The following is a 105,272-nucleotide window of genomic DNA, read 5'->3' on the forward strand; positions in this document are numbered from 1 at the left end:
GGAACAGAGGTGCTCATAATCTGGCCTTTGGGAGCTTTCTGTGATGCAAGTGCAAGGGTGGCCTAATTTCCTCATTTTGAAACTTTTGGTTACGAGTCATGGGACAGATGTTCTCACATCTGTGTGTATCTGGAATTTCATTACCATTGAAGCTTCTGTTTATATCTTTGTTTCCTTCCCCTGAATCTGAGTGCTCACAGCTGGGGATGTTCTCACAGCTGGGAATATCTTGCCCATATTCCTCAAAGCAATATGGTCTTCCCTCAGAGAAAGGGAAGAGGAAACACCACAAATGGAACCTTGTGGAGTGGTTTTGAGGAAATGTCACAGGCTGTTTTGGGGAATTAGTCACTGGAACTGTCCGTCTAGGTATGTACCTTGTGGTAGAGAAAGAAACTTTCCTCTACCCTTCAAGGTTCTTTCAGTTGGTCTATATGAGTCAGATTATCAAGAGAAAAATAACCAACTTTAATTACATACATAAATACGGGAACCCCGCATACATGAGCGGTTCAAACAGGAAGGGAAAATGAGGTATAAATGGAATCCTTAGCAAAGAATAAGGCAAGGCCTTGGGGCTTCAGAGGGGGAGAAAGGCCATTCACAAGATGATAAGAACTGATGTTCAGTAATTAGAAGTTCCTCCTGCCCTATAGGTAGCTCATAAAATGTTATCCTATATAATAAAAGCCTAATATGCTAAGTGTCCAGTCGACTGATCAGCCATTCAGCCAATCAAAGCGTAATATGCTAATGATATGCTAAGGTTGCTCAACCGCTTGCTATGATGTGCACTGACCACCAGGGGGCAGACAGTCAACCGGTTGACCAGTCGCTATGAAGTACACTGACCACCAGAGGGCAGACTCTCCGACTGGTAGGTTAGCTTGATGCTGGGGTCCGGCCAATTGGGACTGAGCAAAATGGGCCAGACATGCCCTGGAGCCCTCCTGCAGCCCCTCCTCAGCTAGCCAACCTTCCGTGTCTCTCCCTGCCTCAATCTCTCCCTGCTTCAATCAGTCGTGCACCGGTGGGGTCCCTAGGCCTAGCCTGTGCCCTCTCGCAATCCGGGACCCCTCGGGGTATGTCAGAGAGCTGATTTTGCCCCAATCCCGCAGGCCCACTGGTGCAAGAATTCGTGCACCGGGCCTCTAGTTTCTGATAACTCTTATTATATGGGCAAGGTCCCCAATTTAAAATCTTGAAGGGAAAGGTAAAAAGGTCTGTTACCTTCAGCTCAAAATAATTACCGTGCTAAAGTGGCACACCGTGAGGCGACTGATTCCGAACCCCTTTCCTGTACCCCAGGGTGATAAGAAAACTAGAACAAAGGAGGGATAGAAGTGCAATGCCTTGTTTGGTTGACAGAAGGAAGTTTAGAGACAGGGTGTTTTGTAAATGCCTGATTATTGGTTGATTGGATCTTTTCAGGGAGAACTCTCAGATTCAGATGTGTGGATGCGTGTTCCCTCTGCTAACTCCCTGGTCACATAGGCAGGTGGTGAGGAAAAGTGGGCCAATTGATTACCTGCCAGAGCAAACAAAGGTGAGGGAGCCGTCCTGAGTGTGGACTCCAGCCAGATCCCTGGTTCTCTCACCACCTACCTGTGTGACCTTGACTCTTTTTATAACCTCTCTGCGCCCGAGTTTCTCTTGTATGAAATGGAAGTACTAATAAATAATACCTCATAGGGCTGGGAGGATTAAATGGCACATCAGCACGTGGTTTAGCTGTTGCTGTTGTTAGAGTCCTGCCTCCTTCACGTTAGCCTTTATTTGGGGGGATTCTTCCCTCCCCCCCCCCCCATAATTTTAGGAGGGAAGCTACAGGGTGCAAATGCTTCCTGGCTCTGAGGGTGAGCCTCGGGCCGCCCTGCCTCCTGGCCTTAGGGAACTGTTCTCCATGACAGATGCTCCCAGGGAGTTAGTTGGGAGCCTCAGCCACTTTGGTTGGTGAGAGAACTGGGCTGGAGCCCTGGCTTTGAACCCAGGGCTTTGGCTCTGTTGTTTGGGGATTAAAATTCACACTGACTCTGGAAGAGATGGAAACCCCTGGCATTCTGTGTGGGTGCAGACTCCACCCTGCTGCGGAAGAGCAGGCTGGTGACAGCGTGAAATGCGGGCAGACACAGGAGCCCCAGCCCCACGCTGCCACCCCTTGCCGAGGGCTCTGCCGACTGAGTCCACCACGCGCCCTCGGTCTCCTCTGTCAGCTGTGGATAAGCACACCCCATGGAAACGTGAAGGGCTAAACCAGCGGTTCTCAACCTGTGGGTCGCGACCCCTTTGGCGGTCAAACGACCCTTTCACAGGGGTCGCCTAAGACCATCCTGCATATCAGATATTTACATGATGACTCATAACAGTAGCAACATGACAGTTATGCAATAGCAACGAAAATAATTTTATGGTTGGGTCACAACATGAGGAACTGTATTTAAAGGGCCAGAAGGTTGAGAACCACTGGGTTAAACATTTTACGAAATCCAGACAGAGGCCCAGGGAAGTAGTGGTGAAATCATACAACAGGTACACTGGCAGGTTTAAAGATGCTGATAACCGCTATTTACATAGCATTTTTTTATAGTTTGAAAAGAGCTATATAATTTGACCTTCAACCAGGGTGCAGCTTTATTTGTTTGCATTTGTTTCTCCTGCTTTTTCTGCTTCTAAGGGGAAGTACAAAAGTGAACTGATGTTCAGGCCAGGCTCTTCAGGAGGCATAGGGAACGGTGACCTCCGGGGAGGGAGAGGGAGATGTTGATAGCTGAGGTGTTCCCAGGAAGCCGGACGCCTCGGTTGTGTCCAGGGAAGCAGAATGGAGGGGCAGCCAAGGCGGAGGTCACCCTGTGAACAGCTTCTTCCCAGACCCATTTAGATGCCAGGTGTGCCAGCTGGGGCCGGAAGGAGGAGGGGCCGTGGGCTGCTGGACTTCCTCCTCCTGCCCAGGTCCAGACCTTCACTAAACCCATTGCCTTTCTCCTCTTCCACTCGCAACCAGGTAAGTATTCTGTGAGATATCAAACAGCCCCGCGCCCCACCCCGTCCCCCAGCTAATAGGCCCCGTGCCTGCTCCCTTCTAGCCCTTGAATAGATTTCTCTCCGCTGCCCCCGCCATTTTCCATCGGTGTCCTGGCCGCCATCGCTCCCACTGCTTCAGTTCCTTCCTCCCTCCTTCCATTTATTTTGTTCTGGGAAGTTGAAGGGAAAAAAAGAACTATGACCCCACCATCCAAAGATCCAAAGACATGAACATTTTGGCATATTTCCTTTCACTTTTGCTTTGATTTGCTTTTGTTTTATATAATAAATTTTTGCATTTTATAAAAATGTAATTCCTTGTATGTTCGCATTTTAACAAAGTTGTCATATTGTGATTAAAATTTATCATAGTATTTTTCCAGTCTTTTACAAAAATCATTTGTAATTGTGTGCTATTTCAGCCTTTTTTATCTCTCTCTCTTTTTCTCTCTCTCTCTCTCTCTCTCTCTCTCTCTCTCTCTCTCTCTCTCTCAATCCTTACCCAAGGATATTTTCCCATTGATATTTAGGGAGAGTGGGAGAGAGCAGGAAAGACAGAGAGAAACATCTATGTGAGAGAAACACTTTAATTGGTTGCTTCCTGCATGAGTCACCAGGCCCTGGGCTGGGGTGGAGCCTGCAACCAAGGTACGTGCCCTTGACTAGAATTGAACCCGGGGCCCTTTGGTCTGCACTCTATCCACTGAGCCAAACCAACTAGAGCTAGCCCTTCTCTTAATACTAGGGTACTGAGAGGTTGCTCTTTTTTGATATTGTAAATCGTTCTAAATTGAATGTACATAAACCCTTGATTCTGTGATATATTTGGTCTTTATCTCTAGTTCCTGGTACAGAAAGTCCCTTCCAGCTTTACCTGAGTTTATGCTAATGAGGTATTTCTTGGTGGATGGGGCATGGTTGTCCGGGGAACCAGCCCTGTGATTAGTCGGTTGGAACTTTCAGTCTCACACCCTGACCACCAAGGAGAGAGAGGAGAGGAACTGGAGATTGAATTCAGTCACCAGCAGCCAGTGATGTAATCATTCATGCCTGCATAATGAAGCCTCTATAAAAACCCAAACACTGGAGTTGGTGAGCACATCAAGGTGCGGGGAGGGCAGTGTGCCCCAGAGGGTGTGGCGGCTCTGCACCTTCCCCCATACCTTGCCCTATACATCTCTTCCATTTGGCTCTTCCCAAGTTGTATCCTTTATAATCCTTTATAATAAATCAGTAATAGTGTCAAACAAAAATTCCCCCCAAAAATATGAGGAAATGGAAAGACTTGATTCATGTGAACAGATTTCAAACCAGGGAGGCGCCAGCCTGTGGCAGACACTGAAAGTGTCCTCTGAGGAGACAGAGGGAAGGCCGCCTTTCATAGAGGAAGCTACCACCCAGGTCCCCAAGCAGGTCTGTTGGATGTAAATGAGGTGTTCAAATTCATAAGGTCCTGACTGCTGTGAATCTGGTGTAAAGGAGAGAGAATGCAGTCCTGATTGGTCATTATGGAGCAGTTCTGATTGATTGGTTTAAATGCACCTGAGGCTATAATTGTGCAGTTCTGATTGGATGGGTCAGGTCTCAAATGAAACCAGGAACTCCTTGTAATAGCTGACCTCGCGCGTAAAGGAGCAGGGCACACACAGTGCAGGAAGCCAAGAGTTCAGTCTGAGGTTTTCCCTGGTCTACAGAGTACGTGAGAAGCCCCTGGCGGCTGATGGCCACTAGACTTTCATTACTTATAAAATGTGGACCCTCAGTCCACCATGGGGAGTCCATGTGAGTTGATAAATTTTTTCTCTGGGTTCACATCCAATGAGTCTTCTCGGGGTCCACATAAGTAAAGTGTTTCCCTGAGTTCTGTGAGCCATTAAAGCAGATTATCAAACCTGAGGAGGGCGTCATGGGAATCCCTGACTTACAGCTGCTTGACGGCCTGGGACGTGAGACTGGCATCTGAAGTGGGCAGCACTTCATTTGATATTGCAAATCATTCTAAATGGAATGGACATAAACCTTCTCACTGAATGTATATACAGTCTCGTGAGACTGAGCCCCCATGGGGTCTGCCCGGACTCTGCATGGTGTTAGAATTGCTTGGTGTAGAAGAACCAGCACATTTGGTGTCAGAAGTGATTTGAGTAGAGACAGTGTTTTACCTTTTGATTCCATTTCACATTACTTGGGCCGGATTCCTACAAATAATTACTGAATCAAAGGATTTGGAAGAGTAGAGTTTTCTTTCTGATTATATAAGCAGTACATTTTCATTGTGGAAAATCTGGTAAACATAGGTGTGTGTGCAAAGAAAGGCCACACCCTTACTCTCACCAATCAGTCAGTCACTGTGAACACAGCGTGACTCTCTCAGGGGTGTGTGCCGCCTGCAGCCTGGCCTTTCCCTGTGGCCCATGGGCCCGCAGCATGGGTGTCACCTGGGAGCTTGTTAGAAATGCAGAATCTGAGGCTCATCCCAGACCTAGCCAGTCAGGATCCACCCTTTAACAAGATCTGCGTTCAAGTTGGGGAACTGTTGGTCTATAAGGCCATGACCTTACCAGTCAGTCACCTTACCTACCAGGTGGCCTGGCATTAATTACCTCTGATATGTGTATATACATACTTTTTCCCCCCTCTTTACCTACTATTAGGATGATACTCTGTGGGGGATGGGGAAATCTCCCTCTTTTCCCTTAATGTTCTTCTGACTAGTCAAATAATTCAAATGACATACAGCAGATTAACAGGAGAAAATCAAGTTTTAATACGTTGGCTCAGGGAATTCACTTAGCATGGAAATTACAAAGACTAAGGCAAAATGAGGTATGTGTGTCATTTGGAACTAAGAGGGGAGGTGGAAGGAAACTCACGGGGAGATGAGTTATTGTTTAGTAAACAAGCATAGATTGGATCATCTTGACACAGTGGCACAGAGAGAGGACTTGGATCAAATGCTCAGTTCCTCCCTGTTAGCCACACCTAGTTCATATTAAAATAGTCATTTTATGATGGTAGCCTCAGGTCGTTTGTCTGAATTCTTTGAGGCAGTAAGAGATAAGATCAAAAGTTCTTCCAAGCCTTCTAGGCCTCTGTTGTTTCAACTGAAATAATCTGTGTCCAGAGTGGTACTTTTGGGGCAGCTCATTCTGTACCATGGTGTTCAACCTCCCATGCCTCATTGGGTCAGACTGTCCGAGGACAAGCACGTCCCCTCAGTATCACTGGTTCCGGGATCAGCAGCATCTCTAGGAGATGGGACTTCCATTACATCTCCCTGCGAAGCCCTAATATATACAGCTTTTTTCTCGCTTGTATCAGTTAACATTATATGTCAGCATTTTCCAGTTCTTTGATTTTTCTGAGAAGCTTGTTTTTCGTGGCTGCAGACCAGTTGTCCATCTCATGACTATCGGAATTCATTGGACTACTTCCCTATCATTAGACATTTAAGTTGCTTTAATTCTTTTGGGGCGAGCGTGTTCTGTAGGCTATTATAAGTATGCTGAAGTGAGCTGCTCATGCAGTCATTAATTTCTTTTTTTTTTAATTAAATCTTTATTGTTCAGATTATTACATTTGTTCCTCTTTTTTCCCCCCCCATAACTCCCCTCCTCCCAGTTCCCGCCCCACCCTCCCCCCTCACTCCCCACCCACTGTCCTCATCCATAGGTTCACGATTTTTGTCCAGTCTCTTCCCGAATCTCCCACACCCCTTTCCCCCCCAAGAATAGTCAGTCCATTCCCTTTCTATGTCCCTGATTCTATTATAATCACCAGTTCATTTTGTTCATCAGATTATTTATTCACTTGATTCTTAGATTCACTTGTTGATAGATGCATATTTGTTGTTCATAATTTGTATCTTTACCTTTTTCTTCCTCTTCCTCTTCTTAAAGGATACCTTTCAGCATTTCATATAATCCTGGTTTGGTGGTGATGAACTCCTTTAGCTTTTCCTTATCTGTGAAGCTCTTTATCTGACCTTCAATTCTGAATGATAGCTTTGCTGGATAAAGTAATCTTGGTTGTAGGTTCTTGGAATTCATCACTTTGAATATTTCTTGCCATTCCCTTCTGGCCTGCAAAGTTTCTGTTGAGAAATCAGCTGACAGTCGTATGGGTATTCCCTTGTAGGTAACTGAGTCTCTTTCTCTTGCTGTTTTTAAGATTCTCTCTTTGTCTTTTGCTCTTGGCATTTTAATGATGATGTGTCTTGGTGTGGTCCTCTTTGGATTCCTTTTGTTTGGGGTTCTCCGCGCTTCTTGGACCTGTAAGTCCATTTCTTTCACCAGGTGGGGGAAGTTTTCTGTCATTATTTCTTCAAATAGGTTTTCAATATCTTGCTCTCTCTCATCATCTGGCACCCCTATAATTCTGATGTTGTTACGCTTGAAGCTGTCCCAGAGGCTCCTTACACTATCCTCGCATTTTTGGATTCTTTTTTCATTTTGCTTTTCCGGTTGGATGTTTTTTGCTTCCTCGCATTTCAAATCATTGACTTGATTCTTGCGCTCCTCTGGTCTGCTGTCGGGAGTCTGTATAATATTCGTTATTTCAGTCCGTGTATTCTTAATTTCTAGTTGGTTCCCCAATATAACATCGAGGGTCTCATTAGTTTTCTTGTAGATCTCATTAAGTTTATCGGCGGCTTCTAAACAGTTCTTGAGAGACCTTAAAAGTGTGGTTCTGAACTCTATATCTTCCTTTGACAATTTTGTCCTGTTTCTTTGTCTCCGCATTTTGTTATGCTTCCTTGGTGCACCCCCTAGTGGTCTTTGTTCGCAGTCTTATAGTTAAACCTTGATTGTTGTAGCTAATCCCAGGGAGGGTTTGACCTCCAGGCCAAGTGGCTATGAGAATCAGCTGTGTCTGCAGTGAGAGAACTTCTGTCCTCTAGGGAGGTGCTAATCTAGCCTTTGCCTGAGGCTATCCAGCAAATGCCTCTGTGCAGGGCTTGGGCAGGGCGGGTCGCACAGGATCAACAGGGTGGGCGGGAGAGAGCAGTTATGGCGGCTCTCAGTCCTGTCCCCAGGGGCTCTGCCTCTCTGAGTCCCAGCACCCGCTGCAAAGCTTGGAGAGAAAGCTGCACTCGCTCTGACCGAAGCCAGACAGTCCCGCTTTTCCCGTTTGAGTCTGGGTCCCTAAAGACTCTCCTGTATCTGGTGCTCAGAGTCTGCGACTCCCTCCCGATTGAAAACGCCAACCGCGCCCTCCGCCGCCAGCCCGCTCCGCGCACTCCGCACCTCAGAATTTGACTTCAGCACTGCGCCTCCTCTGAGTGTCCGTATGCGTTTCTCTTTCCTCCTAGTTGTAGGACTTCCACTCAGCCAGCGTTCCTGTGGTTCTGGGTGATGTCCCTTCCATCTTTTAGTTTTACTTTTGAAGTAGTTGTTCAAAGCAGCAAACTCCGGCGTTAACCTATGCCGCTATCTTGGTTCCTCAATTTCTTTAACCTTGATTATTTCCTTACGACAAATTACTGGAGTCAAGGCGTCAACATTTTAAACAGTCTTTAAAATGCAGGAGGAGTGCAGGAAGTGCCCTCACTCTGTACTTTCCCTGGTACTGGGTAGTGTGGGCTATAGAGACGGTGTCTGAGCAGCAGTGGTTTTATCTGTTAGTCATCACACCTCCAAACCTGGCTTAGAGCAGACTCTAAGGTGCTACCCTAAGGGAGACTGGGGGCGAGGAAGGGAAGTTACCAGAAGGTTGGTTAGCTGCCTGTGGTCAAGGTGTTTCCTTCCTCCAGGCCTGGGTACTGAGCTGTAATAGATGCCACTGGCCAGGCAGAAGCTTCCTTGAACCTCCAGTGGCTGCAGGGTCAGGAGTGGAGCCGATGGGCCTGCATTTAGTCAGTGGAGGCCTGAAAGGAGGAATCTGCTGGACCTGATTGGCACCAAACTTGTTTTTATTTCATAAGTCTGGGTCTGTTTGGTTATCCAACACCTTTCCTCCCACGCACAGACCAGGACACTCCTTTTAGATAAACTTTATTCTGTAAGGTGCACTCAGATTCTGCCCTAGAGAAAAGGTGAAATAGCAGCATTATATTGTGATTGAGTCACTGTAAACTTGGATGGCTTCCATAAATATTTTTGGAGTAAATTAATATACAAAGAAAAGTGAATGAGTTTTTTAATAATATGCATATATTAAATGTATGTGTGTATCATATGATATAATTAAAAGTTTTAAAATGAATATTTTTGCCGAAACCGGTTTGGCTCAGTGGATAGAGCGTCGGCCTGCGGACTGAAGGGTTCCAGGTTCGATTCCGGTCAAGGGCATGTGCCTGGGTTGCGGGCACATCCCCAGTGGGGAGTGTGCAGGAGGCAGCTGATCGATGTTTCTCTCTCATCGATGTTTCTAGCTCTCTGTCTCTCTCCCTTCCTCTCTGTAAAAAATCAATAAAATATATTTTAAAAAGTAAATAAAATGAGTATTTTATTAACTACTAGAGGCCCGGTGCACAAAAATTTGTGCACTGGGAAGGGGGGGGAGGTGTCTCTCAGCCCAGCCTGCACCCTCTCACAATCTGGGACCCCTTGAGTAGGGTCCAGTCCCATCACAGCATGGCTCCAGTTCACCGGGCCTGCAGGCTGGTGAGGAGGGACCAAGAGGCCAGTCCAGTGGCAGCATGGCTTCGTTCCCACCGCTCCCTCCCGCCGCCACGCCTCAGGTGGCCAGAACCCAGATTGAATCCCGCCGCGCCGGCCGGGACCCTAGCCTGCTGTTCCGTCAGGTCGTGACGGCCCTTGGCTTTTTATATATTAGGATTTGACATGTTATAATTTCCAAAAGATACACACACAAATTATACCTTCTGGAAATAAGTATGATTGATTTGTAGTTTGTCTAATAGTAAGTCTTTTGAGTGGGCATTTTTAACAACTTAAAAATTTATTGAGTTACATATAGTAAAATGCACAGATCTTAATTGTTTCATTTTGATAAATATATGCACCATGTAAACAATATCCCTGTCAAGATACAGAACATTGTCATGCTCCAGAAAGCTCTCCTGTGCCCCTTGGTAGTCAATTTCCCTACCCAGAGGCTATTGCTGTTCTGATTTCTAGCACAAGTGAGCTTTGCCTGTACTTAACTTCCTATAAATGGAAATACAATAATACAAAACAGTAGGCTTTTATAAATGGAATACAGTATACGACAGAACAGAAGTGGCTTCTTTTGTCAACATAATGTTTTTGAGATGCTTGTTGTCTGTTTCAGTAGTTTGTTCCTTATTAGTAGCTAATATTCCATTCTTTGATCAGACCACAATTTATTCATCCATTCTCCTTGTGTTAATGGCGAACAGCACCAGATGTTGGACCTTCTCAAAAGAAGGGCTCCTGGAGCTTAGGAGAAAGAAGGGCAGAGAAAATGTGCTTGGGGGAAGGAGATGGAGAATAAACTGAATAATCACAGTTTATTTAGTTACTTCCTGAAGGATATTTGGTTGGTTCCAGCTTTTGCAATTATGAATAATGCTGCTCTAAACATTTGTGTACAGATATTTGTGTGGACATGGTTTTCATTGCTACCAAGGAAGTGTGATCACTGGATTGTATGATAATATGTTTAATTTTATAAGAAACTGCCATACTGTCTCCCAAAGTGGCTATACTATTTTATATTCCTACTAGCAGTGAGAGTTTCTGTTGCTCCACATCCTTGCCAGCATTTTGGTATTGTCATACAAGTTTTCTTGCAGACATGTATTTTAATTTCTCCTGGGTAAAATGCCTAGGAGTGGAATTACTGGATCATAGGATAGGTGTATGTTTGTGTCAAACTGTTTTCCAAAGGTTGTACTATTTTACATTCTTATATCTTTTCTAAATCTTGGTATTGGTCTTTTGATTAGCTTTTTCCTGATGATTGATGATATTAAGCTTTTTGTGTGCTAGTGACCATTTGTATGATTTCTTTTACAAGTGTCTTTTCAAATATTTTGCCCATTTTTGTTTTGAATTGTCCTTTTAGTATTGATTTGTAGGCACTATTTATATATATGTGTGGTCTAGTAGTATGAGCATAAATCCTTTGTTCAGTATATGTGCTGTAAATATTTTCTCCCAGTGTGTTTCTTGCCTTTCATTTTCTTATGAGCAGAAGAGTTTAAGAAGGCCACTCTATCTTTTTTTCTTTTATGGTTAGTGCTTTTGTGTTTTAAGAATTCTTTACCTACCCCAGGTTTACAAAGATGTTCTTTGTTTTCCTTCTAGAAGCTTTACAAACAACTAAACTTGAGCAGCGTCATCATCCCTGGTTGTTGAGTCATTCCAGGAGTGGTGTTTAGTCTTAACTTTTATATTTAGGCCTGTGATCCACCCTGAATGAATTTGTGTGTATGGTGTGAGGTGGGATTGAGATTCTTTTTCATATAGCTATCCAGTTTGCCCAGCACCATCTATTAAAAGGCTTTCCTCCCCTGAATTGCACTGGTCCTTTCTTATGGATCAAGTGGACTATTAGAATGATCTACTTGGTTCTGTTTGTTTGTTCTTAAGCCAGTACCACACTGTCTTGGGTTCTGTAAAATAGTATCAAAATAGGGTAATATAGGTCCTCCAACTTCGTTCTCTTTCAGAATTTTTTTACTGTCCTTGCTCTTTGCATTTCCATAAACATTTTAGAATTGGTTTGTTAATTTTTACAAATAAGCCAGTTTGGATTTTGATCAGGGCTACACTGAATCTATCAGTCCGGGGAGTATTGACATCTTAACAGTATTAATCGTCTTTAGTTTTTCTCAGCAGTGTTTTGTAGCTTTTGGCATGAAAGTTTTATACATATTTTAAAAGACTTATTCCTATGTATTTTATATTTTTGAGTCTATTGTAAATGGTACGTTTTACATTTCCAAGTTTTGTTTATGTATGTATATAGGCATTTTAAAAATTGACCTACAACATTATTAAATTATTAATTCCAGTAAATTTTTCGTAGGTGCCTTAGAAATTTCTGTATGTATAAACACCATCTATAAATAGTTTTACTTTATCCTTCCTAGTCTCTGTGCCCTTTTCTCTTACCTTTCTGAGCTGGCTGTGACATCCTACAATGTTGAATAGAAGTGATTAGAGCAGATATCCTTGTCTTGTTCCCAGTTTTCGTGTGAAAGTTGTCAGTGTTTCATAATTAAGTACGATACTAGCTGGAGATTTTTCAGAGGTTCTTTATCAGGTTGAGGTAATATCCCTCAATTTCTACTTTGCTGGGGAGTTTGTATCATGATTGGGTGTTGAATTTTGTCAAAAGCTTTTTCTGCAGCTCTCAAAATGACCTATGGTTTGTTTTCCTTTATTTTGTTCATATGACTATGTCTCTTTTTCACCTACTAGCACTTTCTCCTCACCTCCAATTTGGGAAAAGGCCTTTATTCCTCAGTGCTAATACTTAACCATGAAACATTTTATAAATGAAAAAGCACCGCATGTATTTAAGTAGAATTGTTTGGCTTATTAAGTGGCCTGCCTACCTGTCCCCCAAAACATAATCTTTGAAACTTCTATCATACGCTTTAAGGAAATAGATCCAAGGAGACATATATATTTTCCAATATATAACTTTCTCAAAATGACAAACAGAGCTTTGTAGTTTTGGAAACTACAAACAAATGAACTTGAGCAGTGTTATCACCTCCGGTTGCTGAGTCATTCCAGGAGTGGTGTTCAGTGGGTTGGGACTGCAAGTGAGGTCCCAGGAACTAGTGAGCCAATTTCTGATTGATACTTTCTAAGTCACTGTATGCTATACCCCTTCCTTTACTTAAGTGCAAGACTAAAGTTAATGATAATCATTGAGAACTAGGAAGCATCTCTAGTTCAAATGTCCTTTGAAGGTTAAACCTCTTTTATGAGCATGTTTGTTAAGCATATGTCTTTGGACTTTTCTGGTACTGGTGCAAACACTAGCTCCCAAACTACTACACATTCTACTTTTGAACAACTACAATTCTTATAACTCTTTTTCTTATGAACCCTTTTCCCATACTTATTGACTTATTTAGGTATATTCCTATTATTGATGTCTTAAAATTTGGTAGCAAAATCTGAATGATTAGTACAAGGTATGGGATGCTTTTCTTCTTCATTCTGAACATTATACTTATATTAATGATCTGTTCCCACCAAAATTATGAAGTGAATACACACACACACACACACACACACACACATATACAATTTGCAGTAGTAAGAAGGTATCATTACATTGTGAGGGAGGGCTGTATGAAAATATACATCACCGGTATATTAATTTGCAAGCAGACATAGGGCATGCATGGGTAAAAATTAATGGTAGTGAATGGAAAACAGATTCATATCAGTGTAACCTAATTTCTTCAAGAAGTTTGTAAGGATCTGGAGGAAGCAGGGCACATATGTCTTGACGCTCTCATGTCATTGATATAATTAAAGATATATAATCGCCTGTGCCCCAGGGAAACACAGTTTAGCTCAGATGACACCATAGTTAGATGGTAGAACAGTCACACAAAGGCACTGTAAAGGATACATATGTATTTTTAGTGTCGGTGTGGGACAGCTTTAACCTTGCAGAGGTTAGCCTGGGGCCCAGTTCTATTTCATCAATTTTAAGCCATGACCAGTGATGTATTGTGTGTGTTTGTTTGTATGCCAGAGATACTAGGAATAAAAATCAAAATAGCCTGGATAAATTGGGTACTTATAAATTGGACAAAGTCAAATGAAGGCTAATTAATTTTGTAAGTAGGAAGTTTAAAATGGAGATGACTGGCTTTGTGCCTGTTCCTGGCAGGAAAGGCCCCTGGGCCATGGTAAATCACGAGCCATCGGTAACTGTAATACTCTATATGCAGAATACCACATGCCATAAGTCTGATTAAGAATACTGATATGATACTGAGAGTAGGCAAAAGACACAGTGAAGGCTCATGGTGGCTAGAAATGTTTCAATAGAAACAGACATGTGCAGCAAGAGGGGAGGGCTTTGAAAAAGAACAATTAGAAGTATTTTGTATTAAGGATGGTGAGCTAAAATGCTGTAAAAACAAACCAAAAATGTAACGGTTCAAATCCAAGTACAAGTTTATTTCTCTCATGTAACAGTCCGGGATGGATATATCAGATCCCTGTTGGCTCCGCAAACGTGTTTAAAGACTGGGAAATGCCAAGAGAACCCAGGAACCAGCTTGAAAGAACTCTACGGGATGAGTTTGGAAATAGGCATTCAAAAGAATAAGGGTGGCAATGATTAAAAATAAGCCCATGAATCCATAATATATTTCCAGGGGAAAAATTGCTAGCGTGTAAAAGCAGAAGGAATCATAGAATTAGCAAATCACTGTTTTGTAATTCCCAGGATAATAATTGATTCAGGCAAGGGTGATAAATGGATGCCAAAGCTATTAGGTGAAACTTTGCTGTGGAAGAGCATAGTCTGTCTCAAGGTATTATCCTGGAGATTACTTATTGATTACAAAAGGTACCATACAGGGATATATGGCAGACAACTCCTTAATTAGGTGATCTAACTTCATGCATCCAGTAATGAGACAAACTGACATAACGGGATGCATAATTCAGATAGTATTCTTGTGGAAAACACTTATCTAATATGAGGCAACAATTACATGGACAAATCCAGACGGTGCAGTGTTCTACAAGACGACTGGACTAGAATGTTTGACAGTGTCAGTGTGTCGCTCTCGCTAGGTGTCCTCGTGAGAGTGGCATCGTCTTTAAACCCTGCATGGCAATCCCTGACGCACTGCCACGCTGCCCAGGGAAGACTGGGTGACCTGGAAGTCCAACAACTCCCTTAGGATCATCCAGCTCCTGGTTGATTATCCAACACGCCTCATTGTGGGAGCAGACACTGTGGGCTCCGAGAGGACGCAGCAGACCGCATGCCCCTCCTGGGAAGGCTGTGGGCCAGATGGACAGGAACACCACGGAGCAAGGCCGTTCAGGGGCGTCTGGAAACCCGCCCAGCTCTGGAGAAACTGTGGTCTCACACCGGGGGAAGGTGGGCTTTGCCTTCACCAGGAAGGACCTCCCTCACTGAGATCAGCCACATGCTGCTGGCCAGTAAGGTGTCAGCTGTTGCCTGTGCTCGTGCCATGGCCTCATGTAAAGTCACTGTGCCTGCCCAGAACACTGGTCTGGGCCCAAGAAGACCCCCTCCTTGAGGTTTTAGTCATCACCACTGCAGTCTCCAGGGCACTGCTGAACTCCCGAGTGACATGCAGCTGATGGAGACTGGAGACAAAGTGGAGCCGTGACACCACACTGCTGAACATGCTAAATGGAATCTCCCCTTCTCCTTGGGGCTGATCACCCAGCAGGTGGTCAGCAGTGGCAGCATCCACCCCCTGTCTCTTGAAAGGCAAACAGTACAGTTTAAATTTCTGGGTTTTTAAAATTTTTTATGAGTGATGCTGACCTTTTCATATGTATAATAGCCCATTTGTCCTTTTTTGTGTGTGGATTGTCTCTTTATATCCTCTTTTGTTCTCTTTAAGTTTGGTAGTTCTTTCTTAAATGTTTGGTAGAATTCATCAATGAAGATATCTGGACCTAGAGTTTTCTTTGTGGGAAGGTGTTTAAGTTCAAAATCAGTTTCTTTATAATAGGGACTTTTAGGGGTCTTTTTGAATGAGTTTTAGTGCCTTTTCAGAATTTGTTTCATCACAGTTGTCTCATTTATTGGAATAAAGTTATTCATTATAGTCCCTTATTATCTTTTTTTTTTTTTAATTATCTTTATAGTGTTTATGAGATCTGTAGTAAGGTCCTATCTTTCTTAATTTTAGTTAAGTTCTTTCTTAGTTCGACTGGAGGTTTATCAATGTTATTGTTTTTTTTTTTGTTTTAAAGAACCAGCTTTTGGCTCATTGATTTTTCTGTTGTTTTAAAAATTTCATTGTTTTCTGCTCTATATTATATCCTTCTGTTACTTTGGGTTTAATTCACCCTTCTTTCCCTTAAGGTGTAAACTTAGTTCACTGAATCAAAACCTTCTGTTCCATTATAGGCAAATAAGAAGATCAGAACAAACAAAACAGTGCAAAAGATGTACTGGAAATTAAAATTGAATTTTGATTTTACCAATTTCCTAATACTTGCATTGTTGCTTTTCAGAGTTTATTTTTCTACTATAGCTTTTTAAAAATAGAACAATTTTTTTTTGTTATTGATTTAAGAAGGAAACATTGATTTATTGTTCCACTTAAGTATGCATTAACTGGTTGATTCTTGTATGTGCCTTGACTGGCAGTCGAACCCAAAACCTTGGGAATGATGCTCTGACCAACTGAGCTACCCAGCCAGTGCTCTACTATAGCTTTTTAAGATTCTGATAAGTACTATATGCTAGCTATTAAAAATTTTCAAAGGGTACAGATAATTATAAGGAATTGTATTAGTCAGGATAGGACATAAAAAATAATCACAAAATTCTTGCAGCTTAATACAACAAACTTGTATTTCTTTTTTTCTTTTAATATATTTTATTGATTTTTTTACAGAGAGGAAGGGAGAGAGACAGAGAGTTAGAAACATCGACCAGCTGCCTCCTGCACATCTCCCACTGGGGATGTGCCCGCAACCCAGGTACATGCCCTTGACCGGAATCGAACCTGGGACCTTTCAGTCCGCAGGCCGACGCTCTATCCACTGAGCCAAACCGGTTTCGGCAAACTCGTATTTCTTACACTACACATCTGGGGCTTTGCTCCACAGCCACTCAAGGACCCAGTTTGACAGAGGCCCTGCCATCTTGAGCTGTACTATCTGGAACACATGACCTCTTTATTCCCTGGGCTGGGAAGAGAACACTGAGGGGACTCTCTTCTGAAAGTAAATGCTTTGGCCTCATAGCCCATTGGCCAGAAATAGCCACATGGCCCCACCTAATTATAAGGGTTAAGGAAGTAAAATCTTCCTGTGGGCTTAGAAGCTGAGAAGCAGCAGGTATGGGTGAGCACTGTAATGCTATACCCTGGGGGGAGTGGGGGGTAGGGGTGGGGGAACACCTATCTTCTAACTCTGAGATAATCCCTAGTTCCCATCTTTCTGCCTGGTCCCAGTGACCTTCCTGATGGCCAGCCTTGTTTGGATGGGTGTTAATTACTCCTATGGTCTGACAGATCACTGGTTCACATTTGGTTGCGTTCTACCTTATCTCATGCTATCAATATGTATATGAGACCTAGGAAAGGGCAAATCAAGAATCCCTCGCTAGTTGCTTTAACTGGTAACGGTGATTTTCTTTTTAAAAGCTTCCTTTAGAATCTCAGTGGTTTTACCTAGGGAGGGAGATAGTGGTGAGTGGGGCTGAGGGGTATTGAAGAGTGGGTAGAATGAGTTATTTTCACTGTATATACTTTCTGTAACTTGAGTTTTAGACTATGTAAATTAATATTACCTTTTTTTAAAAAAACTCAAAACTTTTCTTAATTTTCTATATTGAATCTATACTATGTAAATGAATGAAAAACATCTATTTCTTTAAAAGTTGTCAGGCAATTGAACACCATTTTATTTTTTTTCACTGAATTTTGACATATCAAGCAAAGACCACATTTTTTTAAAAAGTTATATTTACCTTTTGGGGGAATACAATTACATTATCCAAATAGGTCAGTTAGCTGTGGCCTTGGAGTACCAGGAACCAACATAGTCACTCTCAGTTGGATATTACCGTTTTGGGAAAGCTCTTTCACATCCGTGCCGTGGGTCCCTTTCTACATTTCGCCCTGAGTGGAGCCATAATTGAGGCTTACTGAAGATCACGAATTTTGAAATCAGACCTGAGACTGCACTTCAGCTCCAGCACTTATCAGTCATGCAACCTCAGGAAATGTGCTAGTTAACACCAAGCCCTTTTCCTCCTGGGGAAAAATAACACGTACCTTTCATGATGGCTGTAAGGATTAAGATGAAAGGTATATAAAACCCCTGGACAAAACTTAATATATTATTTCTCCCACAGGCTTTCTCCATTCAGGATCAGCAAATCCAGCTACTGTTCTAGCTTTATTTTCTGTACAGTCATTGACCAGAATGTTAACTGTTCATCTGCCCATCCTACTATTTCATGCACATGGTTTTTTTGTTAAACTTTTCGGAGGTTGCACAGCACAACTATCTGATTATAATATTATGAAGTTACTGTATTAAGTTTAATTTGTTACCTATTTTTAAAAAGTTATTTTTTTTCTCTCAAACTCAAATGTACAGAGGACTTTCCAAAAGCTACAGGAAATGTGATACTGCACCTGATTTAATATAGGTGAGGATTCAGCTGTCTGCTATTGAGCCAGACACAAGCAATTTGTGAGATGTGAAACAATGCCACTTTTACTCAGTTTTTTGGTTTGGGAAAACAGCAAATTTTCATTTTAAGAAATGTTATTTATGTTACCAATCAACAAGTGTCAGAAGGTCCTGTAATCACACTATGAGAGCTGTGAGGTCAGACTCGGAAGCCTGTAGTGAAAACCACAGTGTGAGCAGGATCTCTGTAAATAGATGCCATGTTACATGCCCCACACCTCCGGCCTTTGGTGGACTTCCAACCCCAGTACTCCCTTTCTTCCTTTTGCTGGAAAAAAGATAAGCAATTAGTTACTGGTTCCAATCCCACAGAAAGTTATCATTTTCTTTTCTTTTTTAAAATATATTTTTATTGATGTCAGAGAGGAAGGAGATAGAAACATCAATGAGAATCATTGACCAGCTGCCTGCACGCCCCCTGCTGGGGATTGAGGCCCACAACCTGGGCATGTGCCCTTGACCAGAATCGAACCCAGGGGGACACTATTCACTGAGCCAGACCGGCTAGGGTGCAAGTTATAGTTTTTCTAAGCAGAGATCTGGAGCCAGTTATATTGAACTCCAGTTACTAAGGTAGCTATTAATGATGTGTTTGGCTTTTTTTGGTCTTCCACACAGAGCTTATTCATGTGGCATTTTGGTATGCCAGAAACCAAAAGTGAGTTAATTGAAGGCACTAAACTGAAATAAAATAGGAAGATCATCAGCTGAGAACGACCTGCTGGAGAAAGCAGAGTAAGTCTGGTGTGTTGTTAAGATTTGGGTTGGTAATAACTAGAAAAGCAGAAAAGAAATCATGGTTTGTTTCCTTCAGGCCTAATACTTCTGAATCGGTCAGATCACAATGCAAACCCAAAGATGTCTTGAAAAGGACTTCCACGTTAACTTTTTAAGTTGTATATGAAGTAATCTGAGTTGATTCATAAGTAGTTAAAACATTTTTTTCCCCCAAGAAAACCGTATCTTATAAATCACTGACTCTGTGGAGGTAATGTGAACATTTTTCAAGGGAAAATTCGGGACAGGTAGCCTAACAAAGGATTTTTGTCTTGTCCTGGGGGGTGGTTGTTTAAAGAACAAAATGTTGGAATACTGAATAATTTTAGTGGTTTATCGAGGACAGGGAGTATAAGTTGGTATCACCTCAAAAAGTTTTAGTTCCCATAATTATATTTGGGAACCATTATAAAACAGCTCAAACTTCTCTTGATTGCTTTATATTGCCTCAAGTTGCATATCTTCCCTCAACTCTAAAGTTCCTTCCAGCTGTACAGTTCTCTTACATATTCCATCTCAGATTTGTTTTGTCTTCTTTCTTCCAGTCCTCTTCTAAGGAGCTTCTGGGAACCTCCTTGGTGACTGGAACTGATCCGCCTCCACTTCCTGCCCTTTGCTGACCTTCCACAGCCCCCCAGATGCTCCTCCAGGGAGTAGCCTGCTTTTCTGGCTTCCCCTGGGCCCCAAGGTGAGAGTCAGTAATGCAATGGAGCCAGATGTCAAGAGAGAAAAACATGGATTCCTTAGCTTTGCTTATTTAATTTGCGTTGCAGTTATTAAGGATAAAATAATTTTATACAGATAATCCTTTTTAAATTTTATAGTAGATACTTTTTAAAAAAAGGGGGGGATCTTCATAAATATGAACCCACACTGTTTTCCTTCCTCACCTCCATTCCAAACCAACATTTGCTATTTAAAACAGCTTGTTTTTCTTCTTGACACTGGAGGGCTTCAAGTGGTCTTATCATTCCAACTATGCTTCCTTGTCCAAGCACCACCACTTACAAAGCCAGTGTCATTTGTCAAGGTGGTTAACCATGATTCCGTGCCATTATTTACCATATGTCAAATCTGGAATGGAGCTTTTCCTGGAGAGGGTCAAGTTAAATTACACGATATATTTGAGTATAGAAAAAAATTTCAATGTACAAGAGGACTTGTTTCATTATTTTAAACCTATAGTTATTAATATGGGTATTGAATGATTTTTTAAACTGTTTTTATATATAGTGTGTGTATAGATAGATATGTGAGTTTACGACACTGGTGTATTTATGGCCATGAGCATGTTAAAGAAAAAATTGTTCATGACCTTTGTTGAAGAATGGTAAGGCAGACCTTATTCAGAACTACTGCAATAGGTATAGGGGCCACTATGGTGAGGTTCTGCAATGACAGGAAGAGACTGGGCTTCACTCCAATACTAGTGGGAATTCATAGCCAAGAAGCAAGGAAACATCAGGGGCTAGGGCAGGGGTGGGCAAACTTTTTGACTCGAGGGCCACAATGGGTTCTTAAACTGGACTCAGAAGAAGGAGCTGTGGCCGTGTTTCCCGACGTTGCCATGTTAACACTGCTGCTGGTGAAGGAGCGGAGGGGAGAGCAAGAGAACCCTCCGCTCTTTTGGCTCCGCGGGCCGGATAGAACAGCCGAATGGGCCGGATCCGGCCCACGGGCCGTAGTTTGCCCACGGCTGGGCCAGGGGATTCTGGCTAAACCCTAACAGGATTCTTGCCGAAGGTAGTAAAGCTGGGGCATGGTGAGAGATGAGGAACCTGATCAGATAGCGAGGGAGATCAGATATTGAGGATGAGACATGCTGACTAACCTGACTTAGCAGGATTCTTGCTAAAATTGGACTGTGGTAAGATGAACACAGAAGTCAAATGTCAGGGCCTCTCTTCCCAATTAGGACTCTGTCAAGTTAATAGAACTAATAGCTTTCTCCCACTGAATTTTTTCTCCTCAGACAATATCCTCGTTACTCCTTTGAAATTATTTAATATCTGCTTTTCAGCAAATTCAGTTTTTCACTTTTTAGTCTTGACACTCCCTAACTTTCTATGCATGTATAATGTCTTAACAAGTAATTGCATACTTTTGTAACCTGCAGTTCATTTAAACATATTATGGAAATTTATATTATTTTTAAACATGTAACATATTCATAAGGCTAAACATTGAACAAGTATAGAAAGGTGGAGTGAAAACAGTCTTCCTGCTGACATTGTCAATGGCTGCAGGATAGTACATTGTAGGGAAGGACTGTATCATTTTAACCCTCTCCAGTTGTTGACATTTGTGATGGACCTGTTACTATTTGGGTTTGGTTTTATTTTGCTACTCAGAAATACTTTAACAGTCTTGCAGAAACATCTTTGGGTCATATTTTCAGGATAAATTTCCCTAATTTCCTTCCTTCTCTTCCATCCTTTCCCGATTTCTTCCTTTCTGACCTTTCTCTTTCACCATGTTATCTTTTTTGGTTCCTCCAAGTGCATTTATCACTCAAGCTTCAACTCCTGTTCCTTTGCCTTTACCTAGCACTTCCTAATGTCCTCAGCTATCATACTCGGTCCCTATTCCTTCCCTGTATTCTCTCATCCCTCCAGGTGCCACACCTGAAAGATCACGCCCAGAAGATAAATCTTTCTTTCTGTTGCCAATGTTCCTAATATTTTCAGCTGAATAGTCTGTTCCGTATCTTTGAACTTCAGATACTTAATGTGAATGCTGATCCTGCAGTTAAAACAGTTTGAAAACTGCTGGACTAGAGGGCCCCTTAAACATTACCTCTACTTCACTGACGAAGAGACAAAAGGGGGGACAGGTGAGGTAACATCCTGAGTCAGAGTGAGACTCGGTTAACAACTATCAGTGATTGTCTGAATGCTACCTGCAGGCTGCTATTTTAAGCCTGTGTTTTCACTCCAGTAGGACAAAGTATTTTATCTTTTTTTTTTTTTTAAATACATTTTATTGACTTTTTACAGAGAGGAAGGGAGAGAGATAGAGAGTTAGAAACATCGATGAGAGAGAAACATCGATCAGCTGCCTCCCGCACATCCCCCACTGGGGATGCGCCCGCAACCACGGTACATGCCCTTGACCGGAATTGAACCTGGGACCCTTCAGTCCACAGGCCGATGCTCTATCCACCAAGCCAAACCGGTTTCGGCAAAGTATTTTATCTTTTTACACATTATTAAAACTTGTACTTAATGGAAGTTTTAGTAATTTATATGTAACATTTTGGTTATAGATCTGAGAGTTCTGAACGACCTGGGTCTCAAAAAATGACCAAAGTATGCATATTAATCCTTCATCTATAAGTTTTATGAGAAACATAAATTCCTATCCTATCTAATAAAAGAGAAAAATGGTAATTGGCGTACGACGATACCCTTTTCATTGGCTAATCAGGGCTATATGCAAATTAACTGCCAACTAAGATTGGCAGTTAACTGCCAACAAGATGGCGGTTAATTTGCATATGTAGGCACAATGCAGGGAGGCGAAAGGGAAAGCAGGAAGAAGCCCCCTGCCACTGACAGTGATCGGAAACCCAGGGGGGAGCTAAGAGCTGGGGGGCAGGGCAAAGGCGGCCCTGGGGCCACCTTTGCCCTGCCCCCCAGCCATGATCCTAGAATCAGGCGCCTTTGCCGCCCTGGCCAGTGATAGCAGGAAGTAGGGGTGGAGCCAGCGATGGGAGCTGGGCACGGTCGAAGCTGGCAGTCCCAGGAGCTAGGGGTCCCTTGCCTGGGCCTAAAGCGTAGCCCACAATCGCGGGGCCGCTGCAGCTGCGGGTCCCCGCTGCCCGGGCCGGATGCCTCAGCCAGAGGTGTTAGGCCTGGGCAGGGGCGGAGCCTGCAACCACGGGGAGCTGGGGGTCCCCTGCCCAGGCCTGACACCTCTGCCAGAGGCCTCAGGCCTGGTCAAGGGGCCGATCCGGTGATTGGTGATCGGAGGGTGATGAGGGTCAACTCCTCTGGCCGAGGCATCAGGCCTGGGTGGGGGGCAGAGCTGGGGATTGGGGGGATATGATGCTCCCCTTGCCCAGGCCTGAAGCCTGGGTCAGAGGTGTTAGGCTTGGGTGGGGGGTGGAGCAAGCGATCAGAGGGAGATGGGGGTCCCCTGCCCAGGCATGATTCCTGGGCCAGAGGCCTCAGGCCTGGGCAGGGGCCAGAGCCAGTGATCAGGGGGAGATGGAGGTCCCCTGTCCAAGCCTGACACCTCTGGCGGAGGCGTCAGGCCTGGGCAAGGGGCCGATCAGGCGATCAGAGGGTGTTGGGCGTCTACGCCTCTGTCAGAGGCATCAGGCCTGGGCAAGGGGCCGATCCTGCGATTGGAGGGTGATGGGGGTCAACGCCTGAGGGCTCCCAGTATCTGAGAGGGGGCAGGCTGGGCTGAGGGACACTCCCCCCCACACCCACACACCCAGTGCACGAATTTCATGCACCGGGCCCCTAGTTTATACATATAATTATTTGTGGAAATGACTGGATTAAATTATATTTGGGGAATCCTAGTGCTTGTTTTGTAAAGTCTTAAAATAGAGATAGAATCAAGATAACATCAAGACTTTTTCACCTTTCTTTGCAGGGATGGAAAATAAAGCAAAGCAGTATCTTATCGTCTATCTTTCAGCAGGCCTTCTGAAGTTTAACTAAAAATATGATTGTGCTTGCTTCAGAGAACTGCTCTTCTCAGTACCAGTTACATCAAACAAGTCAGCCCCTGGATGGTAACTGTCTGCTAATCTTGATTATACTTGGGAAAATATTATTAAATATCCTCACACTGGGAATGAGAAGAAAAAACACCTGTCAAAATTTTATGGAATATTTTTGCATTTCACTAGCACTCATGGACCTTTTACTTTTGGTAAACATTTCCATTATATCCTATTTCAGGGATTTTGTACTTTTAGACATTAGGTTTACTAAATACCACATCTGCTTGTTTACTCAAATTATATCTTTTACTTATGGCTTTTTGCATTATCCAGTTTTCCTGATAGCATGGATAGATTATTATCTGAATTTTTCTAAAACCACCCTTCCATTTACATGTCAGAAATTATTTTATTTCTTTACAGTAATTTTGATTTGGATTTCAGTATTTGCTTATGTTTTGGGAGATCCAGATATCTACCAAAACCTGAAGGCACAGAATGTTTATCCTTATCAATGTCCTTTCTACGTCAGCATTCAAAGTTACTGGCTCTCATTTTTCATGGTGATGATTTTATTTATGGCTTTCATCACTTCTTGGTCAGAAGTTATTACCTTGGTACAGGCTATTAGGATAACTTCCTACATGAATGAGACTGTCCTATATTTCCCCTTTTCATCCCATTCTAGTTGTACTGTGAACTCTAAAAAAACACTCTTGCCCAAGTTCATTGTCTGTTTTCTTGGTACCTGGTTACCATTTGTACTACTTCAAATAATTACCCTTTTATTTAAAGTACAGATTCCAGCATATATTGAGATGAACATTCCATGGTTGTACTTTGTCAATAGTTTTCTCATTGCTACGGTTTACTGGTGTAAATGTCACAAGTGTAATTTAAGAGACATTGCATTACCTGTGGATCCATTTGTCAACTGGAAAAGCTGCTTCATTGCACTTGCAATTCATGATCCTGAGCAAATTGAAAAGCCTACATCAATTATAGTTTGTTAACATGTTGCCATGTTAAAACTTACAACTGTGGTATTTTCAAAGGAAAAATAACTCAGGGCATACAAAGACTGAACTGAACTGAAGCCTCCCTCAACCGCCTCAATGTGTATTTTGGGGCTATGATATTATTTGTCTTTTTGTTCATTTTTAAACAAAATAATTCCAAGAAAAGATTTTATACCTGTTCAGGAAAATTGCATGTTACAAATATTAACATAGAAGTGAAATGAGTTAACACTTGGCCATACTGATGTTTCTGTTATCCAAAAAAACTACTGGATGCAAACTGTTATGTAAATCTGAGATGCGCTGCCAACTTTTATATAAACTTAAATAAACATTTTTATTTAATTCAAAGCAATAAAATCAAGATGGTTTTCTTGAAATGATTCGGTATAAATATTCTTTAACATAGGGGAAGAGTAGCTAATTTTAAATATATATTTGTTCTTAATCTAAATATTTCTGCAAACTTAAGTTTCGGTTGCTTACCTTATAGAACTGGTAGTGACTAGGCTCTCTCCATGCCAGATTCCTTTTCAGTTATAACTTAAATGTCACTTGCAGTATCAAATCATAACTACATTGTAAAAGTAAAGCAGGGTTTCCTATCCTCGGCACTATTGATATTTTGGGTTAGGTAATTGTGGAGAACGCCTGTGCATTGAAATATTTAGTAGCATCCCTACCCACTACCCACTAGGTACCAATAGCACCCTCTTCCCCAGTCTTGACAATCAAAATGTCTCCAGACATTGCCAAGCCTCCCATGGGGGGCAAAATCGCCCCAGCTGAGAACTACAGGAATAAAGGAATCTGAATGACAAATAATCTGAAGTCACTTTGTGAATTCAGTTGAACTACATAGAAGTGTCCAACCTGCCCATGTCTAAACCTGGCCCTCTCACTTCTCTGTTACGTTTCCTCTGAATGTATTGCTTTCTAATTGGCCATAACATGGCACTACGATATTTAAAATAAGTTGTACTTAATAAAACCCTGCAGATTTTAAATCAGGAAAGTTTCTATTTCAAGTCCCTTAGTAAGCTTTTTGTTGTTGTTCACTTAGAAAGCCCCCATGCCTCATAAGCTTAAAGAAAAAAAGAAATTATGCAATAGACCAGCCAAATGGAAGAGGCTTTTATTAGTAAAGAAATGAACTTAACAGCTGGTCTACAATATATTATTGAATTATAAACAATATAAATAAATGATTCTGTAGGCCCACTTAACCTTCATCCAGACCCACATGAAGCAATGTTACAACAATGTTCTACGTGAAATGTGCAGGTAACAAAGGTGCAATTACAAGTCAGGTTAAGCAGCAGAATATAAGGTGCTTTAATTTAACAGTTAATGTTGCCATCAACAAGCATCTGAATGCTTAATTTCACTTCACTGAATACAGACACAACAGATATGAAAATCTAAAATTAATACACATGCTACTTGTTAATATGAAAGTGCCTTCTCTTTTTAAAAAAAATATACCAAATGGACAGACTTTTTACATAGATCGTGGTGTGCTCTTACAATGCAAAATTAACTTCATTTTCAGGTTATACATTTGAAAACTAGCTACTGACACCAATCTAGGAACACCAATGCTAAGAGTGCTAAAACTAATTTCCTGTAAAGAGGACTCTAATACAATATCCAATGTAAAGAATACATCTATATATAATCTTAACATTTGTTTTCTATAAAGATAAAAAAATGCTTTTTCCCCTTGGTGATGCTTTGTTCATCCTGGGTGGATCAGCTTTTGAGGTTTTAATCATTTGAAAGTCCCATTTTAGAACATTGTGAGGAATCAAACGTAGAAATAGAAAAAGTCAACATGTACTCGAAGAATCAAAAATTAGTATTTTTTTAAAAACTAATATATCACAAAAATTTGCCTTTGTTTAAATCAACAAAAGGTTAACCAGCAAGACAAAAGCATTAATTCAGTAGAGGCCTGAAATGCCTGCCATCTGTCGGCATCCACCCTGCACACTGCTGCCTCCAACTCAGCACAAGCTTACTCCTGACTCTAAGCATAGTTTCTAGAACCTACTTTGACTTTTTTTTTTTCCTACAGAAAAAAACAAAAAGTTTTTGAATAAGGTGACTTGGGAATCTTGGGTAAATGTCTCGGAAGTTAAACATCCTTGTACACTTCGTTGACTTTATTTTTTTAAATCCTCACCTGGGGATGTTTTTCCCATTGCTTTTCAGAGAGCATGGAAGGGAGGAAGGGAGAGAGAGAGAAATATCAATGCAAGAGAGAAACACTGACTGGTTGCCTACTGTATGCACCCGACTGAGGCAGAGAGGGAACCCACAACCCAGGTGAATGCCCTTGACTGGGAACTGAACGTGCAACCCTTCGGTTCAGGAGCTGATGCTTTAACCACTTAGCAACACCAGTCAGGGCTCCACTGACTTTTTAAGTTTTAAGAATACATATGCAATATATATACTTATGCAATATATATACTAACATCATAAAATATGGGTAAATATTTTTAAAATTCGGCATATCAAAACATGTTAAATTTTAAACAATGCCTTGGGGGAAAATTTTGTTTTACGTGGAATGTCAGTGTTCCTTTTTAAATCAATTTGTTAAAGATTCCAATCCAACATGTATTAGGACATTTTCCTGCTTTAAGAAGTTGTGACTACCCAGCTGGTGTGGCTAAGTGGTTGAGCACCAACCTGTAATATAACCAGGAGGTCACAGTTCCATTCTCAGTCAGGGCACATGTCCGGGTTGGGGCTCAATCCCCAGTGTGGGGCATGAAGGAGGCAGCCGATCAATGATTCTCTCTCATCATTGATATTTCTACCTCTCCCTCTCCCTTCCTCTCTGAAATCAATAAAAATGAGATACTTTCATTTTTTTATCTTTATAGAGAATGTTAGTATCAAGCAATGTTAATATGTAAAGCTCTGTCAATAGGAATTACAGTGTAAGTCACAGAATCCTCAAGTGGTAAGGAATCTCTACCTAGTTAATAACGATCCCATTCAATACGTACTCCCCATATACTTGTTAATTTAAACATAGAACTCTTTTATGTTTATTAGTTCAGTATTTTAAAGTAAAACCCTTTTACTTTGTAATGTGTTCTTTCTAAAAAGTAGATATTTGTAATAAAATTTATTTTATGTAGTCTTCCTTGCTTTAAAAACAAAACAAAAGTACAAAACAAACCTGTCCAGCGAATTCCTTTGAGATTTCCCAGTTTTAGATATGCTTCACTGTCAATACTGGGTGTAAAGCTTTTGTGGTTAAAAATGTATAGTAAGTCAGCACCAGCTTCTTTGTATTGTTCTGTCACACTCCCTGCATAGCAACACCTCTGGAATAGATTCAAGTGTCAAAACAATTCTTAGAAATATGGGCTGTCACAAAATATAAATCCTTACTGTTAGGACACTTAATTTCATAACCTAATCAGGTTTATGACTGATTGATGTTTAGTAGGTAAAATGTTATAGGATTTGATGTGATTTACTCAGACCCCTTATCTGTCATCTAGCCTAATCCTTACCCCAATGCATAAAAAAATTCCCTCAGTCCCAACTTTATATTCAGTACATTAAAGTAATAACAATTATGTCCATGTTTAAACTGCAATCAAAAGTTTGTTTGGGAAGATATTGTTTACTTATGACTAGTTCCTTACATCATGTATACCACATGCTGCACAAAGTAAGTGTTCAAACAGTTTGCTAAATGAATGGATAAATGCCTGAATGATAATGTCCATTATCATTTTCCATCATCACATATAATAAAAGGCTATTATGCAAATTGACCGAACGGCAGAACGACTGGTTGCTATGATGCACACTGACCACCAGAAGGCAGATGCTCAACACAGGAGCTGCCCCCTGATGGTAAGTGCGCTCCCACAGGGGGAGCCCACTCAGCCAGAAGCTGGGCTCACAGCTGGCGAGCACAGTGGTGGTGGTGGGAGCCTCTCTTGTTTCTGTGGCAGTCGGACATCCCCCGAGGGCTCCTAGACTGTGAGAGGGCACAGGCCAGGCTGAGGGACCCCCCAGAGTGCATGAATGTCATGCACTGGGCCTCTAGTGTGTTCATATATTCCATGGTTAGCTAGCAAGAAGCATTTAGAAAAAAGTCCTCATTTGCTTGTCTGTTTAAATTTTCTGCCTTGTTCCTTAGGACAACCAAGACTAGGTAACCCAGGGAATAATGCTTAATAAATAATTATCTTTTAGCAATTGCTCTGAAGTATGAAAGGAACTGCTGAAAAGGGAAAGAGAATTTAGTAGAAGCAACTTAAAAACACCCCATTATGTGGCCCAGAATCATAGTTTTAGAGCTGGGAGGAACCTAAGAGATGATTTAAATCAAAATCAACATGTTTAGTATAGGCTCCACACGGTATACATAGAAGAGGAAACAGGTTTAAAGGTAAGTAACTGCTGAGGGGGTCACTGCACACAGCTGTTTCAACTGGATGTGAAACCCCAGTCATTCATCATAGTAATTTAATGATTATGTAGATCTATTAACTATTAAGAGTACTTAGTACTACCTAAAACAAAAAGAATTATGACTTTTCAACCATTCTAAACAAAGACTGTAAGCAATGGATACTTCTGGTTTGCTTGAGGCACGACTGAAAAGTTCCTTCTTTCTAAAGTAGGTTGATATTTACTTCACCACCAGCTCCACCACCCTCACAAGCACGAACTTTTTCACCTCTATCAATGAAAGCTCCAAAAAACATGGATTTAACACTGTATAATTTTTAAGCCAATAATGATGGCTACTATCAATCCTTAAGAAGATTACTGGAGTTAAATTTAAAACCATGCCATGTTAACATAACAGTGTTTTAAATTCATATTTATTTTTTCCAAATTAAGAATCATTCTATACTTCCTTTTAGACAATACATTTAAAAACCTTTGCACAGGTTTTCTATGGATTCATATTTATGCCACCAGTATCACTGAGAGCAGTTGTACTTTTCAAAGACAGTAGAAAAAAATACTTTTCTAGTGTACCTCCTAATATCTGAGATTAAAACAGTCATCTTTAAATAAAATGTTCATAAGCTATAAAAAGGGAAAACATGAAACATTCATGGGAAACATTTCCCAAAAGTTTCCGTAAACATCACATTTAAAAGGTTCATGTGTTAAGAGTAGAATGGGACAATTTTCATTAGAGAAGGTGGGCTTCAGATCTGAAAAGGAGGGAGGCCACTTCCTTTTAATATGTGTGTACTAAAGTGACAGTTCAGAAAAAGCCAAATGTTTTGCTCTGTAATATGATGGCAATAATTACCATCATATTAGTACTTTAAAACTTTCAAAAAAAAAGCTTTCTCATAGTATTATTTTAAGCTAGATTAAATAAGCTCTAAAAAATTATATGTAAAACTTTAGAATTCTTAAAAATTTAGGAAACTTTTTCCAAAGATAATATAATTTTTAACTCTTTACTGATGTAATGGCTTGTATTGCTGCTATAAAGGAAATCATATAGAGATACATTTTCTAACTTATAACAAAAGAGGAATATCTTTCCAAAGAATTCTTTTAAAGATATGCAGCTCTTAATAGGTTGAAATTAAATTTTGCTAAAACTGCATATTTACTTTCCCTAATACTGTATTTGTGCTTATCTAAATTGAATCATAATCTTTAAAATGAAATCAAATGTTCTAAATAGATTCATAAAATACCGATAGTGAATAATGTGAAACTATTTACTTCATGATCCACACTAGTGTGCATCAAAAAATAGAGGTAGGCTTGTGTTAATTAAAATCACACTGATAAAGAGAAACCCCTCTTAGTCATCCAATTCTTACACTGAGACAACCTAGCAAATAAGATACGACCTTAAAAATGCTTTTCTTTGATTCAGCTGTGGCATCTGAAAGTGAATACTCAATTCTGATAATTAAAACAACTAATCTTTGAGTTTTTGACAACCTAAGACTATATATACAATCTAAATATTGCCTCCTTACGACACTTGTGCCATAGTGTACCAACACCCTGCAAATACAAATAATAGGGCTTAAAACATTTGATTAGACACGTCAGTGATATGGGGCACTATGACAGATTTCAATCTAATACTGGTATCTGAATAAATGACTAATTTCACACTGGCTAGATGAAGATTAACTAAAAAATTATTCAAAGGCATGGGCATAACAATACATATTACATACAGTTCTAAGAGGGCTACTTAAAATTATTTCTGTCTAAAACTAGGTAAAACATAAATATTAGCTTCAAAAGTGCAGAAATTTGTTCAGTGTTGAAGTGAGATAAAATAAGTGGCAGGCCTCTTGCCTCTCTCGCATTCTCAATTTTCTTCACTAACATTTTTCCCCTCCCATTCCACCTTCTCTACTTCTGGGTCAGCCCTTAAAAGTGTCTGTTTAGATGATGCCACAGCAAATTAAAAGTACCATCTTGGGAATAGTTAAATGCCACTTAAAAAGTGACAGTCTGTCTCATATTATACTGATTTCATCAAAGTGCATAGCTGTGTCAGACACATCCCTGCACAAGACTTGATGAAAATCCACATCATGTAAAAAATAATTTTTACAAGCCAGCTCTCTCAGCTTGTTTAATTTCTTAGGAACACATGGCTTAAAGCAAATAAAACTTCAAACTTGTAGGTTTTCCCCCCCCCTCAATGGAAAAAGAGTTTGTAAGTTTAAACAAGTCAGAAAATACAAACTTAAGTAGCAAAAATAGTAAGAACTTCTCTTTCTGCTTGTCATTCCCTCAATCAAAATCCTAAAACAATTATATAAATAAAAATAATAGCCCTCTTCCCACCTATATCATACTAAAACTGTGCTTAAAGCTCAGGAGAGAGGTGCACACCCAGTGTCGTCATCTATATCCATTATATGTAACTGATATTAACATGACTTAATCATCTTGAAAGAAATAACTGCTTCAAAGGTGAGAGTGACTGCTTGAAAGCAAATGAGCCATTTCTAAATAAAACTCACTTGGAAAAAAAAAAACAAGTATATTTTCTGGTATGTTTTGATACTATTCTTAAGATTATTATAAGACTTAAGATTATAAGGTACTCTCAAATGGATATCCTTCTTGTAAGCTTTCTTAATATAGTGCCAGGCACAGGGGCTTTTAGAAGTACTACATAATGACTGCTATTAGAAGAGGGTGTAAATGGTGAACCTATTAACACAGTTCAAAGCTTACCCCTTAAAGGTTATATGTAGTTATGGGAAGCAATCATTATTGCAAGGGGAATTTATCCTCACATAATTTTATGTTAATTGTGTGTGGATTCTCTATGCTAAAGTTTTAATTCCAGGGGAGATTTTTCTTTGTGCCCCCACCCCCCATACAGTGAAACACCTTCCACCAGTGCTTAGCCTGTATTTGAGTTCTGAAATTGCAACACGAGGGGAAAAGTCAAGCATATGACAACTCTGTCACAATGATTAAATGCTAATAAATGAAAGTTGACTAGAGAGTACCTACCTTTCCTTGAAACTTTAATCCAATAATTAAAAATGTGATATAAAGAAATATGTAACATGGACTACAAGCTATTGTAGGTCTGGAACATGAGCCTTACACTATATTACACATTCTAATCCTACACGCAACTATCAGTAAACATCATTTTTTAAAACATTACTACACTAAAGAATCCCACAAAGCATACATTCAAACAAGAGGCATCTACAGATTAAAAAAATTACCGGCTGTATTTTTGTATAAAAATAATCAACATTTTCTAATGTACACAAAGCCAAAAGATAAATATCTGTGATGTCTTTAATGACATCTTTAGTCTTCTACTAGGTCAACACAATCTTTTTGAAAAGAGCAGTGATAATGACTGAAACCCATAGACTCTTTCCACTTTTGCCAAATATCTATGTATGTTCCTTCAATTATTAAAACATTTTCATTGTATGATAGAGAAAAGATTAAAAAAAAATAAACACATTTTTGATGTCCAGGACTATAAAGCTCTCAAGGCTCCCAAAACAATTTTGTTTTGGTGTCACAATTCTAGTAGATCACTAACTGTTTGGTGAAAGGTTTTACTTAAAAATTTCCCCCCTAAAACATGTACATACAAAATTAGACCTCACCATTCAAGAGATATCACTTGGTAAGTGCTTTGCAGAAAGCATGCAATGGTTTAGTCAGGAAAAAGGAATATGCTTTCTAGCTAGATCCAGCATGTTCAACATTAGAAAAATGCCAAAGACCAAATACGTATATGTGCTACACACTATTGCCTTGTTGGTAAAGGTTATATGTACATTGGTTCATAAGGTGTAATCAGATTATGCCTTTTATCACAGAGGAGCAGAGATAAAAGATAATTAATATGAATCAATATCTTTTGAGAGTCAAATTATTTATATGCTAGTCCTTATTTTATCGGCCAATTTAATGGATTGCTCTCCTTTTTCTCAGTGTGCATACACGGGGGAAAATACTTCAGCAGAACACTGATGCTACCTGAAATATTTCCATTGTGTAATGTATCCCTCTGGGTGAAAAAGAGAATCATTTATCACTCCTACATTAGAGTTTCTCAACCGTGGTACTACTGACATTTTGGACCGCATAGCTGTTGTGGAGGGCTGTCCTGTGCATTGTAGGAAATATACAATCCCTGTCCTCCATGTGTTAGGTACCGATAGCATCCCTCCCTCAGCCCCCTCAGCTATAACACCCAAAATGTCCCCAGGGCAGCAAAACTCATCTCCAGGAGAACCATTGGTCTACATGTACAAAAACTAAGAGGACAATGTTCTCAGCTACACCAAATTCTTGGTCAAGTTTAGAATAGAAACCAACTTGTCTGACTCCCAGATCAGTGTTATTCTTGCTAGAATGCAATCCTTTTTTATAGACAAAACAACTTTCTAACAGACATGTTTTTTTAAATGCACAATGATATCTCACTGCATACAATTCCAGTCACTGGACTCCTAAATTATTCTTAAATTATCTCTAATGACAACTTATGGGAAACTTATAGGGTAGAAAAATGTATAACAAAACTGGATCAAAAGAGAAATGTAAATCATTCAATTAGTTTTAAAAGGATTCTTTATATTAACGATAAACATTACTTTTTTTAAAAGTACTATAATACGTTTCTTTGAAAAATATCATGGCCCTCTATAACAAGTCTTTCAATGTTGTATGTAACCTGTAAAATTAATTTCACCAATGTTGGCTAATTATGAAAATGTATGATGAATTATTATATCTGTAAAAGAAATGTCAGCTTTTCCTGTGGAGATCCCAATGTTCTTGGCTATCCACCACAATACGTGATAATATTCTAAGCCAACCTGAGCCTTTACCTTACAAGTTTGTTTAAGAAGAATAAAACTGATGTTATCGCAAAGCCTCATGATCTTGTTAAGATTCCTTCAGAGAGTTGATGCGTGCACAGATCTTCAGGGCGGGGCCAAGCTTGATATTCATTGCACTCATAAGATGGTCTTCTTTTAGCAAGAGAAGGGCCTGTCCATCAATCTCCTGTGCTCTAAACTCATCTGCGATATCCTGGCAGCCTGGTATTTGATCAGAGAAAGGAAATTAAAATTAATACACAACAATTAGACATTACTCCTAATAGTCACAGTTATGCTCTCACTGGGTCTGAGTATGTGAGATACAGGCTGAGAAACAAATGAAATTTATTTATGGTAGTCTTAGGTTCACTCCCGAAGAAGAGAGAGTATTTCTTGACATTCTGAAAATAAAAATTAATCAAAATCAGGTAAAGCAACTTACTTGGAATTCTTGTTCTAAAAATAATATAGAAATAATTAGTAAGAGTCAGGTAAAATGTAAGGATTGATCAGTCCAGAATCTAGACTCTAGATATAGCTTATCTTCACAAAAAGGATGATGGTGTCATCTCAAAGCATGCCACATATATAACAAGTTTAGATTAACTAATTATTATACCTCATGAACTTATCTTTCTATAACATATTCTTCACATATACATACAAAGGAATGAAACATAATGTTCTGCCATTTAAATAACAATTTAGAAATATTTTCTTATGTACCAGAATACCACTTTCATTATCTCTTATAACTTTTAATTTACAACCTTCAATTGGCAAGCACATCGAAAACATTTTTATTGTTCACTAAGGACAGAACCAATCCATCGAGATTATAGTATTACTCTATTGCAATACTGCTAAAATGTATTATACTGCTCTACTTGTAATTTCAACTTCAAATCTTAGTATCATTGGACCCATCTCCACTTTTGAAACATAAATTCTCATTGAAATTAGGGGCTTGCTAACTAACATCTTGCCAAAAAACAATATTTTAGCCTCAAACTAAATCAGGTGCTTTATCAGGTAACAAACACAATGCTAGCATCTACTTGAACCCCAAATGTTCTTATTATCTACCAAATTTTGCAGTCAGGTTACTCAATAAACTTCTCCACTAAGGATAAGGAAACTAGCAAGAAGGTAATGAATTAAGGAACCAAGAGAGAAGAGAATGCAAAATGTAGAAGCTTCCTTAGACAGTAAAATTAGAAAAATAAATTTAAGAATAAATACTAATGCCTTAGCCAGTGTTGTTCAGTGTTAGAGCACTGGCCTGCACACCAAAGGGTCTCAGGTTTGATTCCCGGTCGAAGGAATGTACCTGCGTTGCAGGTTCGATCCCTGCTCCAGTTGGGGTGTGTGCAGGAGGCAATAGGTGTGTCTCACATTGATATTTCTCTCTCTCTTCTCCTCCCTCCACCCCTTCCACTCTCTCTAAAAATTAATATAAAAACAAAACAAACAAAAAAGAATAAATACTAACAGCTTAAAGTCTATTTTATTCAAATCAGTATTCTCAGGGAAAACACACAAAAATGGAAATGGTTACATTACATCTTTAGATACCACAACTTTGCAGAAATGATTCTCTTCCTATTGCAAACGTATCATTGTCTTGTTTATATAGATAATGATGTCATCCCTATAACCCCAGAACTAAACACAAAGCACTGTAGGTGCTAAATATACATATATATTTTTTTTGGGGGGGGGGGTGGTGTGAAGGACTGAGTGAATAAACAAATAATGAACAAAAACCAGAATCTGCTAGAGAGGAACCATCTGTAAGAGTAATACAAACACTTTTTCTGTATTTTGCTGTGTGGCCATCTTTTCTCTTGGATATTTTTTTGCCTTCTTTGTTGGTTGTATCTTTCTTGTCTCCTATATAACAGCCAGCTTATCAATTTCTCTAGTCTTAATAATTTCTCAGACTTCTAAAAATTGACATTTCAAAAGTACCCTAGGAGGAATTTTTATGATTTTGCCCATTTACCATATAAAAGAGATTATATAGTTAAAAGGAATTACTCACCATAGAAAAGCCCCTTTCCTTTTCCCAGAGGTAGCTCTCAAAACTGGGCAGACAAAACTGACTAATCTTGCGTCTAGTTGTGACTTCATCCTTCTTTATATGAAAGAACTAATGTTCTTCTCTCTTCAGTCTTACTTACAAGAGCACAGGGAAGAAAAGAAGAGAGAGAAAGATAGGGTAGGACTTACTTAGATTCAGAAAACAGGAGCCATGAGAAGTAATGAGGACTATAAGAGCTACATGTGGGAATAGAAACAAGGAGCTCTCCATGAGGAAAATATATAGCATGTTTTCGTTCCTCTGCATTATGAGATCCCTCTTCAAATGTCTTCTTGCAGGTGGACAATAAAGGTATTAGCAAAATAATAGTGAACAAAAAGTTTGGGAAACAGCATGATCAAATATGAATGCATTATCTTCAGTATTTTAGATCACAACTTTCTAAAGCCAACCCAAAAAAGGGGGGGGATTATAGTATACATTAGTACATAAGTTAAAAAATAAAGTGACTTAAAAAAGAAAAAACAGAAGCAAATATGCTTCCAGAAAATTGAGAAAAATGAATTTAAAAAAAATTCTACATGCTCAGGATGTACTGAGCTAGTTCTATGAATTTCTGACATTAAAATCTCCTTCTGTAAAGCAGCTGCACCCTAGGAATATGTACAAAATATATCCCAACTGTAGTAACCAGTCAGAGTAGCTGGCTTTACATCACCAGAAGCAGCTATCAGGGTGTGCACAGGCCTGAACACATGGACACGGGTCCCAAGCATCCAGTCACTTTTCCAGAGAAACCCAAAATAAACTCACCCTGCACAAAAAATGGCCTCAATAAGGAAGGTGAAAAGCTATGACCTGCCATTCAATAGTACAGAAAAATCAAGTCCCAATGTTAGTATTATGAAAACCAGTAAATTGTCATATCTACACTAATAAAAGACAAAGATGCTAATTGACTGTACCTTTGCTACACCCATCAGCCAATCAGAAGAGCATGCAAATTAACCCAACAAAGATGGCCATTAAATTTGCATACTGCAGGCAGATCCCACTGTGCTGCCTGCCCCAGGCGGGCAAGATCCCAAGCTGACGCCCGCCCCAGGGCGGGATCCGGGCCTGCCGTGTGCGGGGTCAGGTGGCAGCACGATCCCGAGCCACCGCCTGACCCAGCGGGGATCCATGCGACCGGGGCAGATGGGGCAGGCACCGCGGAATCGGGCGTGCCATCTGCCACCAGGGGAGTGGGCCTAAGCCAGCAGGTGGTTATCTCCTGAGGGGTCCCAGACTGTGAGAGGGCACTGGTTGGGCTGAGGGACCCCCCCCCGGCACAAATTTTTGTGCATTGGGCTTCTAGTTGTATATAATTCCTATACTTTATATGCCTACAAAGAAACCTAATTTACTGCAGATTCAAAGATCAATAAATCCAGAATAAATTGATCTTTGCAATTTAACTGTTTCAAGGAAGAGTTGAAGAAGATAACTGCAATTAACTGAAAACAGAAAGAGTAGTTTCTGCATTGAACTTTTTAATGCACAAAAATTTATATGAAAATAATTTTTCTTTCTGCTAACAGCTCTGAGATTTGGATGTACTGCATACCAGCTCTACATGATCCCACTAGAATGGTGCACAAGATGACATTATACAAAGAGAAGAGAAAACTCTAGGGGGTAAATGTAGGTACCCTGATAAAAGAGGGAAAGAAAGTACAAAGGATTACAAAATTTACAAGCTTGTTCATTCTAGGAAAAAAACTTGGGAGTAGACTACTCAGGAAAACAAACAAATAAACAAACAAAAAGCCCTGAATGAGCTCAAAGAGGCTCAAAAGGAAGTTTACAGAGACCAGAGGAACATAGGGAAATGAAGATAAATGCTTATTCTGGTATGAAAGTTACCTTAAACTACAGGCATTTCAGAGAGCAAAACTTTGAAAAAGAAGATATAAGGATCACACAAATAAGCTTGTTATTTAACATATAAAAGTTTGGAAATACTCCCATTTAATCAGTAAAAGAAAAGCAGAGTTATATTAAGCAGACCCAAGCAATTCTTAATTATAAAGCAGTCTCCTTTTAATGACATGTAATGTTCTCTAAACACTGGCAATAAAATTAAGTGTCTTGATGAACTCAGTAAGACAAGCATCTAAAGTTATAAGCAATAACCTTTTCTTTTTTTTTTTAATTCAAATGAAGCAAGAATGAGACGAAGGAGTTAGCCTTTGTTCCAATAAAAGCAGCCAAGAGTAGCCTCATGGCAAATGGATGCTGGGGAAAATTAGTCCTAAAAAAAGTATATAAAGTGACAGAGGACTCAGTACTATCAATTATTTATTTGCTTGCCAACCTACTTTCTTCAGGATATGAACCACCCTTCATCCCCAAAGGAAAAGAAATACTTTCCACCAAATGAGAACCACAGCTAACAAACAGCTCACACGCCCCATTTGGAAAACTGAGACTACTTCTGAAGATGATAGAATCAAAGTCTAGCCCAGGAGATCAGTATAGACTTTAGGGTTAAATCTCACGGTATCTAAACTAATCTAAAATCTAAAATTTATTTCATTAAGTATTAAAACCACAAACAATACTCATCATCCTCTAATACATCAGTTTTAATGCAGATTCTAAACCTATATGGTCAGCACAACTCACACCTAAGTTTTCTTAGGTGTGTGCTTAAAAATCTTCCCATGGAAAATCTATCCCTTTAAACAATTTCTTCTTTCTTTAAAAATGACTATATCTTGTTTTTCTTTAAAAAAAAGAAAAGGAATGGGGGGGATGAGGACACATTTGTAATACCTTAACTAATAATAAAAAAAAAAAGAAAGGAAACCACAAAACTTATTTAGCATTTCTAAAACAAGGTACTGAAAAAATAATTTAGCCCAGCTGGTGTGGCTCAGTGGTTGATCATCAACCTATGAACCAGGTGGTCACAGTTTGATTCCCAGTGTGGGGCATGCAGGAGGCAGCCAATCAATGATTCTCTCACGTCACTGGTGCTTCTATCTCTCTCTCCCTCTTCCTTCCTCTCTGTAATCAATAAAAATATATTTCAAAAGAAAAAAGAATTCAATAAAATCTCATAGAGTTCTGAAAACAGAAATGGTAAAATGGCTGATAAATTTTTTTTTAAAGCAAAAATACTGCTAAATATACTTTCTTCACTCTCACAGCACATTAGCTGTAAATTTACTTCTGAGACAGTGGCCTTCATAGAAAGATTAATTAGCAAAACTAGCTGGATTAATTTTAATAAGCTTGCAGACAACTGCAAAAGGGATGTATTTTTCTAGAAAGCTTATATCAAGATAAATGGTATGATTCAGAATAAAACCAAAATGGAACACACATTTAACAATTTCCTTGTGTTCCATATTCATAAGGCCAAAGTGAATGATAAGATTTGTTGATTTAAAAAAATACATATATTGTCTTAACATAGACAGTGTGTGGGTTTCATCATGAGCAAAGGTGCAAATGTCTTTAGTAGCCAGTCCCTTGGAGAAAGTGGACTTTATGTTTATTGTCATATTAAAGAAGAAAAGATAAAGAACATAAAGATTAAGCTGATAGAAAGAATTCAAAAATGAGAGAGCAGAAAAACAAAAAAAGTTATCCTATTCTATTGGGATAGAATATCATAACTGAATGTTAGCTGTCCACTTAATCAAATTTTGGAACTGTTCTTGATACCTACTTTTTGCAAGAATCAAAGAATGCAGCTTCCTTTAAAAGAAACCAAAATTTAATCATAGTCTAAAAGGTCTTGATTAGCTTTCAAAAATGTAAAAAAAAATTAGTCTCTCTTATTTAAAAAAAAAAAAGGTTAAATATTAAATTAGGAAATGAGGAAACCGAATAGAAAAGTAGAAGAGCAGAGGGAAGAAGTGTCTGACTCAATCTCTCTACTGACCCCTCGAGAAAAATCAGACTGAAGAGAAGAGAGCACCTTTAATACCTTCACCGGCTGAGGTGTCACAGCTGAAGCAGGACTAGTCAGTTTTTATCGACTTGAGGGTATGAGAAAATACCCAGTTGTGCTGAGGGAATAAGCAAGAGGAAACAGATCATATTTCAATAGCAAATGCTATTTAACTAGTATATATACATAAGTACTTCTCGAATCCTTTCGTACAATAGGTGCAGATGGACCTAACATCATTCCTGTGTGTGAATGCACACAAAAAAACCATTAAGGCCAAAATGCTGAATTTACGTACCAGGCAAAGAATGAATGAAGGCCCAGACATCATCAACCGTCCATATGGAGGGCTCTGTTTGTGCAACTGGTAGCAAGTCACTGTTCTCAGGCATTTTCCTAATTCTCACTTCTCGCAGCTCACGCTCTCTTTCCCGCTCGCTCTGCCTGCGCAGACGTGTTGTCATAGCAGATGGCACAGGATCTTCATGAGAAGCCAAGTCTTCTTCTGCAGATGGATAAGTAATTGGAAGCTGGAAAATGTAGTACAAGTAAAATACAGCATTGCACTTTCCTTGCATTACTGAAAAGGGTATTGTACATTGAAGCAAGGTTTCTACAGACCTGCCTAAGGATATGTTCTCTTGCTGCCCCATCAGGGCCACTTGGACGACGGCCACGATGCCCAAGACTTTGATTATCAGGCTTACGATTCCAACGACTAAGTGCAAATTTTTTAGAACAGCTAACATTGTACCTAAGAAATTTAAGTAAGAAAAAATATTAAATGATATATAGGACACTCTATTTAGTAGTTAATGACTTTAAAGTGAATTTGTGAATCAGTAAGTGGCATATACTTCATTAAAAACTATAATACCTCAGAAAGTAAACCATAGTGTTCAATGGATTTACTTATGCTAACAGTCAAAAATTGACCTCTGTATATAGCTGTATAATACATAGCTCTCAATCTAATACTGGACAGGTATTGATATTTCCTCCTAATAACAGCATGATAGTGGGAAACTTTCTGTAAAATAGAGAGGGCAACTGATTTTCACAGCAGCAAAATAATTCAAGGTTCCAGGAGAAAAAGAAGTTAACTATTTAAATGTTCATCCAAACTGGTATTTTTCCAAGTAATAATATCTGAAAAGTGATTAATAAAAATTGCTTAATACAGTAGAGAAAGATAAAATCTCAAATGACTAGTAAAAGATTTTTCAAATATATTACTGAATCAAAGAGTAAAAATGTAAAGGTGGGATTTCAAAATTATACAAGGAATTCATAGCTCTCACTCTTCAGGAAATTTTAAAATGCAGAATTCTTTGAAATTGATAGACTATCTATTATTTTTGAATAGACCTTTATATGGCATAATAGCAGCTTAAAATAGTTTTATGCCATTTATTGGGTTCCAAGGCCCTAGAACAGGGGACTGGGTACTTTTTCTATAAAGGGCCAGATAGTAAATGTCTTAGGCTTTGTGGGCCATTCAAGTCTCTGTTACAACTAGTCAGCTTTGCAATTATGACATACACAATAATAAATGAACATGGCTGTGTTCCAATAAACCTTTATTGAGAAACACTAAAATTTGAATTTCCCATAATTTTCATGTGTCACAAATATGATTCTTTTGATTTTTTTTTCAACTACCCCAATATTTAAAAACCATCCTTAGCTCATGGATCATATAAATATAGGCTACAGGAATGACTCTGTCTGGGCACAGTTTGCCTACCCTATTCCTAGAAAGAAGAGTGAAAAGAAATAATCTAAGAAATAATTTCAGAAAAACTCAGAAAGGCTAAGAAAATTACATGCAGTTCCTCTTATTTTACACATATACAACTGTCATTATAATTTCATGTTTTAAAACTCTTTTGCTCTAAGATTTTGCAGAAAAATGACAAGAATAAATCCCAATTAACTATGCTATTGATAACTGTTCTAGGATCAATATACAGATGCCAAAATAAATTTTTCTCACGTATGTTTTCTCAAAATATCAGGAAGTGAAAGTAAGGAGCACTATGAGAATGGACAGGCTTTTTTCCCCCTAAAAATATAAAAAACAAAAAGGTGTCCTAATGGCCACCTCATTTTACCCTAAACAATTTGACAAGCTCCTGCTATGTTCATTATGCGCTTCCATGGGCTCAGCTCTGTCGGTTTCTGATTTCCATTCTTATCAATTGACAAAACTTCTTTCCCCACTGACTAAAGATCAGAAAAGACAGACTAACTTTACACTTGCTATTTAGTCCCTAAATATTTAGATCTCCAAGACAGTCGTAAACAGCAGCAATTCCTCCCTGACCTAATTTATCCTCTCCCCTTTGCTCTCTCATCTGCATTTATTTCCCTATGCTAGGACCCCTAATCTTCTAAGGGGTTCACCTAAAGGTATAATAATGTGACAACTCAGCAATAATCTCTTGGAGAAGAATAATGGTAGCATTAAAAGACTTAAAATGTTTCTTAAAAGTCAAGAAATTTAAAGTAGTCTGAAAAACAGTAGTCCTTCCCCTCAGAGTTTTCAATCATTTAGAACCAGAGAGCCACTATTCTGTCCTGTGGTATACACAAACTGGAAAACTCCCATGTTAAACAGGAGTTACATAATTTTCTTAGGATTATCAATAACATAAAAGGATATCTGAATAACAGACTGACAACTAAGAAACCAATGAAGCCATTTTGGGAGGAAAATACTTCAATTACTTATTCAATAGTACAAAACTTATCCTAAGTTTTACTGAGTATATTTTAGTGGCACCACACTAAATAATATGTTCAAGCAAGAAATTCCTTAGATGTATAAAATTAAGATCCTAAACTCTCTTTCAAATAGAGAACAAATTTCAAATTAATCAACCTGTACATACATTTCACCTTTCATGGTAAATGCCAACATAAAGATTTATTTCGTTGACTGTAAACAAAAAGTCAGCCAGATATTTCTCCAGCAGAGTGGGTTTATTCAAGAACAAGGAATTGCAACCCAGTATGAGTATATGCAACCGTGGTAAAATACGAAGAGTCAGACACTTTCCTTCTGCTCTTCTATTTTTCTATTCTATTTCTTCTATTTCCTCAATGAAGGAGAGGAAATTCTAATATATAGGGGAAAAGTAAGTTAGAAAGAGTATTACAAAGTTTCTCTGTTGTGCCTTGTGATTATCATTGGTCATGAGAGCTCCCCCTTCTGGCCTCTCCACTTTAAATGAGATTCCTGTTAATGAATTTTTAGCACTATCAGAATCAGAGGTGGGGTGTTTTTTTTTTAATGTAAACTAAACTTGAGATTAAGATCAATGAAGATACTAAACATTTATTTTGTTATCAATACTATTTACCTGTAATATTACTAATGCAAATACATATTTAAAAAAGAGATATTTTACTGACAATATAACAATGTACAGAACATGGATAGCTGTCCTATTTAGAAACCTAAAATTAATAGGATATATTAAAACAAAAGAAAACATTTTGAAACAAAGTAAATCCAGGATTTTAATATTGATAAACAAAAATCAGGTGATAAAACAAAAACTGTTTTGATACCTTGAAGACTAGTAAGTCTATTCACAAGAGGGATTCTCCTAAGCATATATTCTTACCACCAGGAGATTGCTACTTAAATATTAGATTATGCTGAAAAACTAACTGTAAGTATTATGACTATATAACTTTCAAAGAGCAAAATTTAATAACTAACTACCAAAGTAGCTCCACATAATATCTATTTCATAGTATTCCTCTATATTGTAATATCTAGTTTTGACTACTGGTAAACTCTACAAGTTTTTTGGTTTTGTTACAGTGGTTGTTTTGTGCTTTAGGAAATTCAAAATAGAAATACCTTTTGGCACATGACATAGTGCAGAATCGTTTTGACCGCAGAAATTCATTAGCATATCCCATCTTACCACAGAATTCACACTTGAGCAACTCGCTGTCTATTTCTTCTAATGTCTCTAAAAAAGAAGGAAACAAAGAAAAAACCTCAATTTAATTGTGGCAAATTTTCATTTAGCCTCTATTTTGGTGGGATGCTGCTAGTTCAGACCTTCCAGGAAACTTAAAGGAATGAGTTTCGAATTTTTCTTTTCTTTCTTTTTTTTGATTTTTGAATTTTTCAATCCACAGCCACTTTGGCAGGGTAAAGCCTCCAAAACCAACCACCTCCATAAATTCCCTCCTTATCCTGCATAAAAATTTTGTGGCGTTTTCTCTATACATAGGCAATACATTTTAAAGGTTCATTTTGCTAAGTATGCGACACGTCTAAAACGTGCAAATAACTTTATTAAGCACTGTAAGAGAAATGAAGATGAATAAGACAAAGCCACTATTCTGCAGGAGGAACACTTTCAAAAAGTACCTTGTGGGATATGAATTTTAGTACATTGTGCCATGGAGATATATAGCATATCCTCAGGTAAAGATTATAAAAATTTTCAAAAAGGAATGAATTAATTTCAGATGAATATGCTAATTTATTGAGGATAATTACTTAGACATCAAACATCAAAATAAGGAAAGCCTAAAGCCAAACAACTCAGAAGTTCTAAATATTTAAGCAAACTCAATAAAATAGTCATTTATTTAAGTTAACTCAGGAAAAAAAAACAGAAAGTTGGTTGTTTTGATGCTAAAATTTTAAATTACTTTCATATATAATGGAATTTTTCCCACCCACATTCTTCCAAAAGTCAAATTAACTGATAGTATGTAAATTAACCAGTCTTATTATTTTTATTAATTGGCCATTAAGAGTCTGGTTACCTTTCCCATTATTCTAATCAAATAATGCATTACTTGAGAATAAAAGTAAATACTTCCAAGTAAAAATCCATGTGTGGAATAAAAATCCATGTTCTGTTTCAAGCAATAAAAGTCAAAGTGAATTAAGGGTATCTTAAGTAAAATCCACAAACCTTCAGCAATCATGTCTTCCAACTCTGTGTCAGATGAATTATCTGCATGCTTTGTATTATTCTGTAGCTCTGGCTGAACACACACGGAATTTATCACCTGATTATCCAAGAGAGGTCTTTTTTTCACAGGCTGTTCTATTAGCAAAGATGAACGACTCACCTTTAAAACAGAGAGAGAATAAAATGAAATAATCTTTTTAAAGACTTTCAGAAATAAGTTGGTTAAAAAAACTCTTGAAGCCCAGCTCATGTGGCTCAGTGGTTGAGTGTAGACCAATGAACAGGAGGTCAGGTTCAATTCCTTCCTGGTCAGGGCATATGCCTGGGTTGTGGGCTCAATCCCCAGTGGGGTTGTGCAGGAGGCAGCCGATCAATGATTCTTTCTCATCATTGATGTTTCTATCTCTCTCCCTCTCTGAAATCAATTTAAAAAAACTCTTGAAAAAATGGTATCAGTGATCATTTGCTTATCCAATTGATCTGACATAGTCATTCAGTGCTTTTTCCTTGAGAAAAGTGTAGGCTATATGGACATAAACATTATAGTTCAGGTCATCAGCAATATGGATGCTTCAAAGTCTCTGTCAAATGGAACTTAGCATCCTAGTTTAGGCAAATAGTTAAGAAAAAGTATTTTCTTTAAAAAATCAGTAATGCATTTTTATTTGCCAGTTTAATTCTTTTTCTGTAACAACTTTTAAGATTTTTCATGTATAAAGCTTTTTATTTGTAGGGTTATCTCCTCAGGATAGATCATTTTTATGTGTATTATACAGATACAGTAATGGTAAAAAATGGGCAGAGCACATGAAGACATTTCTCTAAAGATGACATACAGATGGCTAAGAGACATATGAAAATATGGTCAATATCATTAATCATCAGGGAAATTCAAATTAAAACCACAATGAGACTTAGTGTGATGAACACACTGTAAGGTATATAAAAGTCAAATCACTATATTATATACCTGAAACTAATATAATATTGCTAATATAATATTGTAAACCAATTACACTTAAAATAGAGATAAGGGAACTACTGTTCAGTGTTTAGGTGATTTCTTTACAAAAGAAAGAACAACTAGAAATCAAGTCTCCTGATTCTTAATTCAGCAACCAAATCTATAATCATGAAAACAAATGGAAAAATCCACAAACATTAAAATTAACAAAAAATTCACGTATGATCAGTATACTTAGGTCATGAATAATACTTATTTTAGGACTGTTTTCAGCAAAAACAGTCCAGATCAAAAATAATTACTGATTTGCTAGTGAACCCTGAGCTAATCTGAAAAACAGAACCTCTTATTCTATTTAAGAATGCGGGTTAATTCTCCAATGTCTGCCACACTTGGTCAAAAATAACTTATTAAAAGTTTCTATATTTAACTTTAGAAAATAGTCATCTATATACTTTTAAACTGTGTTCATTTCAGTAAGTATATTTAATATGCCTCAAGTAAAATTTATAAAAATTATTGCTGTAAAAAACTATAATATTCAGTGCTGCTAAGGTTATACACTTATGGTGTGTTAATAAATTTAAATATTTCCAGAAAATAATTTAGTAATATATATAGAATCTTACAAATATATATGTAAATATAAATACTTGCCAGTACTTCTAAGGAATTTATGCTAAAGAAATTATTTAAAATGTGGATAATTTATATACAAAGATATTCCTTTCAGACTATTTGAATAGTGAAAACATGGAAACTTAAATGTCCAACAATAATGGAAGGATTACATAAATTTTGGTTGCATATAAAGCAGAATATAATGTAACCTTTCAAAATGTTTCCAAAGTACTATTAATATTATGAGAAAACTAGAGGCCCAATGCACGAAATTCGTGCAAGGGCCTTGGCCCCCGCCGCCATGGCAGCCACCTCTGCTTCAGCCCCCGCCCACCACAGCTTTGTCCAGAAGGAAGGACATCCAGAAGGACGTCCGGTCTAATTAGCGTATTACTTTTATTATTATAGATAAGAGCTCAAGATATACTAAGTGAAAGAAGCAAAACTATCTACACTAATAAGAGACAGATGTAAACTGACCGTACCTTGGCGACACCCACCAGCCAATCAGGAGTGAGTATGCAAATTAACCCAACAAAGATGGTGGGTTAATTTGCATGTGCAGGTGCCAAGCGGCCCCAGCCACTCCGGGCCTCTGGGCAGCATGGGAAGGTGGAAAGGCAGCTCCGGGCTGGAACAAAGGTAGAAAGGTGGCTCCAGCTGGAGCAAAGGCAGTGCCGGCAGCCAGGGGAAAGAAGGCCTATTCTTGCATGAATCTTTGTGCATTGGGCTTCTAGTATATATAATAATCATCTTGATCATATGAAAAATGTACACAATGTGGTATTAGTGAGGATTTTTCTGTACTTTTCCCAAATTTCCCTTTTTTTGTAGTGTAAAGTTGTAACTGTCACTAGTAATACTGATAAATAGCTATGTCTATTAAGTGCCAGTACTACACAGAATAATTTATGTATATTTAATCCTTACAACAACTCTAAGAGCAAAGTATCATCTCCATTTGCTGGATGAACAATATGAAGATCAAAAAAGACTGTGTAACTTTGCACAGTCAGTATGCTGCAGAGCCAGGATCCAAACACTGAGGAATAGAGAGAAATGACTGTTCCTCTACTCACTAAATCAGGATTCTTATCGAAGATCCATGTTTAATACACCCTTAGTAAACTGAAAACAAAGCAACTAATGAGGCAACCAACTATTGTAATGCTACCCATGAATCTTAAAAATTAGATGATTCAAAGACATTCAAAGTAAACTTTTGTTTTATTTTGGCTACTCACTTTTTTATTTATTTTCTAAGGACAAATGTTCATCTCTAGAGAGTAGCATATAAGGGATATATAACTAATCTCAAATTACAAGACTTTTAGTGATACTTTGAGGTGAGCATTTTAAAGCATTTAAAAAATGTGATTGAAGGCTGAGATTTAAGAATAATGAGAATATATATTTGCTAATTATAAACCATCCACTGGGTAATTTCAGAAGGATTAGATCATTGGGAAGTTATTATTTTCTGTTCACCAAGTATCACATTATATAAGAAACACAATTTTTTTAAAAATACACTTCAGGTATCATTTCAGTCCCCTTAAGAAGAAAAAATAGGAAAATTTATTTTATTGGAATAAACTTCCAACTATCTTTCTCTAAAAATTATAAAATTGACATATTTATGTCCTTAGTTTATACATCTACATAGCTAGCATAAAATTCTAGAAGTATATTTACAGTATATACATGATATATATAGAAAGATAAATTCTAGATAAAAGAGTGTCTTTTTTGAAATAAAATTACAAGCTTTTAATTAGAGAAAAATAGACTAAATTATTACAAGAATTATTTTAAAAATACAAACTTGCTTGTTACTTACAGGAAATGGCTCCAATCCCTCTTGAATTACAAAGCCTTCAATAACATGGGTCAAGATCTGTGGTTTAACAATGGCCTGTGGAGGTTTGTTTTCTATATTGGGAATGCTATTGGGCATAGATGTAATATTACTCCTCGTGGTAGCAGCTGGAAGTAAGAGTGGAGGAGGAACAGAAACATGCGAAGGATCTGAAGGAGATTTAATTACTGAAGCGCTGACTGATGCCACAGCAGGTAATTCCACTTCCTCTGGAAAAAAAAAAAAAAATATATATATATAGATAGATATAGATATAGGTATATATTAATGTTTAGCATTCTGCCCAGGCAAATATGAAAGATAATTTAAAAATAATCACGAATAATAATAATAGCTAATATCTAGTGCTTAAAAAAACCATTCTAACAAATTTATTTATTTATTTATTAAATATATTTTTATCGATTTCAGAGAGGAAGGGAAAGGGAGAGAGAGAAACATCAGTGATGACAGAGAATCATTTATCAGCTGCTTCCTGCATGCCCCCTACTGGGGACTGAGCCTGCAACCTGGGCATGTACCCTGACCAAGAACAAAACTGAACTGTGCCCTCCTGGTTCATGGGTCGATGCTTAACCACTGAGCAACACTGGCTGGGCTAAAAACTTTATGTTTATTACCTCACTTAATCTGCACAATAACCTTATGAGATAGAAACTACTATGATCCCCATTTTACAGAAGAAGCAGGTCCCATGCTCAGTTATCATTCCAACCATGGTTGGGGGAAAAAAAAACTGTCCCAAATTAAGAATAATTACTGAAATTGTTGCTTTTTCAAAAAAATTTTAAGCTGCATAGATATTAAACTTTCTATGTTACTATTTATATATTCCAAATGATATAAGGGAATAAAAGCACTTTGAAAGTATGCTTAAATAAAAATGGATCATGAAATCCATAGAATAAGTAAAGATTTTAGTGAACTACACAGGTTACATCACCTTTATTTCAAACAGTAAGGCTAACTCAAATCCATGCACAAATGTTCTCTATTTTATTGTGTTTTAAATTCGGCGGGGGCAACATCTATGTCAATTTGAGGAATATTGTACTACCAGGCAATTGAAAAATGTTGGCCTGGATCACTGTGATTCCTCCCTTTCAAACACTTGAAGACCACAATAAGATAGTCCCCACCAGCCTGTTATGGAGACTCTACCTATCCATCCATTCGATAGCACTGAAAATTACTGCTTGTGTGAAAGTGGAAAGATAGAACTAGCTGATAGTAGGGAATATCAGTGAATACAGATATCTGAGAATAATTAAAAAGAGCCGAGATTTATGAAAAATGAATTCTAGATGGAAACAAGTCCCTCTATTTTTCAGGTTAGTTTATTCCATGATTTGATGAGAGTTATTATAAATATCAGCCTTGCTTGCTTTTCTCCCTCATATACTACAAAAGAATAAGTATGAAGTAAATTATAGGAAGATTCAAAAGTCTATAATGTATTTAGACAATATAGCTAGAGGGATAGGCATAACAGGATCTCAGACTATATCCCTTGCCTAATATGTGAAGATATACTTGTATTCCGATATTTAAAAAATTTTACAATTTCCTTTGAGTACCATTAGTGATACTTTTCAGGTAATCCAATTACAGTAAAAAAGCAAGGTAATTATCCAATTACTATAAATTTCTTTCTGCCTTTAAACCAAAATTCCAGAAAATCTGCAGTAACATAAATTCATTTTCAGTGTACAGAAAATACAAAACAGTTAGATTTTCTTTTCTTCTTCTTTTTTTTTAAAATATATTTTATTGATTTTTTTACAGAGAGGAAGGGAGAAGGATAGAGAGTTAGGAACATCAATGAGAGAGAAACATGGATCAGTTGCCTCTTGCACACCCCCTACTGGGGATGTGTCTGCAACCAAGGTACATGCCCTTGACTGGAATCGAACCTGGGACCCTTCGGTCCACAGGCTGACGCTCTATCCACTGAGCCAAACCGGTTAGGGCCAGTTAGATTTTCTTAAATCTATCTTTTGAAGTATTGTTTTGAATATACAAAGGCAATCATATTAAACTGTCTTAAATATTTATATAATTTTACTGACTAAATGTTTTCTATTTTTAAGAAGAGAGAAAAATTGGAACAAAACTGATTTTCCCTTTTCTAAACTTTCCAGAGATTCACTTCTGTAGTAAGAGAATAAAAGCTGGAGAGAACAAAAGGGTTAGAAATGTGGCATGTTGAAGAAAAGAGAGGGCAAATGTTACTGCAGGAGCAAAGTCAGTGCCCAATTACAATTCATTTCAGGTTCTTCTTACCTGAAATGATCATGAGGACCAAGAGATAATCAAGAGAACAGAATACCTACAATGAAGCCTGAACCAACATTCGTATTACCTGAGTCAGAGGTCAATAAACTTTCCATAAAGGACAATATGGGTTTTGCAACTACTCATCTTTGCTGCAGTAACACAATAGTAGCTATAGGTAATATTTGAACAAATGAATGTGGCTGTATTGCAGAGAACTGTATTAAAGAACAATGAAATTTATATTTCACATAACATGAAATATTATTCTTCTTTTGATTTTTTTCAACCATTTTTAAAAAACGCCCTAACACAGAATGTATCTTTTTTAGGCCCTAGCAGGGGTCCTCAAAAACTATGGCCTGTGGGCCACATGCAAATACAAATATTGTATTTGTTCCCGTTTTGTTTTTTTACTTCAAAATAAGATATGTGCAGTGTGCATAGGAATTTGTTCATAGTTTTTTTTAAAACTATAGTCCGGCCCTCCCACGGTCTGAGGGACAGTGAACTGGCCCCCTGTTTAAAGAGTTTGAGGACCCCTGCTAGACATTGGGCAACAGATCATACTAATGTTTTAGTAAATTATCTAGGATTCACAGTCACTTTGATATTGTGAAGAGGAGCATACATAAGATTTACTTTAACTTAAAAGTAGTAGTGACATAGTGAATAAGAATTTGAAAAGAAAAAAAAAGAATTTGAATGCTTAAGCTCAATAATTTTTTAATCCATCGCTACTAAGAATTAATGAGGCTTAATTTAAGTACCGTATGGGAAAGAACACTTTTAAAAGACTTATTCAGTTTAGATCACAAGCAATTATGAGGAATGCCAGATACGATTTAGAATGCTTTGTGATTTAGGGAAAGTATAATTTAAATCTTTTGATAGAACTTTGATTTATTCCAATTTTTAAGATAGAAATAGCTTCACATATGAATCTGAATGATCATATGAAACACATCTGTACAAACCAGTAAAAATTAAGAAGCTACGATGTGTTTTTCATTTGAGTGGTTCTTTATCAGTTGTTTTAATTGTTCCTCTTTAAAAAAAAGCCCACTTAATTATGTTTTACTGTAATTACATAAATTAGTTTAATACCATCTGTAGTGAAAAAAACAACTACTTTCCCATTACTAACAAACTAATAGAAAATCCCCCCAATTGAGATATTTCCTTACCTAACAAAGGATGGTCAGAAGTCAAATCTTCCCCTCTCCCCACAGTTATAGCTGCTGGAGACAACGTGGGTGGTGGTGGGGTTCTGTCCATGCGAACACATTCATCTGACTCTTCTGGCATTTCCTCTTCACACATATCTTCCACTTGATAAACCTGCAACAACAAACCACACTGCCTTAAAAGGTTGCTAAAAATACTTTTAATAAGGTGTTCCTAATTTAATTTTAACAAAATAAATTCCAAGTATTTTGAATTTTAAAACAACTAAAATGACTATTAGCTTGAAAAGAAAACTTTAGAAATAAAGTTTTGGAAATGCTTGGCTAAATATTTTATAAATATATCACTAAAAGCAAGTTGTGAATCAGTATCTATGTTACAAATGAATAAGGTTTCCAAAAAGGTAATAGGCAAGTCAGGACATATTTTTAATTTTGAGAATTAAAAGAAATGTTTTGATTTTCTATAGTCTACTTTGGTAATTACTATTGTTTCTGTTAATTTCTAATTGTGATAAATCAAAATAAATACTATTTTTCACAAGCACACTAAGTAAGTCTCCAAATGACACATAACAGGAAGTGTATTGCCAAAGGACTACATCTCAGGCTCTTTACTATATTTATGTCAAAGGTTAAATTATGAAAATATCGGAGAACCCACAAAAAGGTATGCATGCAATTACATCTATCTTTAATCTTCTGATCTACTCAAGAGTCTAATGATTTTTTTATAAACAAACTAGAGGCCCGGTGCACAAATTCGTGCACCAGTTGGGGGGGGGGTGTCCCCTTGGCCTGGCCTGCGGGATCGGGCCAAAACCGGCTCCCGACATCCCTTCAGGGGTCCCAGATTGCAAGAGGGTGCAGGCCAGGCCAAGGGATGCCACTGGTGCACAATGGGGGCCGGTGAGGGATGTGGGAGATTGGCCAGCTGGGGAGGGACCCCTCGTCTCAGTCACAATTGGCTGGACCCCATTAGCAAGCTCACCTACCAGTTGGAGCTTCTGCCCCCTAGTGGTCATAGCATGTCATAGCGACTGATCAACCAGTAGACTGTCTGCCCCCTGGTCATCAGTACATGTCATAGTGAGCAACTGAGTGACCTCAGAATATCATTAGCATATTATGCTTTGATTGGTTGAATTGCTGACTAGACATTTAGCATATTAGGCTTTTATTATATAGGATATCAGGTAAACAGAAAAATATCTGTCCTGAAATAACACACACACATATACCATACTAACCCATTTGGGACATTAATTTTGGTTATTTAATATTATTCTATAATTACAGAGGAAAAGTTATTTATTATTATTATTTTTTTATTGATTTCAGAGAGGAAAAGAGAGGGAGAGACAGAAACATCAATGAGGAGAGAGAACCACTGATCGGCTGCTTCCTGCACACCCCCTGGTGGGGATCGAGTCCGCAACCCAGGTATGTGCCCTTGACTGGAATCGAACCTGTGACCCTTCAGTCCGCAGGTTGATGCTCTCTCCACTAAGCCAAACCAGCTAGAGCCAGAGGAAAGTTTTTAGGATGTTAACTTCCTTGTTATTCAATGATAAAGATTATACTTAAACACAGATTCAAAAGCACTCAGAGAAGGAACCATATAACAAAATATATCTTATTAATTTCAATAACTTTAATACTGAATTTTCAAAGTTCACTTCTAGAGATTGACACAGGTGCTTTAATTTGTCAGCATTATTTATTCAACCATTGTAAAAGACTGTAGGTTTTTTTTAAAAAAGCCACAAAGCAGTTCATCTCCCTTTTTTATGTATAAAGCTTATTACTTACGTTTACAAAGGTTGTGAGTTTTTAAGATTATTTACCCAAGCTGATTAAAATTTCTAATAAATGTTAAAACAAAACCTTTCAACATTAACAAAAAAAATTTAAATGATATCTAATATTGTACTATTTTTAATCAAACTATCGATAAAGTTTGATTTTAAGTACATAAAATTAAATGTAAAAATGATCAAAATTTCTGAAACCAGAATAAGCCAGTTATCATAAAAAGGACTATAAAGTTTCATCCACAAAGGCATATTTAACAACAGATATAGTTTTCTGTGTTTTTTTTAAACTAACTTTCCAAGACTCTACTAAGAAATCTTTTGCCTTAAATTTTTAAAAGTCCTATTGTTACTAATAAATTTATATCAAATATCATATCCAGGACTGTGATCTGAATCAGCTCTAAGTAGGCAACATTTTTCAAGTATTTGCTCACAACTCTGCAAACAGAAACCTGTTTCACCAACAGATACCTTGCCTCATCTCTGGATCCTCAGAAGTGAAAGAAGTTGTTCAGTACAGTACAGTGTACAATAATGATAGCTGCTAATATCTGTACATGATACATTTTTTTAATGATAGTAATATCCAATACAGGGAAAGTCATCAAAAAAAAAGTTCTGGGATGAAAAGGAAGAAAACAACAAAACCATCTAGTGAGGGGTATCTGTTGCAGTAGTGATTACCTTAATTTGGTGGAGTGGGGATGTTGATTCAGAAGTAATTAGACAAGTATCAATTTATCTACCAGTTCAATTTTATCTGTGCAGCATTCCTTTCTTAGCTATTACTTTTCCTCCAAAGGTCATTATCTTTTTTTTCTTTTTTCTTTTTTTTTTTTTTAAATATATTTTATTGATTTTTTACAGAGAGGAAGGGAGAGAGATAGAGAGTTAGAAACATCGATGAGAGAGAAACATCGATCAGCTGCCTCCTGCACATCTCCTACTGAAGATGTGCCCGCAACCCAGGTACATGCCCTTGACCGGAATCGAACCCGGGACCCTTCAGTCCGCAGGCCGACGCTCTATCCACTGAGCCAAACCGGTTTCGGCACATTATCTTTTTTTAAAATGCTAAACTCTCTTTAATATTAATGCTATCACAAGTTTTTCAAACACCTACTACAATACCTTTTAAGGAATCAAAGTTTGATCATGCATAGAACTCTGATTTTTAAAAAGTGAGAGTTGTAAAGGATGAAAAGAGGCATACCACAAATAGCATTTTCTGAAATAATCCATCAAAGAATACTATAAAATACTCTTTAATTCCTTATAGGTCAGCCTAAATATGTATTCTTCCAAATTGCCCATGTAAAGGCAAAACTAAGTTAATGAATAAGAGAAGTAGATAAAAACACATCTGTCAGACATCTGGCACCATCAGCATAAAAAATACATAAAGGCAACAACTAAAATATTGAATAAAGCAAAGAAGTAGAGGTTTTGCTGATAAGATCATTAGGAAACTAGACATTATAATTTCTGTTTAGCTCATAACTATTCTAAAACTAGCAATGCCTGCCAAACTTACCTCAATAACGTGCATTAGTGCCATCTGTCTCCCTTTCCTAACGAAACTACGGACTATTGATTAGCTCTAAATTGTCTATTCTCACCACATGAAAAAACTTTACAAATATATCTCTTTTAAAAAAATACTGACTTGACTGGCCAGCGTAGCTCAGTGATTGAGCGTCGATCTGTGAACCAGGAGGTCAGGGTTTGATTCCCGGTCAGGGCAAATGCCTGGGTTGCGGGCTCAATTCCATGTGTGGGGCATGCAGGAGGCAGCCAGCCGGTCAATAATTCTCTCTCATCACTGATGTTTCTATCTCTCCCTCTCCCTTCCTCTCTGAAATCAATAAAAATATATTTTTAAAAAATTACTGACTTTACTTTGATAATTCACACTTTCAAATTTGAAATATTTTAAGAAGTAAATATATCTCTGTACCTTTAAGTATTTGAAACAATCAGGAAATTATGAAGACAGGTGTAATTCGTGAAGAAATATTTGAGGAAAAAAATATTTGATCAAAGATAATAAAAGAAACATATAGCAATTTAACAAATAGGCTATGGTACTCACAGAAAAGTGTATGAAAGATAATATGGAAATATCGATAGTATGAACATACCAGAGACAGCAGAGAAAGTTATCATTTTCACACACACAGACACACACACACACACACACACCCTTCCAAAAATGAGATAACATAAATTTAAAACAAAGTTTTTAAAAAGAAATCAGGAAATAACAAATTAAGAACGTAAATATTTTTAGCTTTAAGTGTTATGTTTTTCATATTTCTATCCCAAATATATTCCTCCAAAGTTTACCCTAACAAAAACAATTAGAAAAGTGTAAAGCATATAAGGAAATTTTATTTTTTACTTGTTAAAAACAAATTCACTGAACTATAAAGTAAAAATATAAATTTGATTTCTTTGAAGATACTACACACTTCGAAACCTGTGTTTCTGTTACAATATCCATTGTAAACTCTCCAAAACTCCATTAAAAGAAAATATAGACATGATAATTGAAAGGCAAACTTATTTCTAGATGCCCATTGTTGTTTTTGTCAAGTTCTATCTATATATATGAAAGCCTAAGCAACCGAACAACCAAATGACTGGTCGACCAGTTACTATGACGTGCACTAACCACGAGGGGGAAGATGCTCAATGCAGAAGCTGCCCCCTGGTGGTCAGTGTGCTCCCACAGCAAAAGTACCGCTCAGCTGACTGACGGGTGCCAGACACTGGGCTCATGGCTGGTAAGTGCAGCTGCAGCGGCACAAGCCTCTCCCACCTCCGTGGCAGCATGCTACCAAGTGGTAGTGGTGGCAGGCGCAGCAGGGGTGGGATGAGCAGGAGCGGTGCAGTGCCCGGCCCCACTACTACATCCTTTGGGGGTGTCAGACTGCTGGTTTCGGTCCGATCCCCGCCTGCAGGGGTGGGACCAAAACCAGCAGTCCAACATTCCCTGAGGGGTCCCAGATTGCAAGAGGGAGCAGGCCAGGCTAAGGGACCCCACCAGTGCATGAAATCGTGCACCAGGCCTCTAGTTTTTAATAAAAGTGAACAGGAAATGGAATTCAATCTCTTTATGCCTAGTACGTCAGTCTTAATGACAATAAAGAATCTATAAATTAGCATCCTGAGGACCAAAATGTTTCCCATTAAGGAACAGATTTTGAAACTCCCTTCTTTTCTGAGCAAATGGTTATAGGTCTTTAAGTGATAAAGTCCCTTCAGTGGGGTCTTTATGTAAAGATATAAACCTCCTTTTGGGAATACTGTATTTTTCACTTACAAATTAATTATGAATTTAATCATTCTGCCTAAAAATTTTAAGACCTTATTCAATTTCTACTGTAAATTATTTTATAAATATAAAAAATCCTTTAGAAAATTTTTAAAGAAAAACACTTTTCAAGACAATTTTCCTTTCTAGACAACATGTACCATTTTTAGAGGTTTAGTCTGATAAATTTCACCAAATCTCAATTACCTAAAATTTTTACTCCTCCCAATGGATTTTTTTCATCCTCAGTATTCAATTCATCCATTGAGATTTTTTTAGGGTTTTAAATGAGGAATATTTTAATTATATATTTTCCCTTAATAGAAATTTAAAAATCAGAAGTTTAATAATTCTGGTAGCCTACAGTTAATTTTTTTGTAAAGTTAAATTCTTTCCTAGAATAAATGTTTTTACAATTTTAATTACAATATATAATTTTACAAAAAAATTGTATCATACAAGCATACTCCACCTTGAAACAAAAGCTCCTAAAGGCCCACAACTTCAGAATACATACAACCAAAAAGGTTAGCTAGATAAGCCATACGTATAAGCACATACAAGCCAACAGAAGGGATCTATGAAGGATAATCACCTTAAGAGAAAAAACTTTGTGCAGATGACACTGGTTCAAATGTATTCCCTTGGGGAAAAAAAATCAACTCTGTAAAGATAGCAGATGGATTTGTTTAAATAGTAATAAAATTAACAAGGGACTTTAATAACCATCACAAATTATCAAGCATGCAACCATACTTCAATAAATTGCCTTTTTTTTTGCCCATACAGCATGTTTGTCAGAAACTGACATGTAAATTTCAAGCTTTTAAAACTCACAGGCATGTAGCTCTAGCAATAAGTATAATGTAGGAGAAAATAGTTTTTACTTTCAGTTCAGCAAGAAAGTCAAATAGCTTCCAAGGGCTTACCACTGGTGGATCAACAGGTGCTGGTGGTTGTACTTGCAGGTTTACCGCAACAGTCTGTGGAGGAGGAAGAGTCTGAAATGGCAACTGGACCAAAGCTTCTGCAGCTGGAAGCTCCTCTTCTGACACCAAAGCATTCTGTACCAAAACCTGGCCCTGGGATAGAATTTCAGGCTGCACTTGCAAAGATTGCATAGTCTGTAAGGGTAGTGGTGGAATCTGAGCTGGAGGAGATGTTGACATCTGCGGAGGGGTTGCAATTGGGATTGGAGAGGACTGCAGGGTTGAATATTGCTGGTGTGATGCTGGAGACACAATCTGCTGACCTGGGGACACCAAGGCAGACTGCTGAACAGGGCCAATGTGTACAACAGGGGAAGCTGAAAGTGGAAGATGGGATGGAAGATTCAGCTGTGCTGTTGGCTGCACCTGATTAGCAGTGGACTGTTGCAAGTTTGGCCCTGGCTGGAGAGCTGATGACATAAGAGGGTGTGGCTGAATAAGTGCTTGTGGATGAATAATTATGGTAGGAGACTGACTTGGTGAATGAGGTGGCGGAGGAGACACCACTACTGACTGCTGTGCTGACTGTGACTGGCTAGGAGACATTGTTAAAGGAGGGGGATGACTCTGAATTGGTGAACAATGCTGTGACTGGGCATTACTGGGAGCTGGAGGAAGGCCATGGTTTTGGAGTGGTATACAGTGCTGGGATGGGGGTGGATCTGGAGTTGGATTTTGGAGTGTAATTGGCTGCATTTGCTGCTGCTGCTGCTGTAGTATCAGCTGATGATGGGAAACCTTGGGAGGTGGTGAATGAAGAGGAATCTGTTGATGCTTTATTAGAGGATGAGGCTGAATTGGAGGATATGAAGCTGTGAGAGAGAAAAAAATGACAATTAGTATTTATTTTAAAAATATCATTGACATTTTAAATAAATTTAAAGGAGGAAAATTTTTACATCAGAAAGTTGTTAAAAGTCTTCTAGACGAGTGACTTCAAAATGTAATGACAAACAACTTTTCCTTGGAAAACTATAGATTTCATAAAATAAACTGCACTGTGGTAAAACTGCCTAAAACAATTAATTTATAAATCTGAATCTATACATGATTTATTCTTATTAAATTGTATACGTCCCCAGAAAATGTGTTAACTTTAACAACATTATCCACTTAAATTCCTTCTTTGGGGAGAAGTGGAGTATCACTGAATAAGTTTAATATATATAAAGATAACCTCAAAATCATAAAAATGCAATATTAAAATCCATAAAATAAAAGTCTCATTCTTTCTAATCAGTGTCTAAACATTCTTCCAACTAATCACCAATGTAATCACTTATAAAGCTTCCCAAATAAGTTACCAGATGGAGCCAAGATGAAAGAGTTGGTATTATTTGACCAAGGAAGAGAAAATGTTTTGCAGGAAAAGATAATTCAATTAAGCAAAACAGATGTGTAACTCCTAGAGCACAAATAATCACTGTAACAAAGAAATGAAATTCCAGGGGCCCTTCCAAATCTAGGAGAGCACTAGTTTTGCTTGTAGAGAAAATGAGGCAATAAAAAAAATCATACTGTCTAAATAAAGGATCTTGTTTTACTTCTCTGCCCCCCCCCCCCAAAAAAAACCCCAAGCAAACAAACAACAAAAAAACTCTACAGTAATCTACAGTACTAGTTTTCTCCACAGAGGAGCCACTCACAACACCGATAATATAAAGAATTAACAAAATTAAATATCCCCATCATTATGCCTCTTTTGCATACTAGTATTTATGTTTACACAGAGAGAATGCTGGTGAAATCCTCTCTATCTAAGTAAGAATGGAAACTGGGTTCACTATATATAAATATATGATCATTATGTTTCACAGCTGAAACTAATATAATTCTGTATGCTAACTGTAACTGAAAATAAGTGTAAAAAAAGAAACTGGGTTCACCAGAAGATAAACTGAAAAGGTGGCTTAATATTAATATCATGTAAACATTAAAACAGATCTAAAAAAAGGGCAAAATTTTTGTCTTAATTTCAGAATGTGAAGATAAAGATCTTGCATCTATTTTTATACTCAGCCACATTTGTGACAAAGGCCTTATAAAAATTTCTAACAACTTTTCTTTTTAAACATTTCTGCATTTGGTAGGTTTTTTTAAATTTTTCATGATCCTTTAAGGAAATTAACATTTGGTTAACATCTCTTTTTTTAAAAAAAATATATTTTATTGATTTTTTACAGAGAGGAAGGGAGAGAGATAGAGAGTTAGAAACGTCGATGAGAGAGAAACATCGATCAGCTGCCTCCTGCACATCTCCCACTGGGGATATGCCCGCAACCCAGGTACATGCCTTTGACCAGAATCGAACCTGGAACCCTTCAGTCCGTAAGCCGACACTCTATCCACTGAGCCAAACCAGTTTTGGCCATGAATTTTTTAAATGGAAATTAAATTTCACCTAACAAAATAATTTTCATCTAACTAGACTGGCATTTCAAACTAAGACTGAAAACTGTCAGCACTTTATAAATGTGTTGATAAAGACTCTATGAGTATTCAATAAGATGTTGGATATCTATAGAGTGCCTTTCTTCCAAGGGGCTCGAGGTACTTACACATAGCTCATTGTACTAAAAATAAGTGCCTATGAAGTAGATAGGTATTATTCCCCTTTTACAGATAATAAAATTAAGTGTTTGCAAGTATAACAGCAAAGGCCCATTTTAATTCAATTTTAAGGTATAATTAAAATTTAGCATATTCTTTAAGTATAATGGTTATTATGTTCACAAGAATAAAAATTCCTTCTGTGCTATAGAAATATTTTTTTTTATATTCTAAAGTTGATAATCCAACAGATTAATAGTCTATGCTTTCACCTAGGTTAAATTTTTCTTTGATCAGAAATCAAAGTGAATCTATTATACTGTCCATAAGTCCAACTGACAAGCACATCTATTACAGAATAATTATGAGGATATCTGAAATAATACTTCTGTGCAAGAAAAGCACTAGTGCTCTGGAAAATCATATAATGCTTGTTTTTTTTCTGGTTTTAATAAACACTTTATTGTCAGGGTGGCATTATACTTGGAGAGTTTGTGATTGGTATCATCTCTCACTTACATAGTAGAACTCTAATTACTATAAATAATATATTACTGTAAATTACTAAATACATTATTTTATTCAATAGTTACAACCACACCGCCCCCCCCCCCCCCAAATAGTTACAACAACCCCATGAGGCAGGCAGGGTACTACACTAATCCAATATGTTACAGATGAAGAAACTCTAAGCATTAAGTAACTTGCCTGAAATCACCAAGAACCCGTATTTCTAACTAAGTCTGGGTTCCTATTATGGACTGAATGTTTGTGTCCCACAAATTCATGTGTTGAAGCCCTAAATCCTAACGTGACAATTTGGTGATGGGGCCACTAAGGAATTAATTAAGGTTAAATGAGGTCAGAAAAGTGGGACCCTGACCTAAGACAATTAGTGCCCTTGTAAAAAGAGATCCCAGAGGGCTCACTATCCTCTCTACTAGCGCTGAGATAAAAGGCCATGTGAGAACGCAGCTAGAAGGCAGTCATCTGCAAACCAGGAAGAGCTCTCACCAAAAACTAAACACTGCCAGATGTTGATCTTGGGCTTTCAAGCCTCCAGAACTGTTGTTTAAAACACCCAGCCTATGGTATGTTTTTTTATGGCAGCCTGAACAGACTAACACAGGCTTTTCATTACACACTGAATTAATGTCTGCAAAAAAAGGGTATATGGGGGGAGGGGGTGACAGGGGGATGAGTGGGGGGGAGGTCAATGGGGGTAAAAGGAGACATGTAATACTATAGGTAATATCTTAAACAAATAAACAAAGGGTATATGTTTTTCCAACTAGACTAATTTCATAAAAGCTTTAAAAACTGCTATAAAAAACTTGAGCTCTAATATAGTTAAGGTTAATTTCCAGACATTTGCCTTATTTTATATAATAAAAATAGAATTATTAACTATCAAGCAAGTATGAAGAAAACCAAATTTTAGCACCCTAAAAATACATACAAGGAAGCAATAACCTTGTCCATTATAATAATTATTAAACTATACTACTACACTGGAACACAGATTCTTTTAGTATTTGAAAGTTACCTGTAGGAACAAGAATTTTACTAATTGAGGAAAAGGACAAATTACCAATCCAAGAATCTCCCAAAATAAAGCTTAGCTTCAGACTAACTTCCCACCAGCAAGAGCAGAAAAACTAAAAGGCTGGAAAATAGTTTTCGTCAGAAGGTATAAATTGCTTTGAATAATCACAGTGTAAGGATTGAATACATTTTAACAAATTTATAATTTGGTAGTTGCAAAAGTTTATATGAGTGAGGATGTTCCATTTGGTTTTGTTTCTAATCGACAAGGTTAATACACATAGCATCTGAATTTGGAATTGCAATTCTCCCGAGACCTTGATGGTTTTAGCTTACTGGTCTCCTCCACACCTACATAAAATATTGGCCATCAGACGAAGACAACTACAGGGATATTATTGCACTACAGTGAAAGGGAGAAGAATAAGTGTCAACTTAGAAATAGGTACTGGGAGTTCAGGGAGACTGAAAATCTAAAAGTAGAGCTCCCTGCTGGAACTAACCCTGAAAAAGTTTCTAGCTTTCTCTGAAGGTAACAGTCTCGTTGGGAGAGAATTTACCTACCTTTCAGTATAATCTATCAAAACTATGGGAATCACTAGAAATTGTCCCAAACAGTCATTCCAAGTATAGTGGGTCAATGCTGCGCCTCACTGACTTATCAACACTGGCCAGAGAGGCTGGTTTGAGGCTGAGAATCTCTGGACAATCCTATATAATAAAAGGCTAATATGCAAATCGACTGAACGATGGAACAACTGGTTGCTATGACGCGCACTAACCACCAGGGGGCAGCTGCTTAATGCAGAAGCTGCCCCCTGGTGGTCAGTGCGCTCCCACAGGGGGAGGGCCGCTCAGCCAGAAGCCGGGTTCACGGCTGGTGAGCACAACGGTGGCAGGAGCCTCTCCCGCTTCCGTGGCAGTGCTAAGGACCCCTCGGGGGATGTCAGCCTACTGGCTTAGGGAGCAGGCCGGGCTGAGGGACCCCCCGCCCCCAACTCAGTGCACTAATGTCATGCACCAGTCCTCTAGTATATATAAAAATTCTGTTATCAATCCATAAAGAGAGCAGAACCTGTCACACAGATGTTTATAAAAAAGAATTCACATCTATCATCTGAATTCTATGAATAAACTTATTAATTTATACGTTATAACAAAGCCTGTACTAATCTAAAGATTTAGATTTAAGAATTCTAAGCAGTGATACCTAACTAATACAAATGGAAAAAACTGTGCTATAACGTCCACGATTAAAATGGGAAAAATATCAACTATTAATCCAACAAATATTTATTGTCCACCTATTGCAGATATATATATATATATATATAAGATAAAAGGATGAAAAGGTGAATCTGCAAAAAGGATTAAAAGAATCAATAAATGTAAAGTGCCTGACACACAAGTGCTCGATATTATCCTACCCTCAAAGAGCTTACCACCTAATAGCAAAGCTAAGATCAATACTTATATAAATAACTATAAAAGAAAAAGTGCCATTAAAAAGCATAAAAATGCTATACAAATTCAAAGTAATGAGAGATTTCTAACAAAAGAAATCAAATAATTCCAACAGTTTGAGATTAGGTGATTTAGAGAACATGGCACAGAGGAAACTTAAAAAAAGAAATAGATCTAGGAGGAGTAAATGCAGACTTCAGTAGTGCAAAATAAATCTTTAGAAAGTAATGCAGTTATAAAAGGAAAGAAAGAAGTTGCTTCCCTGATGAGGTTGGATGAAAGGAAAATTTTTAAAAAAATAAAACATGTGAACATGTGTGACCCAGTACATCTCTCTCTCTCTCTCTCTCTCTCTCTCTCTCTCTCTCTCTCACACACACACACACACACTTTTTCAATAAACAATAATTATAATTACACGGCTATAAAAACATATGCATATATATTAAGGTTAGAGAGACCTAAGTATGCTGGAGAAGCAAAGGAAAAATATCCAGCATGAGGGAGACAAAAGATGCAATAATAACTATGACAGGAGCCAGTAAAAATGATGCAATCAATGACACAAGCAAATAGTGCTAACTTTAAAGGGAAAGCAGATAATTCCTTATCTTATCAGAAGTGAAGAAAGTTCAACATTGACAAATTCTGAGATGAATAGAAGAGATGGCAAGGAAACTCACTCGAGATAGCCCCAACATTTTCAGCCTGAGAACCGTAAAGCAAGATTATCTGTAGATAACAGGAATGCACATGGGATTCAAAGTTTGATGAGAATGAAAATAACAGTTGACTCCCTGACACCTTCCTCTTAAAGATGAAATCCAAGATGGAAAAAAGCAACGTGGTAAAGAAAATAATTGTGCATAATCTTATTTTTGGAAAGTGATAAATTCCTCCCACTAATGACAATTTTAAACAAAAAATATTTTTTAAAGGCTTTTAATTTTGTTCCACTAAAGCATATTAAATGAACTACACACAAATCTTGTTTTTAAAGCTAAAAGGTTTTATTGCTATAGTAGGAAACTAGCACATAATGAAGATGTTAATCAAATGTCAACTGATCCCCAAAAATCCATTTTATTATTATAATTTGTTTTAGCTATTAGGCTCTTTTGATTTCTCTTTCTTCAAGCTACAATATTGAAATGTTTTTTTTTACTCATGAAATTCACATTTTAAAATGCTTTAAAATTATCATTCTTTTTCAAGTAATAGATATCTTTTGTTTTTCTCTGCCTGCTAAGAAAATGAATAATGCAACTATTTTCAACAAAGGTGTTATCCCACCTGGTGCTATTAACTGGTGAATACTTGATGTCCGGGTGACAGCTGTGCTTCGTGATTCCAGACTTGGACTTTCTCCTTTTCTAACACTTTCCGGAGAAGGATCTCGTTGGCTGATTTTAGAACTGGTCACTGTTGTTTTGTTATGACAAATTGTCAATGACTGAGTTTGACTAGTGCTTTTTGGTGGACCATTCTGTGAGCTAGATAACACACCCAACTTCTGGCTGCGTAATGTTAAATTCTGAACCTAAAGAACCACATAACAAAAAATAGGGATGAAATAGATGGTATTAATTCATGTGGTAATCATTACATTATAATAATAATGACAATACATTTATATTATGCTTTTCAGAAAGCTCCAAGCACTTGAAAAAACAAACTGATTAATCCTGTAAGAAAGGGGAGTTATTATTCTAAGTAATCAAATCTTAAGTACTAAGTGAATTTTTAAAAAAGACACTAAGGGAAAGAATCATTAAGAACTCAATAAAAATGGGGAAAATATATATATATATATATATATATATATATATATATATATATATATGTATATATATATATATATATATATATATATATATATGAACTTTGAACTATGAATAAATTACTCGGCAACATACTGCATTTTAAAATTATTACCAGCTTTGAGACAGACAAAGAGAAGGAGAGAGAGGAAGGTCATTCCAAGTAAAGGGGAATACTTGAGCAAAGATGCAGCAGTGGGGGAGCCCAAGGTGTGTAGGGAAGAATGAGCAATTCCTTCAACCTCAAACTGGCTGTACCATGCCAGGACTGTGAAACATTTTAAGGTTACAAGTACCTCATAAACTTACATAATTAGAGAGTATGGATACAATACTGCTGTCTTACTAAGTATAAGAAAGAAAACAAAAAAGTTATCAGCTCTACAGAGATTATAAGGGAGCACTAATCTTGTACTAGTAAGAAAACGAATTCATCAAATCATCTACCCAATTATGATAATTATAAAAATCATTTCCTTTAACTCCTTTTTAAAGATGTTTGTTATATGCTGTTGCCGTTGTATGGAACACTCACTTGCCTTTGAGAACCAGATCTCATGAACTGAAAAGATTGTGTATGGCCTTGAAAAGGTTTCTGTGACAGCTCCTATCTATACCCAGTGCTATTCTAAACATACTGCCAGTCTGGATGGTGGCAAGGATCATCCAATTACAGTCACGTGAAGTTTATAACATTTCTAAATAGCCAGGCAGAATATGCCTCTCCAATAGCTGCCCAAGTTTTTGCCTATCTGGAATGAATGCACCAAATACATTTATGCTAGCACTAGCCCTGGGAGGGAAACTAAAGTAAGAGAGATTCTAAAGTGACAAAGTAAATGATATATTGCGCTTCATAAATGTTCTTCAGTTTCATGTGTGTTCTGTCTCTACAACTATATTATTAACTGATGCTCAAAGGCTATACATTATCTTAGATCCAGGTGACAAATGCAGCAATCAGCCAATAGCAGGTGCTAAACAAATGTTTCAGGGCAGCTGAGGTTTTCATCAGTTCTATTCTAAGCTATTAAAAGAATCTTCTAAGTGAGACCATATGGAGCATCTTCTCTGATTTTTGTCAAATATTTCATAGCAATCTAAGTGGATTAAAAAGTACTCTATTATTGAAATTTAATGCAAAAAATAAAATGTGCTAAAATCCAGGTTTCTCAAAGTCAAGGCCCAAATACTTCATGCCCCATTTTCCACTATTCCAGTCCATCATACTCATACTCTAGCCATACTGTTCTACTTGCCCTTTTCCAACACACTTCCTTCATTTACAGTCCTTGCTCAAGCTCCTGTTGCCTCAAATGCCATTCTTCCTTAGCGCTCCTTCAAGGCCCAGTAAAAATCCCAAAAAATCCTCCCTAAAGCCCCTGGTTAGAAATAATTTCTCCTCTCCTATCTAATGCTTTTCTCATGGAATTTGGGTCATATTGGCCTACAGCACTGCCTAATGTCTAGCTTATATTTGAATTACTCATGTCTGTGTCTGTGAAATATGGAGGCTCTGATTGGCATGCTCCCATCTCTGACATTCATGTTTGTAGTCCCACAGTTCTGTATTGCAGACATGACAGAAGCTCCACAAGTTGGAGGTATTCTTCTGTATCTGATTCTGAAATATATATTATACATATATTTCATATATATTACATTTTTTCTTAGGCTAACATTAAAATCTGTTCATATTTTACTAAAAATATCTCAACAAATATCTAGTGATATTTATTTTAAAATCTTGAAAATTTGAAAAATTTCCTTCAAATGGAAAGTATATATATTAACAATGTAAATGAAGATCTGACACAATGAACCCTAAAACCTGCAACAGTCCATTTCTATAAAATAATACACTCTTTTCTTCTAATTTTTCTTTTGTTTTCTGGAATACTGAAATTTAATGCAAAAAAATAAAATGTGCATTTTATCTTACCTAATAATAGACAAACATGTAAATTAACTGTTCCTCTGCTACGCTCACCAGCCAATCAGGAGAGTATGCAAATTAACCCAACAAAGATGGCAGTTAATTTGCATACATAGGGGCGAAGCTGCGAAGACTGAAGGCTCCGTCTGGAGCGAAGGCCTGGGTCCCAGGTGCCGGAGGAAAACCGGTGCCGGCAGCCAGGGGAAGGGAATGCCTATTGCACGAATCTCTTCGTGCAACGGGCCTCTAGTATATTATATATTATACTATGTATTATTTATATGAATAAATTTTACACTATGGCTATAATACCTATCTGTGGTCATTTTGGCTTAAATATTATATTTCAAACTTTTAAACTATACTTAAGTATATTACAAAGTTAATTTAGCTATTAACAGGAAGATCACATAGTCAGATTTCCTTGAGAGCCTCACTTTTGAAGAAAACACACCCTTTCTAAATAAAGAATATCAGTGTACTCTGAAGTCCAACTTTTATTTTATCTAAACAAAAACTATGATCAAATTATAGAAATTTTTCTGACTTTTGAAAAATCCTAAATTTCACGTGAAGTATTTTTGCTAATTTCACACCTTACATTTTTATAGTGGATTACCCAAATACTCTCACACTGATTGTTCTATTTGAATCTAAGAAATACTTTGTGAATTACAGCAACATCCCTTCTTTGCAGATGAGGAAACTAAGAATTAATATCACATTGGCGGCAAAAGAGCCAAGTTTTTAGATTTTAAATCCAAAGGGCTGTTTTCTTCTCAATTCTCACAGCATTCCCTAGATAGCCATGGCAAGTAAGATTTCTTACTCTTCTACAAACATATTTTTAGTTCTATGATATCTTTCTGGAAAAAGGGTGGGGAGAAGGGATAGAACATTTAAAATAGTAAATAAGAGTAAAATACTCTGAATTTCTTATTTTTTTCATAGTATGCTATAAATAAATTTTACTACTAAGGAACAATGAACTATTATGCTGGCTTCTATCACTTAAAAAGAGTACTAAAATAAAACTTGAAATTTGGTAGTTCTCAATTACACACTATTTTAAAAACTGAAAATATAAGCTTTAAAATTAACAAAGTGAAGCACAAATTTTTCAAAACTAAGAGCCCTGAACTTGAAGAAAGTTACCACTGGAATATTCAAAATATTAGCATCATTTACCACTTCCAGTCTCCCTCACTGCCATTTCAAAATCACAGAAGAGAAAAACATTTGTAGATAAATTTCTAAAGGCTCCTAAAGTCTACCTTTCAATTAAGTCATATTATCACAAAGCCTCATACCTGTGTCACATCAAACTGAAGCCACTTTTGTAAATTACTATGTTCATTATACTATTAAAGACACTGTAATATGTTTTCTCCATGAGACCACACAAGACAGATTGTGCTCTAGAGAGCATGTTAGTTATATTTTCCTAACTCATTTATTTTACCTTGGAAACTGTCAATCTTTTAGATGGCTGTGTTTCTTCACTATTAGCTACTTCAAAGCTAAGTACCAAATTTGTTACTCGTCTTTAGACAATATATAACAAAAATAGTAATTAGTGGCATGTGATATCTAATATGCCAGGCAGAATACTAAGTACTTTATAATTATTGTCTCATGTATTCCTTATAACAACTTTGAGCTATCATTTCTAGTTTACAGTGAAGAAACTGAGGCCTTGAAAAGCTAGTAATAAAAGCTAATGTTTATTGAGTGCTAACTATGTATGAAACATTGTTCTGTTTTTCATTTATTAACATATTTAATCCTCACTACAAACCTATAAAATTAGCATTATAATTATTTTATAAATATTTATTTTATTTTGTATTGTTGAAACTGAAGCAAGAGATTAAGGATATCCAATAAGAAAGTGGTAGAGCATGAATTTGAACCCAGAGAATCTGGCTTCAGAGTCCAAACTTATACACTATGCTATACTATGACCTTGTCCAAAATCAATCAACTAGCAAGTGACAAAGCTGGCAACAGTTGCTGAAGTCAGAATTTGAACTCAGGTCTTCCTGTTCCCCCACTTGCAAAAAAAGATACTAACGAGTGCCTATAATGTTCTAGACACATACATATTACTCATTATTCACCCACCCTGGAAGTATGTACGAATATTACAGATGTTTAGTAACTTGTCTAAAGCCACACAACTATTAAGTAACTGAAGTGGGAGTTGAAATTAAGTCCATGAATATAATCTGAAGAGCCTCCTCACTCCTACCTCCATGCCACTTTCCTTTATTTGTGACTTTTCCTGGCAGGCTTTACATTTATTTTATTTTATCTTGTTTTATTGTATACATCTTGTAAATCAATTAAAATTTCAGTTGGAAGAAAATATAAATAAAAAATAAAATAGAAAATATTCTGGAAGTTGATAATGGTCTAGCTTATTAGGTTTTAAAAAAAAAAAAACCGCCCAGCTGGTGTGGTTCAGTGGTTGAACACTGACCTACGAACCAGGAGGTCACAGTTTGATTCCTGGTCAGGACACATGCCCCAAGTTGCGGGCTCAATCCCCAGTAGGGGGGAGTGTAGGAGGCAGCTGATTAATGATTCTTTCTCATCATTGATATTTCTATCTCTCTCCTTTTTTCCTCTCTGAAATCAATAAAAATATACTTAAAAAACAAACAGCAAAATCATTACTTCAACAAATCCATTTCACAAAGAGACATTTGCAAAAAAAAGTTGAGAGCCCTAACCGGTTTGGCTCAGTGGATAGAGCATCAGCCTGCGGACTCAAGGGTCCCGGATTCGATTCCGGTCAAGGGCATGTACCTTGGTTGCAGGCAAATCCCCAGTGGGGAGTGTGCAGGAGGCAGCTGATCGATGTTTCTCTCTCATTGCTGTTTCTAACTCTCTATCCCTCTCCCTTTCTCTCTGTAAAAAAATCAATAAAATATATTTTAAAAAAAAGTTTAGAGCTGAAAAAAATCTTAAAGTCAGTAAAAACAAAGGTCTCATTTTGTAAACATGGAAAAACTAAAGTCCAACAAAGTTCAGGAATTGTGGAGGATCACAGAGCCATTAGGAAAAACTTGAATTTAATTGTTCAACATCTTTATATATTAATATATTAAAGTTGGCCTTTATTATTAAACTAGAGGCCTGTTGCATGAAAAGATTCGTGCAATAGGCCTTCCCTTCCCCTGGCTGCAGGCACCGGTTTTCCTCCAGCACCCAGGACCCAGGCCTTCACTCCGGCTGGAGGCGCCTTCAAGCCTCTCGCCTTCAAGCTCTGGCGGCCAGAGGCGCCTTCAGTCTTAGCTCCACCGCTACGCCTATGTATGCAAATTAACCGTCATCTTTGTTGGTGGTTAATTTGCATATCTCGCTGATTAGCCGATGGGAGGCGTAGTGAAGGTATGGTCAATTTCAATCTTTGTCTATTATTAGATAGGATAAAATATAACATAAAGAGATCTATGAAAACTAACAAAGGATACTATTACTATGTCATTTTTTGCTTTTTACCAGAAGACTGAGACTATTAAATTAAAACTAAGAAGCTGCCCGGCCAGCATGGCTCAGTGGTTGAGTGTCGACCTATGAACCAGGAAGTCACAGTTCGATTCCCAGTCAGGGCACATGCCCGGGTTGCGGGCTCGATCCCCAGTGTGGGGTGTGTGCAGGAGGCAGCCGATCAGTGATTCTCTCTCATCATTGATGTTTCTCTCTCTAGCCCCCTCCCTTCCTCTCTGAAATCAATAAGAATATATTTAAAAATAATAATAATAAGCCAAGGATGATCCTAAGATATACTAATTTCTATGGAAAAAGTAATATTCTACTCAATTGTTTTAATTTAAAATTTACTCATTCATTTTTCCAAATTTACTGAGGTGTACCTTACATTCAATAAAATGAATGAACCAATTCAGTGAATTTTGACGTATCTATACAACATATTACCACCACTCCAATCAAGATATAGAATATTTTCATCACCCAGAAAGTTCACTCATGCCCCTTCCACATCAATCTCCCCTACCTTCTGACCCTGGTACCACCAATCCAATCTCTTTCCCTATAGATTAGTTTTGCCTGTTCTGGAATTTCATGTAAATAAATCACAGAGTATGGACACTCTGGTGTCTGGCCTCTTTTTTGAATTATACTATTTCTTTTTCAATTCTTTTTATTGGTTTCAGAGAAAGGAAAGGAGAGGGATATATATATATAGAGAGAGAGACATCAATGATGAGAGAGAATCATGGATCAGCTGCTTTCTGCACACCGCCCACTGGGAATTGAGCCCACAACCTGGGTATGTGCCCTGACCGAGAATTGAACTGTGACCTCCTGGTTTACGGGTAGACACTTAACCACTGAACCATGCTGGCTGGGCAAATTATAATGTTTCTGAGATGCATTCGTTTTTTTTAATATTTTTAAATTTCCGAGTAATATCCTACAATTTGTACATTCACGAGTTAAATAACATTGGTTGTTTCCAGTTTGGGGCTGAATAGAGCTGCTATGAACATTTGTTTACATATCTTTATGTGGATATATGTTTTCAAATCTCTCACAGTAAACATCTAGAAGTACAATTGCTGGGTCACATGTTAAGCATATGTTTAACTTTATAATGAATTGACAAACTGTTTTCCAAAGTGGTTGTACCACTTTACATCCTCACCAGCAATGTTTTGAGAATATGGCTGCTCCACATTCTCCAGAATCAGTCTCCTTCATTTCAGCCATTCTAGTGAATGTGTGGTGATACTCATTGTGGTTTTGATTTACATTTCTATAATGATTAATGGTGCTGAGCATTTTTTCATGTGCTTGTCGACCTTTTGTATATCTTCTTTTGTGAAGTGTTCAAATCTTTCCCCCAATTTTAATTGAATTGCTCATATTAGTACTGAGTTGTAAGCATACTTTGCATTTTCTGAATACAAGTCCTTTGTCAGATATATGTATTGTGAACATTTTCTGTGACTTGCTTCTTCATTTTTGTAACAATGTCTTTTGAGAACAATTTTTAATTTTGATAAACTCTTATTTTCTTTTATGGGTAGTGCTTTTTGTGACCTAAGAAAGCTTTCTCCACCCTAGAGTTGTGAAGATATTTCCTGTTTCTTCTTCTACAGGTTTTGTACTTTCAGCTGTTACCTTTAGGTCTATATTCTACTTCTATTTATTTTTGTAACTTACATGAGGAGAAAGTTAAGGCTCACTTTTTCCATAGTACTAAGCAAAGTAATATTCTATTTTTTTAATTTAAAACTTACCCAATTTAATTCATTTTTAATATTAAAATCCATCTTGACTTAGTTATTACATAGCTGCTTGCAAAGAAATCTACACAAAGAATGCATCTCACATAACAAAAAATAAATCTGCTATACAATAGAACTAAACACAATGTAATATTGAAAACTCATTTTCATTTATGTCAAATAACCTAAATATCCATGTTTAATGGCATTATAATTTCCATAGAAGAAAAAACAATTTTCTTGAAATTCTTATAGTGTCTTATTAAATTTCAATCTGAAATGTAGGACAAAGAGCACTAAAATGATCAGTTACTTAAACTCCAATGTATGTTTATCTTTAACCTGAAGATCCAGACCTCAAGCACCACGTTATGAAGCTAGACAAGCTCACCTGAGTAGCTGCAGACTGACAGGAAGATGACGATGACGACGAGACAACAGGAATGTCAGACTGTACAGCAGCCACAGTGGTAGCGGGTGTGAAAATCAGCTGTACAGACAGAAAAACCAAAAAAAAAAAAAATACTCTAAGACAAAAGAACATGTCTCACACACAATGTATAGCAGGCAAGGGAGACTGAAATTCATGACAGAAAGACAATGCAATTTAGGATTCCCTCTTAAGCAAAAAAAGGTTTTACATGACAAAGAGAAGTTTCTGATATAGAGAACTAAAAAAAATCATAAACATTTTTGAAACAGTTCATGATTCTGGTGAATAGAAAAATAAATCAGTGTTCAAAAAGGAATATGTATTTTGGTAATATGAAATCCTCATACCAAATTTTGCCCCAAATAAACTATTATACTTAAACTAGGCTGGCGGGGGGGGGGGGGGGGGGGGGGAGGCATTGTCCCTCAGCCTGGCCTGTGCCTTCTCACAGTCCAGGACCCCCCCAGGGATCAGGCCTAAGCTGGCACTCAGACATCCCTTTCACAGTCAGGGGCTCTGGCAGTCCAGGAACTCTCACTCCTTATGCCTGCCATGGAGGCAGGAGAGGCTCACACCAGCCCTGAGCCTGTGAGCCTGGCTTCTGACTGAGCACGGGGGGGGGGGGGGATGGTGGGGGGGGGGGGTGTTTCTCACTCAACCAGAAGCCAGGCTCACTGCTCCTTAGCACTGACCCCGCCCCCACTCCCACTGATGGGGGGTGGGGGTGATCTGGGGCCAGGCTGGCCGGGGGGTGGGTCCATGGGAAGTTGAGGAGCTGCAGTCGCGCCCTTTCCCACCTCTGCAGAGGCTCTGGGACTGTGCCGTCCCTTGTCCCCTCCACCCCTGCCTCTGCAGAAGGTATGGCACTGGGACTGCCATGGCTGGCCTGGCGGGGTAGGCTTGCTGGCTCCACCCCCTGCCCACTGGTGGTTCGGGAAGGTCATCCAAAAGGACATCCGAAAAGTTGTTCGACTGTCTGGCCTAATTAGCATATTATGCTTTTATTATTATAGATTTCTCCCAACTCAAAACTACCGTGGTAGGATTCCTAAAATTTAGGTTACGATAGACATCCATAAATCACAGTCACTGCTCTTGAATGCAAATTAAAGAAACACATAAAGAAACTCCCAAAAGTCTTTTCAGTCCTCTTTACCATAAAAGCTAACTAGAGCATATACTACACTACAATATTTCACTCAGCTACATAGGATCTATAGTACAAATCTAGGTTGCTCTTGATTTAAAAAACATCTGTAAAGAAAAATTCATTCTAAATGTAAATACCAGCTTACAAAATTCAATGTCAAAATTCAATAACAGCTTACAAAAAACAGCTTTACATAAAAAATAATAATAAAGGAAGGAAAGACATACTTGATTTATTTACTAATAATCACCATCTTTTTTCAACTGTTGTTTTTTTTCAATACTGAAACAGAATGCCATTAATTTAAAAAGGTAATACAATCTATTCAGAGATTATTCAATCCAATTTAGTAAATTATGACAGTTATTTCCAAGAATGTGTAAATACTCTATTTCAAAATTGCATTGAGTTATTCAATTCCTCAAAAACCATTCCTGTTTAAAATGATCAATTAAGAAATCTTTTATATTTCAGTTCTTTATAGTATATTACTGGTAAATTTAAGTGAATTAAACAAAACAAAAATATAACATTCACAAGAAGTTAATTTCCAGTACAAACAACTGAAAGCACTAAACCTAAAGAAATGTTCTATTTAATTTGAACCATATGAAACTGCCAAGGGGTCAAAAATAGTCAAATTACAACCATTTCAAATGGTTCATTCAGCTTAATTCTGAAACATATTATTAAATAAGAGCTCATGACGGAAAAATGGCAATGTCTACTGAACAATCTGTAGATAGGTCATATCACTGTTTCCTATTAGAAATATGATGGGGAACTTTCTTTGCAATTTTAGTGCAGATCTGGGGATCCTGATATATATTCAGTTCACTGGACAAAAAAAAGAAAAGTAAGTAAATATATGCCAGCGCCAAAGTTTTTGTCTAACTACATGTAAAGACATCAAATAAAAGAAATGTCAGCCAATTTCTGCATTTCTTAAAGAAGCTCAGCAGTTAAATCAGGAAATCAGAATAGCCAAATTAACCTTCCTATATTAATAAAAGATCAGAGTGAGCTTAAGAACACAAATCACCTTACAAAATTTGAGATGGGAATAACCAAAGCTCAGAACCATCTGGTAAATTACCAGAAACTTCAATCCTGATTTCAGAAGATGCCACAATATAAATTCTAACTTATAGTTAACAACCAAGTTTTTAACATTTCTAACAATTTCATCAAATCTTCTTCAAATCTAAGATGTCAATGATATACAAAGGTTTTATGTATCACTATAGGTACAATTATAACTGTACGATGCCATCAATTATAAAATGCATCTCAGTTTCAGATGTTAAAATGAAAAAAGGTTTGAAATCAACGAAATCTGATATTAAAAGATAATCATTCCTCTGTTACAGATTTGTCAGCTTCACATGTTACTATTTGAAACACCAAGAAGGCCTACCAATTAAAAGAATTTTTCATGACATAAATATACAAGAGCTGAGCACACGCACATAAAAATTTGTTAAACGTAACTTAAATATTTAAAATGTCTCTTATTACATCAAATCAAGAAATATTTTGATCTCTCTCAAGTCCTTAAACACTAAAAAAGTTTGGTAGCTCACATCTTACCATTTGAGCTCGGAGATACATTTGAGCTTGGCTTGCAGTTAGGGTAGGGGAGGTACTCCCTAGTAACATAGTCTGTTGGGTAATACTGCCGCTGGTAGAACTGGAAGCCTGGGAACGGCTTATTAACTGTGCAGGTGTAGGAGAAGTGGAGAGGTTGATCTAAGGAAGAAAACATATTAGATCATAGGCTTCCATGACACAAGCTGAAGTCAGGCAATCAATAGTATATACAGTGGCTAAGGAACCTAAAAAGGAGGACTTCAACTTTGACAGAACCCCTCACTTCTTTGGGCAATTATTTGCACATATATGCAACAATAGCATTTACTGGTTAGTAATTAGAACAATTTTGAAAGATATCCTCAATATGTTTCAATAAGATTCCAGTAGCTTAAAATATCATTTTCACTACTTCCTAAAAAGGGTAATGTTCCATTATTTTAATATTCCACATAACCTAAAATATTCAAACCAACAGTGTACACTATTTTGTCAGATTCTGTCACATTCTGAGGGATTTTTGAAGTGAACAAAAATTAAAACACAAATAATCCATTCATATACATAAAAACATACATGTAACATATAATTAGTGTTAACATTCTCTCTCAAAAACTCCCAGGAAAGAAAAAATTACAATTGCTACTTGTCAAGCAAATAAAAAAATCCTGGCCCTAACCGGTTTGGCTCAGTGGATAGAGCGTTGGCCTGTGGACTGAAGGGTCCCAGGTTCAATTCCGGTCAAGGGCATGTACCTTGGTTGCGGGCACATCCCCAGTGGGGGGTGTGCAGGAGGCAGCTGCTCGATGTTTCTCTCTCATCGATGTTTCTAACTCTCTATCCCTCTCCCTTCCTCTCTGTAAAAAAACAATAAAATATATTTTTTAAAAAATCCTGAACACTGGTTACAAAATTAAATTATACACACTCCTTTAAAGTGCCCCGCCAGTGTTGCTCAGTGGTTGAGCATTGACCCATGCACAAAGAGATTGCTGGTTCAATTCTGGTCAGGACACATACCCAGGTTGCGGGCAGGAGGCAGCCGATCAATGTTTCTCATCAATGTTTCTATCTTCCTCTCCCTTCCTCTCCCTCCATAAATAATTAAAAATATATTTTAAAACAACACAACAAAAACTAGTGCACAGTCTATTTCTAGGATATGTAAGAGACTAGTATCTCGTTGTACCTGTGAAGGCAAACTGGGTGAAGTAGGGAACAGGGCAAAGGGAGACCTTTATACCCTTTTTTATCTTTCCAATTTCATACAACATTCATGTATCATCCATTTAAAAAATAAATAATATATACATATATTTTAATCCTCACCCAAGGATATGTTTTTATTATTATTATTGATTCTGAAGAGAGAGGAAGGAGGAGAGAGAGAGAGAAAGAGAGAGAGACAGAGAAACATCTATCAGTTGCCTCCTGTACATACCCCGCCTGGGGATCAAACCTGCAACCTTTGGTATACAGGACGATGCTCCAACCAACTGAACCATCCAGCAAGGGCTAAATAATATTTTTAATGAGAGTAATGTAATCTGACCTCAAATCCTTTTTGTGGACAATGCAGAGAATAAAATGAAGAAATAAGAAATTAAGAAAGCATTTATTAGACTTTTGATTCAAGCAGTAAGGCAGACTGGACTCTCATATACATGTGCCCAAATACACTCACTAAAATGGTAAATCAACATGAAAAATTAGTATAGCTGAATTTAAAAAGGGGGAGCCCTGGTCAGGGGCTTGATTGGAGTGTTGTCCTATACACCAAAAGGTTGCACATTCATCCCTGGTTGAGGCACATACAGGAAGCAACCAATCCACGTTTCTGTTTCTCTGTCTCTCTCTTTCTCCCACCCTCCCTCCTTTCCTCTGTAAAATCAATAAACATGTTCTCCAGTGAGGATAAAAAAAGAGGGGGAGGGGAGGATTTCTAGGTGCCAGAAAAGAAGAAACTCAAAGATCTAAAGTCCCAGTTGACACCAACGTAGTCTCAGGGGGCACTGGCCTACAGAGATACTAGTAGAAGACCTACTTTTGAGCTTATTTTCAGGGAAAGCTGGAAGTAAAACACCTATTTTGAGCCAAGATCCTCAAAAGGTCTGTTTAATATGTGACAAGGAAGCTGGAGAAGCTCCACCCATATGCCCTGAGAAACAGCAAGGCAGCTTGCCACCTGCCCTGCTCCCAGTGTGGGCAGAGAGGCTCCTATGAAAATCAAAACTCCAGATTTGCACCATGCAGAGGAACAGAATACAAATCGACACTACCTGTATAGTTCCACAATCCATCCCAAACACTTGCATCTTTCAGGACATTTGTTAAAATGAGCAGGTGGGCCAAAACCGGTTTGGCTCAGTGGATAGAGCGTCGGCCTGCGGACTGAAGGGTCCCAGGTTCGATTCCGGTCAAGGGCATGTACCTGGGTTGCGGGCACATCCCCAGTGGGAGATGTGCAGGAGGCAGCTGATCGATGTTTCTCTCTCATCGATGTTTCTAGCTCTCTATCTCTCTCCCTTCCTCTCTGTACAAAAATCAATAAAATATATTTAAAAAAAAAAAAATGAGCAGGTGGTCCTAGCCAATCTTACTCAGTGGTTACAGTGTCGGCCCTCCAAATGAAGGGTCTCGGGTTCAATTCTGGTCAAGGGCATGTACCCAGCTGCCGGGAGCCGGTCCATCCTTGCTGTTTCAAGGGACCTGGCATATATGGCATACTGTTCTTAATATGTTTGCTCCCCTTAGCGCTGTGTGTTTTAACCAAGGTCACCTCTCCGAGTAAGGTTGTTTCCCCAGGTAGGGATTTTTCCCTGAAGTCAGGGAGGGGATAAAACCCCTCAACTAAGTGCCAGGCGGGTAATTAATCCCTTTAACTACGAATAATCATGCTTAAACTACATAATCTTTTCTCCCTGGAATGGAGATAAGAAACGCCCTAACCTTTGTAATAGAGATTGACAGGATTGAATCAACTGGTATAAATACAGTTGTAACAAGACAGAAACACTCAGAACTTAGAACAGAATCAAGAAGACAGAACCTACACGGAGCCTAGAGACAGAAGAACTTCGCTGGAGAGAGCATGCTGGAGGATCCTGGAGAGGGACTGGCCTCGGAGCCTAGAGACAGAGCCTATCGGGAGAACATGGCAAGGGATCCTGGACTGAACCTGACTACAGAGATTGACAGGAGAACCTGACTGGAACCTGGACACTGAACCTGACTGGAGAGCCTGGACAGAACCTGGCTGGAGAACCTAGCAAGAGAACATGGACACAAAACCTGGCTGGAGATCCTGAGCAGAACCTCTCTGGAGATCCAGACCAGAACTTGGCTGGAGATCCTGAACAGAACTTGGCTAGAGGTCCTGGCTAGGCTGCTGATCAACTGAACGCTGTCTCTGTGTCCTTCCTTCTTCGCCGACTCCGTCCACGCCTTTGGGGACCCCTGGACCTGCTGGGGTTGGACCCTGGCACCCAGCCGGGACATGGAGGCAACTAATCGATGTGTCTCTCTCACATCAATGTTTCTCTCTCTGTCTCTCCCTCACCCTTCGTTCTCTCTAAAAATCAATGGAAAAAATATCTCTGGGTGAGAATTAACAAAACAAATTTAAAAAAGAACACGTGAATGGAGGAAGCTGAGTAAAGGTTATAGAGGAGGATGTCTCTGTACTATTTTTGTAACTTCCTATGAGTCTACAATTATTTTAAAACTAGAGGCCCGGTGCACAAAAATTTGTGCACGGGGGGCGGGGGGGAGGGGATCCCTCAGCCCGGCCTGTGCCCTCTCACAGTCTGGGACCCCTCGGGGGATGACCACCTGCTGGCTTAGGCCTGCTCCCCGGGGGATTGGGCCTAAGCTGGCAATCAGACATCCCTCTGGCAGCCCGGCAACCCTTGGGGGATGTCCACTTGCCAGCAGGGAGCAGACCTAAGCTGCAGTCGGACATCCTTAGCACTGCTGAGGAGGTGGGAGAGGCTCCCACCACCACCGCTGTACTGGCAGCCATCAGCCTGGCTTGTGGCTGAGCAGAGCTCCCCCATGTGGGAGTGCACTGACCAACAGAGGACAGCTCCTGCATTGAGCGTCTGCCTCCTGGTGGTCAGTGTGTGTCATAGTGACCAGTCATTCCCAGTCTTTCTGCTGTTAGGGTCAGTTTGCATATTACCCTTTTACTATATAGGATAGAGGCCTGGTGCATGGGTGGGGGCCGGCTGGTTTGCCCTGAAGGGTGTCCCGGATCAGGGTGGGGGTCCCATTGGGGTACTAGGGTGCCTGGCCAGCCTGGGTGAGGGGCTGATGGCTGTTTGCAGCTGGTCACACCCCTTTCAGGGTGGGGGTCCTCACTGGGGTGCCTGGCCAGCCTGGATGAAGGGCTGATGGCTGTTTTCAGGCTGGCCACACCCCCTTTAGGGTGGGGGTCCCCACTGGGATGCCTGGCCCAGTCTGGGTGAGGGGCTGAGGGCCATTTTCATGCTGGCCGGCAACTGAAGCTCCCAGCCTCTCCTTTTTTTCTTTTTTTTTTTATTCTGGGATTTATTTACCTTCTATAATTGAAACTTTGTTGCCGTCACTGGAGCTGAGAGCTGGCTTTTGCTCGCTCCAGCTCTGAGGCCAAGGCCTGCTGAAAGCAGGTATCTGGGGTTTGTTTAGCTTCTATAATTGAAACTTTGTTGCTTTTGGAGCTCAGAGCCAGGCTGCAGCAGGCGGGGAACCTTGGCTTCCTCCATCCCTGGAGCAAACAAGTCTCCTGCTTGCTTCAACTGCGTGGCTGCTGGCCACCATCTTTGTTGGTGGTTAATTTGCGTATCTCCCTGATTAGCCCATGGAAAGCGTAGCGAAGGTACGGTCAATTACCCTTTTTGTCTTTTATTAGATAGGATAAAGTTTTTTAAAAACTTTACAGAGGGTACACAAAAGTTGGTTAATTAATTCTCTAAATTTAGCTGTATCTTTTAAATATTTCTTAATTTTTTTCCTTTTTTTTGTTTTTACTTTTGTTTATTTATTTTTTTATTGCTTAAAGTATTACAAAGGGTATTACATATGTGTCCATTTTTTCCCCCCGCCCTAGACAGTCCCCTAGCCTCCCCTATCCCCCGGTGTCTTATGTCCATTGGTTATGCTTATATGCATGCACACAAGTCCTTTGGTTGATCTCTTACCCCCCTACCTCCTGCACCCCCACCCTCCCCGGCCTTCCCGCTGCAGTTTGACAATCTGTTTGAGGCAGCTCTGCCTCTGTATCTATTATTGTTCAAAAGTTTATAATGGTCTCTATTATCCATGAATGAGTGAGATCATGTGGTATTTTTCCTTCATTGACTGGCTTATTTCACTTAGCATAATGCTTTCCAGTTCCATCCATGCCGTTGCAAATGGTAAGAGTTCCTTCCTTTTTAGAGCAGCATAGTATTCCATCGTGTAGATGTACCACAGTTTTCTAATCCATTCATCTACTGATGGGCACTTAGGCTGTTTCCAGATATTAGCTATGGTGAACTGTGCTGCTATGAACATAGGGGTGCATATATCCTTTCTGATTGGTGTTTCTGGTTTCAATATTTCTTAATTTTAATGAAATACTTAAACTTGTAATTCAGTAAACATAATATACAGAATTAGTCTGCAATCTGGCTTTTACTCCTAGCATACTACTAAAACTCCTGTTAACAATAATCAGTGTATCCAACAAATTCAGTGAATTTCTTTCAGACCATTCCTTCTCAACCTTCTGACCCATCTCCAAAATGTTCATGTTTTATCTTTAATACTTCTCTTCTTAAATTCCTGAAGTATCACATCTATTCCCATAGTGTCAAAAAATTCAATCATGATTACTCTTAATCCTTGAAGACAAACTCTTATTCTGAGCTCCAGATCCAATTACTTACCAAAGACATCTTACTGGATGTCTCAAACATCGAACTTATTATTATTCCTTCTTAAGACAGCTTCTTCTCAAATGGCCACCAGCATCTTTTAAAATCCCCCAAAACAGATTATCTGGAAGTCATACTGATTCTTCCCTCTCCATTACCATACATGTATCTTATTGATTCTCTACCTTTATTCTCCTCATTCTCATTTTGATTTTTAATCACTTAGTTTGAGAGTCTAGGCCGGTGGCACTTCCATCTAGATTTCTTTAGCAGGTGCAAATTGATCCCCCATCTGGAATCTTGCCTCCCCCTCCTTGCCAGATAATCTTTCCCTGATTTTATTAATATTAATTAACCATTTAAAAACTTTCTGCATAACATTCAACCTCTCCTGACTCACTAGCACCATGTCCTCCCACTCTTCTATACAATACCCTTCACATTAGCCATATGAAGCTATTTGCAATATCATGATTTCTCCAGCCTCTACGGCCCTGCTAATAATGCTCTGGACTGGACTGAATGCCCCCAAGCCCTGCCACCTCTCCACCTATACGGTGAACAACTCCCTCTCAAAAATCTTCAGCTCTAATAAGCTTTTCCAGGCATCCCCACATCCCATAGTAAAACTATTGTACCTTCTTTTTGTCTGTTATCTTCCAGATACTCTGGCATATACTTCTACCCTTCTAAACAATAATTTATTTCCTTTAAGGGTGGGGACCATGTGTTATTCATCTTCATATATCCAATATCCGTAAAAGTGCTTCATTCAATAAGTTTATTAAGTTAATAAATACCATGTTATTTTAAGGCATATTTCAGAGTTTTAATGTAATATATAAGTCCATCACAAAGAACATGAGTGTGTGTGTGTGTGAGAGACAGATTTAGAGAGAAACAATAATTTAGGTATAGCCTTTAACAAAGCAGAGTAAAAATGTAGAGATGTGCTAGATAATAAATTTTTGATGTGCTATATAATAAATTATTAAGAAACCCCCCAAAATGTAATCTTTTTCTATATCACTCTACAAATAGACATTTTGAATAAAGCCTTGTTCCAAAGATTAAATCACTTAGCAGTGCAAAACTGAACCCAGGTTTTCCAACTCATGTATTTTGGCATTCAGGGGCTTTCCTATACCTTGAAAGCTCGATCAATAATCTGGGTCGGTCTGCAGTAATAATGCCTTGGCACTTTTTTCAGTCAGTGATGGGGTGGGGGAGGAAGAGGCACAAACCACACACTCTTTAAACAAAAACATAAGAAAAGTCTTTTTAAAAAATGATTGGCTGATAGCTAAAATGCCTGAATACTCTTTAAGGAAACAGAACACAAAGTACAGACAGAATACTTTTCTTGGTCTTTAAAAAGAAAAAAAGGAAGTGAGAAAACTGAATAGTTACTTCCTAACCACCTGAATTGCATTTCACTTTGTCTACGTAGTGAGATCAAAGAACAAATATCATGTTTATTTTTAAGTTCCATATAGCAAATAACACGTCAGGCAATGTCTACTAATCAATGCTCAACCCGTGAGAGTGCGTAGATTAGTCCTCACCTCTGCAAGAAGTCATCTCCACTGCTGGCCTAACAGAAACTTTCATTCCTTTCCACAACTGGTAAGGTTCTCCTCTATTTCCTGCTTTGTTCCACTGACCTGAACCAGATGCCCTTTACAGTTTCTCTGTCAATTACATCCCAACACTCCTAAGTCCCTTTCACTTTAAAGCCTTGGCCAATCCTGGCCCCACACTTCATAAAGGAACTTACTGCTTGAGTCCTATTACTGGAGTCTCTTCCCACTGGTACTGATTCCAAGAGTCACCAGATAAAACCAAGTCTGCTAAGAATAGCCATTTAACTCCCAACCACCTCTTGGGTCCCCAACAGAAGGTTACACAGGGTCTCTGGCCCAGAGTACTCTCTAGAGCAGTGATGGCGAACCTATGACACACGTGTCAGAGATGACACGTGAACTCATTTTTTTGGTTGATTTTTCTTTGTTAAATGGCATTTAAATATATAAAATAAATATCAAAAATATAAGTCTTTGTTTTACTATGGTTGCAAATATCAAAAAATTTCTATATGTGACATGGCACCAGAGTTAAGTTAGGGTTTTTCAAAATGCTGACACGCCGAGCTCAAAAGGTTCGCTATTACTGCTCTAGAGTCAAAGCCCATTTGAGAGCCACTGCTGACAACTGACTGATCAGAATCAACTGAGTATTATCTACAGGGAGAAACAGTACACAGACATAAAAAAAATAATGTATATCTATATTATATGGAATGAAAATATCTTAATGACCTAACGTTAAGAGAAAACTACTACAGAATTACATGTAGTATAATCTTACTTATATAATTACATACAAATGTCTCTGTGTGTGTAAATCACATATGAGAAGAACATGTTGAGAGACAAATGACTACACTGTATATACAAACAATAATGCATAGTGGTCCCCCCTTATCCGTGGTTTTGCTTTTCACAAAGTAGTCCAAAAATATTAAGTGAAAAATTCCAGAAATAAACAATCCATAAGTTTTATTTTATTTTATTTTATTTTATTTTTTAAATACAGGTTTTTGGTTTTTTTTTAATATATTTTATTGATTTTTTACAGAGAGGAAGGGAGAGAGATAGTTAGAAACATCGATGAGAGAGAAACATCGATCAGCTGCCTCCTGCACATCTCCTACTGGGGACGTGCCCGCAACCCAGGTACATGCCCTTGACCGGAATCGAACCTGGGACCCCTCAGTCCGCAAGCCGACGCTCTATCCACCGAGCCAAACCGGTTTCGGCAACAATCCATAAGTTTTAAATTGCATGTCATTCTGAGTAGCATGATGAAATCTTACACCATCCCGCTCCATCCCACATGGGACATGAATCATCCCTTTGTCCAGCATATACACACTGTACACACTACCTGCCCATTAGTCACTTAGTAGCAGTCAAAGCTACCAGATCAACTGTCACAGTATTGAAGCACTCTATACACTTGTATTGTCTGTCGTTTGGACAATGAGAGTGTATTCACATTTTACTTAGGCAATATAAAAAACAATAAAATAAAGTTCTTCAATCAGAAATAACCACTGGTTAACAGTTTGTTGTGTATTAAGATTTTCTTCCTGCATAATCAGTTATATAGATATAACTTTTAAAAAATAAGTTAAGCCCAGCCAGTGTGGCTCAGTGGTTGAGCGTCGACCTATGAACCAGGAGAACGTGGTTCCATTCCTGGTCAGGGCACATGTCCAGGTTCCACATTCAATCCCCAGTTGGGGTCATGCAGGAGGCAGCTGATCAATGATTCTCGCTCATCATTGATGTTTCTCTCTCTCTCTCCCTCTCCCCTCCTCTCTCTGAAATCAGTTTAAAAAAAAATAGCAAGTTAAATGAAGGAATTCTGTTTCAGAAATATGGAATAGACATACTTTTCCCTCTTCCTCTTCCTAATTATTACTAAAAACCCTAGATAAACATAAGATAATCCCAAAGGTGGGAATAGCAGACTGGCTAGAGACCTCAGGACCCAGTAAACAATGTGAGTGTGAGCTCCCTGGGATTTCTTTTTTTCTCATATAACCCAAACTTTGGGCTAAAGAAGACTGTACCACTAAAACATCAATGGGCACAGACAAGAAGGAGCCCCAACAGAAGGCTGCTATTTCTAGCCAAAAGACCAGGAAAGAGAAAGCCTAGCAAGTTTTGTTTTGTTTTAATTGCTCTACTTCACAGAAAACATTGTGGCCCCACCCACACCCACACCAGCAAAGACCTACTAATAGGCACTCCAATCCCCCTATTCCCTCCAAAGGGTTAGTGTCAGAGAAGGCCAGGTAGAGAGCCAAGACTTTAATCCCAGCCAGGCAGTAACAGACCACCACCACAAAACCACCTGTTCCCTGCAGAATCAGTGGAGACCATATGGGAAGCAGTCCTATCCCTGCCAGCCAGAAAAGCATCAGTGGGGGCCCAGTGAGGAGCCAGAACTCTCACCCCCACTCAGCAATTACGAGGAGCACCCCCTTGGGTATCAATGGAGACCAAATGGGGAACCTGTCTCATAACATAATACTGAAAATGTCCAAGTTTTAATCAAAAATCACTCACTGTATTAAAGAACTAGAAAGAGCTCTCAAGCTGAATGAAAGACAATCGATAAATAAATGCCAACACCAAGACAAGATAAAATTATCTGAGAAAGATTTTAAAGCAATCATCTCTGAATAAGCAGTTATGAGCCTGACTGAATCAAGTGAAAAATACACTCTCAGCAAAGAAACAGAAGATATAAAGAACCAAATGGAAAGTTTAGAACTGAAAGAAGAATAGAATAACCTAAATAAAGTAAATGAGATCATACTATACATTCTTGCTATTTTTCAGCTTAATACCTAATGAAAATCTAAGTCTCTCTGTAAAATTAATCCTCAATTAAAGGACATGTATATTGTTTATAATTTCTCACTATTATAAACCATGCATATTTGCATAATTATCTACATAATTTCTGCATAATTATCTGTCCTTGTTAGTAAATGACATCACTAAAAATGAGAGTGCCATATGAAAGGGCATGCACAGTTTAAATTTTTTTTAAAATATATTTTATTGATTTTTGTACAGAGAGGAAGGGAGAGAGATAGAGAGCTAGAAACATCGATGAGAGAGAAACATCGATCAGCTGCCTCCTGCACATCCCCTACTGGGGATGTGCCCGCAACCCAGGTACATGCCCTTGACCGGAATCGAACCTGGGACCCTTCAGTCCGCAGGCCGATGCTCTATCCACTGCGCCAAACCGGTTTTGGCTCACAGTTTAAATTTTTATACACATTGCCAAGTAACTGTCTAGAAAAACTATACCGATTACATTCCCATTAACAATGAGTCTGCCTACTTTCTCACGTCCTTGCCAACAATGGGTATTGTCTCAATGTTTTTCCTTGTTTTCTAATTTGAGAAGTGAAAATAGTCTGTCATTGTTGTTTTACATACGTTTCTTTATTACTAATATGATAAATATATTTTCATGTGTTTAAAAGCTAAAAATAGTCTTTCTTTTGAAAATTACTAATGCAGGTACTTTGTGAATTCTCACTGTTTATCTTACTGATATAAAAGAGCCATTGGTGCCGAAACCGGTTTGGCTCAGTGGATAGAGCGTCGGCTTGCGGACTGAGGGGTCCCGGGTTCGATTCCGGTCAAGGGCATGTACCTGGGTTGCGGGCGCATCCCCAGTGGGGAGTGTGCAGGAGGCAGCTGATCGATGTTTCTCTCTCATCGATGTTTCTAACTCTCTATCTCTCTCCCTTCCTCTCTGTGAAAAATCAATAAAATATATTAAAAAAAAAAAAAAGAGCCATTGGTATTTCACAAACATAAGCTGGTTAATAAATATGGTTTAAATATATTTTCAACCATGTTGTTATTTTTTAACTTTGCTGATCCTTTTTTTTTTTGCAGAAGAGTTTTTTTGTTTGTTTGTTTTTTAAATATATTTTATTGATTTTTTACAGAGAGGAAGGGAGTGGGATAGAGAGTTAGAAACATCGATGAGAGAAACATCGATCAGCTGCCTCCTGCACATCTCCCACTGGGTTTGTGCCCACCACCCAGGTACATGCCCTTGACCGGAATCGAACCTGGGACCTTTCAGTCCGGCAGGCCGACGCTCTATCCACTGAGCCAAACCGGTTTCGGCTGCAGAAGAGTTTTTAATTGGTTTAGAATTCATTTTAGAAAATCAAGTTTAACTAAATCTTAGTCTCATTTAGTTGAAGTACAAAGACATCTAAAGGCTCAGTTCCAACTAGTTTTAGAGCTAATCAATCATAAAATCAACACTCACTACTGATAAGTATCTAGAATTAGTCTTTCTGTTCTAATGAGGGGAAAGAAGAGGATACTGGCACCCACTAATTACCTATATATTATATTAAGAATAGATTTCTCGCCGAAACCGGTTTGGCTCAGTGGATAGAGCGTCGGCCTGCGGACTGAAGGGTCCCGGGTTCGATTCCGGTCAAGGGCATGTGCCTGGGTTGCGGGCATATCCCCAGTGGGAGATGTGCAGGAGGCAGCTGATTGATGTTTCTCTCTCATCGATGTTTCTAACTCTCTATCTCTCTCCCTTCCTCTCTGTAAAAAAATCAATAAAATATATTATAAAAAAAAAAAAAAAAGAATAGATTTCTCCACATATATAGTTTCCCAAGTGGTATCATTGGATTTTGACTCCATTTTTTAAAAATATAATATTCGCCGAAACCGGTTTGGCTTAGTGGATAGAGCGTCGGCCTGCGGACTGAAGGGTCCCGGGTTCGATTCCGGTCAAGGGCATGTACCTGGGTTGCGGGCACATCCCCAGTGGGAGATGTGCAGGAGGCAGCTGATCGATGTTTCTCTCTCATCGATGTTTCTAACTTTCTATCTCTCTCCCTTCCTCTCTGTGAAAAATCAATAAAATATATTTAAAAATATATATATATATATATATATAATATTCCATTTCCCCATTGGGATCCCACTCCTACTCTAAACCCCAACCTATTTGGCTGTTAATTTGACTAACTTGTATCCCTTTTTTCTACTGGAGGTTGGACTAATTCCCATGACTTTCACTGTTATCTGAAAACCTACCTCAAAATAACCAAACTACTAGTCTGCCACCTGACAGATCATTATGGTCACTACCTAAAGAGTTCTGCTACCATGCTCTGCCCCTCTTTCAGAGCTTGACCTAAATTTATTAAGCAATCTTGGGTACCATAATTTGAAATGCTGGTCAACTTACTTGAGCTATTGCTCAATTGGGATAGAAAATAAACAAATGGCCCTAGCCAGTTGGCTCAGTGGATAGAGCATCAGCCTGTGGACTGAAGGGTCCCAGGTTCGATTCCAGTCAAGGGCACATGCTTGGATTGTGGGCTTGATCCCCAGTAGGGGGCATGCAGGTGGCAGCCGATCAATGATTCTCTCCCCTCATTGATGTTTCTATCCCTCTGCCTTCCTCTATACCAGCGGTTCTCAACCTGTGGGTCGAGACCCCTTTAGGGGTCGAACGACCCTTTCACAGGGGTCGCACATATATAATTACATACTGTTTTTGTGATTAATCATATTAATCACTTTAATTATGTTCAATTTGTAACAATGAAAATACATCCTGCATATCAGATATTTGCATTACAATTCATAACAGTAGCAAAATTACAGTTATGAAGTAGCAACAAAAATAATTTTATGGTTGGGGGTCACCACAACATGAGGAACTGTATTAAAGGGTCACGGCATTAGGAAGGTTGAGAACCACTGCTCTATATCAATATAAATATATCTTTTTTAAAAAAGAATACAAATACAATATATTATTTCTTTTTTTTTCTGGATATCCATTCTCCCTACTTCTTTTCCCCAGCAGCCACTCACAGGCTCTGGCATATTTCATTACACAAGCTGCCTAATTTATGACAAGTAGCACTAACAATGTCATAAAAATTAAGCACAATCACTGGAATTATAATTTCTGTGAAAGTCACATTCATAAAATCGTAATGAAAGAAAAATAGTTTAAAAGGATACCTTTTAATAATGTGAAGAGAAAAATTTTAAAAACACTTATCTCTATGTTGTCAAAAGTTATTCCAGTATTTCATGGAATAAAGAATTGGTCTATAAGGTTTTTAACCAGTCCACAAAATGTTTAGTATCAATACGTAAGGCCATATTACTTAGATTTTTCATTTCCTTCAGTTTAACATTTTCAAAGCATAAGTAATTTCTTTTTTAACTAATTCTATTTATATTCCAGGATACTTCCCTTAGCTAAAGAAGGACAGCACAAGTTCACCTTCAATTTCTTAGCAATCTACAAACAATATTCTGTTGGAGTTAATATTACAAAGCATTAACATATTACCACATCGGACCAAGAAAAAGTAGCTAGGAAGGACATTATAGGGTTAACTCAATGGTTCTCAAGGGGCAATTTTGTCCATAGAAAACATTAGGCAAAAAGTGCCTAGAGACATTTTTGGAGGTCACAATGGAGGAAGGGGGAGGGCCACAGTGCACTGATATCTAAGTGGCTAGAAGGTAAGGGTGTTGCTAAACATTCTATAATGCTCAAGACAGCCCCCAAAACAAAGAATTATCTGGTCCATCTTTGGCTGGTTTGCTCAGTTGGTTAGAGCATTGTCCCGATATGCCAAGGTTGTGGGTTCATACAAGAATCAACCAATGAGTGCATAAATAAGTAGAACAACGAACCAATGTTTCTCCCTCTGTCTCCCTCCTTTCTCTCTAAAATCAATAAATAAAAATTAAAAAAAGAAAAAAAGAATTATCTGGTCCAAAACATCTATAGTGATGAGATTGATAAACCTAGGACAACTGATGAAATTTTAATATACACTACATTGCAGCAATGTTAAGTTTACGGAATTTGATCATTTTCGTGTGGCTTCGTAAAGGAATGACTTTGTTTCTAATAAATATATATCAAAATATTTAAGACTAAAGAAACATGTCTCAACTTACCCACAAAAGATTCAGAAAAAAACAATATGTAGAGAGAGAAAAATGATAAAGCAATGAACCAAAATGCTAACAACTGCTAAATCTGAGTAAATCTTTTTATTATTCTGGCAATTTGAAATTATATAAAAAGTTAAACAAGTATTACCATGCCTATAAATTTCTTTTAACCAGGAAAGTTTGCACAATTTCCCACAATATATGCAAGAGAGCAAACCAGCTTTCTTTTACTCCTTTTTCAAAATAAATTATACTATCTTGAGTGGACTAATTGTAAATTTGACCCAGATAACTCAAGTAAGTGTAAGCTGAAATGTATAATTTCTAAAATGTGAATTTCAGAGAAAAAGCTAGAAACATCTAGATGTCTACCAAGGATAGGACATTCTGTAGTATATCACAGTAAATGCATGGCCTAATACCCGTGCATTGTACATTTCAGGCTTTCAATACACACTGAAAACTGCAATCATTTAGAACCACAAAAGACCTAAATATACTTTATGGGAAACAATGTATAAGAAGTAAAACAAAACTATTTTTAGACTCAGATTTTCAGAAGTTTAACATTAGTTCTGAATTCTTGAACCTTATCATTCTTACTTCTAGGTACTTTTTACTTAAATAGTATTTAAACAAATATACAATTAACAGCTTTGCAAATATGAATGGTTTACTTTTGGAAAGCAATAGTTAAAATTTTTAAATCCAGGAAAAAGTTTAAGGCACTTACAGATGTCTGGGACATACTTGACTGTTGTGTGACACTTCCTGTGGGGGATGTAGACGGTCTTCCACTGGACAAACTTGCCTAAAATAATAAGACCTTTATAATATGTCCATAAAAACCTAAAGTTAAAATCTTTCTGGTACCAGGATACCACAAAACCAAAAGAAAAGTAAAAATGTCTATATATGAAGCTATTCATTTTACAGTGAACATGGATTAAGCTTTGGCCAAACAGATTAAGAAAAAACAAAAAAGCTGAATGGGTAATATGATTTTAATAGCTGCACTCATTGTCAGTTTTACTCTACAGGCTTCTATCTTCTTTAGTGGAATCACCACTGCAACATTACAAAAAAGAAATTGAAGCTACGTCAAGTGCCAGTGGGTTTCAGTTTCCTAACTCATATCACAAACATGATGTTACTTAAAATTACACTACCAAGAAAAAGCAACAGCTGGGTATGTGATTACAACAGATATAAACCTTTTTCAGGTTCAGTCAACTGAGATCCTTCTCTAGTAAGATTTAAGATTAAATCTCACATGTAGTTTTATTTAAATAAACAGAACAATAATGAAAATCTTTTTTAAAACACAAGCATTTAATCATAAAATCATCCTGTTAGTAGGAATAGTCTGATTAGATTTTAGAAAGTACATATGCATATCTCTATACAGAAAATGTCTGGAGGGTTACACATTAACTGATACAGGGGCCAACTCTGAAGAGTGGAAAACAGCAGTGGGTGTAGTAAAGGAATACTTCTTTAACTCTTATAAACAATTTTATACCATTTCATTTTTTTCAATAGTGTAAATTTCTTGCATACTGGAAAAAAAGCTTTTTTTGTTAAAATGTAAATATAATTCACGTAATCCTAAGTATTCACTGTTATGCCTAAAATTTTACATGCAAAATCATGACACTACCATAGCAATCCTGCAATGTAGATAAAAAGCAGTCGAAGAAAAAGTTAGCAACAGAGTAATATATAAAACATATCCATTACTTTTTAAATTAACTTCCATTTGGCAGCCTATTTTATTTCCCTAATAAAAAATTATCACAAAACATCTGAACTCTGAAATAATACCCAATTCATTTATTTTCTGCAGTATCTGCAAATGTCAACTTAGGCCTCATAATTTTTCATTTATTCCACTCTCACCTGAACGGCAGCAAGGCTCTGAAGCTGGGAGCTGCTTAAGTGCTGCTGCTGAAGAGCTGCAGTGTGCAGCATTAAGTGCTGCTGTTGAGCTGCATACATCTGCTGAAGGTACTGAGCAGCTGAGCTGGAGGGGCGATGCAATGCCTGTTGAATTACCTGTGATAAGTCAATTGAACCAATGTCAAACCATAATCTTAACCATAAAATAAAGTATTAAAAAAGTGAAAGTTTAAAATTTTGCTACTTGAATATTCACTGTCATAAGCTTATTAACATAGTTCTCTCCTAATTACATATCTCTAAGAGTGCACAAATTAAATCCGTACAAATTAAAACTACCCTGTATAGTCAATTCACAAAAGAAAAAAGGAGCAAACAACCATTTGAAAAGATCTTCAATCCCATTAGCAGACAAAAATTACAAATTAAAACAGGATATTATTTTCCAACTTTCAGATGGATAAAGATTTAAAAGAATACTACTAACTGAGGAAACAGGTACTCTCATAAATGGTCATAAAAATGTAAATTGGTATAAGCATTTTGAATAAAACTTGGTAGAATTCAGGGCTTGGGTACAGGAAGGAATACGTACAACCCTGCAGCCATTACAAATAGTAATGCAAAGCAGTGCTGCCCAATATAGTAGCCACTAGCCACATGTGTCTCCTGAGCACTTACAATGTGTCCAGTGTAACTAAGGAATTGAGTTTTTAATTTTACTTCATTTTAATTTAAATATAAATAGCCACATAAGCTAGTAGCTACTGTACGACATAGCACATACTAGTATATCTACATTAATTAACAAAAAGAATTCCCAAATACATCATAAGGTGAAAAAAGCAGGCTACTAAATAGTGTATAGAGTAAAATGCCTTTTTATATTAAAAGTTTGTGTTTTTTTATAATACTTTAAATTTTTTTTTATTGATTTCAGAGAGGAAGGGAGAGGGTGAGAGAGATAGAAACATCAATGGATGAGAAAGAATCACTGATCGGCTGCCTCCTGCACTACCCACACTAGGGATGGAGCCCACAACCTGGGCATGCGCCCCAGTCCAGAATCAAACCCACGACCCTTCAGTCCACAGGCTGACACTCTATCCACTGAGCCAAACCAGCTATGGCTATATTAAAAGTTTTGAAAGAATATTCAGGAAAACGTTAAAAGAACACCAAACTGGATTAGAGGTGCTTTTTACCTTCTCGTTGGTACTTTTCTTTTTTTAATATAGTTTTATTGATTTCAGAGAGGAAGGGAGAGGGAGAGAGAGATAGAAACATCAATGATGAGAGAAAATCATTGATCAACTGCCTCCTGTACGCCCCTTACTGGGGATCGAGCTCGCATGTGCCCTTGACAGTACTCAAACCTGGGACTCTTCAGTCTGCAGACTGATGCTCTATCCACTGAGCCAAACCAGTTAAGGCTCTATTTTTCTTTAAATGACTGAAAAAACTTTATAATGAGTATATATTATATTAATAATCATAAAATTATAAAGCAATTTACTTTTTAGAAAATTACTAATTACCTTTCAAATGTAATTTTTCAAAATTTGTAAATGTTTTTTTAAATGTCAGATTCCGTGTTTCAATTGTTTCAATAGAATAAAACTATTCTTACTAAAATAATTCCTATAAAAGTGTTACTGAAAATATTTATTAGTATAATATAAAGTCTGACGCCAAAACCGGCTTGGCTCAGTGGATAGAGCGTCGGCCTGCGGACTGAAGGGTCCCAGGTTCGATTCCGGTCAAGGGCATGTACCTTGGTTGTGGGCACATCCCTAGTGGGAGATGTGCAGGAGGCAGCTGATCGATGTTTCTCTCTCATCGATGTTTCTAACTCTCTATCTCTCTCCCTTCCTCTCTGTAAAAAATCAATAAAATATATTAAAAAATAAAAAAATAAAAATAAATAAAATCTGAGCCTGAAACTTCATAAATAGATAAACACAGAAAAAACAACCATTCTATTAACAGAGAAAAATTCTTTATCTGCCCAAATCAATTAAGTCAGACTATGGTAGTCCTCTGCAACCACATCCCAAAGTCACATCATGCCCACAGTGACTCTGAAACAGTATAGAACTCTAACAGCAGCATCAAACCAGAGAGATAAGGGAGTAATAGAGCCATATCCTACAGCTTTAGGGTATGAGTCAGGACACCTTGAACCACAAAATTCCAAGAAAGCATATTTCCTTGTATTGTTTACTTTCACTTGTTTATATCTCATTTTTCCAACTCCAGATTGCTAAGCCTGCTACAGACTTCTGTCACAATATCAATGTAGGCTTTTGACTCCTAGTTGCAGAGGACTATAGACCAGCATCAAGTAATACAGGATTATTACAGTACTAGAGGCCCAGGGCACGAAATTTGTGCACTGGGGAGGTCCCTCAGCCTGACCTGTGCCCTCTTGCAGTCCGGGAGCCCTCACAGGATGTCCGACTGTGAGAGGGCGCAGGCCGGGCTGAGGGACACCTCTCCCCTTCCACCCCCATGCATGAATTTCATGCATCGGGCCTCTAGTGGTGTTATAAATATCCAAATGGCCCTTGGCAGAAAAAAGGTTCCACACTCCTGTTCTAAAGGAATGAGGATGATAAAGAACATTCAAAGGACTGAAAATGAAAGCTGAAGGTATTAAAGAACTACTTAGGCAGTTCAATAAATATTGATTTGATGGTATTTAGGGGAAGCAATTCTAGGATATCATGCAAATTAGTGTTAGTGCTATTTGTGAGATATATCTATATCTATGTATCTCCAGTAACACTTTAAAAATTTTTATTGAAGTATTAATATAATACTTCCAGGTATACAACACAGTGATTCAACATCTATATACCTTATGAAGTGATCACACTATACAAAGTTATTACGGTAATATTGACTATATTCCCTATGCTGTACATAACACTGTTTTTTATTAACACATCCAGCTCAGGTAAAAACTAGAGAACAAAATGGCATATTAAAATATCACATCATCTGTATGTTCAAAGATCTTGATACTCTTCCCTATATCTCTTGCCTAAGAGAAAGATGAAGAACATTAAAAACACATTCTGCATTCCAGTTTGAATTTTTTAACTGACTGGGTCTCCAACAATTCTGATTCCATCCATGGTAACGTCAGAATCCTAAACCATACAACAGTTAAATAGTCATTATACTGGGGTATCCACTCTAGAAAAATGAATAGGGAGCGGACTATGTTGCAAAGTTATTTTCAATGTAGAATGCAATTATGGGGATTCTAGAGAGAATAAGCAGGTATAATGGAAAAAATAAGAACTCAAAGAGTAGTTAAGGGCACAACTCCAGAATCAGAGAACCTACTAGCTTTATGAGTTTAGGAAAGTTAGACTACTTACTAGTAAAACATCAGTTTTCCCATTTATAAAATGGAGATAATAATAGTATCTAATAACCCATGCAAAACTATTATCAAATGCTTGGCCCATAGAAACTGTTCAATAAATGTTAGCTATTATTACGTACTGGGTACATCTAATGTGCCCAGACAGTTCTAGATGCTTCCTTTAGTCCTCATAATAACTAATAAAGTGGTGGTCTCATCCTCATTTTACAGTTTCCTGAGGCTATTATGCCTCCCCCCCCAAGATTATATAACTACTAATGAGAAAGTAAAATTCAAAGAGCATATCAGACTGCAATGCCCATGTCCTTTATATGCAATACCATATTGCCTTAACTTCCATTATTATAAAGGTTAACCAAGTAAATTTAATTTTCTCAACTAAGTGAAGAGCCCAAGATTTTTCCTCCTTAGAATTCCTTACCACCTCTGCCCCTAAGAGCTTTAGAATGAATCCTTCTCCTTAGGGTTCTTAAGTTTAAAATGAACCTCTTAACACATCTACAGACCTGAATAGATCTCCCTAAGTCTATAATATGGGTTCAAATATAAAATAACCCCAAAAAACCTAGAGCCATTCTGCATGTTGGGGCTCTAGATTGAATATCTCCATACTGCAGCAGCAGCTAGACACCTTCCAATTATAATTTTCCTTACATATTTTAAAAGCTACACTCGGGGGTGGGAGGGGGCGAGAAGGGAATAAGAACGGACTGGAAGAGGTTAACTGGAGGGAAAAAGAGAACCTATGTAAGACTTTCAACAATAAAGATTTTTTTAAAAAAAGCTACACTCTGACAAATGTAAGCCCTCTCAACAGAATAATTATTAAGTAACTTTTTGAGTGTTTTGAACATTAATAATTCTAAATGTACTTAGCAGGGGTCCTCAAACTACGGCCCGGCCCGCGGGCCACATGCTGCCCACAGAAAACATTTATCAGGCCCGCCGGGTGTTTTTGCCGCCGCTGCCTGTTGCTTAGCAGCCGACTAGTTTTTTTTTAAACTATAGTCCGGCCCTCCAACGGTCTGAGGGACAGTGAACTGGCCCCCTGTTTAAAAAGTTTGAGGACCCCTGATTTAGAGGATATCATATAATTCATTGGATATGAAACAAAATTTGGCATAAGCAAAAATAATGACATCCTAAGTCTTAGCCTACCCATCTTCATAACTGAATACCTGTACAGCATGTCGGTCTGAGCCACTGTAGACTGAAATCTGTGGTTGCTGCATTCGAGAGGAGGAAGTGGTGATGGTGGTAGTGGTAGTGCTACTGGTTGTTGTCGACACAGAAGATGTTCCAGGGTTTGGTTCACTATCCATAGCTGTACCGTGGTCCTTAAATCTGGCAGATAACACAAAGGGTTTATACTGGCAAAAGCATTATCTTATGGGTTTTAAAGAATATTTAATAATTCCAAAGAAATTATCAAGTCTAAATTTCTAAGAAGGTCCCCAAAACACAGATAGCACACAGTCACCATAAACACCTTGAAAGAAAAAGTACTTCACAAATAAATAGCATATTTAATACTTAATACCAACTAAATTTGAATTTAAATTATTCGGGATATGTAACACAGATAAGCCAGGTCTAAAATTTATTTTCATTATTGAAAGAAGATGAATATTTTGAAACCAAAACAGGTGATGAGTGAATACTAAACTATCTAGGAAAATAAAAACTAAAGCAACATCAGGGAATTTAAAATATATATTTACATTCTTCTGACCATACTAACTACAAGTTCAAATCTTTCTCTTTTTTTTTTTCCAAATCATTCTTATCTATACATTAAAATAGGTTGCCTAAGGGCTTGTGCTAATTAGCTTAATTTTTGGCGACCATATATACTTGCTTTACAAATAAGTTCTTTTAGAAAATAAGTTAATAAAAAAATCACACTAGCTTTTTCCCTAATTAATCTTACTACATCTAATAAGTATAATGAGAAGAGCTGACAACAATTTCCCCACTTCCTTACCAAAATCTCTTTTTCACAAAGAATTGTCCTAAAACTTGAAAAGAGCATAATGATGTCACTTTCCTCAGGAATGGACAGTAAAGTGCAATTTTGGACACGACTTTCTTATTTTCTCCCTCCTAATATTATGAACTCACTTCGCTGTTGTATAAAGTTCTACTAAATACAGAATTTATATCTGAATAAATTCAAACAATGTAAGTCAATTCTCAGGGCCTCAAAATTGTTAGCAACCAGAACTACAGGTGGGTTTTGTGTGGGGTGAAAAATGCACCGCCACGGTGAAGGAGCACAGGGCATATACTCGCTGTACCTGCCCTTAGGTCCCACCTTTCCTTCCCAGAAACAAAACCCGGCGGACCTCACATGAGCAGCAGTGACAAGAACGTATGCCACACGAACACTTTCTACTTCCGGAGGAGACAAAGGAATTTGGCACCAATTGTGTACCCACACAACTATTCCCATATACTGTCCTCTAATGTACAAGTTTTCTTTGTCCTTTATATCCTTTATGTGAGTAATATGTATATGCTTTTTAAAAATCCCGACTTAATGAGCGGAAACGTGAATGGGGAAAAGCTGACTACACTTACTTTTTTGATTCGTAAATGACGCCTACATCCTTACGCTTCTCTGCTGGCTTTTGAAGCAGTTTCCAGACTGCATCCCAACACTCAAACCACAGCATCGCGCGGTCACCGCTCAACAACGGAACACGCTGCGGTCGAGCAGGTGAACTTCTTCCCAACGACCGGCTGCCCTAACGCCCCGAACCGGGCCCCAGCGCTGGGCCGCGACTCCGCCTCCATGCCGGTCCCTTTGCAGCGCGTGCCGTTCCGCTCCCCCGGACCCTCGGCCCCCAGCCCTGGGGTACGCGGTTCCGCAACCAACCCCAAACGGTCACAGAGAACCCAAACGGTCGGCACGATGCCACACCTCGCCGAGCGGAACCGGCCCAACCGCTGACATGCGTTTGGAGACCCGGCACAAAGGAGCCGTTTCTGCAACTGCACCGTCCGCTGCGGAGTTCTATGCCGGCAGCACGGCCGGCGGCCGCGGTGGGCGCCCCCGAGGCCTACCGGGCGGACGAAGTCGGCGTGTCTCCCCGGGCCGGGCACACCATCACGCCGCCGGCAGGAGCGCGGCCCCGGGGAGGCAGCGGCCCGCAGCCGAGGACCGCGGGGAAGCGCCTCCCTTCCAGGGGGTGCAGCCTGGCCAGCCCCAAAGCAGCCCCCGCCGCCGCGAGGACACCTCCCCAGCGCCTCCCGGGAGAGGGCGGGGGGCACCCCCCGTCTCGGGGTTTCCCACCGAGGCCGAGGGGGGTGGCGCAGAGCGGGCCGGAGGGGCGCGAGGAGGAGGCGAGGAGGAGGCCTGGCCGGGGCCGCCCAGCCCTGCCCAGCCCAGCCTCCGCGGGCCCGGCGCGCGCTCCGTCCCCAGGCTGCCCGCGGGGCCCGCCGGCAGGGATGACAGCGCCGGGGGGGGCCACAGGGCTGCAGCCCAGGGGCCGGGGGTCCCGGCGGTGACCCTGAGGGCGGGGGCTCGCCGATCCGGGACCCGCTGGTGGAAGGGGCGCTCCCGCCTGGAGGTAACTGGACCCTCACAGGTCGCCCCCGTCCCCCGGACGCGGGCCGAGCGGGCTCCTCCAAGACGAGGAAGCCCTCGGGCCTCCCCTTCCCCGCACTGCCCGCGAGACAGCCCTGAGCTTGCCCCTTGGAGGACGTGTCACTGCCCCCATTCGCCCCCCGGTTACGACATCAGTCACCAGCGAGTCACTCACTCCGCTTCCGCCATCTTCTCTCCTCCATCACTAACACGGGCTGCGCATGCGCCCCCCGGCGGCGGCGGCGGCGGCGGCGGCGGCTGCGGCAGGCAGAGGGGCGGGGTCGACCCAACCCCGGGCCCCCGGGGTCACGTGGGGTCGCCGGCGTCCAGCCCCCCACCCCACCGCCCCCTCTCCAAACGCAGGCTCTGCTGTCTCTGGGAATTGACCAGGTTTCCCCAAATTAGATACTAAAGTGTCTCACCTCCACCTCCTGGCTTTCTCTTGCGTAGGGTCTTCTTCCTCTTGGAGAGGGGTCTGTAACCAGGCTAAGAAAAGTTCTGCTTCCACTGTTAGATTAAAAACCTGAAGAACACACGAAGTATGCTAAAGCCTGTGCAAACTGCAGAGTGAGATGAAAGAAAACCAGGAGGATCCGATGCTAAGGTCTCGGAGGGAAAGGAAACGCCCTGGTGGCTGCAAGGCTTGTTTCCTGGGGCGAGTTGGAGTTTGGGGGTCTGAACCAGCAGTTTCTCTATCTCAAAGACAGTGTTCAGGATGCTGGTGTGGTGGGTGGTCACGAAGTCATCCTGACTATCCTATGTCTTCCACATGAATGTGCTGAGCCCTTAGCAGGGGGTTGCAAATTAGAATACCACAGGGAACAAGCAGGACTGGCCATTAATTTGCTAATGTGGCTTACTAATAAATGATATAGATAGAGATATATAGGAGCTACGATGAGGCAGGAGGAAGCATCAAGATGAGTATGAAAAGGCCCTTCCTGCCAAGCCCAGCCAGATGGAAGAGACTCATTGAGCAAGCTCTGCACCCTCTTCGGGCACCTCACTCTCCCAGCACCCCCATGGGCTCCCCGATGCAGAAACTCTCTACACCCTGTCTTCTGAGTGTTTAAAAAGGCTCCATTGCATAATTATGATTGAGTAAACCATTGGCTATTGGTGGTAATTGATTCAACTTCCAGTTCTTCTCCCCTCCCTTGAGAAGAGGGAATTACGAGGGTTTTAGGAACTCTGTGCCAGGAGTGGGGTCGAAGCCCTAAAATATATTTCTTATTATAAATCACAGTATCACAAGTCCACAGGCCAAATACAGACTGCTTCTTGTTTTTGTACAGCAATCAAGCTAATGATGGTTTTTACATTTTCTAAGAATTGGGGAATCAAAGGAAGAATACTGTTTTGTGACAAGTGCAAATTATGTGAAATTTAAATTTCAGTATCCATAAATAAAGTCTATTAGAACACATTCATGTTTGTTCTTTTATGTATTGTCACCGGCTGCTTTTGTGCTGCAAGGGCAGAACTGAGTAGTTGCCACAGACGCTATATTGATCCACTACTTACTATCTGGCCCTTTACAGACAATGTTTGCTGACCTCTATTCTAGGTCACGGATCCGCCTGTCTATCGCAGAGGAATGCCTACAAAACACAGCCGGCAGTCCTGGTGCCCGAGAGGCCTGGCGCCAAGCAGGGAGCAAGCCCCTCCTTGCCAGCGATGAGTGGGTGCCGCAGGCCCACAGTGACCCAATCCCCGCGCGGGAACATCGCGGAGATGTAGCGGTCCTTGTGGACTGGCTTGGACTCTTTCCGGCCCTTGCCACTCTTGGGGACCTCGATCCCCATCTCCTCCACATTCTCCAGCACCATGTTGTAATGCCCGTCAAAAGCCTTCACCCGGCCCAGGAGCTTCTTGTTGTTGCCGCAGTTGATGAGCACCTGGGTGTTGTTCTTGACGGACTGCGTGAGCACGGAGAGTGGGCCCGTGTTCAACTCCCCCCCCCCCCCCCCCCCCCCCCCCCCCCCCGCTTCTGCGACTCCTCCGCGATCATCTCACTCTCGGGCTTGTTGAGAAGGCTCGTGGGGGCGCTGGTTGCGCTCTCAGCACACGTAGCCTACCCCTGTCCTCCTCGTTGCGTGGGCCTCCGAAGAGAAAGTGCGAGCCAGGTTTAGTTTTATAATGTGGGAAAGAAAAGGGGGCGAGGGGGTGGGGGGGGGCCAACAACACCCTAAAGATTGTTGTAAAATCTTAGAAAGCAACATGTAAAGTACTCTTTTTTAAAAAAACTTTTTACCAAGGTCTGCCTTCACCTATATTCGCTCAGTAAATGCTATTGAGTATGCCTAATGCTCAGTCGGTTTTACATGCTTGTTGCGGGAATAACTGCTTGAATAGTTGGATGGATAGTGCATGAAATTCTAGGGTACCCTGTAAATTGAATGAGACCATGTACAGACTGACTTTGTCTTTTCCTTGAAAGTAATATACCAAAACAAATGCTTTTACTAAACCAAATAGTATTGAAACTGAAACGACAGTCTCCAGTCCTGCCACCTCTCAGGAGGTTAATCATATGCTTATCAGCCTTATCTTCCCTTGTATGCTTGTGGGCGGCACTGTACACAGTCAGCTGTATTTCCCCAGGTGCTGAATAGTAGCAGCTCTGAACATTAAAGCTGGAAGGGCCATTAGACATCATGTGACCCACACGGAGGAAGAATCTATGGCAAAAGAAGCAGCTGAATCCTGATCTCCTATCCCCCCATCTGGAGTGTTTTGCCTGGTGCCATAAAGCCTTCAAGCCAGAGGTGCTCAGTAAGCACTTGGAGAGCTATGTGCTTTCACTTTCACTCTGCTTTTATGCTTAATGTTTGCTTCGCGTTATGGCAGCCTAGAAGAGTTGTTATAAGCAAGGCTTTGGAATCAGACAAACTTAGCTACGAATCCTGGCTCTTCCACGCCCAACTGTGTGACCTTTTGCAATCCTGTCTGCTCCCCTTTCAAAATAGAACCTCATCTCTAGCCACACTACCGTGAACATGCATGAAATCATCCAAATACAAACCGAATGTGACACTTCTCACCACCTCCTCTGTTTTCAGCCTCGGCCCAGCATCACTCTCCTGAACCACCATAATCAGCTCCTAACAGGTCATCCTGCTTCTCTACTCTGGTTTCTCTATAGTCTCTTCTCCAGCCAGCCGCCTAAGTAAGCTTTTAAAACTGTTAATCTGACCACATCACTGCTCAAATCCTCCAGTGGCTTCCCATCGCTCTTAGCAGAGAGCCCAGGGTTTTGTGTTGCTCACTGCCTCAGCCACACTGGCCTCCTTGCTTTTTCTTTTTTGCTCTTGTATTCCCCAGCTCTCACTTCCTCCCTTCTTTCAGGACTCTGCTCACATACCATCTCAGAAAGCACTCCCCACCACCTACCTTAATATGGCCTTCTCATCACTTTCTTTCCCTATCCCACTTCACTTTTCTTCATAACACTGCAATGCACCAGACATTACGTTATCTACATATTGGTTTATTTATTCAGTACTCCCATTAGCCTCCAGTGCCGGGGTCCAACCCCAGCAGGTCCAGGGGTTCCCAAAGGTGTAGACGGAGTCGGCGAAGAAGAAATGACACGGAGACAGCGTTCAGTTGATCAGCAGCCTAGCCAGGATCTCCAGCCAAGTTCTGGTCTGGATCTCCAGAGAGGTTCTGCTTAGGATCTCCAGCCAGGTTCTGTGTCCATGTTCTCTTGCTAGGTTCTCCAGGTTCTCCAGCCGGGTTCTGTAGCCGTGTTCCCTCGCTAGGTTCTCCAGCCAGGTTCTGTCTGAGATCTCCAGCCAGGTTCGATCACCAGGTTCTAGTCAGGTTCTCTTGCCATATTTCTGTAGTCAGGCTCAGTCCAGGATCTTTTGCCATGTTCTCTCCAGCGAAGTTCTTCTGTCTGTAGGTTCTGTGTAGGTTCTGTCTTCTGAGTTCTGACTTCTAACTTCTGTGTCCTAAGTTCTGTCTCTTAAGTTCTGTGTTTCTAGAGAACGTTCTGTGTTGTTGTTTTTTTTTCCGGCAAATTCCCCCTTTTTTATTTTTTAAATGATCACGCATGCAAATCAGTGGCCACCTCTCAGATTGGGCCATTTAAGTCTCGGAAGAAGAGTGGCAAGCAATGATAGTGAGCATAGCTATAAACATAGTGGATAGAGCGCAGAAGGAGCCCCATTCCTGTAGAAGGTTGCCAGCCTCTTCAGTCAAGGGATTTAAGCTGTCCTCAAGTTGTTGGTTTGATTGTCTTTGTTTGTCTGGCTAGCGGGCGGCGTCAGTGGCGACAGGCTTCCCGAAGCGTCAGCAAGTTGAAGGGCTGCATCAAAGGGTCCATCAGGGCCGTGGTTGATGGTGGTGTCGATGTCCGAGGAGGAGTAAGCTGTGCCCTCTGGATCCAGCTGATATGGAAAATGGAGGGTAGTAGAAAAAGAAGAGGAAGCAAAAGAACTACAGGCTGCTGATCAACTGAACGCTGTCTCCATGTCATTCCTTCTTCGCCGACTCCGTCTACGCCTTTGGGAACCCCTGGACCTGCTGGGGTTGGACCCCGGCATCTGGCGCCCGAACAGGGACCCCTAGGTAAGCGCCCCACTCTCGGGATGGATAGGACTCCACCGTAGGAAGAGGGTGGATAGTCTTCGCCAACTCCGTCCACACCTTTGGGGACCCCTGGACCCGCTGGGGTTGGACCCCCGCACTCCAGGTTGTAAGCTCTGTGTTTTGTGCACTGTATTCCCAGTTCTTAAAACTTAAGTGCTGCCCTAGCTTGTTTGGCTCAGTGGATAGAGCGTCAGCCTGCGGACTGAAGGGTCCCGGTTTGATTTCGGTCAAAGGCACATGCCTGGGTTGCGAGATTGATCCCCAGTGGGGGACATGTAGGAGGTGGCCAATCAATGATTCTCTCTCATCATTGATGTTTCTATTTCTCTTTCCCTCTCCCTTCCTCACTGAAATCAATAAAGATATATTTTTTAAAAAAATTAAGTGCTCATTAAATGGACATTGAATGAATAAAGTTACTTAGCCCCTCTAATCTAAATCAGATCAGAATCCCCAGGTTTCTGATCTGAAAAATAGGGATAATATTTGCCACAAAGTTATTTTTGAAGTTAAATACAAATTGAAATAATGTATATAAACAGTAGAACATAATAAATGCTCACCTTTTTGTTGTTATTTTGCCCCATATTATTATGCTTATAGGAAAATAATCCTCCTACCCTATTTCCAAAGGCTATGATTTTTTTAAATTATAGTGTAGTCCTTACTTTTTAAAGTTAGCACTTTATATTTTTTAAACTTGCATCTGCTATATTATAAAATATACTAGAGGCCCGGTGCACGAATTCATGCACAGGTGGGGTCCCTCTGGGTGGCCTGCAGGGATTGGGCTGAAACCTACAGTCCAATGCTGCCTGCAGCTCCTACCTGCTGCTCCCGCTCATCCCACTGTGCCTGCCACAGGTTCATGCCCAATCAGCCCCCATCAGGAGAGGCTCCTGCGGCCACATCAGTGCTCACCAGCCATGAGCCCTGCATCTGGCGCCCTCCCAAGGGGAGTGGCCTGCAGGATCAGGCTGAAACCAGCTCTCTGACATCCCCTGAGGGGTCCTGGATTGCAAGAGGCACAGGCCAGGCTGAGGGACCCCACTGATGCGTGATCAGGCCATGGAGGGACCGCAAGAGGGCTCCAGGGTGTGTCCAGCCCATCTCGTTCAGTCCCGATCAGCCGGACCCCAGCAGCAAGCTAACCTACCCATCAGAGCATCTACCCCCTGGTGGTCAGTGCACATCATAGCAAGTGGTTGAGCAGCCTTTGCATATCACTAGCATATTATGCTTTGGCTGTTTGGTTGTTCTGCCGTTCCGTCTATTTGCATATTACCCTTTTATTATATAGGCTAGTTTCAGTATCAGAAAATAGATTTTTGCCTGTATGCTCCTAATGTATAAAAATAAACTGTCAGATCAGTTTGACATTAAATCTTAATTGTAATGTTCTATTTATGATA

General features: G+C 38.9%; 3 protein-coding genes across 9 annotated transcripts; 1 reads left to right on the forward strand and 2 right to left on the reverse strand.

Moving 5' to 3' along the window:
* Positions 1 to 18,967: 18,967 nt before the first annotated feature.
* On the forward strand, positions 18,968 to 25,176 carry GPR160 (G protein-coupled receptor 160). 2 transcript variants are annotated; one of them, XM_059687009.1, is made up of 2 exons: positions 18,968 to 19,088; positions 23,736 to 25,176. In XM_059687009.1, exon 2 carries the CDS (start codon positions 23,808 to 23,810, stop codon positions 24,819 to 24,821), a length of 1,014 nt encoding a protein of 337 aa, XP_059542992.1. In that variant the 5' UTR covers positions 18,968 to 19,088; positions 23,736 to 23,807; the 3' UTR covers positions 24,822 to 25,176. The 2 variants fall into 2 exon arrangements, with proteins under 2 accessions (XP_059542992.1, XP_059542991.1); XM_059687008.1 differs by lacking the exon at positions 18,968 to 19,088 and adding an exon at positions 19,687 to 19,818.
* Positions 25,177 to 25,946: 770 nt separating this feature from the next.
* Positions 25,947 to 99,598, reverse strand: PHC3 (polyhomeotic homolog 3). Of its 6 annotated transcripts, none has more exons than XM_059687004.1 (16): positions 99,440 to 99,598; positions 96,854 to 97,019; positions 92,279 to 92,434; positions 91,113 to 91,190; positions 75,922 to 76,080; positions 73,140 to 73,238; positions 65,025 to 65,271; positions 58,113 to 58,984; positions 57,779 to 57,826; positions 52,051 to 52,204; positions 48,551 to 48,798; positions 45,126 to 45,285; positions 44,048 to 44,162; positions 40,795 to 40,927; positions 40,472 to 40,703; positions 25,947 to 34,405 (listed from the first exon to the last, which is right to left on the reverse strand). In XM_059687004.1, the coding sequence occupies exons 1-16, from the start codon at positions 99,451 to 99,453 to the stop codon at positions 34,251 to 34,253; spliced, it is 3,036 nt and encodes a 1,011-aa protein (XP_059542987.1). In that variant the 5' UTR covers positions 99,454 to 99,598; the 3' UTR covers positions 25,947 to 34,250. The 6 variants fall into 6 exon arrangements, with proteins under 6 accessions (XP_059542987.1, XP_059542985.1, XP_059542984.1 ...); XM_059687002.1 differs by lacking the exon at positions 99,440 to 99,598 and adding an exon at positions 98,256 to 98,563 and having other exon boundaries at positions 92,279 to 92,422; XM_059687001.1 differs by lacking the exon at positions 99,440 to 99,598 and adding an exon at positions 98,256 to 98,551.
* Positions 99,599 to 100,865: 1,267 nt separating this feature from the next.
* Positions 100,866 to 101,225, reverse strand: LOC132229577 (small nuclear ribonucleoprotein Sm D2-like; the record flags this gene model as incomplete). Its single annotated transcript, XM_059686150.1, has 1 exon — positions 100,866 to 101,225. A coding segment is annotated over one exon (360 nt), but the record flags the coding sequence as incomplete, so codon positions are not given.
* Between the last annotated feature and the right edge of the window lie 4,047 nt (positions 101,226 to 105,272).

The sequence above is a fragment of the Myotis daubentonii genome, chromosome 3, assembly GCF_963259705.1.
Source record: "Myotis daubentonii chromosome 3, mMyoDau2.1, whole genome shotgun sequence".
NCBI lineage: Eukaryota > Metazoa > Chordata > Mammalia > Chiroptera > Vespertilionidae > Myotis > Myotis daubentonii.

Coding starts and splice junctions, on each gene's coding strand:
- GPR160 (XM_059687009.1), top strand. CDS start 23,808: ATGATTGTGCTTGCTTCAGAGAACTGCTCTTCTCAGTACCAGTTACAT.
- PHC3 (XM_059687001.1), bottom strand. CDS start 98,350: ATGCTGTGGTTTGAGTGTTGGGATGCAGTCTGGAAACTGCTTCAAAAG. Junction 92,435..96,853: donor CAGACCGACATGCTGTACAG/GTATTCAGTTAT, acceptor GACTTATCACAG/GTAATTCAACAGGCATTGCA. Junction 44,163..45,125: donor GGAAGACATGATTGCTGAAG/GTTTGTGGATTT, acceptor CTTCTTTTTTAG/AGACATTAGAAGAAATAGAC.